Source organism: Rousettus aegyptiacus, unplaced genomic scaffold (genome assembly GCF_014176215.1).
Source record: "Rousettus aegyptiacus isolate mRouAeg1 unplaced genomic scaffold, mRouAeg1.p scaffold_m13_p_3, whole genome shotgun sequence".
Classification (NCBI taxonomy): Eukaryota; Metazoa; Chordata; class Mammalia; order Chiroptera; family Pteropodidae; genus Rousettus; species Rousettus aegyptiacus.
This window is the reverse complement of record NW_023416306.1, coordinates 50,127,251-50,271,429: the sequence shown is the minus strand read 5'-3', so window position 1 is coordinate 50,271,429 and position 144,179 is coordinate 50,127,251. Positions and strand designations below refer to the sequence as shown.

The following is a 144,179-nucleotide window of genomic DNA, read 5'->3' as shown; positions in this document are numbered from 1 at the left end:
TTTGACCCCTTTTACCCCAGCTACCTCCCTGCTTCCCACCATCCTCTGGTAACCACTAGTCTACTATTCATGTCCATAAGTCTCTGCTTGTTTGTCATGTTTGTTTATTTATTGCTTCTAGATTTACATACCACATATAAGTGATATCACATGGTTTTCAACTTTTCCTGTCTGGCTTATTTCACTTAGCATGATTATTTCAAGATTTATCCATTTGTGGCAAATGGCAGTATTTCATCTCTTCTTACAGCTGAGTAACATTCTATAATATGTATGTACCATAGCATCTTTAGTCAATCATCTATTGTAGGACATTTTGGTTGCTTCCATGTCCTGGCTACCATGAATAATGTTCCTATGAACATCGGTGTGCATATATCTTTTCAGATAATTGTTTTCAAGTCTTTGGGGTAAATACCCAGTAGAAGGATTGCTGGATCACATGGTAGATCAATTCTTAGTTTTTTTGAGAAACCGCCATACTATTTTCCATAGCAGTTGTATCAATTTGCAGTCTCACCAGCAGCATATGAGGGTTCCTTTTAATCCACATCCTCTCCAACACTTGTTATTACTTGTCCTGTTGATAACAACTATTCTAACAGGTGTGAGATGGCATCTTGTGGTTTTGATTTGCGTTTTCCTACTAGCTAGTGAAGTGGAGTATCCTTTCATATACATTTTGGCCATTTGTATGTCTTCTTGGGAGAAGTGTCTGTTCAGGTCCTATTCCTATTTTTTAATTGGATTTTTTTTTCTATTGCCGAGTTGTGTGAGTTCTTTGTATATTTTGGATATTAGGCTCTTCTCAGAAGCATTGCTTGCAAATATATTTTCCCACTCAGATGGTTGTCTCTTTACCTTGTCGACAGTTTCTTTTGCTGTGCAGAAGCTTTTTGGTTGGATATAGTTCCATTTATTTATTTTTTCTTTTACTTCCCTTCCCTTTGAGATCCTAAAATTCTCTTTAAGTTGAAGGTCCATAAATTTAGCTCCTATGTTTTCTTCTCTGCAATTTATTGTTTCAGGTCTTATATTCAGGTCTTTAATCCATTTTGAGTTACTTTTGGTGTGTGATAATAGACAATAGTCTAGTTTCATTCTTTTGCAAGTGGCTTTCCAGTTTTCCCAGCACCATTTTTAAATATACCAATTTAAAGTCAGAGATTATCAGAGTGGAAAAAAAAGACCTAACTGTGTATTGTCTACAAGAAACCCACTTTAGAAAATTCTGGAAAGCATCATTCTAATGCTGGACTTGCTTACTGTGAAGGCAGTTGAGCCCAAAGGCTATCCTCCTGAAGACATTTTTAGTGTAGTGGGCAAGAAGTTCTGTCATTGTTGAAAAAGATAATACTGCCATGGAAGAATCAATAGAAAATCATGGCCAAAAAAATCAGGTCTCAAAATAAAGTGCCATTCTCTGAAGAAAAAAAAAAAAAAGAAACCCACTTTAAAGATGAAGACAATTAAGCTCAAAGTTAAAGGATAGAGCAAGATACACCATGCTAACACTAATCAAAAGAAATGTGAAGTATTTATATTAATTTCAGATAAAAGACTTTAAAACAAGGAAGATTGCTAGGGTTAAAAAGGAGCATTACATTCTGACAAAGGCATTACTTAATGGTAAATTCTTCTAGAAAACATAACAACCCTAAATATGTATGCGCCTAACAAAAGTGTCAAAATGTATGAGACAAAAACTGAGAGATAAATCCATTTCACTGGAACAGTAATGGATAGACCAAGTAAGCAGAAAAACAGTAAGTCTATAGATGACCTGAGTAGCTCTATTAATCAATTTAATCTAACTTACATTTTTAGAACACTCCTCCCAATGACAGAAGACTACACATTCTTCTCAAGCTCACATGGAACATTCACCATGATAGAACACATTCTGGGCTATAAAACACACCTTAACAAATGTAAAAGAATATAAATCATACAAAGAATGTCCTCAGACCATGATAAAATAGAACAAGAAATAAGTAACAGAAAAATAATTGGAAAATTCACAAATATTTGGAAATTAAACAACACATTTCTTAATAACTTATGTGTCAAAGAATAAAGAGGAAATGAAAGTGCAACTTATCAAAATTTGTGAGATGCAGCAAAAGCAGAAATTAGAGGAGAATTTAAAGCTTTTAGATCCATATATTTAAAAAAGATCTGAAATCAATGACTTAGCTAACATCTTAGGAAACTAGGCAAAGAGCACTTTAAGCCTAAAGCAAACAGATGAAAATAAATCATAAAAAATTAGAGCAGAAATAAATGAAATTGAAAAAAAGAAAAACAATGAAGAAGATGCATGAAATTGAAAGCTGGTTCTTTGAAAACATTGATGAAACTGAGAAAGCGCTAGTCAATCTAGCCAAGAAAAAATGAGAGAAGATACAAATTACCAATGTCAGAAAAGAAGGAGGGGTCATCACTACTGATTCCAACACATTGTAAGATTAATAAATGAATGCAATGAAAAACTTAATGCCCACAAATTTCACAACTTTTCTGAAATGGATCAATTCTTTAAAAGGTACAGACAACTAAAACACAAGGAGAAGCAGACAACCTGAAAAGCTCTATATCTAGTAAATCAATTGAATCAATAATTAATAAACCTTTTGGAAAAGGAAACACCAGGCTCAGATGGTTCACTGGTGAATTCTATCAAATATTTAAAAACAAAACAAAACGAAACAAAAAACAATTTTTCACGATCTCTTCAAGAAAGTATAATGAGAGGGAACACATCTTAACTTATTCTATAAGACCAGTATTACCTTAAAACCAAAATCAGATGTAAACATTACAAAAACCAAACACTATAAATCAATATCTCTCATGAAAATAAATGCAAAAAATTTCAACAAAACATTAGCACATCAATCCTAAAGTTCACAGAAAGAATTATACACCGAAACCAAGCGGAATTTATCCCAGATTTGAAAGCTGGTTCAATATTAAAAAATTAGTCAATGTAATCTACCATGTTGACAGAAAAAGAGAAATAAAAGTATTTGACAAAATTCAATATCCATTTATGATAAAAACTCTTAGCAAGATAGGAATTTCAGAGGACTTCCTCAACTTTGTAAAGAACATCTACACAAAAAAAAACAAAAACAAAAACAAAAGCTACAACTAATATCATACTTAATGATGAGAGAATGGATGCTTTCACCTTAAGATTGAGCAAGGATGTCCTCAATTACCATTCTTATTCAACATTATACTGGTAGTCCTAGGTAGTGCAATAAGAAAAAAAAAAAGATATTTAAATTACACAAATTGTAGAGGAAGATGTAAAACTGGCTTGGTACATAGATGACAGGATTATTTATGTAGAAAACCTGAAAGAATGTAAAAATCCCCCCACCTCAAACTTATGAAACTAAAAAGCAAGGTCACAGGATACAAAGCCAATTATCTAAAAGTAAACTGATTTTCTATATACCAGCAGTAAACAATTAGAATTTAAAATGTAAGAAACAATACCATTTACAAAAGCACCAAAAAAGAAATAGTTTAGTATAAACTAGCAAAATTTGTAAATATCTATATGTAGAAAATTATATAACATTGAAGAAATAAATTAAAGACTATATAAATAAATTAAGAAATATTCCATGCTCATGAATAGGAAGACTCGATATTGCTAAGATGTCAATACTTTCCAGCTTAATCTATGGATTCAACAGAATCTCATCAAAATCCTAGAAAGCAGTTTTGTGTATACTGGCAAACAGATTCTTAAGTTTATATAGAAAGGCAGAAATCCTAGAATGGCCAATACAATATTGAAGTAGAAATGGGTTGGAGGACTCACACTACCTAATATCAAAAATTACTATAAAGCTAAAGTAAAGAAATAGCATGGTATTTATGAAAGAATAGAAACAAATCAACGGGACAAATAATCCAGAAATAACCCACACAAATATAGTCAAATGATTTTTTTAGAAAAGTGAAAAAGCATTCAGTGGAGGAAGGACAATTCTATTGAGGAAAAAGAAATAGATTTGGATGTAGATATTGATATAGATAAACATTTTTCTGACAATTTTTAAGGAAGGAAAAAGAGCGGTGTCAGTGTTGGAAACTTTGTAAATGAGTATGAAGTAGACATGAGATCATAAAAGCTAAATGACTAAGCCTTTGTCAGTTGCCAACCTCCACAGCTGCTAAAATAAAAAAACTGGTCTTGCACGAAGGAGAAAGGGGATTACAGAAGAAATGCAATTTCTTAATCTATGACTTGTTCCACATCTTTGGTTTGTCTACATCAATTTTTGTAAAACTTATGACGAATTTCACACTAATGAAAATTGGATAGAGTTGAGAAAGAGGGAGGTCAATATCATGATACAAGTAATAATTTATCACGGTTCCCAAGAAAGATTATTGCCAACTTAATTTCTCTTCAGCACCATCTCTGCCTCATGGGGCCAGCTTGAGTCAAGACTTGTGAAGTAAGAAAAGTTTATCCTCAACATTCTTTCCTGACATTTTTCTGCTCCTTCCGCCCTGTCAGGTAGCCATTGTTCTCAGTCTGCCTCCTGGCTGTGAGGTCAACACACTGAAACATTGCTTTCTGTCCCACACTGTCTTCCCACCTCAACTGCCCGTGCATTTGACACATACTTATTGAGGGCATAATGTGCACAAGTCACCAAGAAGGTCCTGAGGATACATGAGGACATGGAGGACAAGGGCTTATAGGCCAATTATGGAGACTATAGTGCTCTGTGTTCCCATATGGTCCACTATTTTATGTTATAATATAAATGACACCATACTCTATGCTCTGATGAGTATCTGCATGTTAAGAGGATCTCCAGATATGCAAAACTCCTAAAATGATGATTCCTCTGATGGTGGAATTTTAGTATGCAACAGGCTCATAAGGGAGGTATGCTAGGGAGAGAAGGCATATTTCAGAACACACAATGAAGAAAACTGTTTACACCAAGTTGGAGTGTCAAATGGTCTTTACAAAACATGTAAAATTCTTGATAAAAATGTATCAACTAGCTAAGTAGAAAGATAAACAGATAGAGATGGATAATAAATAAATGCACAAATGGTCTGGGAAGTTTACTGATGATGACTTAAATGACATCTAGTCACATATTTTATACACAGAATTGCTCATAGATATTTGAGAACTTCTCAGGAGAGGGTGCTGCTCTGCAGTTAGTGGGCCTCTTGCTGTTTGGAGGAGAGACCACAAAACTAAACCGAGACCTCTGAAGGAGGGACATGAGCTTGCTGGAGCTGGTGTCTCTGGAGAGGTGCAATGAAGCTATTTCAAGGAGTGTTAGGAAAATTGCTAACTAGAATCAACTGTGACTAATGGAAGGCCCTGCACTCAGGTGAAGATCCTTTGCTGGGGTGATGGGAGAGGAATGGGAAATAGACAAGAAGGACCCTTCTGCTTCCTCCAGCTTTCTAGTCTCCCTCCAGCACCCCACTATTGACAGGGCCAAGCAGGGGTCCAGGTGTCAAAGGAGTAATGGGGTTTGCAGAATCCTAGTCCCAGAGTCATAAAGGATGGATTTGAAGCTGTGGGCAGTAGCTTAATAATCAACACACATCCTATCTTAGACTTTAGTGTTTTCCACTTCTGTTTTTGAGAAATCTTTGCTTTCAAAACAGTGATTTAAAATTTTTAATTATATTTTTAATTATATTTTTTAGAAGTTACCTCTGACTAATATAAAATTCAGTTCATCAGTCATCATCTTTCAACATAGAATTTAAACCTTCACTTATGGAAAAAATATCCATTTATTGAGAGATGATATTCTTTCAAGGAAAGTAAAATCTGTCTAGGGAGTTACCACTTCATTATAAGGTTTGGGAGACCTTTTTTCTTATAGAGACATGATCAGGATTTGAATTACATAATAAAAATATGGAGACTTCTCAAAAATCAATAAATCAAAGCACTCAGAACATATCAATGTGAAATTTCAAAAGGAAATGGCTCTGCCAGAGAGTTTTGAGGGCTTCTATGTACATATTCAGGTCTTTGGGGATAAATATATGTATTGTAAAAGCTGGTAAAATATTCCTTCAGCAACATGAATAACAACATCAACAAAAAGTTACTAAAAGGTTACCATATGCCAGGCACTATTTTCATTATTTAGCACAATTTAACACATTTAATCTTCATAGTGAATCTAGAAAGCATATCTGTTTTACAGACTAATTAACTTGCCCAGAGTCACATGGCTAGTTAGTGGCACGGCCAGGATTTGAACCCTGCAGTCTGGTTCCAGGACCCATACACTTAACTTCTACTCCATCGATCCTCAATGTGGTATTCTCGTAGAAATTTTATATGTTTCTAGAAAACGTGGCCCTAAATATAAAACTATGAAATGTATTTTCTTAAAAGAGGGTTATAAGAAGTAAGAGTTATAAGATATGGTTTTAACATGTCAAGGAACAACACTGCCACAATTACATTATTGAATAAAAATATTCAGCATCTCTCTCAACCACACACCACCTTACTAGAGAATCCCTAGATGCAGACTCAGAACTCTGCAGTGATTTCTATGCAGAGGGCTGGTGCCGCCATCTGGTTCCTACAGTAACACTGAGCAGAGAGGAACATCCAGTGCAGGCCTAAAATTTAGGTAGAAATACTCACAAGCCACATCATGACATGGATACAACAAAACTTACAAAATTCAAGAAACTGCAAGTCACTATCTCTAAAATATTATGCCGAGCATAATAAGTGAAACTCAAAAGAATACATATAGTGTGATCCTATGTATATGAAATTCTAGAAAAGGCAAATCTAGTCTTTACCGATAGCACATTGGCACTTCCCTGGGCCTGGGTTTATTGACTGACACAGGGTCCAAAGAAACCTTTCAAAGTGATGGAATTGTTCTATATCTTGATTATCATAGTGGTTACAAGGACATAATCATTTATCAAAACTCATGAAATTACACACTTAGAATGGATACATTTTGCTGTATATAAATAATATTTCAATAAAGGTGATAAGAAACATTACTACACATTGTTTCTAGAGAAGGAAGTTTATTCTCTCAACAAATACTTATTGAGTACCTAATATATCCCAGCTCTCTTCTGTAAGTCTTATATCATCAGTGAACAAAACAGATGAAGATCTCTTCTCTCATAGAACTTACATTCTAGCAGGGGGAAGAGAAAATAAACAACAAATAGGGGAAAAAATAAAATTATAAAACTGAATGGTTCGAAACTGAGCATTGGCAACACTAACTTTAACGGAAAATTGTTGAGTTGCGGCCTTAACTAAAATATCTTTTTCACTCAATAAACATTTAATAATTACCTATCATGTACCAGGCATTTCTAATAGCAACTACAGTTACAAAATATATAAGACGTAATCCTCATTCAAAAAGGATTTCCAGGGAACTATGTGTGCATAGGCAATTGAACCTCAGTGTGATAAAGGCTGTGACAGCTGTAAACATAGATGTTTTAGAACTTGTAACCGGATCTTACTGAGGTCAGGGAAGGCTTCTTAGAGGAAATGACTCCTAAGCTAGAGCTAAATGATAAGTTGCAAGTAAAAGAGAAGGAAGAAGACACCAGGGAGGGAAACAGCATATGCAAAGACTCATTAGTGAGAAAGATTATAGCTTGCTTTGGAAACCAAAAAGGAACTGGTGTGTTGCCATGGGAGGGCTGGAAAAGATAATTGTTGGAAAAAAGAGAGGCTGAGAGAAATCAAAACCTTCCAAGAATCTTGGAGATCCCATGGAAGAGGCTGGATGTTTTCCTGGAGGCTGAGAGAAACAATTAAAATGCTTTAAGCAGAAATAGTACATTAAAAGATTTATACTTAAAAAAACCACACATGCACAACAAAACAGTAAGTTTTCTTTAACATCAGCAGGTACTGGTACACAGTCCCACTACCCAGACAAGCCCTGATGATATACTAATGGTTAAATGTGATACCCTAGTTTAGAAAGGTTTAAAATTCTAACTATATAGATCGAAATAAAGTGAAAAGTTAATACATAATCACCAAATTGTTAGATTGAGAAAATTTAAGAGATATATCAACCCAACTATAAAGTATTTGCAGTTAGATTTAAACAAATTCACTGTAAAAAGATACTTGTGATATATTGGGAAATTTGAATCCTGGTATTAATAATTTGATGATATTGAGACAATTATTTTTTAAATATAATGTATAGCAGTTACTTTTTAAAAAATGAGTCCTTACGTCCAAGAGCTGTGGCCAATAGAATAGCCACTAGCCACATGTAGCTATTTAAATTTAGGTTTAAGTCAATAAAAATTTAAAAGTTTAGTTCCTCAGTTACATCAGCCACATATCAAGTGCTTAATAGCACATATGGCTAGTGACTACTGTATAGGACAGTGCATATATAAAATATTTCCATCACTGCAGCCAGTTCTATTGTAGAGCACTGTTTTAGAGATACATATTGAAATAATATGGTATCTGGAATTTGCTTTAAAATAATCCAGTGGGGATAAAAGTAGAGCAGGTAGGGATATAGACAAAACAAGATTGGCTGCAAGTTGATCATTATTGAAGCTGGGTGTTGGAGATCTATTCTCCCTACTATGTGTATGTTTGAAAATTTCCATAATAGAAAGTTAAAAGTTTCCACAAACACTGCCTTTACCACTCCAGGCCTTAGTACTTCTCTCTGTAGGTAACTATTTTTTTTGAATCCTTAGAAAAAAAATTAAAATAATCTACATATGTATGTGACAACATTTCATATACTTTATAAATTTGACTGAAAGGATAATACCATAAATATTGTTTAGTACTTTGCATTGTTTATTAAATAAAATATTCTAGAAAGTTTTCTATTCAGCACATACAAATTTCCTTTATTCTTTCTAAAAGCTATTCAGTACATTGTATAGGTATATCATAATTTCTTATAATTTATTTAAATAGTCACCCATGGATGAATACAAAGTAGAGAATGGATTTGGGAGGATATCATAGTATGTGGGGAAGACCTGTCAGTTTCTTACCTGAGAGAGCTGGATCAGATAAGGGTAATTCAGTGGGATAGACAGAAGAGCTCGGATTTTAAAAATAATAAAGAGGTAGAATTAAGAGAACTCAGTGATTTCTTGAATATGAAGAATGAGGGGGCCTGGGAGAGGTCAAGGAGGATACCAAGCTTTTTGACTTGGACAAATGGTGACATCAGTCTTTACAAAGAGAGATAATATCACTCTTACAGGAAGGAAAGGTTGATGACCTTTAGTTCAGACATATTATGATTCAGCTACCTGTAAGTCCTCACAGTGGAGATACAGGGTGAACACCTGGCTATATTCGTCTAAGGTCAGGAGGAGAAAGTGGAGACCCTGTTGCATATATTTGGTGATAGAAGCCAAAAGACTGAATGAAATCACCTTCAGCCTTTCTGGGCCATAGTTTTCTCCTTAAAGAGTATGAGAAGGCTCCTCTAACTCTTTACCTCTAGGACACGTACACAGAGCAAAGCCATTCCAGAGCCAACCCCATGATGCACTGTCATATGGCGTGCCAATGCTCGCATGCATTATTTATGAACACAGAGACAGTGACATAAGATCCATGTTTTAGAAAGTTTATGTGAGAGAAGAGTGAAAGCTGGGAAGCTATAAATGATTATAATACTAGTCATCTATATGAATAAGAATGAAAGCTTAATCTGAAGACAGCAGTGGGCATAGAAATGAGGAAACAAATTGGGGGAATAATTATGGTAGTTACTCTTTCAAGTTGCAGGGCAAGTAGACCCACTCAGATAATCTCAAGGGATAGATTGTAAAGATAGATGAGGTGAATAAGAAATACGAAACTAAGTATTCTCAGAAGCTTTTGTAGAGAAATGGATCATTAACAGGATATGACACAACTCACCTAACAAGATACTATTTCAATTTACTCATAATTTCTGCTTATTCATAATTTAACTACTTCATGATTGTTACTTTTACAACTTTCTCTACATTACCATCTGTTTCTGTGTTTCTCTACCATCTGTGTCCCTCTCTATATGTCTCATATTCACATTCTCCTGTTCAAATAAATCATTAGTTTATATAGATTACTCTTATGAAGAAGTTTTTATGCCTCTTGATGAGTTGCATCTGAGTCAGATTCTATTCCTTGTTCAGCAGAAGATTTATATATTATCAGTTCGAATATTGAGGATACAGAAGCTGTAGAAGTTTAAAGGAAAATATATGTTGAACAGTGCCTGGCAGAAAGAGAAATCATGCAGTACAGCAGTCCCCAACCTTTTTGGCACCAAGGACCAGTACAAATACAGATGAAGCTTTGCTCGCTCGCCTGCCACTCACCTCCTGCTGCGGCCAGTATTGGTCCGCAGCCTGGAGGTTGGGGACCCCTAATTCAGTAAATATTAGCTATCATTATTTTATTGTATACTATCTTAACACCTTTTGTGAAGTAGAGGCAGTATAAATCATAAACTTAAACAATGAATAGACCATTAAATAATATTTTCACTGATTTTTCCATTATATACAGTCCTGATTTAAAAAAAAAAAAGTCTTTAGGTTCTGTAAAGAAAATGTTCGTGTTTACTTATAGTTGCATAAATAAGGATTAAAAAGTATTCATATTACACTGCGATGTGTAGAAAACATGTAATTTATTTTTTGGTGTATAATTAACCTGATTCCTTTCATATGCCCCACTTGTCAGGTAGTAGAGCAAGGGCAGCAGAAATGAGATAAATTTTTCAAATCCTTGTGGGGAATTCTGTATCATTGCTTGTCTCTGTTCTGAGTGCTCCCTGGTGAGTCTGGAAGGGTTAACTGGTCCCATTCCTGTGCATTCTCCTGCTGCTGCACTTGGTGATCTCTCTCACCTCAGTTGGAACTTTGCAGACTGCCCTAGATGGCTCAGTCTTGCCTTACTCTCGATTGATGTTGAAGATTCCTCTAAAAGCCTGCCTTTCTCCTGTTCAATTCTGACCTGTGATGCCCACCTAAGCTCTGCCATTTGCCACAACAGACCTCATGGCAGGCTCACCTTCTGTGTGCCCTTTCAGGGGTATGCGGGAACTTTCCATGTTTGCCACCTGGAAACTAAAGACAGTTTAGAAAAGCTAAACTCAGACCCAACCTCTGTACAGTCAGGCTGTGCCAAAGAGATTTTGCTGTGGCTGCCCCAAGGTTGGTGCAAGAACTCCTCTGGAACCCCAAATGTGGAATAAAACAAAGCCCTCTGCCAGGGATGGTCTCATTCTGGCCAAAACTCAGAAAGTAGAGGCTAGGCCATTTGATCCTCATCCCTTATCTTTCCTCAATCTGTCTCCCTCTCCCCACAATTCCCTAGGGCCATATATGGTGGTTATTTTATGAGTCAACCCTACTGGGCTAGAGAATGCACATAGCTGATAAAACATTGTTTCTGGGTGTGTCAGTAAAAGTGTTTCTGGGAGACTGGCATTTGGATTGTTAAACTGAATAAAGAGAATTACCTTCATCCAATGAAATAGGGCATCATCCCATCCATTACTAGCCTGAATAAAACAAAAAGGCAGAGAGAAGAAGGGCAGTATTGCTCTCTTTCCTTGACCTATGGCATTCATCTTCTGCCTTGGACATCGAACATCAGTGTTCCTATTTCTTGGGACTTGGAGGCTGGAGCTTATACCATCAGCTTAGACTTGAACTGAATTAAACCAATGGTTTTCCTGGTCTCTAACTTGCAGATAGCAGATTGTGTGACCTCTTGGCCTCCATAATTGTGTGAGCCAATTCTTATAATCTATCCATCTATTATCTGTCTATCTATCTATCTATCTATCTATCTATCTATCTATCTATCATCTATCTATCTATTTACATACAACCTATTGGTTCTGTTTCTCTGGAGAATCCAGAACCTTAACTAAGACAGGCCAGAAGAGATAACTCAGATTTCCCGCTTCGTCTAAGTCACATCCTACTTCCCAATTCCAACCTTATGGCTGAAGCTTAATGGTGGACAGAGCATGGAAGGGAAAAACACTTAGTTTACCAATGAGAAAAGTTATTTTGGAGGGAACCCAAAATATTACCCCCCCACACACACACACATGCACATATGAACTGATTGCATAAGCAACTGGGTTATAGATTATTTTTGGCTTAAATAAAAATGTAGTACATTACTATTACTAGTTTCTTTTATTCAGTAGGATGGAGTGCTACTCTTGTATTGACAGAAAATAAGTTCTGACTCCTATTTGTCCTTGTAAAACTAAAAATAGAAATGTCTTCTTTATATTATCCTGAAAAAAAGTAAAAAAATAAAGGGTATCTGAGTGCTAAGAGAAATTAAGTTAAGGGTATTTTTTCCCCTGTGGTTAGAGCAGAAATGGAGGTATTCATAGACAAAAACCATTTTCATTTAACCTTTCAAAAATATTCAATTCCATAGATATACATTTGTAATAACCTAGGAAGGTTCTCTTTAGTCAATGGAGATAAAACATATTTCTCAAAACAAATATCTTCAAGTGGATCATAGATAATAAAAATTAAATTTTCTCTTTTTAAAGCCATGAAAAATTTTAAAAATTAATCAGAAGACCAGCTTCTTCTGGCCCTTTTTGCCTTAAAAATGCTGAAAAGATAGAGTCTCTTGTGTTTCCTAACTCTTAGTTCTTTGCTAACCCCCTCATCAATCCCTTTACCTGCAAATAAAAGGTTAGGAGAGTTAAATGTTATAAAAACTGAATTTTAATCTGATAGAAAAATATTGCAAAACCTTTTACTCACTAAAAGAGTTTAATCTAATTTAGGATTGAGTAATACAAACTCAGTTTCACATTTTCCTCTAATTGATTCATTTCCTGTGCCATACAACATTTTCTACATCAGTATTCATCCTTCTCTTCCATTAATTCTGTGTCTTTATGTGTATTCTCACAAATCTGACTCTGATCTCTAAAACTTCACTTATGTAGCTCTTCAGAATTTTGTTATTTTACATATGCGTCAATTTTCTTTTTTATAAAAAATTTCACATATATAGAAAAATAAAGAGATTATATAGGAACCCCCACTTACCTATTACCTTGCTTTAACAATTATCACATGGTCATCTTATTTCATCTGTTCTACTACTTTCTACCACTTTCCCCTTCAGATTCTTTTGAAGTAAATTGTTTCAAGTACAGGTTATCCCCACTATCTTAAAGTATAGTGTTCCCATGAAAACTTTCAAAATGGTGTAAAGCAAAGGAGCAATTACAATTAATTTCTATGGAAAATTTTTTGAGAGGTCCAAGACCTCCAAAATCAACCTACCAAGGCACACCAAATAACATAAAACCTAAAATAACACCAACATATAGTAAAAGCAAGAATGCACAAAATAAATTGCGATCAAAGCACAGATGCTCACAGACACAGCTCAAAGCTATGGCGGCTTGATGCTGAGACGACGAGTGTAGCTCTCAGGGAAGGGCTTGGCCGTTCCACTCTTGCTGTTCAGGGCGTGAGCTGCCTCTATAACAGCTCACTGCAAAACAAATGCTGAATGCTATTTTCGCTTTTCACCCTTATACATAAAATCGAAAATCCTCTTTAGATTTCTTGCAGTTAGCGAAAACAGGTACTAATGTAGGTCTTTCACAAAAGCGGAGTGGTATAACTCGAATTTTCAAAAAGTGGGGCATATCTGTATATGTTGCTTTTGCTAACATAACCATCTCTGTTTTATGTGTCTTTCTTGGATTCTTCATGTAATTTCCATCATATGACTTTCAGTTCCTATTCAGGAGTTATATCTTCTGCTTTTGAGTTTGCCATGTGCATCTAATAAATGATTGAATCTAGCTGGAATTCAGAATAGAGCTAACAGGAAAAATAAAACCCTGTTAACATGGGCAAGAAAAATGATACCTAGTGAGATATCTGTATTAAAGAATATAAACAATACTGTGTAGAATAAATGCTTAGAGAACTGATTGGCTAACAGGTCTTCAAACCTTGCATTTTTATATTACATACTACTTTAAAATAGTAAAACCCATTATCAATCACATTTTATGTACTAGATAATAATGGATTTGCATTTTATCAGCTAGAATTTGAAGCCTAATCTAACTCTGTAGGCGCATCATCCCTTTATTCCTCGAGTTTCTCTGAGGTAATTTTTCTGTTCCAGTTTGAGTTACTCCTCCTTACTCTTAGAGCAATAGCACCATCTTGTGGTAAGATAAAAATGTCTCCCACACTAGAACAACACGCCAAGTAACTCTTCAGCAGTCGGGTGAAGTTTTGAACACCTTCTCAAATTAATGTTTTAAAATGCATAAAATACATAGAATTACAAAGGAAACCAATTATATGAAAATAGTGTTGTAGCCAGATCCATAGACTCCATTTAAGAAGCTGCAAAAGGAGACTAGGAACATAAAATTATGGTTCTTTTAGAAGCAACTTCTCTCTATTATTCTTGTAATTAAGGATATTTATGCTAATTGAGTTTCCATATAGGCCTTCAAAAATTATGTAATGACTTTTGCTTAATGTCTTTGAATAGCGATATGCATGATATATATTAAAAGGAGGAGAGGGCATTAGAGATAGAGGAGAGTTTCTAGACAATAAAAACAGTCTGAACAGTGGAAAATGTTGGATTTTGTATCCAAGTCTTTTAAATACATCTACCAAGAAGAAAGAATGAATTTTATAGTACTCTTGAAAGGGTGACCTTGAGCATAAGGGCTTATTACTCTGCACACTCTTATGGGGCCTATAAAGTGGGGCAAAGTGGACAATTAATGCTGTTTTACGGCTCTGTTGGGTAGATTCCATTCCGGAGAGCTCAGAATTAAGTTCCTTTAGGAGGCTAAAAATGTACTCCAGGTACCACTACAGGGTACTGTGAGGACTCTGTTGCCAGTCAGGTGAGAGATGGCTGGCTATTGGAGTGAAGACCCCAAAATGGGGGCTCAAGGAAGAGGCTAGGGGTACAGGAAGCAAGACAACACTGCAGATCTTAAGTTGCAAATAAATAGCAATAATAAGGACTTACCAAATAGTTCATGCTCTCCTATTCCCTGGACATTCCAACCTCTTCATAATGGATAGGCCATGTGATTGATGCTGGCCATTGAACTGTCAGCCAGAATGACATGTATATCTCTTTTGGGCCAAACATTTACTTGTCAGTAGGAGACCAACCAGAATTCTCTTTCTCTTTGATATAGGGAAGAATAATATTCTAGATGGTAGCTACTCTGTCAGCCTCGGTCCCTAAGTAACTACAATGGGAAGAATTCCCCTGCTGACTCAGTGGACATGCAGCATGATTGAAAAATAAATCTCATTTTAAACCACAGATATTTGAGGATTATTCATTACTGGAGTATAACATAACCTTTCTTGACTATCACGGCCAGGTACTCAACTAAGTAAGTATTTTCATGTTCAATCCTCTCTATACATGTATTTCCTTTTCCCCCCATTTTTCGGAACAGGAAACTGAGGCTTAGAGAGTTTAAGGACTTACCCGAGGTCATGCAGCAAAATAAGTCCTTTGATTTTGTCTCCTTAATTACTATGTCATCCTGCCTCCCAAGACCTATTAGAAGCTGCATTACATGGTCCCAAAAGAAGAAGGAGAAATACATGGAACTAAGAAGCCAAGAGGGAGGATTGTTTCTATCCTGTGGATCTTGAGTCATCCTCACAATTTAGAGGATAAGAGTCCTGTCAACCTCTTTACGCTAATTTGAACTGGATTCCTTGTCTTCTTATCCACAAGCCCTCCCCAGGTTTTGCAAGTCTTCTACCTAGATTTCCTGCCTCCAGGCTCCGCTTCCTCTTTGTCATCTCACTTCTCAACTGTCTCTAAATCATCTTTTCGATTAGTGGTTAACTCTAATTCACTATTAGAACCACTGGCAGAATCTTGCAAATACACATGCTTAGTCCACTTGGGGTCTGGGTGAGTGTATTTTTTATATTTGACTGCAACTAAGGACCTTAATATGAAAGACCAATTTTATGTTTTCATACTACCAGGCCCTAGTTAATCTTTTCTAGCTTATTGCTCACACAATCCTACTCTGATATTTCAGTTGTTTTATTCAATATCCCTTGAATAGAACATTAAAAAACCTTTTCCTGTCTCGAGACCTCTGCTCAAGTTGTTTCCTTTACCTGGAATTTCTTCTTCTTCTATATAGGTAAAAATTCTACATTCCTTCAAGGGCTACATCCTCCATTTAGTCTCCCTGTGCTGCCCCAGGTCAAAAGAGATACTTGACTCCTTGGGCTCCTCTTGTACTTGGCCACGTCTCTACCATGCTTTTGATTATTTTGCCTTTATTACATTTACTTATATATGTGTGTATCGCCCACTAGCCTGTGAACTCCTGAAGGGAAGACCCAGTATTTTTTTCCTTCTTCAATGGTGTTCTATTTGTCACTGGTATCTCCCCATCTGTTTTGCTTCATGGAATTAATCTTCACAGGAAGCCTGTATTGGTTAGAATATTTCAAGAAATTAACTGGTGTTGCTTTAGATTTATCATGACATATAAATAGAGGGAGGAAAGTGCTTAGATTCTGGGTCAGCCAGGGAATTTCTGTGCTTGCCACTTATCACAGGTGCCAAAACAGCTATTTAACTTCTCTAAGCCTAGAAAAGGTTATATACCCATTGTCAGTAAATAACTTATAATGATTTTAACCTATAAGAGTTTTTATTGTTCTTTAAGAGTACTCATGGGTCTAGCCATTATTCTATCATTTTCTATAAGATTTTCATTAATTTTGTTGATACATTATTTTCTTCATTTAAAAAATGCATAGGTAAAGACCAAGTAAATGCCATAAACGTAGAATATTGTGCTAAATTGACATGTAAATTATCAGCTTTAAAATAAGTGAGAAATCTAAGAAATTTTACAGGAAAACAAAATCCAATGAACATAGAACCATATTTTTATATAAAGTGTATGTAGTCGATACATATTGTATGTACTGTTTTTTCCACATAAACATTTCAACATGTCTTTAAATATCGTGGTATATTCAATAATTATCTCATCCATTGTTGGGCTATTTTCAATTTTTTCGATACCCTAACGTACATCTATTGTGAAAAAAATACACCTCATTTTTGTCTTCTTTTGTATCATCTACTTAGGATCTATTGCCCAAAGTGGAATTGCTGCATCAAAGACTTGTAACCACCATTCTCGATTCTCAGCTAAGTCATCAGGGGCCACCAGCAATACATTTATTTTCCAGCAGTCCACCAACACTATGTTGTTGGTGTGATTTATCTTGGATAGTTACATAGAGCTGTGCTTGTGCCTTTAATTTGCTTTGCTTTAATTACTACCAAAATTGAGAATTTTTTCATGTGGCAACTTATAGTCTGTATCTCTTTACTGGTAAATCATCTGCTCCGGCCATTTGTCAATTAGGATATAAATCTTTTTACTTTTGAGTCTTTGAATTTTCAAATAATTTCACTGTCACTGTGTAGTCATATTCTATAAATTATCCTAAAAGGATTTTATTGGCATTGATTTTATATATTTGTTTAAATGTGTTTGCATAAATTAGCATGTAAAAGATAATATTTACATATTTTAAAATATATTTTTTTTGTTAAACTAACTTTCTAATCCTTAGTTTTATTTCTGTTTTTTTCTCTTTTCAAAATTAATTGAATTTATGAGTTTGGTCAGAATTCTGGCAGGAAGCAGAAAACGTATTTAGAAAGTGTTATTGGAGAGTATGTACTGAATGGATTATTTAGAGAAATGCAGACAAGGTTAACAAAGCACAGGGACTAGAAACAATTATTCACGTTTACCATCTTTAGGCCTAAAAATGATATGAGGGAGAATGAGCCTAGAGAGAGTTTGCAGCACGGAAGAAGCTCCTTCCTTACCCCACCATAAGAACGGTAACGAGAATACAGCCAGCACCAAAACCACAAGGCCGGGACAGAACAGGGTGGAGAGGTGGGGACTAAATCTCCTAACCTCTCTTCCTAGTCTCTTGCTGATGCCTCTCATTGGCCAATCCAACCAGAAGCCAGAGAGCAAAGGAGCCTGAGCGACACAGTTTATAGATATCAGACTCCTGGGCTAAAGAAAAGGGCAGAGAAGGTAAGGAGAGAGGAATGCAATGGAGAACAACCAGCACATACTGATACTCATGGCCACTCATGTTTCTGCATATCTTATTGTTATTATTACTCTTTCTGGTGATGTAATTTCCTCAACTGACCTAGAGAGTCAGGGTTACTTCTTATACCAGCTGAAGATGCAAATAAAAATGTTTTAGTAACTTCCAAGATGATCTTACCAAATAAATTACTCAATGGGACAAATCTTTTTTATAATTTATATTTTGTCTATTACCCAAGAAACTATTCAAAACATAATCTCTAATTAATCAGATACATTTTTACTTTGTAACCCTAATATTATTATTTGTAGCAATATAAAAGAAACATTTTTTAAAGTGTTTTATCTTCATAAGATAGTTTAATATGTCTGCTTTGTCTTTTTTCTTACAACTAAAGCTAATATAATATATAATTGGTTGTTCGGAGAAGGGCCTAATCTGATTCAGACTTTATTCTTTCCTTATTCTCCACCACCTGTGTCCCTGAGCATTGCTTCTATGTGTTCTCTTTTATTTATTATGAGAATTAAATCGATTAATACTTGCAAGTACTATGTAAACATTCCCAACCATCTGGAAAGGAAGCCAGTTGAGTACCCACATAGTAAGTTTTCTGTTCCTTCCAATTCATTATATTTCATCTTTGGGTATTCTGAATTATTGCTATACATTCTTAAAGATGATAACAGTGTTTTACTATTGTATTTCTCATACACTTGCAGGTAATAGGTAATATGCTGGGAAATACACAAAACCACAGGTTAGAAATGGCTAGTCTTCTTGATATGAACTAAAGAGTTTCAGTCTAGATAAATTTCATGAAGGTAAATTTTATTCTTTCTATTTTATTCACTATTATTTTCCTAATGCCTTACCACGGTGCCTGACACATAGTAGTAGGTACTCAATAAATATTTGTTGAATAAATAAATGAAGTGAAAGGCTTAAAGAGAAAACAATTTTGTGTGAAAAAAACCTTGAAAATATTAACAATTAGAACATTGTATTCATATAAGCTGATTCAGGTTGCAGTCCCAGATGTCAGAAATAACTTTCTCCTCAGCTCTATGGTTTGGAAAGGTTGAGATATTCTAAATCAATAAGTATACAGTGAGAAAAAATTAAGAAACTTATTTTTAGTTTTATCTAACCCAGTATTTAAATTTTCAATGCACAGTGTGTATAGATTGTCAAAAGTTCATAATTATTCTCAACTTTCACATATGCATATAAACCTCAAGTAGGTTACTGCTGGTGTCTCTGCAGAGATGGAAGAGAATGAGTTTTTTGAGTGTTGCAAGAGAGAAGAAACTACTACCACTGAGAGGAATGGTCACAGCTAGGTGATCCAGACTAGAAAAGGAAAAACATGAAGGATTAATTCCTTCTTTGTCCCTTTTCTATCCTCCAATCTCTAGCGACTCCTATTGGAGGAACCTACCAGGGACCCAGCTATGAAAAGAGAAACTTTGTTTCCAGAGCCTAATCTCAGATCAGAGAACAAATTATAGGATGTATGGATGTGGAGCTGAAAGTCAACAGTAAGTGATACCTGTGGTTTATCCCACTTTTAATAAGATTAAGGTTAATCAGTAATTTCAGGTGGTTTACACCTAATCCCTCTATTAAATGTTTCATTTAATAGTTTTAGCATCCATCGTTTAGCGCTATCTAGATTCGTTACTTTATTTGGCATTAATGACACAGCAATTTTCTGATTTTAACATTCTTTGTGAATGTATTAAATGGAATTATAAAGAAGAATATACCCTTATCGAATATTTAGTTATCCTGAAATACAGATTGTACAGATAAGACAGAAAAAATCTTTATTATTTCTCTTTATCGGTTTTCAAAGTTGGTGACCTAGCAACCTCCGAAGATGATTAATGAATTAGCTTTTGTTAATATTAAAAACTCATCACTTTTATTTATATATTTGATGCTTTTTAATCCACTGCAGGCATTATTCTTTTTGATATTCAGATTGTTCCACTTTAGGCCAGTGGGAGGCTTCATGATATTTTTTGCTTTCTGTATTTTTATTTATTTTGGATTATTCTTGTAAAAATGTCAAGTATGTCTAATTTAATTCTACTCCCCTCATTTGACTCTAAATCTTTCAGATCTTGGAAGAAATTTGCAATTTATTTTGTACTTTCCCCACTTAGTACGTTGCTTATAAACACTCACATTGTCTGGTATTGAGCCAATTTATGGAAACTTTCTTAAATGATCTCTTAACAGTTCAGCTTTAAAAGCCAATTTTAATTACAAAATTTAATAAAGTTGTTTAACTCTAACCAATTCTGCAAGTCCAGTCTTGAAATCTTGGGCATTATGTATACTCCTTGGGGGGGGGGGGGGAAACAATGAAAAAAGTAAATATAACAGAATATGAAATCTAAAGAGGAAGCACCTTAAGATTTTAAATCCATGTACATTTTTCTCAAATAAAACATCATAAATAATTTTCCTAAAATGGATTCATTTTAGCTACTACTGTTGAAATGATGACTGTCCATATTGCATGTGGGAACAAATAGAGAACAAAATATGGATTCTAGGACTCATCTTCTTAGGGAAGCCTCTTTTTTCCTCCAGAAAGAGTTAGCAGTCTTTTGTTCTGCAGTGACACTGTTCTTTATTCATATATCAGCAATTCACAACACATTCAACCAGATGCCCAGGCTGAAACTTGGAGAGATTTTTCTAGGCTTTTCTTTCCATCCACGTGCTATTGAAATGACTCCTCAAAACTTCTTCAGTCTTTGCCCTCTTTTCTTTGCCTCTACCTCTGCTATAGTTTAGGCTTTCAGCTTAATTAAACTAGGTTACTGCCCATATGCCTCCAGTCTTCACTCTTCAGTTTTTACACTATTATCAAAGTAATCTTTCTAAAAATTTCACAACCCTTGATAAAATCCTTAAACAGCTCCTCATTACCAAATTTCTTAACATGAAATATTAATGATCTGGCCTCTATTTAACTTTCTGTCTTCCTCCTTTTGGCCTCCTGTGTCATTTCCAGGCCCCCTCAAGTCCCATACCCACTGCTCCAGCAGTTCTAAAATACTGGCAGAACTCTCACCACACTAGAGTCTAAGGCCTCTTTGCATTCGAACAAAATTCTTTCCTCTATTAGAACAATCTTCTTCTCTTTTTCAATTAGATAATGGAGATTCATTATCAAAAGTCAGCCCCGATTTTACCCCTTCTGCGAAGCCTTACTTGATCTCCCCGACACCCAAAGTAGATTAGTTGCCTCCACAACCCCATGTGGTTCCATAGCAGGCGTACCACCTCCACACTGATCACTACATTATGTGATATTTATTGTCTCTCATGAATATCCTCATGTATTTCACCCTTACCCCCAGCACTCAACACCATGCTTTAGTACATCCTCAATGAATGTTTGCTGAGAGGACAAATGAATTATTGGATAATAACCCAGCATTTCCAAACATTTTTTCAAAGTGGTTATACCAACTTATTTATACTACCATCAAAAATATAACTGAGTTCTGTTGTTCCACATCCTCATCAAATCTTGATATTGTCAGATTTTTAAACCTAAAACATTGTAGTGGGTCTGTCTGTGTTAGTATCTCACTGTAGTTTTTAATAAGTCTTTAATAGGCTAATAGTATAGTGTTAAGAGAAAACTTTCCCCTTACATATACTAACATTTCCTACAACAGCAAATGCAAAGGCTCTGCAGTTAGACCTTTTCAAGGAACAATAAGAAAAGCAGTGAGTCTGGAGGAAGATGAACTGTAAAAATTTTGGAATCAGAACCAGAATTGATCTCACCAACGGTTCTCAGATTTTGGAATTAATATGAAAACCTAGTGTGCTGGTTAAAATTGAACACTCTTAGGTTGCATTCCCCAGAAATTCTGATTTAGTAATTCAGAGCTTGGGACCTAACATCTGTATTTAAAAATATATCTCAAATGATTCTGATGCAGTTGATTTTCAGTACAAAGAATGATAAACGCTGGTTACAGAATAAGGTTTCTTCTTCAAGGAACATAGGATTGCATATTACAATGCAGTTTATGAGACTGAGTATTTTGTCTATCATCTGGTTTATGTAAAGCTGTGTTTTTTTTTTTTTTTTTATCTTTGTGGGCATATACGGCAGCATTTTACAAAATTAAAATTAAGCCCACTTGGAGAAGTTTAAGGCAGACTTTGTAATAGGTGAATGCCTCTGATCGTATTGCAAAACCAAGTCATCATGGAGATACGGTGTGGAGAAAGCATCACTGGTGCTGCTTTCAAAAGAGGTAAATTTGAGACTGCTGTGTCTTCTTATGAAAATCCCTTAAGGTCTCTGAGTTTCCATTTCTCATCTAAATTTATATGTATTCTACTAACCTTGAAAATCTATATAAGGGTCAGAGTGACAGAGTAGCAAAGCAACAATACAAAATTAAGATCCAGTCATTGTTAGAGGAATGATCGTTGTTTTTGATCAACACACCTGCCTGAATTAAAGAAATAATATTTAGCCTCACAGGCATTTGTTTTTGGAATAATCTCAGCATCTCCCTACTAAAAGAAAAACTATAAAAGCATCTTACCGTTTAGGTAACGTGTAAGAAAAACCTTGAGTAATCAATGCTACAAAATTAATTTAGAGGTAAGATCAGGAGTCAAGTCTTCTGATTACTAGCCTGGGTCACTTTCTACCATAATTTACTCAGTTGTCTTTCTCATTCTTTATTATAATCCACAGGCCAGATGATTCTAAGCACCAATGCTCTACTGCATTAGGTGTGGTAGTGGGGCGGTAATAATTATCCTTATCTTTTTATTGCATTTGTTTGATAAACAACTTTATTGAGGTCTTATTTATATAAAATTCGCCAATCTAAAGTGTACAATTCAGTAGTTTTTAGTATAATCACAGAAGTGTACAACCATCACCACAATCAATTTTCATCATCATCGCCCAAAAAGAAACCCTATAACAGTGGTGATTCTCCATTGTCCCCTGCCCCCAGCTTCTGACAACCACTAACATTTCTATATAGATTTTCCTAGTCAAGACTTTTCATATGAATGGAATCATACAATATGTGGCCTTCGGTGATCAGCTTCCTTCATTTAGCCAGTTTTTAAGAAGTACTTATTGTTTTAAGATTATCGGGGTAATAATAGGGATGGTTAAAAAATGAGGGAAAAAAAATCACCCATAATCCCATTCTAATACAATCAGTATCATAATTTTTTTCTCCTCCCTGCCGCCAGATGCATGTTTATCTGATTAGAAAACAGATGAAACTGGAAGCTGCCCCTCGCCCAATCCTGCTCCTATCTATCTCCGCCAGCCCGCTTGGCCACCTTCAGCCAGAGCGCCCAGGCAGCAGAGAGAGAAGCGGCCCCGCCCATCCCTACCCGGCGCCTGGCTCGCGTCACTGCTTTGAGTCGCAGACCCCTCCTTCCTTCTCGTCGCCGCTACTTTGACAGAGCGCGATGGCAGCGGCCGGGTCTGCAGGCGTACCGGCAACGGTGTCGGGAAAGCAAGAGTTTTACCAGCTTCTGAAGAACCTGATCAATCCAAGCTGTATGATGCGGAGGCAAGCAGAGGAAATCTATGAAAATATCCCAGGTCTGTGTAAGACTACATTCCTCTTAGATGCCGTCAGAAATAGAAGAGCAGGTTATGAGGTGAGACAAATGGCTGCCGCACTGCTACGACGGCTTTTGTCCTCTGGGTTTGAGGAAGTCTATCCAAATCTGCCTTCTGATGTTCAGAGGGACGTCAAGATTGAACTGATACTGGCTGTTAAGTTAGAAACCCATGCTAGTATGAGGAAAAAACTTTGTGATATTTTTGCCGTGCTGGCCAGGAATTTGATAGATGAGGATGGCACTAACCACTGGCCTGAAGGTCTGAAGTTCCTTATTGATTCAATCTACTCTAAAAATGTGGTTCTGTGGGAAGTTGCACTTCATGTTTTCTGGCACTTTCCTGGGATTTTTGGGAACCAAGAGCGGCACGATTTGGATATCATCAAACGGTTGTTGGACCAGTGTATTCAAGATCAAGAACATCCAGCAATCAGGACATTATCTGCTAGAGCTGCAGCTGCATTTGTACTTGCCAATGAGAATAATACTGCTCTTTTCAAAGACTTTGCAGACTTGCTTCCTGGAATCTTACAGGCTGTGAATGACTCATGCTACCAGGATGATGATTCAGTGCTAGAGTCCCTTGTTGAGATTGCAGATACTGTACCTAAATACTTGGGTCCTTATTTAGAAGATACTCTGCAGTTGAGTCTAAAGTTATGTGGAGACTCTAGACTTAGTAATCTGCAACGCCAGCTGGCCCTTGAAGTGATAGTGACCTTGTCTGAAACTGCAACCCCAATGTTGAAAAAACATACAAATATTATTGCACAGGCAGTTCCTCATATATTAGCAATGATGGTTGATCTACAAGATGATGAGGACTGGGTAAATGCTGATGAAATGGAGGAAGATGATTTTGACAGCAATGCAGTTGCTGCTGAGAGTGCATTAGACAGACTGGCTTGTGGGCTTGGTGGAAAACTTGTTTTACCAATCACTAAAGAGCATATCATGCAGATGCTTCAGAGCCCTGACTGGAAATATCGACATGCTGGATTAATGGCCTTATCTGCCATTGGAGAAGGATGCCATCAGCAAATGGAACCAATTCTAGATGAAACAGTTAACTCTGTTTTGCTTTTTCTTCAGGATCCTCATCCAAGGGTGAGGGGTGCAGCCTGCACTACACTTGGACAAATGGCTACAGATTTTGCACCTAACTTCCAAAAGAAATTCCATGAAACTGTGATTGCAGCTCTGTTGCGTACCATGGAAAATCAAGGTAATCAGCGTGTGCAATCACATGCAGCTTCTGCACTAGTTATTTTTATTGAAGACTGCCCCAAATCATTGCTAGTTCTATATTTGGATAGTATGGTGAGAAATCTACATTCCATCTTGGTGATTAAACTTCAAGAGTTGATTCGGAATGGAACTAAGTTGGCCTTGGAACAGCTTGTGACAACGATTGCCTCAGTTGCAGATACAATAGAAGAAAAATTTGTTCCATATTATGATATATTTATGCCCTCACTAAAGCACATTGTTGAACTTGCTGTTCAAAAGGAACTCAAGCTTCTGAAAGGAAAAACTATTGAGTGCATTAGCCATGTTGGTCTTGCTGTTGGGAAGGAAAAATTTATGCAAGATGCATCAAATGTGATGCAGCTATTGTTGAAAACACAATCAGACTTAAATAATATGGAAGATGATGACCCTCAGACCTCTTACATGGTTTCAGCTTGGGCTAGAATGTGTAAAATTCTTGGAAATGATTTTCAACAGTACCTTCCACTGGTTATCGAGCCTCTTATTAAGACTGCTTCTGCTAAACCTGATGTTGCTCTCTTAGACACACAAGATGTGGAAAATATGAGTGATGATGATGGCTGGCAATTTGTAAACCTTGGAGACCAACAAAGTTTTGGAATTAAAACTTCAGGACTTGAAGCAAAAGCAACTGCTTGCCAGATGTTGGTATACTATGCTAAGGAATTAAGAGAAGGGTTTGTGGAATATACAGAACAAGTTGTGAAGCTGATGGTTCCTTTACTGAAATTTTATTTCCATGACAATGTTCGAGTGGCAGCAGCTGAGTCCATGCCCTTTCTCCTGGAATGTGCAAGAATTCATGGCCCAGAGTATCTTACACAGATGTGGCAGTTCATATGTGATCCCTTAATCAAGGCTATTGGGACTGAACCTGATACAGATGTACTCTCAGAAATAATGAATTCTTTTGCAAAGTCCATTGAAGTAATGGGAGATGGGTGCCTTAATGATGAGCACTTGGAAGAACTGGGAGAAATATTAAAAGCAAAACTTGAAGGGCACTTCAAAAATCAAGAATTGAGACAAGTTAAAAGACAGGAAGAAAACTATGACCAACAGGTTGAAATGTCTCTGCAAGATGAGGATGAATGTGATGTTTACATTCTGACCAAAGTATCAGATATTTTGCACTCATTATTTAGTACTTACAAGGAAAAGATTTTACCATGGTTTGAGCAGCTGCTTCCATTAATTGTAAATCTAATTTGTTCTGGTAGGCCATGGCCAGACAGACAATGGGGATTATGCATATTTGATGATATCATAGAGCACTGTAGTCCAACCTCATTTAAGTATGTAGAATATTTTCGGTGGCCAATGCTACTAAATATGCGGGATAACAACCCTGAAGTCAGGCAAGCTGCTGCTTATGGCCTGGGTGTTATGGCACAATTTGGTGGAGATGATTATCGTTCTTTATGTTCAGAAGCTGTTCCACTGCTGGTAAAAGTTATCAAGTGTGCAAATTCCAAAACCAAAAAAAATGTCATTGCTACAGAGAACTGTATCTCAGCAGTAGGCAAGATTTTGAGGTTTAAGCCTAACTGTGTAAATGTAGATGAAGTTCTTCCACACTGGTTGTCATGGCTTCCACTACATGAGGATAAAGAGGAAGCTATTCAGACTTTGAGTTTTCTTTGTGATTTAATTGAAAGTAACCACCCAGTTGTACTTGGTCCAAATAATTCCAATCTTCCGAAAATAATCAGTATAATTGCAGAAGGAAAAATTAATGAGACTATTAACTATGAAGATCCTTGTGCCAAACGTCTAGCTAATGTTGTGCGTCAGGTACAGACTTCTGAAGAATTATGGTTGGAATGCCTATCCCAACTTGATGATGAGCATCAGGAAGCCTTACAGGAGTTGCTGAATTTTGCTTGAAGCACTTTAATGCCACTTGAATATCATTTACCATTCAGGATTATCATCTACCATACCAAAATAACTAAATAAGTGTCATGAATGGATTCCACTATAATTGAAAACTGTTCTCTCCCTGCTAAGCAGTTTGTATTCCTTCTCCATGTTTCTCCAGGGTTAGTCAGTGTTACAGCCATCTGTTCACCCTGCATGTTTTATCTCTTAAACACATGCCTGGATGATAACTTGTCCTTCTGTTGTCTTAGAATGTTTGTCACCATTCCCCTAGTTGACGTGAAGTATATAAATTGTTGCTATTTGTCTGAATTATTGGTGCTGGTCAAGCAGTATACTTGGTGTCAAGATGTCATGCTACTAATCAGAAGATGTTAAGAGCTCACAAAGTTAGGATAGGAGAACTTCAGGACAGACATCTTTGGAATTATGGTTGAAGAATATAGTGGCAGGCTTATTCCTTCTTGAAAATACTCCTGGTTTTCATGATAATTGGGAATTTTGAGAGATTGTGGTGGATGTGGGGAGTTTTCTCTACGATGTATATGAACTTTTTCGTAATGCCCTCCTGAGAACTGGGTGAGACATATCCATATTCTAGTTCCAAAGGTGTCCAACTGAGAGTTATGAGAACTTTATCATCTCCTTAGCCAGACTGGTCTTCATTTGTTAAGTTATCCAGTACTCTAGGCACCATGGTTGCTGAAAAGGGTGCCCTGGTACATCTAACATTGGTAGCATGTAATATATTGTATAACAGTATTTGACAAATAGTAATCAATATTTGTGGGAGTCAATCAATGTTATGTGTTTGAGCAAAATATTGTACATACATGCTATTTTTCTCCTGCAAAGCAGCTCGAGGAGCCCTGATTCAAAATGGGGCTTAAATAGATTTCTATTTTGAAGAAGTTCTTAATAGATTCTGTAGTAGCACTGAAGAGTATTGTGAAAATGAAAAGGAAGCAAAATTAATTTTATCTTTAAACATGAAAAAACAGCTTTGAGATCAGTCATTTAGCATTAGGTGTACATTATACGAAATAATTCTATAGGTCTAGGGTTAATTATGTTAACTGGGATGTGAGTCTTTAATGTTGAGCTTTTGTAGGGTAGGGAAAAAAAGCATTCTATTCAGCAGATCATTTATCCATAATTTAAGAACAACTGTCATGATTTCCTGGCGCTTTTGTGAGTACTGTGTATATAAAGTATTTAGCAAATATTTAAGATCTAGTAAGTGATTAATAAATGGTAGCCAGTATTGCCGTTGTTGTTCATACTTCTGTGTTCTTTATTTATGGTTTGGAATTCCTCTTACATTAGAATTTCCCTGATTCACCTACCAGTTCAGATAAGTAGGCCAACTAGGCCATTGTGGTCAGAGATATGGAGGTGAGATTTTAGACATGCAATTCCTGTCCATTCCCTACAATTATTTATTGAGGGTGGTATATAAATACAGTACAGTCACAATTTTAAGATAAATAAAAAAGTATAGATGAATAAATAGAAAAATCTCACCACAAAGTATTAATAGAGATTTTCTCTGAGTAGTGGGATTAAATGGCAATTTTTTTTGAAACTCACTACTCTTATTTTCTAATTTACTGACAACCAACATATTTCTTATATATTTTTTTAAGTTCAAGTACCTGATCACAATCACCTTAGCTTCTCCATGACCTAGAGCTAAATAAACTTCATTCAACTCACCTGTATCTCTTTATCTTTATATCCCTAATTAAGAAGGCCTTAATCAGCATTTCTAGCAAATTCTTATACTCTTGTGCATTCAGAATTGGAAATTCTATCAGCTGACTTGGAATTAGGCCCTTGGAGAATTTTGAAGTATACCAGATCTAGACTTGAAATTTGGCAAACTACTTTCTTAACCTAAGCATCAGTTTCTCCATCTGTCAAATGAGCATAATGCCTAGCTTATGTGAAAGTTAAAGGAGATAATGAATATACAGTGCATAGTGGTACAGGGTTCAACAAATGCAAGCTAATGTTATCTGGGAGTCCTGAAATAGGGTTGGTGGCTAAAGAGAAGAGCCATTTGCTGGTGTAGGGTGAGTCCAGATTCTTGGGCTTTATCAAAGGAAATGAATGGTGTAGTCAGACATTTTTGGTTGCCCATGGCTGAAGTAGGGCTGGTCCCTGCCTTTTTTTCCTGTGAGATGAGTTAATTCTATGGACTTAGAAGAGAGAATGCTGTATATGCCTAATAAATCACAAATGTCTTTAAAGGTCCATATTAATGAGAAACAGTCTCAAGTCAGATGATCCTGATCATTTAGTTGTATAGCTTTTACTTTTAAAAATACTTGATTTCTAGTATTTCGTTTTTGTGTTCCAAGTAAGTCCAGGTTTCGAGCAAGAGCATTCTAAGTAGTACTATGTGCATCTTTCAAATTTCAATGAACATGAGAAAATGCTTTAGGGAACAATTAGTTCCTTCCTCCTCACTTAGTTTAAGTAATACCTAAATTAATGTGAATGATGAGTCCACTTTTTAGACATTTACTAAACAGTAATTTTCAAATGTGTAGTGAGATTGTAAGGCTATATTAATTAATGCCGTATAGCTTAGACTTGAAATATTTGAAGACTTTTTAATGCCAAAGATAATTGTTTTAAACGAGGTTTCACTCCCTTCCTTTATTCTTAGATCTCAAGAATCAAGAATGTGGAAATGTTTTTTCATTTAAACGGAAAAGTTTCCAAAATGGGAATTGATGTTAAGAACTGGAGACACGAGTTTCAGAAATTCGAGTTCATCTTCCTTTGTATGGTGGTTGAGTTCTTGAACCTCCTCTTTACACTTTGCGAATTTCTAGCTTTAATTAAAAAACGAGCAGTGACAAGGTGGAGGTTGTGTGCAAAGAAAAATGTAAATTCTACAATAGAAAAGGATTTACATTTTGTGCCTTCTCACTTTTCATTTGCCATTAACACAGGTTATTCGACAAGCTCTTTCTGGATTAATTGAGTTTTTAAGGCTAGTGAGGGTTTTGCAAAAGATCCTCCGGTCGCACTTTTTTAAAAGGCCTCCCGGCCTCGCTAGAGGTGACGAATAAAGCCGCGCAGGCGCCTTGCTACCCTCTCCACTCCGCCTTTATAGTCTTCTACAAGCTGATGACATCATTGGTCCGCGCAACCTACCAGGCCTTGGGACCTGTAGCTGAGCCCAAGTCCTTGCTTTCGCGTAGTGCGGCGGGAGGTGAAAGGGGCGGGATTATCCTAATACGCATGCGCACCGTGGATGGCTACGGTGCCTCTTTCTTTGCCTATTTCCACAGCTCGCCCCAGTCGGGCGGGGCGGGGGGAGCCTGAGTGCCCTCCCCCTTCTCTCTGCCCCTCCCATCCTCCCCCCCGCCCCCCGCCGCCCAGCGAGGCCTCTAACTGACAGTTGTCGCCGGGCCGGGTCCGCGCGCCGCCTCCTTCTGCCTGGGTACCCCGCAGGTAGAGGGGCGGGAGGGGGGGGTTGTGAGGGAGAAGAGGAGGAGGAGCCCGAGCCGCCGCGGCCCGGCGCTGCGGCCCCCTCCAGGGAGGCGAGAGAAGACCCCCCCGCTTCCTCCTCGCCCCCTCCCAGCCACCTAGCCGGCCCGGGAGGGGGTGGGGCGCCGAAGCCGCGGCGACCCGGCCAGGTCTGGCCCGTGAGGAGCGGGGTGGCGGGGCGGGCAGGGCGCGGAGGAGAGAGGCAGGCGAGGGCCGCGCGCGCGCCGCGCCGGGGGCAGGGGAGGGGAGGGCACCTAGGCTCTCCTCTTCTCTCCCCCCTCCCCCGCGCGCCATGTAACCCCGCCCCACCGGCGGCGAGCTCGAGACCCCCGCGCACACCAAGCCAAGCCGGCGGCTAAGGAGAGCGAGGGCCCATGCGACTGAGACCGCGCGGCGCGGCCGAGCCCTGAGGAAGCGGCCCGCGCTCACGGGTCCCCCGGCGCCTCGAGCGGCCTCTCCGCACCGCCCAACCTGGGCCTGCTGGGGGCATGAGCGTGCCCGAGACGCCGGGGGAGATGGAGCCGGCCGGGGAGGAGGAGCGGCCGCCACCGGCGGCGGAGGAAGAGGACGAGGAGGAGGTGGCAGCAGCGGCCCGGGCCTCAGGGCCGGCCCGAGGGAGGAGTGCCTCCTCGCGGGAGTATGCGGAAGACCCAGAGGAGGAGGAGGAGGAGGAGGCGATGGTGGTCGGGGGCGGTGGCTGCAAGGAGCAGGAGCTGACCTACGAACTGCAACAGGGCTACCGCATCTTGGGAGAGTTCCTGCAGGAGAAGCACCGGGGTCTCACCGCCCCCTTCCTGCAGCCTTTGGGGGGCGTTGCCACCTGGGAGGAGGAGGCGGCCGAGGGGCTGCGCAGTGGGGCACGGGGGAGTCGCTCCCTCCCGCAGCAGCCGGGGCAAGGCATGTGTCTGCTGAAGATGGAGGAGAAGTTCACTAGCGGTCAGTACCGGGGCATCACTGAGTTCGTGGCGGACTTCAGGTCGATGCTGGAGACGTGCTACCGCCTGCATGGAGTGGACCATTGGATCTCCAGACAAGGCCAGAAGCTGGAGATGATGCTGGAGCAGAAGTTGGCCCTTCTCTCTCGGTAAGTGAGTCCCGTCCCAGGTGGGACCGAAGGACTGACACAAACACACCCTCTCACGTGTCCGAAGATGGGTTGGGCCAGGGGCCTGGGGGCCTCGCTGATAGGTGCTGAGTCGGTGCGGGGGAACCCGGGGAGGAGGAGCAGCGCTGGGCGGGGGCCTGCAGGGGTGTGGTGGGTGTGAGCCAAAGAACCCTGATGAAAAGCTGACGAAGGAAGCCAAGGCCCGAGCGCCGAGGAGCAAGCAGGTAAAGTTTGTAGATGTAAAGTGCAATGGTGCCCGTAGGAAGAATTACAGTGGTAGGCAGAGGAAAAGTTTTAGTGGGATGGAGGTTGGACCCACAACTTTTAGACGGTTTTAGTATGAAAGAACCCATGGTTTTATTTCAAACCATTAAAAATAATAGTATCATTATACTACCCACGTCGGCCATCAGAGATCGATGGAGTGTTATTAAGTAGTTAAAGATGACTATGGTGTACTTCTGATCTTTTCTCTCAGCTTCATCTGAGGAGACTGAATTTTTGCACAATTGGTAATACGTTTAGATATTCTTCTAAAATATTTATACATTTTTGTTTATATATTTTTATGTAAAATATTTTTTTTGTTTATTCTACCAGAAATCATAAGCGATTCAGGTGGCACTATGCTCTTGGTGTACCCCACCCATATATCTAGTCAATTATTTTTCTTTAGAGTAAATGGAAGCTGATAAAATAAACATTAATTTATAATTACATAATTGATACAAATCAAATTAATTTCTCAAAAGGCAGTTTTTTAGGAACAGAAAGATAATTGACTGTTGTTGGAAATGGTAGTTGAATAGTAGTTTGATGCTTTACTAGCCGACGTGAACTTGAACAAGTCATTTTACCTTTTTGGCTTCAGGTTCCTCATCTGTAAAATGGGGATAATAATAGTACCTACCTCATGAGGTTGCTGTAAGTTTAAATGAGTAAAATGTAAAGTCACCAGTGCTGGTCGCATAGCCCAATATAAATGTTAACCATTATATTATTGTAGTAGTTGAATAAATGAATATGTTCGTCATAGTTGAAACTGGGCATTGTACTAGTGTTTTTACAGAATATCTCCTGAGAAGTTGTGTTAATTTTTTGGTCCTTGATTTATAATTGTAGTTTTAAAATCTAATTTGTCACTGGCTTCTATTTGCTGTTATTAAGAAAATCGGTGACTTTCACTGAAAACGAGTTAACATACTGCTTGACTCATGAGGGAAACTTTAAGGAACTTCTTGAATTCTTTCATAAAGTAGACTTATTTGGTAATAGGATATTCGTAAATTTGCTTTGAAAATTACTTTTAATACTTTAGTGACATACTTGTGTAGTGTATATGTTACCTTGTTTCTACAGTGCTTTGTAGTTATGACTGACATAAAAATCTATACATATCATTATTTTTAAGTAAACTATACTCACAATTGACCTCACAAGATTTTAGACCTGGAAGGAACCATAGAGTTCATCTAATTCACCCATCCAGTTTTACAGATGTGGAAACAGGGATTTGAAATGAGGCAAGAGAATGACTATATGCAGGTGCTAAGAAGTAGCATATATATTTGAATGAATTATGGGTATTTTCAAAAGCATTGTGTGTATAATAAATAATTTCTTGAGTCCTACAAAAGAGCAAGGAGACCATTTCTCTTTTACATAACGGTAAATTTCTAAATGCTTAGAATCATTCCCAGTGGCTAATGGTCAGAATACCATATTTCCATATGGTTTAATAGCATCTGTACTTAGAAATTAAACATAATGTTCTGTTGTTTATAAACAATGTATTTCTTACGTTCTTAGTCCAAGAGATAAAATTCTTGCGTTTTTAGTAGCAAAAAGTAATATGATATCAAACAGATAAAGTTTTGGATCCCTCACTTTTTTGTATTTGATGTATGTAAACATTTTGTAAATAATAGGTTTGCCAGACCACACTTGGTGATAGTAGGAACTCATTTTATGTACGAGCCTAAAGTCTGAATCATTACTAAGTAAATATTTTGAGTGGACATAACTTTGAGAAGAAGCATAGATTACAACTGTTTGGTATGCAGTTAGAATATATAGGTTTTCCAGAACAATATTCTACTAGACTGTCCACATGAATATGATTTTGAGCAAATAGATGACTCAGATACCTTATTTGTAAAAGTGGTAAGTGGTATTTTAGTAATAAAAAACAATCACTGAGATACTATCATTAAAGTTTTCTTTTGTCTTCTGGTATATATTTGTAAAATATTGAATTAATTCTTACAAATTTACTGTAAGGAGAATTTTATAACTACATATACTAGTGAGCCTTTTAGTGGGAAAGAAACAGTACGTTTGACAAAGAGGATGCCACATTATCAGTATAGAGCAGCCCAATGGCATTAGTATTTTGAACTCATTGTATAACTTGAATCTCGGTTTTGTCATCTGTATTATGAGAGTGTTAGGCTAGATTAATTTGTTGATTATACAAATATGTGAGTATTTGCCAGTGCTAGACATTCACATCTATAAAATCAAAAAAATAAGCTCTCTGCCTTTAAGTGGTTTATAGTTGAGTAGGGAAACTGACACTTAAAAGAGGTAATGATTCTATAATAGACATATAAACAAGGTATAAGGGGAATTTACCTAAAACTAAAGGGAAAGGGATGGCAATTGAGAGAGGAGGAGGGAGAGAGGGAAAGAGACTACAGTATTTGAAAGGTATCATAGAGAAGTTTACACAAGAACTGATTCTTGAAGGAGTTGAATATTGCTACTGGCTTTTTTTGGAGGATTTGAGATGGGCATTCCCGAATGCTGAACTGTAGTGAATGCAAGGCATGAAGCAGCATAGTGTTTCTGGGAACTACAGGTACTTCTGTATGGCTACAGTATGGTCTCCAGAGTAGTATCTGTACCCCAGGTGGTATGCAGGATGATCGATTGGGGTGAGGAAAGAAAATATTACAACTTAAATATATTCTATCTTTATTTTATCCTTTTTAAATTTCTATTTTTGGTTTTCAGTGGTGTTCTTAATAGCACTACATTTATATAATCTATAGCTTATGTGTATACTTTCTTATATATAAATAAATATATATTATTAACACATGTTTTATATATAATATAATAGAACCAGGATTGAGACTTAGATAACATATTTGTTCTTAAGGAAGTTCTATTTTAGACGGGATCTCATTCATTTATTTGTGGTAACTGAGAGAAATACCAATTAACATATGGAGAAAAATCTAAGTGGAAAGGAATAGAAAATACTTAATAGTTAGGAAGTTATGCACAGAGCTGTAGAAACTGTCAAATTTTTAACTTGTAAATTTTAAATTTTAAAATATTTTTGAAAGCTTTAAGAATATTACTTTGTAGCCAGAAGGTGGCTTTTCCTGGTTTTAATCCCCTCATGAGTTTGATTTTAATTTTGTCAGTTTGTTTAGTCTCAATTAATATCAAAATCCAGAAGTTAATTGAGAATTTTAACAAAATGTTTCTCTCTACCTAGTAGTCTAAATCCCTTCATCCCCACTGGCTTCTGTAATTCTATCTTATTTATGTAAATCTTTAAAAATTGATGACCTTTGGTAGTAGTTGTCAGTAGAATCTAGATTTGCCTCTTGTTTAGAACTATAGAATGTTATAGCTTGATATTCCCTGTAGTTCTATTTATTATAGTTGCCGTTCTTAAAAAAAAAAAAAAAAAAAAGATCGTATTATTTAGGGAAGGTTCAGAAAATGTTTAAAATGTTTTAAGTACAGTGATGAAAGGATGTGATTCCTTCTCAAATTTGTTCCATTATCAGAACACCTGGAAACTCATGCTACTATTTGTAGAACACCCTGAAATATTGATATATTTAGTCATATAACATGATTTTTTTTTAGGGGGTCCAAAAGGCTTTGTAAAATTATGGAAGGAAACTCTTAATTGAAGAGATTCTATTTTGTACCCTAGTTTTTTTTTCCTACAAATTGGGAGAACATAATCACTTTTCGATGGTATGACTTGGTTCAGCTCATGAAATAACTGTGTTCCAAGGGCACATACTTTGAGGACTGCTGTGGTGAGCTTTATTATAGACTTGTTAGGGGAGTGCAGAGGAGTTACAATGACTTGGAGGGGAATTGGGAGCTGGGATTGCAAAACACTTTTTTAGATTTTATTCTAGAGGTTATTAATTGGGAATTTTAACAAGTGACTTGGTTTTGCTAGTATTTTGAGGTTTGAAAGCTGAAATGGAAGGAGAGAGTGAAGAAAGAAAATCAGAAGGCTACTGAGTTAATTCTATCAAAAGTTAATGAACAGTGGGAATAAAGGGGTAGATGAAGATACAAAAGAGGTATATTCAGCAGGTAAGTAAAATGGCAAGCTGTTGGTTGGGATGTGGAGAAGATGATGTCCAAAATGAATTTGGGCTTAGGTGATGGTGATATTGAGGGCACAGGAGAGAAGGCATTCATTTGAAGATAGGCAGCGGAGAATTATTAGAAGTCTGTGTGTGGAGCTTAGCAGAGTGCTTAGGGCTAGATTAGAGATGTTTAATTAGGAATTAACCTGCAGAGAAGGATGGTGGTTAAAGAAATGGCAGTAAATGAGGTTGCCCAGGACAAGAGTGTAGTAAAATACAAGGGGATGAAAGGTAGAACTTTGTGTAAGGATTAAATATCTTCAAACTGGAAAGGCAAAAGTTTAGAATATGATTAAAATGTGTATAATGTATATTAAAAGCTGAAATTCTTAATTGAGAGGCATTTGATGAAACTGAAAATAATTCTGGTATATATAAAAGATATTATTTGGAATATAATAAAGTTATAGGTTTCATATTAGGTTTTGTTCCATTTGAGAATATTAATTTGAGAATGATTTAGATTTAATACAGTAAAAATGTCCTAATAGATTTTAACGTGTTTTGCCTTTTGGCTGTTTCTTGTTGTATTTTTCTTTCTTTCTTTCCTTTTTTTTTCTTTCAAATATTTATAAGAGTTTATTTGAGCCAAACTGACAACATATGCTGGGGAGCAAGATCTCAAATGCTTTTTTTTTTTTTTTTAAGAGAGTTTTTATAAGAGTTTATTTGAACCAAACTGGCATATGTTGAGAAGCAAGATCTCAATTGCTCTATTTTTATTTCTAAAAAAAAAAAAAAAAAAAAAAAAACTAGAGCAGGGGGCGGATATCATGTTTTGGAGAGAAAATTAGGTCTCTTTTATAGTTTTAGCTTTCAGATCATCTATAGGCTATCTTCATAAAATAAGAGTTGCCCAGAACAAAATAATAGCCATTTTAATTTCTAAGGCACTTGCATGTGATATGAATCTTTAAAATACATACTAAGTTACTTGAGGCTTTTTTTGTTTTTGTTTTTGTTTTTTAATTGGAAAGACTAATAAACCCCAGTGGTGGTATTAACTATCACCTGGCCCTTTGTATATCATCTTCCACCTGGGACCTGTGAATGTTCCAGAATTGATTATACTTAGAGGTAAGGTTATTAAGTATATACATTTTGAAAAAAGACTTAGGAAAACCAACTAAATGTTAATAGTGTTTGTTACTAATTTCATTTTCTTTAACTTTATGTACTAGATTTTCTACAATAAGCATGTTACTTTTATGGTTAAAAAAAAGATTTTATTTAAAGGAAATTAATATTTACAACTTTGAATAAACTATAGGTAAAAATTCGGGTTAAATATACGCATCACCAAAGTTGTAAGATTAGTATACTCGTTAACTAAGTGGTGAAAATGGGTAATTTTAGTTTTCCCTTTCATTCTTATTTTTTTCTACAATGACCATGTGCTACCGTTGTTGTTTTAATACTGTTCAGAATATAAAATCTCAGATTTTGTAGGTACTGTTTTAAGGACTTGAAATAGCTAGTGCTAAGAACTCACACCATATTTTCATATTTAAAGCATTGGAGTACAGCTATCCAAAAAGAACCTCTTCCAATAGCTTTTGTATCTCTTAAAATGTACGTCTAGGAACTCTGCTTGTTCATTTCTGTGTAGATATCCTTCAAGATAAAAAAAAAAAGATGAGAAAACAGATCCAGATAAACCAGTTTAGGGTAAAACTGGTTGACTGTAAATAAACCATGTGCTGTATTTTTAAGTACTTTACTAATATTGCTCTTCCATGAGAATTTAAGTCTTCTAAATTAGGATTAGTGAAAAAATACTGCCAAGTTGTAATGCAGAAAGTGTTTGAATTGTTATTTAGCAGTAGAAGTGTTTTGGGGATCTTCTCTTTCCAAGGGATATTCCCCACCCTCTCAGATTCATCTCATTTACTAGACATAAGCTTTCTTTCAGATGGTAACATCTCAGTTTCTAATAACTATGTTGGGTTTGCAACAGCTTTAAAGGTGAACAGTTTTATTTAAATTTTACAATGTATCCTACCCTAGTACATTGATTTTATGGTAATGGTATACTTTCTCATTTTTTTGAGGTCGATATCAGAAAGAAAATCCTGTAAAATATGTATACCTATAGAATATTAGGATTATTCTCCCTATGACTCTCATGTTTTATGTTTTTAAACTGCTTTTCAGTTTTGGTAGTAGATTGTCTAACAAATAGTGTAAGAGACACTGGAATTCTACTAAATACATACTTCCTGGTGAAATGTAGGAGCTTTTCTCATGTTCGAAGAAATAAGAACAGAGTCTACTTCATTTGCACTGAAGAAGAGAAACAGACTATCTGTAAAACTTATATAGAAATGTTTTCCCATAGAAATAGTAATAAATATCAATTGTTTCCATGTTGATCCATAAGCCTAGTTTTTTAACATCTGAAATACTAAAATTGGAAGATAAATATATTAGAATATAAACAGAAAATAAAATTGAAGACCTATTTTATATTTTTCTTGAGTACTTGTGCTGGAGGGAAAGCAGGTTTAAATTTGACTCCCTTCCTACAGGTAGACTCATTTCCTGGCTCTCTCACTTTCTTATCTGATGCTACCTTATTTGCTAGCCTAATATTCCCTTTCCCAGGTCATTATCTATTTCTCTTAAGTTCCTTATTTTCCTTCATAGCATTGATTGCAACCTAACATGTAATATGATTTAATTACATACACCTTTTTCTTCTCAGTAGAAGATAAAAGCTGTGAAGGCAGGGATTTTTTTCTGCTTGGTTTGTTGTGGTTCAACTTCTATAAATGTTCACTTGAAATGAAGCAGTAAGTGATTATAAGTTCTGAAGGTCATTTTCAAAGGTTTCCAAGGTGGACAGCATTGGAATCATGTTTAGAAGCAGATCCCTTGGCCCCAGAATAGCATGTTTAAATCTGTTAACTCTGAATATCTGAGTGGAGATCTGGAATCTACATTTCTAATAAATTCCCTAATTTTTATGCACAATAAAGTTTGAAGACTATGCTTCAGCATATAGTAACATTGTTTCATGTTTGATTTCACCTTGCAGTTTAGAATTTTCCTTTCATTGAGGTATTTTTAGCACTGCTTTTACATTTGTAAACCGTTAGCATTATATATTGTGTTGGAAGGAAGAGAAAGCAGGAGAGAAGTGAGCAGCAGACTCATACTCCTGTCTTTATGTGGAATATAGCTTGAAGAAGTAACTGGTAAAGAGTGAGACAGTCAGAAAGTGGAGTAGGTAAGGAGACATATGAAGTAAGTGTTCAAATTATTCTTCTAAAAAAGAATGCAGAGACGTTGAAAGTCATGAGTTTCTCGTAGAATGTTACACAAAGCAATCTATTTTTAGATTGGTGTTTACATTTTTAAAACTTTTTATCAGAGAATTTCTAGTATAAAAATACAAAACAATATTTGAACCCTTATGTGCCCATTACCTAGTCTCGAACAATTTTTATTCATGGCTGGTTCTGCCGCATCTATACCTCTTACATACCTCTCTGCTGTATTATTTTAAATTATTGACTGCAGATTATTTTATAAATGCCTCAGTGTGTAACTCTCATAGATGAGGATGCTCTTATTTAAAATGTAACTACAATACCATATCACCCCCCTTCCAAATTTAATAGCAAAACCCAAGTCAGTGTTTGTATTTCTAAATGTTAAAAAAATTATATTTAAAAAAGTTTTATATTGTTTGAATCATGATCCAAATACGTTCACATGTTGTTTCATATGTCTTAATTTATAAATTTCCCTTTTCCCTCTCCTTCAGCGCCTACCCTCCTCCCCTTCCTTTCTTGTCATGATTTTGTTGATTTTCCTATAGTCTCCTATAATCTTAATTTTGCTGATAACATCCCATTTTTTGTCTTCTGTATTTGCTATAAATTGGTGGTTGGTTGTAGAAGCTCCATCAAATTCAAGATCACTTTTTTTTTTGGAGGCAGAGGGTAAGACTATCTACTCTTTAGATAATATTGTGTTCATCTGTCTGTTTCTAGTTTTGTTTTAAGTCAATTATAAATTATTAGTTTTAGCACATTGGCACAATGTAATTTTGCTGAATTTGTTAAAATGAAAGTTAATGAGTGATGATTTTATAATAAGGTTTTTATTTTCTTTACATGTAAAACTCATCTATTGAACTTTATATGACAAGTAATGTATTCTCAGTTTCTTCCTCTAGTCGTGTTTAGAACATGAAATTAATTTCCAAAGCATACTACTTTATTTATAATCTGAGAAAATTAATTTTAATTTAGAATCATTTTAAAGCATTATTTCTATGAGTAATCTCTAGTACATAGAGCTAATATGTTAAATAGCATCAATATTTTCTAAAAGCCTGAAGTTAAAGACCGCGGGTCTTATTCCCATCCACTTGTATCTATTTAAACCTGTTTTTATGACCTTACATTGTATATCAGCTGTGGACAGTACTATTTCTTGTGTTTCTAGTTTGATTTTAGGAATCAGTGGAAAGAGATTCAGGGTTAGCTCTCATAGCATTATTCTACTCTATATCAGGTAAAGTATTATATTAATTGCCATCATAGCTTTTTGATTGATTTTTCAATTTTGTGTTTCTCTTTTATAGTTCAGTACGAATTCCAAGCCTTTATAAAGTTTTTAACCAGAGTTCCAACTCTTCCCCCAGCTGTTCAATACAGCATGCAAAAGTGTTTGTGTGTGCGCGCCCACATGTGTGCACATTTAGTTTTTCTAGAGAGAGGGTGCAAGACTTTATTAGGTCTGCAGAGTGGCACAGACCCAAAAAAGGTTAAGAATCATAGATTTAAACCAGAGAATTAACAAGTATTCAATAAGTTATGATAATATTTAGTTAAAGTGGAGAAAATTCCTGTTAACTAAAGGAAAAAATTAGGCCTCTGACAAAAAACAATAGAGAGTCTGAATAGTACTTGAAGATGACTATTCTTATATTATGCCCACGTTTACATTGTTAGATATTTAATGAGACTTGTTTAATCTTTAAATAATGATTTTGCTCTGCATTAAATTAGAGGAAAAATGTCTTGGAAATAGGTCTCGGTATTTTAGAACTCTGAAAGACTTAATATGTGACTTACTATAGTCATATGTCATACCTTTGTGAGTACAATGAGTTTAATTCTGGTTTTGCCAGTGGCTCTTGTATTGAATTAGATATTAGCTTTCTCTGTAATTCCATTTACAGTCATTGGTCATTAACCTAATCAAATTCAGAACAATTTCAAAACATGTGGAGTGTCTTCTCTATCTAGAAGTCTCTTTTCTATATCTAGTGAAATTCCAATTATTATTTAAAGCTCAGCTCAGGTGACATCTCTTCTGTGAAGCCTAATACAGAGTTAATTGTTTTTCCCCCTATAGTCCATGATTGTTTTGCATCTGGTTATAGCACTTAAAAAAAAAATTATGTTAGGTGTGTATCTGTCTCCCTATCTGTATTGTAATCTCTGTGAGGACAGATAATGACACTTGATCATAGCCAAAAGGCCGAGAAGCAATCTGTGAGGACAGATGATATGTCTTATCCACTGTTGTATCTCTAGGGTCTTGGCCATACATAATAATTATTTGGTAATTCTTGAATGAATGAAATAAATGAACATATAAAAAGATCAAATGAAATATTCAGGAATATCAAGTCAAAAGTCCACTTGTTTAAAAAAATCGGTTTTGTCATTGCCTTAGGAAAATTTCTTTGCACATCTCTTTCTACCTCTTCTTTTCAGCATGAGGTAGGTACATTCCTCTGTTCTTATAGAATCCACCTTTTGGAGTCATGATTTGTGCTGAAGTTTTTGAAAACCGTGATGTTAAAGTTATCTGTTTCCATGTCTGTTTGCCTGACTAAAGTTTAAGATTGTCATATGCATTTTTATATCTCTTCAGAAGTGCAGAGACGCTCAGTGATACTTGTTGAGTTGAATGCAGATACTATTTCCTCCCTTAAGGAGTGGATACAGTATTTAAAAGCGTAGTAGAAGGTCATGTATGGTTAATATAGTAAGACTGGTATAGTTTATTTTATTCAACATATATTTTGCATTACTTATTATTTGATAGGCACTGTAGAGAGGTTCAAGCATAAATATGGAAAGATAGGAGTTGATAAACTAAGTTGCTATAGAAGTTATTCCAGGCAACAAGAACAGCATCTTCAAAAGTTCAAAGGCACAAAAGCCACTGTATACAGCTAGGGAATGGCAAGTAGTTTAATTTGGCTAGAGTGTATTTATATATAGAAAAGTAGTGACAGGTGTGACTGGGAGGGCCAGATTATAGAGCCAGATCATAGATGGCCAAATATATTATGCTGATAAAGAGTTTGATATTTCATTTTAGTGAGCTACTATATTAAAAGCCTTTAAACTAGAGAATGACAAGGAATACACATGAATTAGAGGAGAAAATTAATATCAATTTGATCTTTTCCCTCCCCTTAATTTTCAGCTTCTCTTAATTTAAATTTTGCATTTGACTTTGTAGCAGATTTGGTGCCAGGTTATATAGAAATATATCTGGAAAAATTTATATTAAGCGGAAATCTAAAGTAATGCTGGAAAGAAGAGAAAGACAGTACTTTCTATTGCCAGATAATTTAGATAATATGCTAGATTTAAATATCTAAATAATTTAGGTTGGACTGAGTGAGTCAGTAAAATTTATTTATTTAGTTAGTTATTTTTAAGTAAGGTAACCCTTGGTTGACCTCACAGATTGCAAGGACCTTGTCAGCTTACAATCTCTTATTTTTTTATTTTATTTTTTATGCCTATAGCACTTGGTCTTTCTAGGTGGTCTCCCATCCTAGTACTAACCAGGCCTGACCCTGCTTTGCTTCCGAGGTCAGACAGGATCAGGCTTGTTTAGGGTAGCATGGCCATAGACAAGTTTGTAAAATTTATAGTAAGAATATGCCTTAAAATATATTTTAATGTTTCTAATTATACAGATTGACTAGCTTTCCAATATTTTCATTACTATATTTTATAACTATCCTTTTCAACAGAACTCAAGATTAATTTGCCGGTGTAGAGCAAGGAGTAGAAATAGTCTCTCTTGGCTGCCTTTAATATGCAAAAGCCCAGCAGTAAATTTGGAATTAAATTTTATGTATCATAATTTTAGTAGTAGTTAACATTTATTAAGTATCATTCTGTGTAATTCTAGGGCTTCCCTTGTATGTGCTATGCTGCTTATGAACAAGAGCTATAGGGATTGAGAGAGAGGCGCTTTTCTACCCCAAGCTGGGTAGAAGAGGATTATAAAAGATTTTAAAGACCTTTTGGATATCTGTGGTGTGGTAAGATTGAACAGTATTTGCAATATGAATTATTAAACATTATACAAGTCTATGGCCATGCCACTCTGAACATGCCCGATCTCATCTGATCTCAGAAGCTAAGTAAGGTTGCGCCTGGTTAGTACTTGGATGAGAGACCACCTAGGAATACCAGGTGCTACAGGCAATAAAAAAAAAAAATCATTAAACAACTTAAAAAAAATCATTATACATATAAAATAGAATTGCTATGAAAATCTAAAGGAAATAGTTGAAGTGTAATTACTGTACATGGATTTTGTTACCAATCTAGTGATTAGTGTTTGTTTTATTAATTTAAAAAATATGTATATCTGGTGGCAAAAATTAAACAGTACAAAAAGTAATACAATAAAAAAAAATCTCCTTCTCTCACCGGTCCCTTGGATCCCCTACTGTTAAGAGGCTACTGCTGTTTTTAGTTTCTTGTATTCGATTGGTTATCTAAAGCCATCTCAAATTTTAACATGTTCAAAACTGAACTTCTAGTTTGTTGTTTTGTTTTACTTTCCTAAGCCTATTCTTAGCTTCTGAATAAATGACTCCATACTCTACCAAGTTGCTCTGGACAAAAAACTAGTTTTTTTCATTGATTCTCCCTTTCTACTTATTTCCCATATTAAACATATGAACCAGTTCTGAACTTTCTTCCTCTAAATTGTATTTTAAATCTTGTCCCTTTCTTTCCTTTGTCACCATTTAAGTATAAAATCATTATCATCTCTTTACTGGAATACTGATGTAGTTTCCTGATGTTTTTTTCCTGCTTCTGCTTTTTCCTCCTAGAGTCCATTTTCTAACCAGCAGCCAGTTCCTTTTTGGTGAACTTTAAAAAATGTACATTTAGAGAAGTCAGTACACTGCTTAAAGCACTTTGGCTATAGTAAGGAGTTTGACCTACTGTTCTTTACATACCTGCCAAGCCATTTCTCACTTGAGGGCCTTTATTCTTATTTTATTTAGAACGTTTTGTCTCCAAAGTCTTTTTTTATGTTTTTGGCATGGCTGGCTCCTTCTCTTGTCACTTTTTTAAATAAATTATTCTTGACTACCTTTCACAGAACTCATAATATCTAACATAGTTAAGACTTATGTATGTATGCATGTATGTGTGTATGTATGTATGTTTGCTTTTTGTATATTTTCTTACTAACATGTAAGCTTAGTGAGGACAGGAGTCTTGCCTATAAGTGTTGATGCCAACACCTAGCCTACTACCTATAAGTACTTAAGTAATATTGAATGAAGGAATAAATGGAATGAACGAACAAATGAATGGAAATGTCTGGTATTTATTTGGTCAAGAGGGGTTGAAATCCAGCTTTATTTTTTTTTTTCTCATGTTTAGCCGGTTGTCACAGCATCTCTTTTCTTTATTACATTCATTTACCATTTTTATGTTACATTAAATTCTTGGTGTATTTGGATCTGTTTTTGAATTCTCTCCACTGTGCCGTTGGTATGTCTAATTAGTCATCTTTTGGTATTAAAATTCTTTATTACTGTAACTTTAAAATTTATTTTAATACCTAGTAGGATGACTCCTCAGTCAAATGATTTTTCTTTTTCTGAATTTTTCAGAAATGAAATTTTTATGTATGTATTTTTCTATAATTGTTTGATAGTATTATACTTTTTAATATTATACTTTTAAGTAGTACAGTGGAATCAACATTTGCATCACCCAAGTTTTGGTCACTTGGCATAAGAAATATGTGAGAGAACAATAGAAATTATTGGTTTGTGAGGAATAAAAATGATATTCTCATTCCATGGACACCATTATAGCCACTTGCCACATCCTCCTAAGTTCAATTATTTCTTTAGTTCTTGCTGAGTCCCTACATTTCTTTGTTATGACCTGTTATTTTAGGTAGGTTGAGGCAAGACTCACTCTAGCTTTCCTGTCTTTCTTCTTTGTGCCATTATCTGCATCTGAAAGTGTCCTGAATTTACAGTCTTCTACTTTAAATCCTCATCAATACTTGACAGATATTTAGAGAAATTGGTCAAGAACAGGAAGCCAAGGTATCTGCCTGCCTACTTTGTAGACTTGTCACAACTTTAGCATCTTCTATGGAACATGAACATAACTGGACTGAATGAGAGTTAATGACCTAGGGACTCTTCTGTTCTACTTGTACTGAGAACTCCTGATTCTTTATAGTGATGAATGGCTGTCGGAGTAGTAAGATGTTCAGCAGAGCAGTCCTAACTTATTAAAAATGCTTATCAAAGTTGTTAAGGTACTTTGAAATATCACTTCTATGTAACTAAACTTTACATTGACCTTTGTGCTTTTCTTAAATTGAAAGACAAAATCAAGAAAGGGAAATTTAAGCAAAATGTTTGGTTTTTTAAAAATTAATTATGCTGTTCTTCAGTTCTTTTGGGAATTAAGTCATTCATTTGGTGCCACTTTCAGGCCTTGAAAGTTTTTTAACTTATAAGGATCTTTGCAATTAATTCCTTTTTGGAATTGCCCTCTTGAATTTTACTAATGAATGTTTTGTTTGGCTTTTACTTAGTCCTTTCCCCATCTATTTGGAGAACTAAATTATTTAGATCACTTAGTACTTAAAACTTTGCTCCTTTGGCCTATGTTGTGCTGTTCCTTAAAACTATTCCTTATCTTTTGACTCTTCCTTTTCTTTGGCTAACTTTTCCCTTATAACTGTGGATAATCCCTAACATAAACCTTTATATCTTATCTCCCTATATTTATTTCTCTTTGGAGAGATCATTTTTAAGACTTTTTCACCGAAACTCTCAAATCAGTATCTCAAGCCTTCCCTTTTGTTTTAGTTTCATATTTCAGTTCATAGAGTTTTTTCAGTTGTGCAGCTGTTATTTTTAAATGTGAAAAACTAAGTACATATTTCTAACCCAGATCTCTTTTCCAGTTTTCCTGTTTTTCTTTCAACTTTCACATTTTTCCCCCCAGTGGTATCACCATTGTTTCAACTTCAATGTATCAAAGTCATCTTTGATTTTTGTACTTTTCATTCAGTATATACAAACTGTCAGCATATTTACTGCTGAATCCCTGTTTCTCAGTAAATTAATGAATGAATTTGAATAATATGAATATTTTTCTTAATTGGTAATTCTTTTACTTTTTTTCCTACCGATCCAAAACTTCTTTCTGCAAAGTCTAGTTCAGGTTCTTGACAAAAGAATAATCGGTATATAGAGATTAAGAACTGAAAAACAACATTTGAATTTTGTAACTAGATCATTTGTAAAGACTGATTTTAGTAGAGGAAATGCATGCCAAATGCCACATTGAGGTGTGAATGAAAGATGGAATGGACCAAGCACTTGAGATGTGACTCTTTTCAAGTGGAATGGTTTGTTAATATAAACTTGAGTATGTTTATGTGCTAAAGGCAACTACCAGGTCCAGGTTGAAAATGCAGAAGATAATTAATAAAATACAAATTCTGAAAACTTATAGTGGAATTAGTTTTTGATAAGAGGATGGGGAGCACATTTTTCAAAGCAACTTAAAGTTGCATTCAGATAATTTTGTTTGGATTCAGATAATTTAGTTTTTTGAGAAACAGTAAGTTAATGGAGTGCTTACTTAAAACTACTGTTTTTTCTGTGAAATAAGTGGTGGGCAAAGTCAGCTGCTAAATGACAATGAGTAGTGTGGCGAAGCTTTTAAATAATAATGGCATTTGAAATTGCTATTATGGAGAACCAATGAGGGAGTTGACTTTCTTCAAAGAAGTCATCTTAGGGAGGGTTGAGCCCAGTATAAGTTACAGTTAGACAACAGACTACAAAGTGGTGACTTTTTCCTACAATGCTTAGTAGTGGAGGTATAGGAGTGAAAGAGTTTGTGGCTGAGATGCAAGAGAGAGGTCGAGTACTTGAGCCAGAAAGATAATTGGTTAAGCAAGATAACTTCTTACAGTTTTAAGAAGTTAGTCATGTATGATGAGTCCCAGCTAGTTATCTATATGAGTAGCTGAAAGAGGCCGAATTATGTTAGGGCAAATGAAGGAATCAAACAAGAAACTGGAGGTAGGATGAAGAAGAGTTAAAAATGCAAAAGGAATAAGAGTAACAGCTGGGAGACTAACAAGTAAAGAGGCTCGAGTAGAAAATAAGTTTAATAGTCTGATAAATGCTTTCGTTTTTTTTGTAGGTATGAAGATTTTTTTTTCCCAAAAACATTTTTAGGTACGCAATACATAGATGCAGATGAGAGCAGTGTTCTCCAAACTTTTATGATCTGGCTTTTAAGCAGAAAAACTTTTAATATGTACCCCCCCATGTATGTATATTTCTAAATCATATATAAATACTTCTGTTATTATGTTTTATATGTTGTAAAATATTAAACTATATACTTAAAATGCAAGATTAAGCATATTTTTAAGTTAATTTGTAGATATGAATATTTTTGGTGAGGGCATTGTGATATTTCATTAGTTTTGAAAATCTTTAGTACTTGGCTGTAGAGCTTATTAGAAAGGCTTGTTTTAAGTTAGATTTATTTTGGTATTTGGTTTTAATGACTTAAAGTTCATAACTCATAAAGAAACATAAATCCAGATGAAAGAAGGGCATCACAGGTTGGACTGACTATATCATGATGCTTGTTTATCAAACATGCAAAAGTTATTTTTTTTTTGAAATCTACCTGTAAACGTTCTGTCTTTTTTATTAGTTGCTCTTGAAATTAATACTAAGATTCTGTTGTGCTGCTTAGTCTTCATTTGCCCCTTCAAATCTATTCTGCACCCTTGTGGACTGTGCTCTTTGCCCCAGCAGGCTGATTTCTAATGACCATGTCAGCTGGTTTGCCTTGTCCTGTGCCTTCTGAATGGGATCAGTCAGTGGGGTGGCACTGACAGGAGGACAGAGAAGTAGACATATTTATTCTAACAGTTTCTCTTTGCTAGGCTGCAGGTTGTAACTGCTCCATCATTGGGTGGCCTTCTATGGTGACAGCTGTCTTAGTTCCAGTAACTATTGCTTCTCCTTTTTCTTGGGTATAGAGTGATGATTGCTCCCTGGCTAGCACAGGAGTGCTTCACCATCCCTTTATAGTTTCCTTTAACCCTGCCTGTACATTTGTAAACAGTCTCTTTATTAAACATCACCCCCTTTTTAGTATTCTCTCTTTCTTACATCACCCTGAGGACTATAGTTACATTTTAATATTTTTTTAAAAGGATTAAAAAACTGACTAAAACTCTTTAAAATATTTTAAAGCAGATTAGATAATTCTGCTTCCAAGTTTGAATTGTACAGATAAAGTTTTTATAAGTGACACATTTACATTGTTTTGATAATAGCAGCAGCAACAAAAGTTACATAATAGTGGAAATCTTTCCAAACATCTGTTTTTAGCAGGGGGCCAGTGTTAGTTCATATATTAACTATGAGTAAGTAAAGCTTAATATCAATTCAGTTCCTTCGTAATACTTAGATCAATAATTTAAACACAGATGAACCTCTGAATTCTGATACTTGGGATGTATTAACAACACAGAAAAGACTCTCTCTGCTTTGTGGAAAAAAAAAAGAAAGGATAATATAAGACTCAGTGAGTGAACCAAAATTATTGCTTAGCTTTTGCTTATAGGTAGCAATCCATTATTTTCAAACTATTATCAGACTGATTCCATGAAATAATTTTTCTAAGAGGCAGGAAAAAAACTTGAATTTTAGAAAAGGAGAGTTAGTATATTTGATCATTGGTTAATTATCTGACAATTTTTATTTGAACATGAGCCCTTTTATTTTTCTGCATTTTATTCCCTGATAAATGAAACTGGAGTAGTTAGTAACATGTTTAACCAGGATTTTATCCTATGGACAAAATAGATGATCAAAATTTTCAACTTTAATTATGGATGTAAATTTAAGATGAAAAATAAACAACTTGGCTTGTATGTCTCTTTCCACCCCCAACGCCCCACTCTCACATACACACATGAGGCTCTGAAGATACAGCCACTAACAAAACAAAGTCATTTCCTCCTGGAGCTTTGATTCTGGTGGGTATATTTAATTACTAAATAAATAGATTATGTAATAATATATTAATTATGTAATGCAATGTAGTCATAAATAACATGAAGAAAAACCAGGACAAGGGAATAGAGGAATAGAAAGTGACAGAGTATCCCTAGTATAGAGAAGTTCTCTCAGATATGCTAGCATTTGAACAGAGATTTAAATGAAGTGATAGTTTCTAGCCATACAAAAATCTGGGGGAAGAAGGCCTTCCGGGAGGAAGATCAGGTACAAAAAAGATTTTGGTGTGACTGACAATAACAGAGAGACTTTTGTGGCCAGGACACCAAGAGCTAAGGGGAGAGTGGTAGAAACCGAGGTCTGGAAAGGTAGATGAGGGCCATAGCACACCAGGTCTTGTAGGCCATCAGAATTTTGGATTATATTTTAAGTATAACTGGAAGGAAGGTTTTGGAGGAGACAGAGAAGGGGAATGACATAATTTGATTACCTTTTTAAAAGAGTTACCTCAGTTGCTGTATAAAGAATAGACCGTAGGGAAATCAGCTAGGAGAACTGTCATGAAGAGATTGCAGTAGTCTAGGTGAGACTTTGAACTTTTGCGTGTACACAAACATATACACTACTTGGTGCCCTATGCAGGTTACATATATACTTGTATATAATTCCTTTTAGGTGAAAAATATATTTTGTTCAGAAACTTCTTTTTTACGTTCAGCAGTACAATATGGATATCTTTTATAGTAATTACGTATTGATTGACCTAATTTCTTTTTTTCCCCTTATTTCTTTTAAAGGGTTGATGCTATTTTATATTCTAGTACATTACCTTATTTAATCTGTCTCATATCAAAGGACATTTGTGTTTATAGGAGTTATTTTTTAAATGAAAAACAGTACAATAATACTGTAATAACTATAGTGCCAGGTGTGTACTAAACTAATCAAGTTTTACTTAGTAAATTATATAAATGTCTAACCACTACATCGTGCTGTACACTTGACACTAATATAAAATAATATTGAATGTCAACTCTAATTGAAAAATAAAAATTTAAAATAAGCAATACTGCGTGTATGTGTTTTATTGTTTACAGTGTGGAGAGGTGTTTGTTTGTAGGGTGAATTCCTGGAACTATGATGGGTAAAAGGGTATATGCAAGTTAAATCTTAATGATTATTACCAAACTGACTTCCGAAAAGGCTGTACCAATTTTATGCACCCAGTAATGTCGTATGAGAATTTTGCTTTCCTTCAACCCACTCCAACACTGAGTAATATCAGTCTTTTAATCTTTATTTGTTGACATAAGAGAAACATCATTTTTTTTTGTTTTTTAATTATGAATTATAAGTATTAAAGCTTATAAATGTTTTTGATGAATAATAAAGGTTGTTAATTTCTCTTTGTTCTGAGAAAATGCTTTTAAAAAAAGTTTATCATTTATCTTCTCTGCTTAATGACTTTAAGGGTAAAATTGAGTTTCTGACTTGTTTAAATAATAATTTAGTCATGTGACATATTTCCCTCGACTCTCTTTATCTCCAGTGCTCTTACATACACTGTGACCTGAGATATCATCATTTTAATGCAATATTATTTACTAATACTCTTTTATTAGTATTGATGGAGAAGTGAAATTACAGACCTAGTTAGTTCACCAACGAAAACTCTATACTGAAATGAACCTAAGTATATCCATTCATTATGTTATTGCCAGTCATCTTATTTTCTTTGAGCCCACATTCCTTACTTCCAGCCAAATTAGCTTTCCTACAGAGGTAATGCTATTTTACATAAAAGAATCATAGCTTAAAAAGTGTAAATAGATTAGCCCAAATTCTTCAAAATTACTGGAAAACCAGTTTAACAGTTCATGCCCTACCTAAAGCTGAGTTAGTTAAAATATTACTGGGTAACAGAGGAAACACATAATAGTGCCACAATTCAGTTGAGACTTGCAATATCATTTGTAGGACCTAGATAGTCTGAAAGTATATTCTTTAAAGTTATTCTGACTCAGAGTAATAAATCACTCTGAACATTGTCTAAGATGGACAGGAGTTTAATTGTATTTCATGCCATAAAGGTTTATATCATAGAGAACATTTAGCCTATTCTATATTAAAGCCTATAGGAGAGCAAGAAAATAATGACTACATGGGTCAACTTATAATTTGTATACTTATGAGCATATCAATTGCTTACTTTGAGTAATGACTTGATTTTGCCATTGTAGAAACAACATGTACAAAACCTTTAAAAGCACAGGCATATTTTACAAAGGTAGAAGAGCAGATATTTTTACAATTAACACATATAGATATAAATTAAGAAGTTGTTTTTAGTCTAGGCTTAAAAACTTTATAAGTTTAATGCAATGCTTCTTTTGCCAATGTAAATGATTTTAATGTTATTTCAAATCCACTAAGGGGGTTTATGGATAATTAAGCAAATTGAGAAACTTTTTTATCAATATCATTAAACATTAGTTTAGTATCTTGGTGTATTAATAAAATATAGAGTAAGGAGACATTTGTGGTGAAGTTGAAGAGGAAATCTAGAATTTTAGATTCTTTTTGTAGTTTAGTCATAAGGTTTCCAAATTTACAATTATATATTGTGGTACAACTTAAAATTTTATAAATACTTTGTTTATACTTTTGTTTTTTAATGTTATTTTAAATTTTATTCAATTTATTGGGGTGACTGATTAATAAAATAAGTTTCACGTGTACAATTCTGTAATACATCATCTGTATATTGCATTGTGTGTTTACCATCCAAAGTCGTCTCCATCCATCACCATGTATTTGACCTTCTTTACCCTCTTCTGCCTCTCCTCTATCCCCCTTTTACTCTGGTAACCACTATAATATTAGACATCTGTGTCTGAGTTTTTGTTTGATTATTGATTTCAGTTTTATAACCCATGTATGAATGAAATCATACGGTTCTTGACTTTTTTTATCTGACTTTTTCACTTAATGTGATATTTTCAAGATCACCTGTGTTGTCACAAATGGCAGAATTTTTTCTATGGCTGAGAAGTATTCCATTGTATATACGTATCACATGTTTATTATTTCTTCAAAGTGTTTGTATATCATAAATTTTCTTTCCCCATATCTTTTTGTGTTATTGTATGTTTTCCCATTACAATGATAGGTAGTATGAAATACATGAAGAGATGTAAAGATATAAGCTACATTTAATTTTGCAAACAGTAAACTTTTTTCCATTAAAGAGATAGTGCTTTAAACCTTAATTTTAATGATTGAGTTTTATATTTTTTTTAAGTGTAGGGAAGGGACTGTCACCTTTTAGGGAGGATAACAATCGAGCATAGTTAAGAAGGTTGAACTAAATAGTTTTTTTTATAATTAGCAAAAGAGATTCTTCTTGACATGCTGGTTAAGGGGGTTGATTGCTTACCCAGAAGATTTGACCTTGTGAATTGACTTATTCTTCTCTAAGGCACTTGAGAGAAAAGACAACGATAGCAGTTACATCTAGAGGCTATTATGGATTGGAGGATGAGAAGGGAACTGCATGTACTTCAACAAGGCGTCGGTCAACAACTCGAAGTTTGGCAGGCTTGACAAGTGGAGTTTTTGAATCTATAATGGTTCAAGTTTTGAGACAGGAAGAACAGCTGAGAGCAAAAGAAGAAAAAAGGTAAATGTTAAAAAAAAAAATTAAGTTCATATTGTTCAGATTTCCAGGAACTACTTTTCAAAAAGTAGCTGTGCAACTTTTGTGTGCCCATAGCAAATTTCTGGGCCCATTTTAGTAGTGTTCCAAAATGCATTATCACCAAACTATGAATTTGTAATGAAATATCACAATGAAATTTGTTAAAAAGTACAATTTTAAATTTTAAATCAAATTATTTAAAGCAATCCAAAAAAACTTTTATAAAAGATTTCAGAATGCTTTCTAGATTTCTAGATTTTCTTTCAGATGAATTATTTTAAGTTAGAGGAATTTTATATAGATTTTGTAGCTTTAGAATAGACTCATAGACCCTTAAAATTAGGAAAAACTCCAGAGATTATGTAATTCAAAATGACACATAGGTTCACCTCTGCCATTTCCTCCATTGGTATTAATTTTCTGGATAACTTCTTACTCCGGACTCGTCAGGAAAGGTGTTGTGCTCAATTAGTGTTACCTTCTAGGACCTGGGAGGATAGATTGGTGGTAGTTATATAATGTTTTACTTAAAATGAGACTAGGATCCAAAAAGGTGAGTACTCAAAAAAGACTGGAAATTTTATATACTAAATCAAATCTCAAACTATGTTAGGAATGATTGCTGATGTAATAGGGAACTGTTAATGCTACTTAAAGGCAATTTATAATATATTATTACTCCTCTCATAGTAATAAATGTAGCTTGCTCTGATATTTGTAGGATTAGTACTCAACCTTGAGACTTTCTACTACCATACTTTTTATAATTAGGAACCCACTGCAAAATACTCTTTTCCTTATACAGAGCCTCATAGAACTACTTGTGTTATAGCAAAGGGGATTTTATGGAGAGGAATAAAAATTAATCTGATAATAGTGCGTAATAAATTGGAATGGCAAGAAATTAAAGAAAAGAAGGCTTGCAGGAAGAAGGCTGTAGTAGTCTAGACCTCCACTACTGGTACCTAGAAATAGGGAGAGGTCAGATTGTTCTAGAAACAATCAGGACTTAGTACCTTCTTTGATATAACGGGAACAAGGAAGAAATAAAGATGAGTTGGGATGTATTTGTAATAATAGTGGTAGTAGCAAAAAGAAGATAAAAAAAAAGAGTGGTTAACATTTATAGAGCATGACTATTTGCCAGGTTTAGCTCTAAGCACCTTATATGTGTTCGGCATTTATTCTGAGGCTCAGAGAGATTAATTTGCCCAAGATGAGGCAGTTTTTGAGCAGTAATCAACATCTGAACACAGGCAGTTTGGCTCTAGAGCTTGTGCTCTTAAGCAGTGCACTGTTCTTATAACTTGTAAAATGATAGAACCAGCAAAGAACATGGAGGAGCTTGAGTCCATGGTGTGGGAAGAGATCAGTGAACTTCAATTTTTAGTAAGTTGTTAAAAGTGATGAAGGAAACATTTAAACATCCAAGTGGGAATGGCTATTAGGAAACTAGAAATATGACTGAATCTTTTTCTTTTCTCCAATTTTACATATATTTATGTGTGTCCATAGATGACTAAGATATGAGGGAAAATTCTTTATTACATGTCTTAATGACTATGATAACTTAATGGAATAATATGAATTAAGCTCTCTCGTTGGATACAGTGTTTACTTCTTTCTTAATTATAAGTATTTTAAGCATGGAGCAAAGAATAAATAAAATTATAATAAAGGCTCATGTACCCACTACTCCACAGTTTTTAAAGAAATTAAACATAGATATATTCAAGATTTCCTGGTTGTTTTTTTCTCTGTCCCTGGAAGAAACCACTATCCTGACTTTATCATTTCAATACATTTTATTATTGAATTTTAACAATTCTGTTATATACTCGAGATATAATAAGTTCTTTGTCAGATATATATGCATTGCAAATATTTTTTTCCTAGGCTGTGGCCTGTCTTTTCATTTTTAGTGTTTTTTGAGAAAAAAAAATATTAACTTTAATTTCAATTTAAAAAAATGTTCTGTGCTTTTTGTGACTGAAAAAATCTTAGCTCACCCAAGATTATAAAGATTTTTCTCCTTTTTCCCCACTCAGAAATTTCTAAGTTTTATTTTCTATGGTTAAGTCTATAATCCATTTTAAATTCATTTTTGTGTGTGGTTTGAGGTAAGGGTAAAGTTTTTTTCTTCTGTATGGATAGCCAGTTGTTCCAGTATTATTTGTTGAAAAAAACTATTTTTTCATCAATGTATTACTTTTGCATATTTGTTGAAAATCAGTTGAACATATATTTGTGAGTCTTTCTGGACTTTGTATTCTGTTCCATTTATCTATTGGTTAGTCCTTAGGCTAATACTATATTGACTTGATTACTATAACTTTATAGTAAGCCTTGAAATTTAGAAATGTGAATCTTCCAACTTTGCGTTTGTTTTTTTTTTTTCAGAATTGTTAGGCTTTACTATGATCTTTGTATTTCTGTGTGACTTCAGAATCATACCTATAAAAAAAGAGTAAGAGAATTTTGAGAATGCATGGAAATTATCAGTAAATTTTAAGATAATTGTTTAATTTCTCTCAGCAGTGTTTTGTAGTTTTTAGTGTACACATTTTCCACATATTGATTAACTTTATTCTACATATTTCATGTTTTTGATGTAATTGTAAATTACTTTTAAAATTCAATTTATAGTTTTTTGTTGCTAATATATAGAAATAAAATTGACTTTAGTATAGTGAAAATCAAAATATTGTCTATTTCTACTCTGAGTTTGAAAGATATTGATTACTTCATGTAGTTTGAAACTCTGGAATTGGATGCATATATATTTATGATGCTTAGGTTTTTTTTTATGGGTTGACTTATTATGAATGTTCCTTTTTATCCCTGATAGTATTTTTGATATTGCATGTTATCTTCATTGTTGGCTTATTAGGTATACATCACTTGATCTTAGCCAAAAGGCTGAGAAGCAATAGCTATACATCGTTGTTTGAAATTTTTTTAGTGGCTAAATTAACATCATAACTAACTTCAAATGGTATACCACTTTACAATATACCTCCGTTTACCACTTCCCATTTGTTGTGCTGTTATTGTCATACATTTTACTTCTACATGTGTTACAAACCCCAATACACTGTTACTGTATGTATATTAGTTATCTTTTGAACAAATTTCAGAATGAGGGGAAAAGTATATTTAACTATACATTTACCCTTCCCAACATTTTCTGCCTTCTTTTGTATTCATGATTCTGTCTGGTGTCATTTTTCTTCTGCCTGAAGAACTTCTTTTAGCATTTTCCTAATGTAGATCTGCCAGTGATGAATTCTGAAGTTTGATTTTTTTGGTTTGAAAAAAATTTCACCTTATGTTTTGAAGGAGAATAATTCTAAGTTGACAGGTTTTTGTTCATTTGTTTTGTGTGTTTTTCTTTTTTTTCCTAACAACACTTTAAGCATGAAATATTTTACCATACATAGATTTGAAGGGAAATCTGCTGTTCTTCTGTACAGAATGTATCTTATTTCTCTGACTGCTTTTAAAGTTTTATCTTTATTACTGGTTTTCAGAAATTTAATTGTAATGTGGCTTTGGTATGATTGAGTTTATATATGTGTGTGTTGATTATCCTGTTTTGTATTCATTTTGCTTCTCTGATCTATACTGTAGGCTTTCAATCTTCCTCTCTGTGGTAAATTTTCAAGTTTGCTAATCTTTTCTTCTGTAGTGTCTAATCCAGGGAACTTTTTATTTCAGATATTGTATTTTTTTGACTCTGGAAGTTACATTTAGTTCTTTTTTAAATATCATTTTTCATCATTATGTTCACATTTTAATGTCTTTTATCTGCTAGCTCCTAGTATTTTCTAGGTCTTTCTGTTGACTGATTTTTCTCCTGGTTATAAGTTCAGCTTTTTTGGCATGTTCAGCACTTCTTCTTTTTTTTTTTTATTGGAAATTGGACATTGTGAATGTTACTTTGTGAAATAAAAGGGATTCGGCTTTGTTCTTGCAGGGAGCTAAGTTCCCTGTGGATCAGTTTGGTGATCCTTTCAAGTCCAGGATTTAAGCTGTTCTAGGGTGGGCCTAGACAAGCCCTATTCCACTTCAACACTACTACTAAGCTATCACCTCTCTAAGGTCCCCATTGGATGCCTCAAGTGATGACTGAGGACTATCCACTCCAACTAGTCTCCCCATTGTGTGTAAGCTCTCTGAGTTTACAATTTCCTACTCATTCTTGCCAAACTTTGTCAAGTTTTTCTCTGCAGTCATAGGCTCGTAGTATTCAGCAAAGTCTCAAGGGGACCCTTGTGTAGATTTCTGATGCTCTTCTCTGCATAGCTTCCTTTTTTTTGGAATTATAACTTCTAGGTACCTCATCTTGCCCCAGGACTGATTTTCATATCCTGAACTCCACTGGACTGTTTGGGTTCTCCTTCCCTACACTTGTAGTGTAGACATTGCTTGTAGTCAAAAAGCCAGGTGATTGTAGGGATCACCTCATTTGTTTCACTCTTGGGGATCATAGTTCTTACTGTTTTATATTAAGTGTCTAAAAAATTTGTTTCATATATTTTGCTCAGTTTTGTAATTGTTTACAGTGAGAAGGTAAGTTTGGCCCAGTTATGCCATTATAATCACAAAAAGAGGTCATTTTGATGCATTTTCTATATTTTGACCACATACATATATATGTAGATAATATATAGCATTGTTTTACATGTTATAACCTTTATATAAATGGCAACTTTCTGTTTCACTCAACATTATGTATGTGAAATTTATCTGCTGTTTCATTCTAGCTTATTTCAAGTGCTATTATCTGACTGTGTTACAGTTTATCCATTTAACTGGTGAGGTGGACATTTTGGATTATTTCTAGTGTTTTCTTCTAGAATGCTACAGTAAACATTCTTTTATATGTCTTTCTTGAGGATGGAGATGGAAATAAATAATTGTGTGTATGTGTGCATGCATGTGTGCATGCAATTTGCTCTTAATCATGGTCATAGCAAATTCTTTAATGTTTTAAAGAATGTTACCACAATAATGTGATCTTCTTAAAATTGTTGTGAGGAGGTTATATTGATAAAGTAGTTGACATCATATTGGTTCTGTATAAAGTATTTAATAAATTATACCAATAAAATGGCTTATTATGTATCCTTAACTTAAGGAGTAAACTTAATATGCCTACTCTCCTTCTTAAATACACATGAATTTTCAAACATTTTATTTATTTTTCCCCCTCTTTAATCCCCACCCCCCCCACACACACACACCACTTCTACCCCTGACCTACAGTTATTGCTGTCTCCCCTTAAGAACTGGATCTCTGAAGGTGGGACGTCTCCTGCCACATGCTCGTGGCACGCACCCAGGGCCTGGCACACACCCGGGGCCTGGCACACCTAGGACGTGGTCCATGGTTCCACCTGGGGCCTGAACTCAGGACCTTCTGCGTGTAAAGCAGATGTTCTAACCACTAAACTGTGGAGCCACCTCCAATTTTCAAACATTTTTAACTTCAGTCACTCTTTCTCAGTCTTAAATGTCATCATTGTCCAATACTTTAGTTCTGTCTGATTCTTAGTTGCCACATCTCAAATTTTGTCCAAGAGTTTCTCCTTTTCTCACATTACAATTTCTTCATAGATAATTTCATGCATGCCCATACCACTTATATGCAAAAGACTCATACACAGATGCATGTCTCTTGTCTACTTTACATTTTCTTTTGTATGTGTTATCAGTGTGGCACAGTCAAATCAGGATAATTCAAAGAGGATTTATTTCAAAGGGGTTGAGATACAGCAGAATATTAAGAGAGAAGGCTGTTAACTGGGGTTAGCAAGGAGAGAGTTATAAGGGAGAGGTACAAAGAAGAGATTGTATTGAATGATGTCTTCTTTTGATGGACACAGCCCAAGGCAGCCTTACAGAGAGGGAGCCAGTGTAATAAATACTTCACCCTACTCTGATCATCTTCTAGGGCTCCCTTGACTGAACACAAGAGAAGCTAGTGGGTAAGGCTCCTGATTGATACATTTTATACAGTGAAGGATAGAGTAAGTCTGGAGGTAAAAGATATTCAATATAGAGATCTTCAAATTGATTACATCTAAAATTAACTATGAAATCATAATCTTTCCTTTTAAAATTTGGTCTTACTCTTGGTAAGTAGCACCATTGTGTATTGGATTATGCAAGTTAGGAACCTGGGATTCATCCATGACACCTTCCTTTCCTTTACATGTAAATCAAATCCATCTCCAAATCATGACAGTTTTATTTCCTAAATCTCTCCTGAGTCTGCCCAATTCAATCTTATCTTCTCTGCCTCCACCCAGTTCCTTCATCTCTTACTTAGACTAATCTTAATTGGTTTAAGTGTCCATGCTTGCCTCATTCCAGTCTCTTTTCTGCATTAAAACTAGAATGAACTTTTCCAAATGCACATTTGATCATGCCACTTACCTATCCCATTACTTACCATCTCCCCAAATAAAGCAAGTACAGTTGACCCTTGAACAACAGGGTTTGGGACATCAGCCCCCCACACAGTTAAAAATCCATAAATAACTTTGACTCCCCAAAACTTAACTACTAATAGCCTGCTGTTGACCAGTAACATAAACAGTTAACTATCACATATTTTATATGTTGCATGCATTTTATACTATATTTTTACAATAAAGTAAGCTAGAGAAAAAATCATAAGGAAGAGAAAACACATCTACAGGACTGTACTATATTAATACTGTTATATTGTCTGTTTACAAGATGAATCATCTGTCGGTACCTACATCAATATTGTCTTATAGGATACAAAACACTGTAAATATTACTAACACTAGACACCAAAAATGAAAAGGTAATGTGAAAAAAATTCACATTAATTTACAGATATAATGCATGGATATGAAGAAACAGCAAATACGATTGCTTTATGGTAGCCTAGTGTAATAGATACAATTGCTTCCCAGTAATAAAAAAATCTCCAAAAGTTTTAAAAATATATATTGAAAAAAGTTTTGCATATAAGTGGATCCATGAATTTGAAACCTATATTGTTCATGGGTCAACTGCAAACATAAAAACTTTAGTGGCTGAGTATTAGACCCTGCTTTCATTCTTTGGCCTCACCTAATCTCTCAAACCTCATTATCTACCTTTCCCTCATTTTTGTTATCCTAGTTATAGTAGCCTTCTTTTCCTCTCTTCAGTGCTAAAAGATGTTAACTTTATATGGATCCAAATTTAGAGTTCACATAAAAACATAAAATGTATCAAGAACGGTAGTACTTTATTTTTACCTGTGTTTTCAAAATTTTCTGAAATAAGGATGCTTTTCTTCTATAATTAGAAATATAAGAAGTATTAAAATTTGTAATGTGTCACATAGCTAGTGCAACAGGCAGAGTTTTTTAAATGTCTTTTGAGCCTGTTCTAAGATTTCTTATGAGTCCTCAGAAGGAAAATGTGACATTTACGCAGCAACATGTGGTTTGATACATGGGACTGCTAAACAAAGCCTCTCTCCCTCTGTACAATTACCCTACCATCTATTGTGATACCTGAAATTCTAGCAACCTATCAATTCTAGAACTCTAATACCCTCTCAAGAGTTAGTGGCCTCAGCCATTGAAAAAAAAAAAAGAAGAAATCTTACCATTTGCAACAACATGAATGGACCTAAAGGGTGTTATGCCGAGTGAAATAAGTTGGATAGGGAAAGATAAATACCATATGATTTTACTTATATGCAGAATCTAAGGAACCAAAGAAGTGAACAAATGAAAACAGACTCACAGATACGAAGAACAAACTGGCGATAGATAGCCAGAGGGGATGGGAATGGAAGGCTGAGTGAAAAAGGTGAAGGAATGAAGAAGTACAAGTTAATAGTTACAAAACAGTCATAGAGATGTAGATACAGCATAGGGAATATAGTCAACATTATTATAATGGCTGTGTGTAGTGCCAGGTAGGTGCTAGAGTAATCGAGGGAATCACTTCATAAATTATATAAATGTCTAACCATTGTACTGTATGTGTGAAACTAATATACGAAAAGAAAGACTAGCAGAGATTATCGGTAGTATAAAAACTAGGTTTAGAAAGGAACTTCAAAATCATATGGAAAGGTCATATTGGAAGATGGAAGGATGCAAAGATCATAGGATTACTATAGTTGTGCTTTAGCTTTGGGCATATCTTTTTTTTTTTTTTTTAATTAAAACCTTTGGCATAAGAGATGAGAAGAAAAGTCGCTGTCCCAAGTAGGTTAAAACAACTTTTATATCAGAAATTCTAATGTATATGTTCATATGGTAATAACTTTAATTATGTGATGGACATTTGATCATTTTTAGCTGATTACTTGGACAGATTTAAATTATTTTTTTTAAATGCCTTTAAGTCCAGCAGTTAGGTCTCTAATTCGTGATATGTTCCAGTTAAAGGAAGGCAGTCTCCACTGTATTTTATTTTTTTATACAGTAGTTTCCCTTTGTTTTATAGTAGTAGATTTAGGAGACAGCAACATTACAAGTCAAAAGTTCTATGAAAACAGAATGAAAGGGCTGGTTAATTTATAGTTGCTGAAATAGTTCTTACTACTCATGACTACTGCATTCAGTTTATAATGGTGACCTTGAGCGATTAAGGAAAGATAAAATTACACTTTACTTACCTGTTTTAATAAGCAGGGAAATATATAATACGTTTTAGGTAGTTTTTTTTTTAAATAATAAAATTGGTTAAAATTGAAAGTTGACTTTCTCAAGTAAATTTCTGTTAGTCTGGAACATGACATTATTAGGTAGCAGTTCTGATCATTGAAGTCTACTTTAGCTGTATTACAAGTATTGGATATGTTCACTGTTCTTTTTGAGTTCTGTTTGTATTACCAGAAATAGTTTCTTTTTTAATATTGTTTCATATAATTGTATAAACTTATCAGTATTTTATTGATTTGGAAGTCCCTGGAGTTAAAAACGTTTTTTACATTTTTGTGAAATAAAACTTTGACTTACGATGAAGTGATTTATTTTCAAATTCTCTATTACATTAAATAACAGTGACTTAAAGTAGACAGTCATCACTTGCGACCACCCCGCATTTTTGAACACTTTCCTACATTTTGGTAATTACCCATATTACAAGTCTGACTTCCCAAAGTAGATGCCAAAAATTTTATTTTCTTATACCCACTCACAACTAAAGTGGAGGCATTTGGCCAGTCATATACCGCACACTTGAAATTGCATGGGAGCAACATGAGGTGGCAGTCTTGGGCAGGGGAGTTTTATGTTTTGCACAAGTGGTAGTGGGAGTTTCTGGTCTCTCTAGGTTCCTAGTATCAGAGGTGCCAAGTAGTGGTAAGTAGCAATCTAATTTTTCCTGGAGAGGTTCCCAAAGTGTGTTTGGAATTCACATCTTCATATCTGCTAAATTTGGCTCTCTCATTCTTAATGGAGTTTATGTAAACTCTCTACTAATGTTTAAATAAACTCCTTTTTTGCTTTAACTAACCAGACAAGATTTTTATTGGCAGCTAAGTTATCTCATTGTGATTTTGATTGTATTTCTCTAACAGCTAGCGATGTTGAGCATCTTTTTATAAGTTTGTTGGGAGAAGTGTCTTTTCAAGTCCTCTGCTCTTATTTTAATTGGATTGTTTGTTTTTTTACTGTTGTATGAGTTTTGTATTTTTTGGATGTTAGGGCCTTATCGGAAACATTGTTTGCAAATATATTCTCCCATTAGGTTGGTTTCCTCTTTGTCTTGTTGATAGTTTCTTTTGTTTGCTGAAGCTTTTTAGTTTGATACCATTTCATTCATTTATTTTTGCTTCTATTTCCTTTGCCTTTGAAGTCAAATTCATGAAATCCTCTCTAAATCCAAGATCCATGAGTTTAGTAACTATTTTTTCTTCTATGCAATTTATTGTTTCAGGTCTTATGTTCAGGTTTTTGATACATTTTGAGTTAATTTTGATGTATGGTGATAGGTAGCAGTCTAGTTTTATTCTTTTGCATGTGGCTTTCCAGTTTTCCCAGCACTATTTATTGAACAGGCTTTCCTTTCTCCCATGTATGTTTTTGGCTCCTTTGTCAAAAATTATTTCACCATATATACGGGGGTTTATTTTTGAACTCTTCAGTTCTGTGACATTGGTCTGGTGTGCCTGTTTTTCTGTCAATGCCATGTTGTTATGATTATTGCTTTGTAGTATATTTTGAAGTCAGGCAGAGTGATACCTCTGGCCTTGTTCTTTTTTCTCAGGATTTCTTTGACTGTATGGAGTCTTTTGTGCTTCCATACAAATCTAATGATTTTTTTGTCCTATTTCTTTAATGAATGCCATTGGGATTTTGATGGGGATTGCATTAAATCTGCATAATGCTTTTATTAACAAAGGTCATTTTAACTATGTTGATTCTTCCAATCCATGAAAACGGAATACCTTTCTATTTTTTGTGTCTTCAATTTCTTTCAATAACGTCTTATAGCTTTTAGTGTATAGTTCCTCCACGTTTCATTAGGTTTATTCTTAAGTATTTTACTTTTTGTTGTTGCAATTGAAAAAGGAATTGTTGTTTTCCTTTTTTTTTCTGAAAATTCATAATTAGAGTATAGGAACACTATGGATTTTTGTACATTGATTTTGTATCCTGAAACTTTAATGTATTTGTTTATTATTCTAATAGTTTAGAGTATTCTATGTAGAGAATCATGTCACTTGCAAAAAGTGACAGCTTGACTTCTTTATTCTCAATTGGGATATCTTTTTTTTTTTTTTTTTTTTTTATTGCCTGATTGCTCTAGCTAGGACTTCCAATACTGTAGTGAATAGGAGTGGTGATAGTGGACAGCCTTGTCTCATTCCTGATCTTAGAGGGAAGGTTTTTAGCTTTTCACCATTACGTGTAATGTTAGCTCCGGGTTCGTCGTATATGGCCTTAATTATGTTGAGATACTTTCCTTCTATACCCATTTTATTAAATATTTGAATCAAAAATGGATGCTGTATCTTGTCAGATGCCTTTTCCGCATCTATTGGTATGATCATATGGTTTTTATTCTTTATTTTGTATATGTGGTGTATCACATTAGTCAGTTTGCATATGTTAAACCATCCATTGCCCCTGAAGCCCACTTGATCGTGGTGTATAATCTTTTTTAATCTATTGTTCTATTCAATTTGCTAGTATCTCATTTAGGATTTTTGCATCTGTGTTCATGAGAGAAATTGCTCTGTAGTTTTCTTTTTGTGTGTTATCTTTACCAGGTTTTGATATCAGGGTAATGTTGGCCTCATAAAATTAGTTAAGAAGTATTGCTGCCTCTTCAGTTTTTTGGAAGGGTTTGAGGAGAATAGGTATTCAATCTTCTTTGAATGTTTGGTAGAATTCACTAGTGAAGCCATCTAATCCTGGACTTTTACTTTTTGTGAGGATTTTGATGATTGTTTCAATTTCCATACTGTTGATCATTCTATTTAGATTTTCCAGTTCTTGATTCAGTCTGGGAATGTTGTATCTTTCTAAGACCTTGTCCATTTCTTCTAGGTTATCGAATTTGGTGACATATAGTCTTTCATAGTATTCTTGTATGATCCTTTGTACTTCTGTGGTATCTGTCATAACTTCTCTTTTCATTTCTGATTTTGTGTCCTTTCTTTTTTTCTTTAGTGAGTCTAGCCAGAGATTTGTCGATTTTATTAAACTTCTCAAAAAACCAGCTCTTTGTTGCATTAATTTTTTCTATTGTCTTTTTGTTCTGTTTCATTTAATGCTCTAATTGTAATATTTCTTTCTTTCTCCTGACTTAAGGCTTCATTTGTTCTTTTTCTAGTTCTTAAGATAATAATATTAGGTTGTTTATTTGGGATTTTTCTTGTTTGTTGAGATAGGCCTATAATGATATGAACTTTCCTCTTATTACCACTTTTGCTGTATCACACAATTTTGATATGTTGTACTTTCATTCTCCTTTGTTTCTATGTATCTCTTGATACCTTTTATTTCTTCTGTGACCCAGTTCTTTAGTAGCATATTATTTAATCTCCACTTCTTTGTGATTCTTCCTCCTTTCTTTCTGTACTTGATCTCCAGTTTCAAAGCATTGTGGTTGGAGAATATGCTTGATATAATTTCAGTCTTCTTAAATTTGTTGAGGCCTAGTTTTGTGTTCCAATATATGGTCTGTCCTAGAGAATGTTCTATATGCACTAGAGAAGAATGTATAATCTGATGTTTGGAATGAAAGGCTCTGTAAATGTCAATTAAGTCCAGTTGTCTAATGTGTCATGTAAGGTTCATATATCCTTATTAATTTTCTGTTTGGATCATCTATCCATAGCTGACAGTAGGGTATTTAGATTCCTTACTATTATAGTGTTTTAGCCAGCTTCTCTCTTCTGTTAGTAGTTGCTTTATATATTTCAGTGCTCCACAATTGGGAGCATATATATTGATGTGTTATGTCTTCCTGATGTATGATTTCCTTTATTATTATGAAGTGTCCATCATTGTCTCTCGTTACTTTTTTTTATCTTGAAGTCTATTTTGTTAGATAGAAGTATGGCTCTACGCACTCTTCTCTGAATGCCATTTGTTTGGAATATCATTTTTCACCCTTTCACTTTCAGTCTATATTTGCACTTGAGATGTGTCTTCTTGAAGAAAACATGGTTTTGTTTGTTTTTAATTTTTTAATTTTTTTATTGTGATATTGGTTAATGAAATCTGCTAAGTATCAGGTATATAATTTAGCAGTAAGCATATGCATATATTGCATTGTGTGTTCCCTTCCCATAGTTAAGATTTCTTTCTGTCACCACATATTTGACTCCTTTTACCCCATATACTTCTCCCTTTCCCCCTACCCCCTAGTAAACACTAATCTGTTGTCCATGTCCATGAGTCTCTGTTTGTCCTGTTTGTTGCTTTTAGGTTTATATCCCACATATAAGTGATATCATGTGGTTTTCATCTTTCTCTGTCTGGCTTATTTCACTTAGCATGATTATTTCAAGATTTATCCACGTCGTTGCAAATGGCAGTATTTCATCTCTTCTTATGGCTGAGTAACATTCCATTGTATATATGTACCACAGCTTCTTTATCCAATTGTCTGTTGTAGGACACTTCGGTTGCTTCCGTGTCCTGGCCACTGAATAATGCTGCTATGAACTTCGGTGTTCAAATATCTTTTTGGATATGGATTTTCAAGTCTTTGGTGTAAATACACAGTAGAGAGATTGCTGGATCATATTGGTAGATCGCTTCTTAGTTTTTTGAGGAACCTCCATACTGTTTTCCATAGCGGCTGTACCAATTTGCAGTCCCACCAGCAAGCTAGAGTGTTCCTTTTTCTCCGCATCCTCTCCAACACTTCTTATTACTTGTCCTGCTGATAACAGCTGTTCTAACAGGTGTTAGATGGTGTCTCATTGTGGTTTTGATTTGCATTTCTCTAACAGCTAGCAATGTTGAGCACCTTCTCATATGTTTGTTGGCCAGTCGTATGTCTTCTTTGGAGAAGTGTCTGTTCAGGTCCTCTTCCCATTTTTTTTATTGGACTATTCGTATTTTTGTTGTTATTGATTATATGAGTTCTTTGTCTATTTTGGATATTAGGCCCTTATCAGAGGCATTGCTTGCAAATATATTTTCCAATTCTAATGATTGTCTCTTTACCGTGATGACTGTTTGTTTTGTTGTGCAGAAGCTTTTTAGTTGGATGTAGTCCCCTTCATTTATTTTTACTTTTACTTTCCTTGCCTTTGAGGTCAATTTCATAAAATCCTCTTTCAGTTCAGGGTCTTGAATTTAGTTCCCATCTTTTCTTCTATATATATTATTGTCTCAGATCTTATATTCAGGTCCTTAATCTATTTTGAGTTAATTTTGGTGTGTGGTGATAGACAACAGTCTAGTTTCATTCTTTTCCAAGTGGCTTTCCAGTTTTCCCAGCACCATTTATTGAAGAGGCTTTCCTTTCTCCACTGTATGTTTTTGGCTCTTTTGTTGAAAATTATTTGCCCATATAAATATGGGTTTACTTCTGGACTCTTGATTTTGTTCCACTGGTCTGTGTGTCTGTTTTTCTGCCAATACTATGCCATTTTGATTACTGTCGCTTTGTAGTATAATTTGAAGTCAGACAGAGTGATGCCTCCAGCCTCATTCTTTTTTGTCATGATGTCTTTGGCGATTCAGGGTCTTTTGTGTTTCCATACAAATCTGATGATTTTTTGTTCTGTTTCTTTAAAAAATGCCCATGGGATTTTGATGGGGATTGTGTTAAATCTATATAATACTTTAGGTAATATGGTCATTTTAACTATGTTGATTCCTCCAATCCAAGAACACGGAATATCTTTTCATTTCTTTGTATCTTTTCAATTTCTTTTAATAGGGTCTTATAGTTTTCATTATATAGGTCCTTCACATGTTTCATTAGATTTATTCCTAGGTATGTTATTCTTTTTGTTGCAATTGCAAAAGGAATTATTTTTACCACTTGTTTACCTGACAGTTATTTATCAGAGTATAGGATAGCTATGGATTTTTGAACATTGATTTTGTCTCCAGAGACTTTACTCTATTTGCTTTTGTTTCTAGTAGTGTTCTTATGGAGTCTTTAGGGTTTTCTATTAAAGAGTCATGTCATCTGCAAATAGTGACAGTTTGACTTCTTCGTTTCCTATTGGGATGCCTTTTATATCTTTCTCTTGTCCGATTGCACTTGCTAGGACCTCCAATGTTATATTGAATAACAGTGGTGATGGTAGACAGCCTTGTCTTGTTCCTGACCTTAAAGGGAAGGTTTTTGGTTTTTCACAATTAAATATAATGTTGGCTGAGGGTTTCTCATAGATGACCTTTATTATGTTAAGGTACTTTCCTTTTATACCAATTTTGTGAAGTGTTTTGATCATAAATGGATACTGTATCTTGTCGAAGGCTTTTTCCGCATCTATTAATGTGATTGTATGATTCTTATTTTTAAATTGTTTTTGTGTGGTGTATCATTAATCGATCTGCGTATGTTGAACTATCCCTGAGCCCCTGGGATGAAGCCCACTTGATTGTAGTGTATAATCTTTTTAATATATTGCTATATTCAGTTCTCTGGTATTTTATTTAGGATTTTTGCATCTCTGTTCTTGATAGAGATTGGTGTGTAGTTTTTGTTTTGTGTGTTATCTTTACCAGGTTTTGGTATAAGGGTAATATTGGCCTCATAAAATAAGTTGGGAAATACTGCCGCCTCTTCAATATTTGGGAAGAGTTTGAGGGGAATAGGTGTTAAATCTTCTTTGAATGTTTCATAAAATTCACTGGTGAAGCCATCTGGTTCTGGACTTTTACTTTTTGGGAGGTTTTTGATGATTGTTTCAATTTCCATACTGTTAATCATTCTATTTAGATTTTCCAGTTCTTGATTCAGTCTAAGAAGGTTGTGTTTTTCTAAGTACTGGTCCATTTCTTCTTAGTTATTAAATTTGGTGTTATATACTTTTTCATAGTATTCTTGCATGATCCTTTGTATTTCTGCGATGTCAGTCATAATTTCCCTTCTTTCATCCCTGATTTTGTTGATTCGTGCCCTTTCTCTTTTTTCTTTAATGAGTGTAGCCAGGGGATTGTCAATTTTATTAACCTTCTCAAAGAACCAGCTCTTTGTTGCATTTATTTTATCTATAGATTTTTTTGTTTTCAATTTTATTTCTTTCTGCTCTAATTTTGATTATTTTTTTCCTTCTACTGACTTTAGGTTTCATTTGTTCTTCCTTTTTGAATTTTTTAAAATGAAGTGTTAGGTTGTTTATTTGGGCCCGTTCTTGTTTTTGGAGATTGGCTTGTAATAATATGAACTTTCTTGTTATGACCACTTTTGCCATTTCCTAAAAGTTTTGATATGTTGTACTACCGTTATCATTAATTTCTATGTATCTCTTGATCTCTCTTTTTATTTTTTCTCTGACCTAGGTACTTTTCAGTAGCATGTTTAATCTCCATGTATTTGTGTTTCTTCTTGATTTCTTTCTGCATTTGATCTCAAGCTTCAAAGCATTATGATCAGAGAATATGGTTGGTATGATTTCAACCCTCTTACAATTGTCGAGGCTGTCTCTGTGTCCCAGTATGTGGTCAGTCCTTGAGAATGTTCCGTGTGCACTAGAGAAGAATGTATAAACAGCTGTTTGGGGATGAAAGGTTCTGTAAATGTCAATTATGTCCAGTTAGTCTAATGTGTCATTTCAGGATGTTAATTCCTTATTGATTTTCTGTTCGGATGATCTGTCCATATTTGACAGTGGAGTATTTAGGCCCCCTACAATGATAGTGTTTTGCTCTGTTTCTTTAATTGCATTATATACTTCAGGGCTCCCTGATAGAGAGCATAGATATTAATAAGTATTATTGTATCTTCCTTTTCTCTGAATGCCATTTGCTTGAAATATTATTTTCCACCCTTTCACTTTGAGTCTATATTTTTCTTTAGAACTAAGATGTATCTTTTAGAGGCAGCAATATGGTTCATTTTGTTGTTTGATCCAATCTGCAACTCTGTTCCTTTTTATTGCTGAGTTCAATCCATTTACATTGAGTGATTATTGAAATATGAAGTTTCCTAAAGCCATCTTATCTTTTGCTTTCTGGTAGCTTGGTGTTGCCATTGCTTCCTTGTCCTTGCGTGTCTGTTTTGGGTTTTTGTTTGTTGTTTGTTTTTTATTGGGTTTTGTGGGGTTTCCCTCTGGCCCTTCTTGTTTTACATTATATATTTCAGTTCTGAATTTTTGGCATGTGGTTACCATTATGCATATGTAGAGGCTATTGTGTGTGTGTGTGTGCGTGTGTGTGTGTGTATGTGTGTGTTCCATTTTCTTCTGTGTGTGCCTTATCGCCATTCCCCTTTGCAAGTTTGGATCTATGAATCCTCTCCTTTTCTGTTATTGTTGTCTCAATTTGTCCCTATGTGTACTGAACAATCATTACTATCTTGCAATAGAAAATCTCTTCTTTAAGCTTATAATGCCCTTTTCTTAATAAGAGTTGCACTCCTCTGCCTTACTCATAGTTATGTTTGTTTGTTTGTTTGTTTGGTCATTTTGTTTTAGGTGAGCTTACCCCTTTCAGTATTTCCTTTAATGCAGGCCTCAGGCCTCATAGTGAAGAATTCCCTCATTTTTTTTTTTTTTTTATGCCTGGAAAGGTCTTTATTTCTCTTTCATATCTAAGGAGACCTTTGCTGGCTACATTATTCTTGGCTGATAGCTCTTTCCATTTAATAGTTTGAATATTTGAGTCCAGTCCTTTCTGGCTTGTAATGTTTGTGCTGAGAAGTACGACAATAATCTAATGGGTTTTCCTTTATTTCCTTCTTTTCCCTGGTTGCCCTGAGAATTCTTTCTTTGTCATTTATTTTTGATAATTTTAATACATTGTGTTTTGGAGAAGGCCTTCTTGAGTTGTGATAATTGAGTTTTCTGTTTACTTCTTGCAATTTTGTTTTTCTTCTCTTTCAATGTGTTCTTAATGTCCAGAAAGTTCTTTCTGGTTCTTTCTGAGAGTTTCAGTCGCCTTGCTAAAAAACTGATTCTGCTGATCTTGTTTTTTTAATTCTTGGAATTGTGAGTAATGAGTACCATCCTGAATTCTCTGTCATTTAAGTTGCATATTTCCATGTCTTTAAGCTTATTTTCTGAAGATTTTTCTCTTTCTTTCTGAGCTGTTTTTGTCACTATTGTTATTCATGGTGTTTAATGGACTATTTCTCCACCTGGGCATTAAAGGAAGTGTATTCTGTGTTTCTTTTCCCAGAAAGAAGATTTAAAGGTCTCTCTTTAGTCTGTTGCAAAGGCATTTTTCTTTCATTTTCCAGTAGATGGTGTCTAAGCCTCTTGGATTCTCGCTTTATATAAAATCTTAATAATGCCTTTTTTTTCTGTAAATATTCAATCTCACTACCCTAGGTCTCAGTCCCTGTCAGTGGTGGCAACAGTTTCAGTAGTGTTTGTTCAGATTCCGCTAGGGCTCTGTTGTGTTTGATCTTGGAGAATATGGGGAGAGGGGACCTCTGGTTTGGAGGATGGGGGCCGCAGCTCAGCCTTGCATTTTGCAAACAGGTAATAATCGACTGTTGTTTCTCTGTCTTCCCCATGTCTCTGCTTTTTGCCATGATCCCTGGACAGTGCCACTGTGTGGAGCTCAAAGCTCACAGGCAGGGCTATTCAGGGAACTCGATGCACCTTCTCTCCTCCCCCTCCTCTTGCAGGAAGCTCTGGCTGCAAGAGGAGCTTCTTTGTCACCCAGCCTACCGCCCAACTCCCAGGGTTCTGACATGTGGTAGCTCTTATATGCAGATCCCACACTCAGACATGCTGATGAGCAGGTCGGGTGTTTTTTGTTGAGTTTTATATGTTCAGCTTATTGTTTCAAGGGGAGAGATCTGAGAACATCCCCCATTCCACCATGTTTCTGTCATCACATGGCCATTTTTTTTTTTTTTTTTGGATCCAATCTGCTACTCTGTCACTTTTAATTGGTGAGTTGATCCATTTACATTTATGGTGATTATTGAAGTATGAGATTTTCCTATAGCCATTTTATCTTTTGTTTTCAGGTAGCTCAGTGTCTCCACTGTGTCTTTGTCCTTGCGTTTATGTCTGTTATTTTGATTTGGTTATGTTGTATGGTTTTTCCCTCTGTTCTGTCTTGTTTTATATTATGCGGCTCAGTTCTTGAATTTTTGCGTGTGTTTTCCATTAGTTTATGTAAAGGAAAGTTATATATATAGTAATCCTTTTTTTTCTGTGTACATGTTATCTCCATTCCCCTTTGCAGATTCAGATCTTTACTCTTTCCTCATTTCTGTTTTCGTTGTGTCAGATTTTCCCTATATATGCTATACATTCATTTCTAGGTTGCAGTAGCTGTTGTCTTCTCTTCTTAAAGTGCTTTTTTTTTTCTTTTAACCTTTAACCATTATGTAATATTTAAGCTTATAATACCCTTTTCCTACTAAGAGTTCAATTTTTCCTGTTTCCTTCTGCCTGTTAGTCATTTTACTCATAGTTACTTGTTTTTTTGTCCTTTCATTTCAGATGGAATGACCCCCTTCAGTATTTCCCGTAATGCAGGCCTTTTGGTAGAAAATCCCCTCAGCTTTTGTATGTCTGGAAAGGTCTTTATTTCTTCTTCACATCTAAAGGAGAACTTTGCTGGATGTATTATTCTTGGCTGGTATTTTCTCTCTTTCAGTAGTTTGAATATTTGGTTCCACTCCCTCCTACCTTGTAAAATTTGTGCTGAAAAGTTCAATGACAATCTAATGGATATTCTTTTATAAGTTATTGTCTTCTTTTTCCTGGCTGCATTGAGAATTCTTCCTTTGTCATTAATTTTTAACATTTTTATTTATAATATATCTTGGAAAAGGCCTGTTTGGGTTGAGATAATTAGGTGTTCTGTTTGCTTCCTGGATTCAGGAATCTAGTTCTTTCCATAGGTTTGGGAAATTCTTGTCATTTGTTTGAACAGGCTCTCTGTTCCTTTCATCCTCTTTTCTCCTTCTGATATGCCCATTATTCTTATATTGCTTTTTCTAATGGTGTCAGTTCTTATAGAGCAGGGGTCCCCAACCCCTGGGCTGCAGACTGATACCGGTCCACACAGCAAGAGGTGAGTGGTGGGTGAGTGAAGCATTTACAGCCACTCCCTAGTGCTAGCATTGCTGCCTCAGCTCTACCTCAGATCATCAGGCATTAGATTCTCATGGGAGCACCAGTCCCTGGTGCCAAAAAGATTGGGGACCGCTATTGTAGAGTTCTTTCAAATTTTTTTTTTCTTAGTCTCAAGTCCCTCTCTTCTATCTGCTCATTTCCAGGTTCCTGTCTGCAGGATCATTAATTCTTTCCTCCATCTGTCAGCTCTGCTTCCTAGGCTTGCTAATTCCTTCTTCATCTCTTTTAGTGAGTTCTTCATCTCCAGAAGTTTTATTTTGTTCTTTTTAGAGTTTCAATCTTCTTGTATTCTTGTTGTTCATTGATTTTGTTTTTAAGTTCTTTGAACCGTCAATCAGAATTTTTTCAGGAGTGCAATCTTGAATTCTCTGACATTTAAATCACATATTTCTATATCTTTAAGCTTATTTTCTAGAAATTTTTCATTTTCTTAGCTGCTCTGTCACCTTGGTTGTTCATGATGGCCGATAGACTATTTCTACACCTGGGCATTAATGGTAATTTATTCTGCCCTTTTTTTTTTTTTTAGAAGAAAATTTATTATATAGAAATATCTCTTTAGCAAGTTGATAAGAAGAGGTTTTCCTTCTGATTTCCAGTAGCTGGGGCCCAAGCTTCCTGCACTGCCCAGTCCTCCTGGATCTCTGCTTTGAGGTTTAAAACACACATTATTCTCCAGGGAGGTGTGTGATTCCCCTGTGACCAGGTCACCACAGTTTCAGGGCTCCACTTTGGTGGTAGAATGTCAAGGATGATGGGATCTGAGCCTCTGAAAAGGCCCTGAAGCCCCAGTATTATGCCATCAGTCAGATACAATGCTCTGCTGCTTCCTTCCAAATCAGCCTGACTGGATGGGGGTGGGGAACATTGGAAGAGGCTAGAGGTGTGTGTTTCTGTTTTCTGGTATTGCTGCCCCTCAAGCTTCAGCTGCCTTGCTTCTATATCTCTCTCTGCCCCATCCCTGGGGTGGGCTGCAGTGTGTGTTTATGTTCTGGTTGCTGCAGATTCCTCTTGGGCTTGGTGCTAACTCCGGGAGCATATAGTGGAGAATGAGTAGGATGCACTCTGGGATGGTGGGGAGAGATGGCCAGGCCCTGTGACTCAACTTTCTGTTTGGCAGTTTCTAAGACACAGGTGTTGTACTTCCTCACTCAGTCTCTGTCTTGCTCTCCGCCCTCATCACTGGGCTCCACTGTGTGAAAATGCTGATCACTCAGGCAGGACTGTCCAGGGCTTCAAGGAGCCAAAAAGCTGCCACGTATTTCCCATTCTGCTATGTTTGGCAGGGAGTTTCAGGTTGTGTTCTTCAACGCCTGTCTTTGATCTTCTCTCTGCTTCCACATTCCTGTCTCATAGGATTGGCCCACCTTTAGATACTTTGATGTGCAGATCTCTCAGATGTGCTTGTCTGCAGGTTGGGTGTCATTTGTTGAATTATAGGTATTCAGCTTGTAACTTCAAGGGGAGAGATTAGGGAGATTCTCCATGATGCCATACTTCTGATGTCATTCGCATGTATGTTTCTTGATTGATATTGCCAAGGTTCTATCAGTTTTATTTATATTCTTAACCAACTTTTGAATTGATTTTTCTTTTGTATTTTTGTTTTCTATTCTTTTGACTTTTGCTCTTTATTTTCTTCTTTCAGCTTTGGGGGTTGATCTGCTGTTTTCTATTTTTTTTTTCTTTTAATAAGCACTTATATATTTGATTTTCATCTTTTCTAAATATATATTCTTAATCTATAAATTTCCCTCAAAATACTGCTTTGGCTGTATCCCAGCACTAATTTATTATTATATTATTTTTCCTTTTATGTTTCCATCTCTACTGATTTGAATGTTATTAAGTCTTATTTTTTTAGCTCCCCTAGAAATTATCACCTTCATAGTTGTTAACTCATCAAAGCCTAGAATTAATCATGATTAGTATAAGGACCTTGGAACACTTTTAACTTTAATCATTTTTCACCCAGCTTATTTGCTATTGTAATATACTTTAATTATAGTTTGTTTTCTTTTTAAACTCCACAAAACATTTCGATTGTTCTATTATGCCATGTATATATAGATTAACCTATTGCTACTTTTTTGCTTTTTTCCCATCTCTGATCTTCAAGCAGGGATCACTGTCCTTCCATCTAAAGTACATTCTTTAAAATTTCCTTTAGGTTGGGTTCTGTTTATCACAAGTACTAAGTTTTTGTTTGTCTGAAAATATCTTTATTTTTGTCTTCATTTTGAAAGATATTTTTGCTCTTAATGGAAATTTACATTGATAGTTATTTTTCAGTTCATTAAAGATATTCCATTGTCTTCTGGCTTTCATTATTGCTGTAGAGGCGTTAACTGTAAATTTTTTTTTCTTTTAGTTTACATATTTTTTATATCTAGAAGTTCTCTTTAGTTCTTTCTCAGACCTGCTCTGTCATTTTTTATAATCTTCTTCACTTTACTCATGTTTTTAGTTTCTTTTCACTGAATATTATATTGTGCATGTTCTGTAATTTCTATATCCATAGTTTTTTGAAAAGTCACATTTTTTTCCTTGCCTCTTATAGTACCTTATTTCCCTTTATATTTTGTGGTCTTTGACTATGAAATCATTTATTGTCACCATATCAGTGAGAGTTTCTGAAGATCTAGGTATAACGTTTATTCCTTTAGAGATTTGATTTGTGTTTTTCTGTTCAAGTACTTGACAGCAGTTTTGACATGAGACCACATTAAATGCATTTTTTAGTGTTGTAGGAGAGATTTTGTTTTATTTTTTTCCATTCACCACTCCTATTATAAAGACAATTTTCCTTGTAGTTTCCTATTTGGAGACAGGGGAGGGAATGTTGTTTCTAGTAAGCCCTTCTATTGAGTGTGTGGGCTTTTAGTGTCTCAGTTTTGTATTGGGAAAACCAGATTCTGCCAGCTCACCACCACCCTCATTCAGAATATTAAAACTTATCAAAACTGTAAGCACATTTATAAAAAAAAAAAGAATATTGTTAAGAATATTTAGCATTTGGATGTTCAAATGGGATTAATATATATAAACGCCAATCACAAATGATAATTTATTAATTTTTTTTAGTGAACTGGAGTTACTTGATCAAATAATTTGTTGTATCTGTAATAGCAAGGTGGTTATAGTGTGATCTCGCAGCCAAAAATGTAAAAGTAAGCTTATTCTGTAAAAGAGAATGTCCCGATATTGTTAAAATAGTATTTTATTATTATGAATAATGCTGCTATTAATGAACATTCATGTACAGGTTTTAGTGTGGACATAAATTTTTATTTTGGGGGTGTATATACCTACGAGTGGAATTGTTGGATCACATGGTAACGTTTTTTAACCTTCTGAGGAACTGCTAGACTGCTTTCCAAAGTAGCTGTACCCTTTATATTGTATGAAGTTTCTAATTTCTACACCTTTTTAACAAATCTTGTTACCATCTCCTATATTATAGTCATCTTAGTGGTATGAATTGGTATCTTATTGTGGTTTTGATTTACACTTTTCTAATGGATAACCATGTTGAGAACCTCTTCATGTGCTTATTGTTCATTTGTATATCTTTGAAGAAATGTCTTTGCTTATTTTTTAATTGGGTTTTTTGTCCCTTTATTATTGAGTTATGTGTTCCCTATATTTTCTAGATACAATACTTATTAGATATATGATTTGCAAAAATTTTGTCCCATGGGTTGTCTTTTCACTGAACAAAAGCTTTTAATTTTGATGGTCTACTTTTTCTTTTATTGCCTGTGCTTTTGGTGTCATATCTAAGAACACATTGCCTAATATAAGATCACAAAGATTAATGTTTATCTTTTCATCTAATTTAAAATTTTTTAATTAAGATGATTTTGTAGTAGTGTCAGTAAAGAAATTGCTAAGGGGAAAAAACACCCATAATCTCATCATCCTAGGAGTAATTTATTTTTGAAATACTATTATGTCCTTGTTCAGTGTATGCATATTTCATTATTGCTGCTCTTTGTTAAGTACTATGTTCTGATATTTTTGTATTTATACATAATACTTGTGATTTTAATTTGTGTCCTGATATTTTTGTGTTTTACATGATATTCACAATTTATTTTTTAAGGCTACATAATATAGCCAGCTTATTTTCCATTTGTATAATACAACTTATTTACAGTTTTGTTTTCATTATATGACAAAACTTCAGTTCATACTGACAAACACCTAACTTTTTGCTTCTATTGAATTATTTTCTTAGTTTTACTTTCTAGGAATAGAATTATGGGACGAAAGAATGTAAACATCTTTATAGTTCCTTTTTGATGTCACATTATTTCTAGAAAGCACCAAACTGTATTTGTTTATTAAACATGCTTTAAAATATTTTTCATTTATTTTGAAGTTAATGCACAGTATAAGTTGAAGAATTTTACTTTAAGTGGCAATATTGTCATTTATTGATTATCCTCTATCAGTAAAACTCATGTCAAGTTAAATGTGTATTTCTTCATCTGAAAAAAAAAAATGCCGATACATATAATAGGACACTTTGTATTGATGCTTAAAACTAGAACAGCCATTTGCCTTGTTGACTGAAGTTAAATGTGAACTACTTAAAATTTAGTATTTTATAGTATTCTCTACTTTAAGTAATAATAGTATATTTCGTTAAATTTTCTTTAGGCTTCGGGAACAGGAAAGAAAAGAAGCAGAAGAAGCTAGTCAAAAGGAAATAGAAGAATGGGAGAGAAAACTTCTAGCTCAAGCAGCTCCAACTTGTATGGAGACCATGTGGGAAATTCCAGCTATCGGGCATTTCCTTTGTTTAGCCCAACAAATTCTAAATTTGCCAGAAATAGTCTTTTACGAATTGGAACGTTGTCTTCTGATGCCTCAGTGTAATGCTTTTCTATCTAAAATAATGACTTCTCTATTAAGTCCTCCTCATCGCAGACCTACCTTACATCGAAGACCTACTTTGCCTTATAGGACATGGGAAGCAGCACTGAGACAGAAAGTACAGCAGTGGTACACTGCTGTAGGGCAGACTGAAAATCCCGATAACTGTGCTGAAAAACTTGGGTTGTGTCCTCAGTTTTTTAAAGTTCTTGGAGAAGTTAATCCATTGGAAGACAAACCTTTTCACGAACTACCTTTCCACCAGAAAGTGTGGTTACTTAAGGGTCTTTGTGACTTTGTGTATGAAACACAAAAAGAAGTTCAAGATGCTGTACTTGGGCAGCCTATACATGAATGCAGGGAAGTTATCCTTGGTTACGATTATTTGGAAAATGCTTATGTACATTTTCCACAGTTCTGTGGTGCAGATGTACGGATTTATAAGCAGAGACCTTTTCAGGCCCCAGAATTTCCAGTTCCACCCATTAAAATACAAAGAGTACCTCGGATTAAACTGGAGAAATTGAAGTCTGACTATATTAGTACAAGTAATGGAGAACATAGGTGTAATAGAGAAGGCCTGCCCTCTGCCTTCAAGAAAGAGCAAGAAATTAATTTTGATCTAACTTGCTGCCCTGCTAAAATGAACTTGGATAATCATGACATCTCTGTTGAAATGGAAGTGAAATCCAACTGTGAAAATAGAATTCACAGGCCCTGCGAAATTAAAAAAACGAATTGTTGTAAAGAAAATTTAGAGAAACCAGGGAGTCCAGGGGAAGTTATTGGCTTTGGAGAGCCTCTCAGTCCAGGGGAAATAAGGTTTATAGAAAATCAGGAAAGATACGGTGAAGCTTCCAGAGTAAAGCCTGAACCCAATGCATTAAAAGAAAATGCTCTAAAATCTTGCCAAATACATGTAAATGGAAGTCACAGTGATCATCCAGAAATTAACTGCCACAAAGTTGTAAGGGATATTCTACTAGAGCAGTCACTGCAGAGCCACAAGAAACTCAAACTAACTAAAATGAGGGCAAAGAAGAAGAAAAAGAAAAAAAAGAAATTAAAAGATGTTTTGATTGACAACTTACAAAGAAAGCGTGAAGGTCTTCATTCTCTTACATTCAAGTCTTACAAACCTGAGATCCAGAATAAGATATTGATCATCAAAAAGAAAGCAAAACACAAGAAGCACAAATCTGGTAAGCCAGCACAAATGGGTGAGAATTACATTTAAGCATATTTCAAGTTCTTTCAGTGAGGCATCATGGAAGGCTCTGATTAACAGAAGTAAATGCATATGTATACGCACTTTGTGTGTGTGTGTGTGTGTGTGTGTGTGTGTGTGTGTCTGCTTAACAGAATGACATGCACCTCATATGCATGCATGTGTTTGTGGGGGTGGAGAGGGATGTTTAAGGGTCAAGTTTAATACCATTCCAATGATTAAAACTCAGAGTAGATGAGGTTTTATTACTAACAAAAAAATTCTGGTGCAATACATTTGAATTTCTTAGTTGAAAGTCTTTGGACATTATATATTTTTACATTTCTTTGGACCAATTTCTCCATAGGTGATGCTTTCCATCACTGATGAGAAGTAGTTTTTTGCCCTGGTAAAGGCAGTACAGTGCAATGGAAAAAACATTGATATCAGGAGATAGCGGTCCCAGGAGTAAAGTTCATAGCAACTAGCTTTGTAAACCAAAGCAAGTCAGATTATCTTTCTGGGTCTTAGGTTTTTTTTTCTTACATCATGTATTTTTCAGCACTCTGTTTTCAGTATATATTTTCATTTCCAGAAAAACTTTGTGAAATACAAGAATTATATCAACTAATAAGACAACCATATTTTTTAAATTGACTTACGCCAATTTAAATACTCATGTGTTGCAACCCTATTTAAATAATAGAAACAAAAAAATCCTATAAATAGTATTCAGTGGTTGGTTACTCTGTTTTTTAATTACTCAGGTGCTTTTACTTTTCTTTTTCTTTGCCTTCTAATCAGTTTAAATGTCTCATTTATTGAAAAAGAAGGATAGGTGAGATAAAAGTAGATGATTAACTTTATTAACCCTAGTAAAAATTGTTGCCTGATTGGGAAAACTTAGAATTGTTTACTTTAATGAATTGTGGATTTCAGTTTTCCTTCCCTCAGTAACAAAGATAATTAAGATTTGATAGTAATTTGATATTGAGTTGGCAAATGAGGGAATGAATTTTGTTTAGCTGATGTAGTTGCTATTATACCTTAGTTATTTAAATCATTAAATACAATTAAATGTATTTTTAATATATTTATAATGTATCATTAATAAAGTAGTAGTATAATCTTTAGTATCAAGAACAGTATTATGCTAAGTGAAATAAGTCAGACAGAGAAAGACAAATACTATGTGATTTCATTTATATGTGCGATCTGAAGAACAAAATAAATGAACAAACAAAATGAAAACAAACTCATAGATACAGAGAACAAACTAGTGATTGCCAGATGGGAAATGAGTTGGGAGACTGGGTGAAAAAGGTGAAGGGATTAAGAAGTACAAATTGGGAGTTAGAAAATAGCCATAGGGCTGTGAAGTACAGCATAGGGAATATAGTCAATAATGTTGTAATAACTATGTATTGTGCCAGGTGAGTACTAGACTAATTGGGGAGGATCACTTTGTAAATTATATAAATGTCTCACCTTTATGTTATACACCTGAAACTAATATAAAATAATATTGAATGTCAACTCTAATTGAGAAAGAAAAATTTAAACAAAACAAAACCAGGCTTAATTTGTTGAACCGAAAATTGCAAAATGGTCCATGTTGATCCAAGCAATGAAAAGCTACAATTTTTCAAAGTAACTTTCAGAAATGAGCTGTTTAAATTTTACAAGCAATGCATTAGGTTGTATAAATTTAGTTTGATTTGGCAAGTTTCTTTTTAAGTTCTCTTTAAAATGTTAGCTTTTAAAATATTAAGTAATATTTTTAAATTCGAAAATTTTTCCAATTCTAAAGTATGTAGTAGTATTAATACCACTGTTCCTAAAACCTTTTAAGTGTTCATTTGTGACCTACTGTTCATGTGTTCAAAGGTAATTATGATTTAAGTAGCTTGTAAATTATTGATATAGCTCCTATACAGCCTGTACCAGTAACAATAAAAATATTAACTACTAAGGATTGAATTAAAAGGAATTTATATTGTAAAGAAATAAAGTGTTGTTACATTTTTGAAATAGAAATTCAAAATGTAGATTAGGGAAAATTTAGGGTGTTTCATGTCCAGTAATAGACAAGTGAATGAAAAAATTCAGAAGCAAATTGAGCAAGTTCTTATGTACTCTCTGTGTGCCTGTTTAGTTGAGGAAAAAGGCTTCCAGGCACAAAATAGAAGAAAATAGTTCACTTGCTTTTACACTTTCTAATTTTTATCTTTAGAGCAAATTTTAGAAAAGTCTTCAGCGACAGAAGTACTTGGATCTGGCAAATAGTTTCTCTCTTTCTTGTTAGTGCTAGGTAAGCATAGGCCAATCCTCTTTCTTCATCAGATAATAAACTCCTTACTGTTATTGCAGTGTTACATAAAATGTTATAACAACAACAAAACATTTGTTTTACATCATTTTCAGTACACTTTCTGGGGCTTTGCCCTGGGCTCCTTTATTAGATATGAGATGTCGTGGCCTTTTATAGTCAGTTTGGGGCATACCCTAATTCAGCATTTCCTTTCTCTTTTTAAAAGTGAGCTCCATGATCACAGATTTGGAAAGTGTTTCTCTTGTAGACTCACATTGTGCATCAGTACTGGTTCACAGTGCATTTTATGAAACTCTTGTACCAGATATGTTTTAGAATGTTCAGAAATCTTCAGATTTTAGAAGGGTGTCTGTATATAGTGTTTATTAAGTAACATTCCCAGGGAACTTGAGGCAGCCCCTGTAATCAAACACGTAATTTCTACAAAAAAAAAGAAAAAAAAAAAAGAAAGAAAGTTTGGTCAGATTAAATGAGGTGAAGACTATGAAGAACCTCATGACAGTTCAGGTCAGTTTTTGCTACCACATAAGTTATTTTTTTAAACTAGTTTTCAGAATATTTTGGACTTTAGAATTATGGATAACTGATTCTGGGCCTGTATATTACAGACTCTGGCAAGTTGTGAAGAAAACTTTTGTTTTAACCTAGTATTTTTCAAGTTCATTTTAAGACAACTTTTTTTCAAGTAATAGTATTCTATAAAATATGCTTTGGGATAAGCAGTGTCATCCATGGCTGATTTATGAACCTTAACTTAGGGCAGATAAAATTCTACATGTGGTTAATATGGTCCTTTTATGTCGATTACTACAGGCTTTAATTTTTTATGGAATTCTCCAGTTTTGTAAGCCTTCATATTATGATGGGTGCTGGTTTTTAGTAGAAGGCACAAAGACAAATTGGTTTTAAATAATTTGATAATTTTAGTGCATTATAAAGCAGTTTCACAACTTTTAAGCATTTTTATCTATTTTTCAGAATTGAATTTTGAATTCTTTTTTAGTTAGTTAAGCCTTTTCTTACTCTTAGAAACATTATAGTATAGAAAAACGTCAGAACTTTTCCTGTTGTGATACTTATAGTACCAGATAATTCTCCTTCATAATATTCATAAGATTTATTCATAACAGTTGCATGTGTTTCTAGCTCACTTTGGTGGTTGTCTCCCCTCTATTCTATAGCCTTTTTTTTTTTTTAGCCTTGATTAAAATTAAGTTTAATAATTTCCATAATAAATTTGAAAGGATAGTAAGTTGTCAAAGAAAGCTTTTGAGAAGGTAAGCATTGGTTTACATAGATGAGGAAGATATGAAATATTAATACGATATAGTTGTCCAAAAAAATGGAATTAAATTTGTCTTTAACATGTATCTTGTCATCGTAGAGTTGATTTTAGGGCTAAGTTGCTTTCCAACAAAGGCAGAATTTTCTATAATAGTCAAAAGTATACCTAGTATAATCCTCGGAAAGACCATTAACTAGTAACTTTGAGGCCATTAGTTTGTGTTATAAGGTACTACATTTATTAGAGTTTTTTTTATAGAGAGCAGTGTTTGTTACTTAAAGTTGTAAACTATATTTGTCATTGGGGGCTAAATTTATGGCCAGCCTTGGGATCATTGATCTCCTGATTATATGACTTCTTGATCTTGTTGTAATTCGTTGTTGTATGAAAATGGAGCTTTTTTTTTTTTTTTGGAGGAAGTACTGTTACTCCTCCTGTACAAATTCTATTCAAGTAAACGTTTAAATATGTGACTTTAGCAGGAAAAGACACAAAGCAGATTCTCTTTTTCCCCAATGAGTTTGGACCTGTTTCCCTGCAGTTGTGTGATAAAACATTCTGGGTACAGTTTTGAAAATGGCGATACCATACAAATGACCAAAAAACCCAGGCTTTGACAGCACAAAGGTTAGCTTTTTTGTTTGTTTATTTGTTTATGTTTTATTTCTCAGTATTCTATAATAGTCTTGTGGAAAGAAGGAGTATATATGGTTCTGCATCTCTAACACTTAGCATAGTGACTGACATATTATATAGGAATCTATTGAATAAATAAGTGCACACACATAGTATGGTTCACCCAGATATAACTAAGGTTAACCCCTCAAGATGTACCTTTCATATCCTTTTCAAGGCATTTATATTTTTGAATGGTATCTGTTATACATACCATTTTATAATCTTTTTTCTTTGTGCAATAAGTAGATATATGCAGCATCATTTAAAGTAGATTTATGCAGCATCATTTAAAATGACTATAAGGATTCCATTATATGTATTTTATAATTATTTAGCAAACCTCTATTGGACATTTTGGTAGTTTTCAATAATATACTATTATAGATGATGTAGAGCAGGTAGAGTTGGCTGAAATTAGAAATTTTAAATATTAGAAGACTTTTTATAAGACCTAGAGAAACACAAACATTATTAGATACATTTATTGTTACAGAAAGCTTATGGCATTTTTAAGTTATTCATTTCAGCTAATTTGATTTGGAGGATTTTTTCCCATCAGTTGGTCATTATTTTTAACCAAATCATTTTGTAGTAGCTTCTCTCAACAAATTAAAATAAATAAGTGGTGTTACTCTCTTCTAGGTGAAGAAACTAAGATTCAAAATGGTAAATAACCTCATTTTAATAACTTAAAGTTTATAATAAAGGCCACACAATAAAATGTCAAGTAGAGGATAAATCAATGTGTGCAATAGTTGTTTGGGAAGGTTTCACTGAGGATGAAGGAGTTTGAAGAATAATGGAGATTAGATAGATTAAAAAATGGTTAATAACGTAAAAATAAAGCAAAAGCATGGATGTATAATTAAGCCAGATGTCACTGAAAAAATTAGCACAGAGAAAAGCTTAAGGAAAAGTTGAGAAGTTGAGGTTTTATAGAAGCTGTTTGAATGACAAGAATGTGCCATTTCCGGGTGATATCTTTCTGAGTAAGTGGTGCTTTTTGAAATAATTGAATCAGGAGCCCAAAGCAAGGAAATGGGCATGAAATAAGATCTATCAAATGTGTAAAAAGCAATGAGCTAGTTAATAGGCAATGACTGAGAAAGTAATATAATCTACAATATTTGATTACATCTAGGCCCATATTTGTGAGAATGTACAGTTCTGTGTTGATAGCACTATAGCACTATATGTGTCTTTATGGGGAAAACTTTTAGAGGACCAACTCAAGATCCCAAGATATAAATGAGTAAAAGGATTAACTATACTCCATGTTCTTTTATTTTAATGCTTGCTTCTCCTCCACCCCACCCCACCCACCCCACCTCTGCAAAAGTGAATACTGAAAAAAATGTTTACTGTGTGTCAGGTACTATTATAAGCCTTTATATATATTATATCATTTAGCCTTCATAAAAACTCTATAAAGTAGATGCTGTTATTTCATTATTTAGATTTTATAGATTAAAAAAGAGAGAGACAAGCTTATTAATGTGTCCAAGGTCACACAGCTAGTTAAGTGGCAGGATTAGGAGAAAGGATCTTGCAAGGTAATTAGGACATCATTAAAAGCTAAAAAGCTTCTTTTTAAGAAACTGGCAGGGTTTAGATGAAGGGGTAGAAGCTAACTTCAGAAAGAGGAAATTCTAAATCCAGATAAGGAATGATTATGTGACTTTTCTTTCACATTGACAGAAAAAAATAGTTTGAGAGAGTAATTGCAGTAAGTAGCAGAATTTGACAACTGATTCAACAGTTTAAATTAAAGAGGAAAAAATATAGGTAGTCAGCAGTTATCGAATTATATGATATAATTAAAAAATTGCCAGTGTGAATAGAAATTTGCTCTTAGGCAAGAGAATAGAAGAAAAATCAACTGTTTTGTCAAGGCCAAATTGCTTACTTAGAGATAGAACATTCTAAAAATTCCTGGAGAATATAACTATTAATTCAAGAAATGCATATTTAGTAAATAAAAATCAGAGTTAGACTCCAATAGTGGATTTGCATTCCAGGTACTTCCCAGATTTACTATTTAATAATATAAATGCCCTTGGGTTTTTACTTTTAACAACAATTAATGTCTTATTCTCCATTCACTTATGATTCTTAAAATGAAAACACAGAGAGTAATGAATGTGTTGGGATAATTCTTAAGCATGAGAAGGCTAAATCTAGGAAGACATTAAAGTGGAAGTCTCTGAATACTCCAAAGGGCCAAGGAGTGAAGTCAGGGAGGGCAGCCAAGTGAAGGTGAGAGGTAAAAATAAAGAATGAAAGATCAAGGAAAGAAGAGTTGGATTGGGGGTGATAAACACCTTCATTTTTCTAGTAAGAAGTGTCTCTCTGCATCCTAGACGACTAGAGTTTTGTACCTAAATTATAGTGTAAAATATGTTTTTAGTTACATATATTTTTTTAATTTTTAATTTTAATTTTTTATTTTTTAGGCAAGGCAACCCTTGGTTGACCTCACAGATTTCAAGAACCGTGTAGCTTACAATCCCTTATTTTTAATTTTTTACACCTACAGCATGTGATCTTCCTCAGTGGTCTCCCATCGAAGTACTAACCAGGCCCGACCCTGCTTAGTTTCCGAGATCAGACAGGATCGGGCTTGTTTGGAGTAGCATGGCCGTAGACTATATTTTTCCCTGTCAAGTTGGGCTCTCTTTTCTAGAGCTATTCTAAGCACAGTTTGAAAAAGCGTCATGAGGTTGCACTTGTAACATTAATTATTAGGCCATATTAAGGTTTCCTTATCCATTTTCCAGGTACAAGTAGACAATCAACTTTTTGCCCATGTCTGTGTTTTAAGCTCAAGAATTAAGTTGAAATTCTGGTGTGTTTTAAATTGACCTCTGACTTCAGCACAATTCTAGACCTGAGAATTAACATTTTCTTTTATGGGACCAGGTGACAGGACAGTAGAAGCCCACCGGGAGGCAATGTATAACTTATGTGTATATCTTGCCCTGGAACAAAAACTGATTACCAAATAAAGGCCATGTGATTTTTTAGTACTCATGCTCCATTTTAAAAGTTAATAAAAAGGAAGAGCTGATGTTTATTGAAAAATACAGGATATTTTATATTTAAATTGTTTTTATGTTTATATAGACTGAAAGTATTAATAGTGACTGCAAATCTTCTAACCCTGATTAAAAGGAATGCCCTGAAATCAGTCAGAAGCAGATAAAATCCCTGGAGAAAGTTTGATAGAATGCAGTATAAAAAGAGCACAGCTTTGAAGGGAGACAGATCTAGTACAAATACATGCTCCAGTGCATGTTAGCTACAAGTCCTCAATCGATTTATTTACTTGTTTATAGCCAGTTTCTTTATTCGTGAAAAAAATGAGGTAATACCTACCTTGTATCATTACAGAGATTAATTGGAATAGCAAAGCATAACATGGTGCTTGGCAGGTGGTAGGAATCAATAAATGGTAACTATGATTTTTGAGAGGTTAGAATTGCATAATGGGAAGAGCTTGGACTTTGGTGTTAGAATCCTTGTCTGTTGCTTACTTACAGCGTAACACTTAAGTTTTTAAGTCGTCTTTCTGGTCTTAAACAATCCCACATTAAAATGGGAATTGCCTACCTTTGAGGGTAGTTTTGAAAATTAATGAGATAATTTATAAAAATCACCTTATTAAGTGTCTGAGACCGAATAAGCTCTCAATAAATGTTTTCTTACTGCCATGCCTAGGTCATGTTGTGAAACTCTGGTGAATTGTGTAAATTAAAGTCATTGTCATTGTTTTCCTTTATAAAACATTGATCTCAGATGGATAGTCAATGTTCTCAGACTAGTAAACCTAACTTCCTTTTCCTACCCCCAGACTGGTGAAATTTCTGATGAACCGTATGCTAAATGCTGTAAATAAAATGAGTAATGTGATTTCTGTCATCAGTAATTCACAATCTAGTAAGGAAGAGAAATATAAATGGATCATTACAATACTATATGGTGTTATATTAATTGATATGTACAAAGTAGAATGGAAACAGAGGACATATGAGCAAAAAGAACTAGGATGAAGGTGTAATTGAATAAAAGAATTTGAAGAAAGTTAAAAGATAAATATTTTGTTGAGATTTTTATCATAGCCTAGTTAACTAACATTTATTGATCACGTAACCCATCAGTAATCTAAGCTTTTTACATATTTTAACTCATATAATTCTCACAAAATAAGTAATATCATTATCCCTGTTTTACAGATGAAGAAAGTGCACAGGGAAATAAAGCAGTTTATTCAAAGTGTTACATCTAGTAGGTGGTTATAGCTGATATTCAAACCTAAGTAGTTTAGTTCCAAAAATCAGGCTTAAAACCACTAATACAATGGTACCTCCAGTTACTTAATAATATTTGAATATCCTAATGACTTGGTGAAAGAAAATACCCAGTAACTACCTCAGCTTCTTAATCCATTCAAATCCTGAGTTTAGCGCCTACATGGCAACAGTATGAAATTTATTGGGAATATCAGGGGTGACCTCTGTTATGCGTATAAATAAATATAAAATCAGATTTTTTTTTTAAAGCTAATTAGAGCAGTGTTCATGTGGGGTGGAGGTTGGAGAGGAGGAGTTAAGGTAGGATTTTATTTCTTTCAAATTGCTGCTGTTATAGCCTTTCCAGCTTTAAAAAATAGTAAAGGTAGTGTATAGAGGAAAGGCATCCTGATGCTCAGGTTCACGAGCTTCCCTTGAGAGTTGCCTGTTGCACCCAGTTTAGAAATCAATTACTAGATAGATGTATTATAGGGATATCAAGGATTTAATCACTTTTCCTTGAATATTGCTTGGTTAAGCAGCCTAGCACTTACCTATTTTTGTGGGAGTTCTGGTATATGTACCATATAAGTACAGAAGCAAATAATAGTACAGTACCAAATAAGTACAGAAGCAAATAATAGATATATATACATATATATTTTTCAAATTAAAAACGAATGTCAAATGACAGCAGGTTGATACTTAGTAGAAAAGACAGTAAAACCCCTGTGAACCTCAGCAGCTCAAAATTTTTAGTTCAAGCATAGTATAATACATTTTATTGAGTCAAAAGTTATTCAAATTACAGTTGTGTGATATGATTAAAAATGAATATAGAATAAAATACAGTTATTTTGTAAACTGGAATTGTGGCTACGACTTGAATAAAATGTTGCAATTAAATGGACTTTATGTGCAAGAATCTTATCTGTATAGGAAAATGTTTAGAAAGGAGCAATTCAGGTATATGTAGGGCAAAGTTACTTTATGTACTTACTCATTTTCCTTTTTGAAAAAATAGTAACTTTTAATTTGACTTTAACCTCATTTTCCCTTTTGAAAAAATAGTAACTTTTAAATTGATTTTAGCCTACAAATGATTGTGAAGTAAAACTAACTTACAAGTATTTCCAAATAAGTTTTTTCATTCCCTTGCATGGATTATAAACTCCTGGAGGACAGGGTTTTCATTTTATAATTTTTCATTGTCCCCATAAATTGTGCAGCACCCTATATCTTGTGTTTATTAATTTATTTCGCTAATTGCAGATGGGGAAAAACATTTACTTTAACATAATCCTTACCAGAAATAGAGGTTATATACTTATATATGTCTCTCTTGTCAGGTTAATTACAGAGTAGATATACTTCAGTCTATGCTATAAACTGGATTTAAGAATGTGAATTTATTTTTCCCAGTGATTTCTGATTGCACAAATGATGAGGTACACTTTAAAGGGAGATGTTTGCCTTGTTTTAAAATTGGTTATTGTGTGCTGCCAGAGGCAGCCCTTGAGGAACGATTAGGTGAGTGCAGAGCTAAAGGGATAGAAAAACCGTGTTTCCTGAGCTACTTGAGAGGATTTTCACTTTGGGTTGGCTAAAGGCCATAGTCCTCAGAGTATAGTTCTATGAAAGTTCCTGACTACTAAAGTTGTTATTAAAGGTAAGGTTTTTTTTCTTATGTAACCTCTTTTTAAGTTGTGAATTAAGTTTTAACTGAGTAGTAGCAATGTGACTTTTTTTTGCGAAATCTTATTGCAGTAAAATCTGGTACTGTGCAAAACATTGGAGATTGTAATAGTTTGGTTCTTATATAAGGAAAACAGAATTTGTTAATATGTCTGTTACAGGTAGTTATAGTTTAATGTTTGCTTTTCCTGGGGCTTGGTTTGATTCATCATTTTTATTTGACTCACTAGAATCCATCTGTTAGTTATAATTTAACTTTCAAGGTTCTATGTAATTTGGTTTTTGTTAATGAAGTGCAAGCAACAGCATTATGAAGCTTTTCTCTTTTAATTTTGAAAGGAAAAAAATCCATATCTAAAAAAGCAATCACAAAGAAGAGGAAAACTGTCATAAAGTCACCTACTGTACCAGAATTTCAGGTAAGTGTTTGATTTTTGTCTCATCATTTTATAGTTTAATTTCTGTTTCAGTGTTTATATCATTCAAGAGATTGGCTAAATTCCACTATAGCACACAAAATTTCATTGAAATGTTTCCAGCTATGACTTTTTCCCTGAAAGTGCAGATATAGCTAGTATTTCTGAGTTAATCTGCTAGTATTTCAAAATTTTTTACCTCTATTTTTATCGCTTGATAATCAAAAATCTGTGGTTTTTTAATATACTGTTTTTATAGAAGTAGTTTAATAGAAATATATGTAAAAGAACAAGTCACAATCTATACATGGTAATATTGCATGGTAATCCATTTTCATTTATTTTGGTACTGCCCAAATGGTAGACTTGTTAATTTGAAAAACAAATCTTTTAACTCTTAGCTATATCTGAACTTTAGAGAGAATATTAAATGAAGTTAATTGCATGGTCTTTATACATTTCTGCAAAAAGAAAAAAGTAATAATAGCCTGCCATATGATTATGTGAAGTTTTCTGTTTGGAGCTGATACTAGAATAAGCAGAGAATATCACCCTAATTAAACGATATTTTTATTTTCTATTTTATGAAAGATGTTTTCTTCAACAAATGCCTCTTTATTTAAAAATTTGTTTGTATTAGTGTGTCCAGTTCATTATCAAATGTTTTATAATCTATTATTTAATTGCCAAAATGTAAAAGTGGTATTGAAATGAATTTCTGTGAGTCTCAGTTCACATAAAGAAGAAAATAAAGGAGTAGTAACCATGAAAATATTGATCACATGTAATGTGAATTTAACAGTTACATATATCCAAAACTGTAGACACATTTACTTTTTAGTCAGAATCCTATTTTTGGAAGTGTTTTTATGGAAATTATTAATTGATAAATTTAATATTTTTAAATGAACAGTGAAAGAAAATACTTGTTTTTCTTGTATTTTAAAATGTTTTTAATGACATTCTTAGGATGAATTACAAACATTTCTACAACTTTTTTAAATATAAAGAAACCTTAGTTTCAGAATATTCAGTAAAAAATGTGTATTTATTATTTACTTTCTGCCATTGCATGTACATGTTATTCAATGCTATAACAGTATATCGTCATTCTTCCACTGATGTCATGCTAGCCTTTGCTATTTCTCTCACGTTTTTTTTTCCCCCTCAGTCCTTCAACGTATTCATCCTGGGACTTTATGTCTCAGAACAGATATGGCCCAATTTTGATATTTGTCTCCATTCCTGCCTTAGAGGATGAACTTTTATATGTAATAAGAGGCATATACAGTGTAAAATAAGCAGGTGGTATTCATTAGTGAGACATGAAATCAATTTAGTGGATTGCATGACCAGCATTTCCTTTTTAAGCTAATACAGTTAAAATGGAATAGAAATTATAATGGTGTCAAATATAGTAATATTGTTACATGAAACTTTGGTTTTGATTGTGTGTGTGTGTGTGTGTGTGTGTGTGTGTGTGTGTGTGTGTGTGTGTGTTGTACTGGTATGCAATGTAAAATGTGTTTTTGACTATGGGTCATGAGCAGAAAAATTTGAAAAACACTGTCTTAAGTGATGCTTTTAGTCCGTTACTAACCATTTGCTTACCACTCTCAAAAACTTAGCTCAGGAGTACATGTTTTTCCTGGTTCTTACGCATCATAGAATACATGGGGGTTGAGGCTAGGGTTGGGACATAGACTTATAAGAACAGTGGTTTTTATTTACACTTTGAACACCATGGTATTATTCATAAAGAAAATTGACAACTATCTCCCAGGAAATAATAGGTCATTTACTTCTAATAAGCAAAGAATAAGAGATAATATTAGTCACTAATAAATTTTGTTGTTACATGCAAAACTTATAGTTTTGATTCAAAATAATTTTATAGAGTTTGTTTCTTTAATTATTTGGGAGTTCCCAAATAAGAAGATATTATTTTAAAGGAAGTGAGTTTATTTCCTTTGCAAATGCTCTAGCATTATGACATTTAGCACCCGCATATTCTACAAATTTTTTTAGCCAAGTTGTTTTAAGTATCACATTTCTAATATTAAACATAAAAATACTTTATAGAAATGTTTAGTGAGAATATTTTCTTCATAGTATTCATTCTAAAATACCTTATTGCTTAAAATAATGGAACTGTTAGTAGAGAGATATTAGATCCCTTTTGCAAAACCTGACCTATTTGCCAAAGGACTAGAAAAGTGAAATACCAAGTAATATTATTTGCATCGTTATATTTAATCAGAGGGAAAAACTTATGCTTAGCCCTTCTCTAGTGTTGAGTTATACATATGGCCTTATTATAAGGGAACTTGTCAAATTTTTTTTTAGTTAGCAATAGTTGCAAAAACTTAGGAAATATTTTTAATAAAGTTAATTTTTACCAATGCTTTTATTTTAATATTTGAGAGAGAAATCTAATATATGAATTTTTTGTATACAATTATAACAGCCATAGAAAGTATTTGTAAAACTTAGTGTCCAGTCCCAATAAGATCAGTTTTTTAAATAATTCAAGAGCCTTATTCACCATGACTCTGCTTTTCATTGGTGACCAAAATTTTTCATGTAGTAAGTACATACTTGCTCCTGTTCCATACACGTGATTTATTCTAAAGGCTGTTTTGCAGAGGAAATCCAGAATCCAACTGCTAAGACTAGCATAGTAGTAGTATTTTCAAATATAAGCTTAATCCTTAGTATAACTAAAAAAAAGCCACTGTATTTCTCCATTTAACTAGTGGAAAAATTAAGTGATTTGAAATACGATACTACCCTTAGTGTAACAAATTGGGACCAAAATGAAAATTAGAGTTTAACTACTTCACTATATTAAGGACCTTTTGATTACTTTATTATTTTGAATTGCTACCACTTAATCGAAGTATTTTTAACTTCAGCTTTTTGTTCGCTTTTAACAGCATAGGTTTTTCTTCCTCTTTAAATTCTTTTAATTTTTAAATATAATGCATTGAGAGAAACATCTGTTTTTAATCATATAGTAGTAAAAATATTTTAACTTGTTTATCAGATTTATTTTTTCACCTCATGCATGTTGTCCTTATTTGCAGGTTTTGAAGTACTCATTATTGCTGAAATAGAGAAGGAATTTTTCTATCCTCATAGTTTTAACAGATGTTAATAAAATTTTAGTTTAAATACAATATAAATTTTGAATTTACATGATGTATTTTGTGTTTTGCTTATAATTTTTATAATAAATTGTAGGTCTGTTTTCATTAGAATGATAGCGAATATGATCCATTTCATTTGTACTTATTTATATTGGCTTCTGCGTTGTTATCCCTTTGCTTTTTAACATAATTTATTGTTTTATCTTTTTATGCTACCTTATGCCCTTTTTGGAACAGATAAAGTTAATATCTCTCAAACTTATTGAGTTTATATCCAAAGAGCATGATTTCTAGCTTAAAGTAGTAATAAAGTAAGGAATGATTTATTTTGTAATTTTTCTGAGATGTGGTCATGGAGTTCTTTTGATTTCGACAGGACTTTCTCTTCCCCACTACCTACACACACATCTGCTTCTTGAGTTGAAGAGGCCTTTTAACATTTATCATTTAATAGAAGTGAAAGGTTAAGTATAAATTAAATCCTAAAACGATATTACATATTCAGTTAGATGTTTTGTTTTATTTAGAAAGACACAGGAGGAGGGGCACGCACCCTAGGTTCTATAATTTTCTCTACCAGTATGTCATCTTAGGTTACTCTACCTTCGTTCGTTTTAATTAGCATACATGTGATTGAAGATACAGCTTTTTAGCCTAGGCCAAGGTTTGGACCAAATTACATATTTTTGGTCCCTTTTAGCCATAAGATTTATGATTTCGTGGCTCTGTCATGGATTGGATCAAATGAAAGTTCACTTGAAGGGGAGTGTGACTGCCTTAAGGAGGTTCTTCCTGGGGGATAAAACTCTTCCTGTAACCTTTGCAGTATGACTGAAAACCTCCTCTCATGAGTGTTGGCAGTGTGACCCAACTGTAATCTGAGCTGCTGTGGAGCTTTCCCTTTCACCCCTGGAGGCCCTGAGTCTCAGATATGTTTTTCAAATTCAAGGTAACGAGAAGGAGGTTTTAATAAGGTATTTTGCTTGATTCAAAAAATGCATCTGTTCTTATTAAGGTGAACTTTATTTACTGGATTTGTTCTATTTTTAAAAGCACCATTTAAAGTTGAGTTTAAAGGCGACATATATGCCTTATTTTGTAATAAAGAAGGAATAGGGAGTGTATACGACAGAGTTGGTGTAAATCAAATTATTTTTTCTTTCAATATTAGTAACAAAATTAGAATTGTGTTCCTATGCAAGAATTTTCTAATAGCTTGACTTTGTTTGGGTATATTAGGTTATATATTACAAATATATGTAGAGAGGGATATATATTAGTAAAGAGTACACTATTATGTAGATATTAAATCATTTTAAGATAATGTAAAAGTAAAGATTGCTACAAATATCTTAACCCTTAAATTCAATAAAATTTATTTTTAAAAGTTATGCCATTTATTTAAGTAACATTTGTCTTATCATTGTGTATTTAATTCAGTATTCCAGCTCCTATTTGGAAGTTAATCTTTTTGAATTTTTATACTCATTAGCTCCAGAGTACTAGAAAGTTTCAATAGTCATGCAGATTTGTAGTTCATCACCTTTCACTACCTTATTGCTCACATGTGATCTGCAGACCATATATAGAAACTGGTTAGGAATGTAGAATCCAAAATCCCGCCTCAGATGTACTAAATCTAAAACCACATTTTAACAAAATTCCTAGGTGATTCTTATGCACATTAAACTAAAATTTGAGAAGCACTGATATAGCATAACTTAATAACTATGTAAGCCACTCGAAAGTTATTTTTTATAGCTCTTAGGCTGTGGAAATCATTCATAGTTTGACTTCAGAACTATGTTATCTGTTCCTTTAAATGGAATATAAATACTTGTTGACCTCATGACTAATTGCTCATTAAAAGATCTGAACTTTTTTAGGGTGTGTTTAGTTGTAGGGGTATATGTTTTTATTGTTAATAGAAGTTTCTAAAAACTACATGCAAAATATACCCTTATTCCTTGTATAATGAGACCACTGAGATGCAAGTGAAAATTCCTCTGAGCTTTGTCATGTGTGCAAATGAGAAAACTTTACTGTGATATTAACTAATACACCAAGTTCAGTGAAGAGGGGTATAACCATCTGCAAGCTCTGGGGCAAATTTGACAACCCTCCATACTACCATAACAGCAGATTTTACAATGGAAAGTTGAGCTCCCACTGAGTACTTACTAAACACCTGGGGGTAGGGCCAACATTGTTCTGAGGCTTTAAAAATAGAAGTTGAAACATTTAGATCTAGATGCATTTACGTAGTTGGCCACTCAACTGCTTGACTGTCCGCATTTCTTTCATAACTTTAGATTTGGCAAATGGGAATGTGTAGTTTGTAATAAGTATCAGCGGCACTGTCCTACATCATTGTTTACTGTTTTCTGCTCTGAAAGTGTTTAATTTGGGTTATTTAAATATATATCTTCCCCACTTTGTCAGCTCTTTGTTTGAAATTATGTAGGTATTTTGAGTAACAATGGTTAACATTATAATTTCTTATATCTGTGATAAACTTTCCTTAGTCTGTTAGGTTGAACCATATTGCCATGTTTGTAGATCAGAGGCATATCAGCATTTCCATGTATTCAACATGATAATAAAGGAAGGTTAAGGGGCTCTTAGTCTCCCATTTTTGTCATTCAGTAGTCATTATGATCTTGTTGTAACTTACTTTACCTTTTGTTGTTTTTATTTGTTTGTTTTCTTTCAAAAGAAAGTATGTCTTTTAGGAAAACAATGCCTTATACGGAAACTAATGAATATAGCAAACATGGGCTGATAAAAAGTAATAGTGAATTAATAGCTTTATAAGTATAGTATATTTTTTAAAGTATCACACAGTATAAACATTACAGCAAGACTTTCATTAATCTAAAACTTTTGTTCTGTATGTGGTTGCAGTTTTGTTTTAAAATAAGAGCTTAAATTATTTTAAGAAAAAAGTTAAATATTTTGTACTAATTTGAAAAATTCAGTAAAATTTTACAAGAACTAAAATGTAGTTACTATTTTTGTTGCTGACACTTCACTATTGATAACGTTAGTAATTAAGCCTAACTAGTTTATTAATAACTAAAATCCAATTATTTTGGCCATTTGCCAACATTACCAAGGTGAAATAAAATTAGCCACACAATTATGAAAGGAAATAGATGCTCCCTGTGGAAATGGTTTTACAGTAGACTAATATTAAGAATGTATACTTGATTTCATTTACTTCTTTGACTATATCACATGTAGTTGAGCTTCTTTATTAGCAATTCCAATAGCAGTAATACAGTTTGTTTAATTGTATAGTTAGCAAACCAAAGCAAAGGTATAATGACAGTTCTCCAAGGGTGCATTTATTCACCTACTGCGAGACTGCCTAATGAAGCATTTCTTAAAAGGTGATTCAGTAACCTGTGAAATCTAGGGTGAGTTTCCAGATCTTTGTCATTCTGGGCTGAAAGTTAAGAATATTAAGAAAATACCTGGATTATAAAGCAAACTGAGTGGTGGGGATGTGGGATGAAACCACCAATATTGAAATTTCAGCTATTTTTATACTAAGCCTGAAGGCCATACATCATAACAAGTAAATATTTTTTAAAATATAAACTGCGGAGCTTTCTTTGCTTTTAGCTATTACAAAGAAATAATTGTGAATTCAGTGTGTGTTAAAACAACTTCTGTTACCACATTTTGGGTGTTTTATATTATGTGTTATCAAGCTGTGTTTTTGTGTTTTATTTTAGCTTATTTGCACTAATCTTGATGAACTCAGGGAATTAATCACAAAAATCGAGAATGAACTCAAAGATCTGGAAAACAGTAGAAAAAAATCGGTAGGTGTTGATCCAAAAGTTCTATCTATTATTGTCAGCATTAAAATTTATTCCTGCTTTTTCCTAAAGCCTTTTTTATCTTGTTCTCCTGGATAACATAAAATTTTGCAATGAACAATTAGAAACATTATTTCTTTTATCTCTCCTGTGTGGTCTAATTTTTATTTTTAATAGACAAAAATGGTGCCGGAGCAAGTAAATTAATGCCTGGTTTATATCAGGTATATTTCCCAACATTACTGGTTGGTTGTATTCTGACTGGTAGTTTTTTGGGTAATGCTTACCTCGCAAATATTCTTAAATAATAATTATGTGCTTTTAATGGAAGTTTATTGCTTAGTAACAAAATTTTAATTATAGTTTGACAAATAATAAATATAAATTGTATAATCTTGCCCCAAATGTTTTTGATACATGCCTAACAATGTCTTTTTTTCAAGAACCTTTATCAGCTGAAGGTTTTTAACTTTCATTATATATTCTAAATTTATATTAATCTTTACCTTCATTTTTTATTGTTCTTGAGAGAATAAAGGCCTTCTATTTATTCACTCAACATTTGGTAAAACCGTTGTGTTAGTTCTTAAATCAATAATGCCCATTTGGTATTTATAGATCAGTTATATCACAGATTTTAAACACAATTATACATCAATAAATGGGGAAGCCTTTCAGAATTGAAGAAAATCAGTAATCATTAAAAAAAAAATCCCTTTGTTTTATGCCTTAGGAACATATATATACACTTACACACACATTTATATATGGGTTTTTTTGGAATATGGGCAGTCTCTTTATGTGAAACAACAGTGTTTTAAAATTTACCTCTGTGATAAATTTCACATTTATATTAAATTATTATATCCTCAGTCAAAAGTTTTTCTTTAATATATTTGATGTTATATGCTCATAAAAGACTAATGTTCTTTAATAGGAAGGACTAGTCTTTTAATCAGGATGTTATTGTAGTGTTTTGCAGAAGCTGTTTTTTTTTAGTGCATTGTCCATACTTCATGACCCTAAACAGAATTCTGTTAAATTAATTTGCTAATTGATTTTTATGCTGCAGTTAAATATAATGTATGTATCTTAATTTGTTCGCATATTATAAATTAGGGTTTTGTTTTTAATGGATAGTTTTAACTATGATTGATTTATGTGCTTATGTCATGTATTAAGAGAAAAAGACCTGCACGCATCCTAGAATTTTTCTTTAAAACCGTATACCTCACTTCCATGTACTATGAGGTATAAGCATATTGCCTTCCTTCACGGGAACAAATATAAGAGTAAAAGAAAACATAAATGACAAAAACCCAACACTCTAGTCCTTGGGGGCATAATTTATCAAAAAAAAAATTTATGTGTAGGATTTAATTGATTACATTTTGTGTCTAAATTTTTAACTTGTCCCTGACTCCTGGTATTTGCATATTAGTTTAAAAATATTATTTCTACTCTTCAAAAAAATAGAAATTCTTGGAATTTTACTTGGTGGGGATAATCTTATTGAGATTACCAACGAATGGACCATTTCCTTTTAATTTAAACTGCCTAAAAGGTTGTTTTCATGAACAGTTTATCCCAACCAATGAAATGGCCACACAGCATAAAGGAAATAGACAGTAAAAGTTTGCATCTCAGTATCATTTCTTATATTTTATAAAAGCCAGTATTGAGTGTGATAGATGTTAGTAATAGGAATTAACTTTATTGAATACATTGAAATTGAATACCATTTTATTTGTCTGGCATCATTTGGAAATAAAGTGTTTCGCTTAACTAAATTTTTAACATAACTGAAATTAGTACTGAAACTCTTTATTTTAATCATCTAATCAAAAACTTCCTTGTATCCTTACACTATATTGAATATAATTTAACCCTTTCTTGGTGATTCAAGGATCATTGTGAATATCCATAATTGTACTGATTATGAAAAAAAATCTGTTGATACCAGTAACTCGATTAAAATTTCACCAAAATGTGCTATATAATTTGAAGGTTTTTGTTTGTTTGTATTTTTGCTTTTGTTCTGCCTCTTTCTTCATTGTCAGCCTGTCATTCCTTATGTATGTTTATGTATTTGCCCTAGCTGATGTATACTGTGGATTACAAAGCTAGTTAACTATATTTATTAGAATTAGGTTCATGGTAAGAATGTGAGGGACTTTCTTAGTTTTGAAATGAATGAACTTGGTGATAGTGATAGCCGTTGTGACTGATTCCTTGCCTGTGGGTTTCTTTCACTATTGCTGGACAAATGAAATATTAGTGTTGATCTTCATAGGAGGATATCAATGTCAAAACTTAAATAGTATTTAGAGTCAAAGCAATTCTATTATTATCAGCTTTCATATTTACAATATTGGCTCCAATAACAGGGTATATTTTATATAAACACTTGGTTGCCATAAATGCCATTACTAAAGATGGAAATTATATACATGAGAAAGAATTTAATATGGATTCAAATAGACACTTGGCTGTTTGAGAGGGCTTCTTTTCTGCAGGGCCTTTCCAGGTAGTTTTTCCTACCACAGCAACAAGGAGAATTATTCCTTTCCCCACCTAGGTCAACATAACATTAAAAAAGGAAAATTGAATGTTGGTATATGCCTCTAGAAAAAAATCTTAACCACTTAGTGGTTTTGCTATTGAACCACTCATTATATTGCAAGATTTACAGTCTTTTAAAATCTAAACTGTTTACTCATTCTTGCAAGGCAACTAATTCTATTTGGTTAATAATATGAGGAGAGAAAAATGCTTTAATTTTCTTGAGTTTGCTGTAGTTCACTTGATCCCAGTACTTCATTTAGAGGCTTTTTCCAAAAAGGCTCAACATCCTTTAGATCTTACAGTGCTATACCTAAATATCCACCTGAGATTTGTTTAAAGCGAGACTTCTGGTTGAGATAAATAGAAGTATGTAGTTTGACAAAGTCTCTTAATTTTCTCTTTCTTATTATTATTTAGATCATAGCATTCTTTAGTGAGCTAAAGGAGAAATAACTTTTTTTGTGGTTTTAGTCAAGAGAGAATTTGCATTTCGCTTAGTTATTTGGAAAATATCCTTTTTAATCTAGGAAATTTATCAGTTTTTCAGAAAGACAGAGCTAAGATATTAATAAATTTGATTCTATTATATTTGAAATTTATTACACATTGTTGCTTTCTAAATAATGAAAATTGGAAGATTTTTCTAGGTTTATACAGATGTGGTTATATTTCTGAGTTTTTCTTGTGACCTCTTTTTTCTCATATCTGCTCTATTTCTGTATATTTTATATCATAGTTTATTTTTTCAAAGAGGTTTACATCTTTTTTTCTTTAATAAGGAAAGGTCTGTATAGAAATCGAGTATAAGGAAAAGTGAACAATTGGTTAAAAAAAAAAGATGTTATTTATAAGAAAAGAAATCTTGTCTGGATGATATAATGATAATTGATAGTCTTACCAATATAGAGAAACTAAAACTGAAATATAAGACCATATCTTTTCTAATACACATTTTAGAAATTAAGCACTTGAACACTGAGCAAGATTTAAGATAGACTTCAGATATTTCTAAATATTATAATTAGTGTGTAAAAAAAGCTATCAAATTGCTTGTACTTTCAAATCTTATAATCCTATTTGAGATTTAACTTTTATTAACCCCATTTTACCCCTTCCTCCCCCCAAAAAAGTACTTTACCCAACGGTTTGTTCAGCAGACTACCTCTAATAGAAATTTGGAAAGAATGTGTATGTCCAACAGTAGTCTAACCAAACAGTAATGTTAGCAGAACAGTATATCATAGAGCTAGTAAAATAAAATATTTGTAGATCATTGTTACTACATGGAAATATTTATGAAATGTTAACTTTTAAAAACATACCAAATAATATGTACAAAATGGTTACAATATATACAAATATATGTTAAAAAGAATTAGAAAGGAGTTTCAAGTAATGAATAAAATACATCTTAATGTTCTTACAGTATATTAGCTAGACCAAACATTAGAGAAATCAGAAGCTTAGATCAGAGATGATGGCACCCCATTTTTTTGGACACAGAGTTCTTTATAAGCCATTGATTACCAATCAAATGATTGTGCACCCTCACTTCTCACCCCCATGACTTTTGGCATTATCATACTTGAAGAGGTAATACTGGTACTGAATGGATAGAGGCCAGCGATACTGCTAAAAGTATCCCACATTATAATGATTCAACAATGCACAAGACAGCCCGCACAACAAAGAATTATCTGGCCTCAAATGTCAGTTTAAGGGCGACTGCAGAATCTTGATGTAAGCCCATATTTGCTAAGGGCCCCATTCTCTAATTTTGTTGTTAAGAATATTTTATTACATCATATGCACCTAATTTAGATTTGCATTTGATGGAACTTGTGATGTCAGGTTTACTCTTTATATTCTTGACCTTAGCTTCAGATTTATCTCAGCTGTCTTTAATCCATTTTGTTATGGCCTCTTAAATATGTTCACCATTTACCTTTTACTGTCCTTAGTATAGGAAATGAAGAAGTTACAAATAACATGATTGAATACATGTTTTCTTTATTAATTTTTAGAAAGATGATGTAATATATTTTTTTAAAGTGAAGATATAGTAAAGAGTGATACACAGGTAAATGGAAAAATGCAGTCAAGTTATACATAAAATTCACTTATATGAATTTATAAGGACCCCTAAAACAGAAATTAACCTATATAAAAGGTTGATTACTGCAAAGAAATTACTGTACATTAATCTTATTTTCTAACACCTGTAACAGAAAAATCTTTTATTATAGTGAAGGATTATGGGGTTTTTCCCTGTTCTTTCCATTCCATATCCCATTGGCTCACAATAAGGCATCAAATCAAAATTATTTTATAGCCAGCTGTTTAGAGTACAAAATCTGTTTTACTACAGTGTAAACTGTAGGTACACTCAGAGTCCTGAATATGCCCTAAGTAACTTTATTTAATGGCTTTAGTTGTAGATATGGTTGCAATATTCTCTAAATTGTCCTAAAATTAGTATTATTTAACTTTTTTACAATTGCATCATTAGGTATATTGTTTTCTTAAGCTAACTCTCGTGTTAAACTAATGGTTAACAAAACAGAAAACTACCTCAGAGATCACTGTCTTTAGTCATGTTTAGAGCTTTTAAAAATGAAAATGACCTTTTGGAAACTGCACAACAAAAAAAAATATAAGTTTCTTTACCTGTCTTAGTTACAGATTTTAGTCTTTTTCATTAGGCAAATATATCCTCAGTGTCTTCTGTGTGCTATGCATAGTATCAGGAACTTGGTAGGGATCCAGAGATATAAAGTCCTTATCTTCAAGGAATTCACTTACAGAGCTTGAGATTTTATCCCCGACCTTGGGGATAAGTTTTTAACTTTATTCAGGGCTTGGTTAGGCTACCTTCTGTTTTATAAAAGATTTAATCTTTTATTTTCAAGCTGTGTTTGCATGTTTATATGTTGTTTGGGAGTAGGGTGGAAGGGCAGATAACATAACATGGTCTTTTTGAAGGGTCAAATGTTAACTGACATGTTCAAAATAACAGTGAAAAAAAGATGACAGGAAATATGAACCAGAACAATATATGATTGGTAAGACAAAGCTTCAATTGACTGTAGTCACTAAATTGTCTGAAATTGCATTATTCTCATTTATTTGTGGTAAGTCTTGCTTTCAGGGTATTTTTTGTTTGTGTTTGGTTTTTTTGACATGTAATAACTACTCTCCTGAACTAAGACTGGATTTTAACCCCTGTTAATAGTGTTCACTATTTCTACTTACTGTGATTTGGCATAGTTTGCATTCCATCAGGTAAGCTTTCATAAAGACTATATTCGAAAACCTCTTTTCTTCCAAAGAAAGGTCTAATTAAAAGGGAAAGGGGTCGTTTGGTATTTTTACATTAGGCAGAGAATTAATGCTCTGATGTGAGCTTTAAGGAAGAGTTGAACTAGATGACAGATCCTTCTATAGTTAAAGCTTCATAGTGTGGCTTTTATATAATTTGCTTTAAACCCTTTGAATTACATATTGTACACAGTTAAATACAAGTAACATTTGGAAAATGTCAAATATTTTCCAAAGCTCCAAGTAAATTTGTATTATCTTCTTTTTAATAGTTGCTTTACCATGTTCCACTGACATGAGTTCTGAAAAATTGAATAAATCTTGGAGGTGCTTAAGGCCAAAAAAATAAGCTTCAAATCATTCTGTTTTTGTATATTACAGAAGATATTGAAATCTTTGGAAATGATAGAATAGCTCAGTGTCTTTTGTGAATTGGGGGAAAATATTATCGGAACATGGAGAAGATTGAACACTAATAACTTTCCTACCATTTTACCAGACTATAGAAAAAGAAAGAAAAAAAAAGATACATTATACTCTTGTAGGAAAATTAACCCAGAATCCAGCAGTGAGTCAAAAGGAGCCTACACAGAGGGCAGAGAGTCCACATATGGACACTCTGATACTTTAAAATAGAGAAAGGCTTTACATGGAACCAATTTCTTTTAGTGAAGATATGATTCTAACAATTAGTAGGTACTTTCATTAGAACTAGAGCAGTTTGAAGTAGGCTTATTGACAGCATAAAACACTGATAGGCAATTGAAAAACCTACATCAAGCAGATCGTAGGAGTCCAAACATATTACTAGTCAATAAACATTTAATATAGGAATATAGGTTACAGCCCTAGAAACCTGAACAGTACCTGAGAGTCACTGTATTAGATATAACACAGTAACTTGTTCATAATGAATACCCAAGTCATCAAGAGTTAAGTTATATCCATTATGTGTTCAGAAAATCTGGACAGCATATCTCTTACGAACATTTCTGTCAGTTTTTAAAATCTCTGGCATCTAAGGAGGAACCTTCAGTTAGCTAAGAAATTTACTTACATAGTTTGAATACTTACTGTGGGCCTACTCTGTGCTAGGCATTGTGATAGAGCCTGAGAAAGTAAAAATAACTAGGATACTGTCCGTGTATTTAAAATACTCCCACTTCTAATTTCACTTACTTAGAACTTTTTATGCTCTGATGATACCAGGTGTAGCATTACTTAGTGATTCAGGTTGTACAGTGAATTGCAGAATCCACCTTTGTAATACCAAGTATAGATCTGATAAAATTTTATCAATTTCTTCATCCACCAATTTACTGAAAATGATCAAATTTAGATAATCAGCCAGTGGTTAATTTCTAGTCCAGGATTCTTTCTTTTTTGTATATGAAAATGGTTAGTTAGTCACAGTTAGATTTTTTCCCCCAATAATAGTAACTACCTCACTAGGAATGTGATATGTTATCCAATTTTTTCTCTCTACAAAGCCAAATGACACCAAAACTTGCAATAATATTGATGTAGTTGTTTGTCTTCATGCTTTCTAGTTAAATGCTAATTTAGTAATATAAGGAAATGTACATGCTGTTCAACATGGCATGCCTGTATAATAATATGCAAGCGCTTTCCTTTTCTGTTAAATTAGTATTAAGTGAGAATGTGTGCAGGTACCTCAGTGAAAAGTACTAGCATATGATAGTTCATATTAGAACATCTGACAAAGTTAAAATACTTTTTAACTTTTCCATATTAATATGCAGACATTTTACTATATGTCAAATTAGCACTTTTTCAAGAAGCTGTTTACCAGCAAGATGAATGCATTGTTTTACCCCCAAAACAGTGAATTTACAGGAACATATGAATATGGTAGTTATTTCTTTAGGTAAGCAATAAGCAAAAAAGGTAAATACTTATTACCATTTCATTTAATATTACTTAGACTATAAGAATGTCAAATAATTTATTAAAATATACCTTAATTGCAAGTAATTTTATTTGTACATATGTACGAGTTTAAATTATTTGAAACATTTCTTTGTATATTGCTAGTGATTGTAAATGAGAAATCTTTGTGTCCAGATCCATTTGGCTTTTCTAAAAGTTGTTTATGCTTTATTTGAAAAGCATAATATATTGTTTAGTCCCTTTTCCACCATGATATTTATGTCTGCAACAAAGAAATATTTTGCCATACAATCCATGTTTCTGTGCTCTAACAACATATTTGTAAGTAAAAGCACATTAAAAAAAATAGCATCGATATTTTTCTTATACACATCATGTTTTTGTACTGTTCTTTTTTATAAAAACATTTTTCATTTTTATAAGGCCTTCTCAATTTAAAATTCTTTGTATATTTATATGTGATTTTAATTTTTCCTTCATACGACTGTTAATACCTATTTTGTTTAGATATAATATAAGAAAATCTATATAAATAACAGGATGGTTTGTGTAAACAAGTTACTTTCACATAAGTTTAATATTCAGACCATCTAAATTTATTAAAATGTGCAAAATATCTTCATGGTGGTGAGATCTTTGATAAATGTGGAATTTGTTTTCCTCTTTTTCATCCTTTTAGGTGTTCAATGTCCCCAGCATCAATAGATTGCCAGCTCCCTCTCCTTGAAACACACAGCCAGCATTATGCTGGTGCTGTTATACCCATCCCAGATTACTGCAGCAAAATGGAGTTGTTCTTTAGTTGTAAGGTAAGTTTCCCTCCCCACTCATTTCACATACATTGACTCAGCTTTTCATTTTATAATATTGTGTAGTTTTGTAAGTTTTTAAAGTTTCTTTTCCCATATGGTTCCTTAGGTTATTAATGTATCATATTCAAAAAACTTATAAAACTGCATAATATAATAAAGGAGTTACTTTCTAACCATAGACCAGCTCCTTTTTGTAATAATTCCTATGAGGTTATAAAACCTTCACTGTTTGACAGTTGGGGCATCTCCTGGAAAGGGAGCTGGCAATCTGCAGCTGCTGTGTACATTGGATGAGAAAGTATTGAAAGGTAAGCTTCAAACTGCAACCATATTATTTATATGCCTTTGGTTCCATGGTATATGCTTGAAATTCATACTCTAGTTTATGTTAAACTTGATAGTAAATTCATGAAAGAAAAATATTACTCTCCTTTTTTTTCAAAGTGACTTTCAGTAAATGTTTGAATTATTAAGTTCACATAACACATTGGGATCCTCAGAAAATATTTTTTATCCCTGAAAATAGTGAGAATTCTAATACTGAAAATAGTTCATTTATCCTCATATTCATATACCCATTTATAAAGAAAAGTCAGCACTAAATTTATATATATAAGCTTGTTAAATAATATATTTTTATTAGAGAAACAGTTATAGCACTGTTCCACAAACAACCTGTTACTAAGTTTTCTACTTACCATCGTTATCTTTGATTCTATATTGATTAGTGCAGATAAAGATTTTAAGAGCCTTTCTGATTTTTATTACATCCATATTCTCTCTTATGTATTTGAAAATAGGGAAACTTGCTGATTTTCTTATTTGTTTATTCACTTTTAATCTTTAGATCACTATAATTTTAAATACTATTGTAATTAAACAATAAAAATAAATTTGAGATTTAAATTTTTGCATTACACAGATACCTACATGTAAATACAGGTATTTATACAATGTAGTCTCTTTCTCCTTAAGGAATTGTCTGTGTATAGGCCAAGAGAGATAGCATTTGTGTAGTGAAAAGGGAGTGGATTTTAGCATTCGTGAGCCTAGAATTCTAAAATTTACTTCTATCTACAAGTACTTCCCTGTATGTTACTTTAGCAAGTTTCCTTCTATAAAATTAAGTCCTAAGTTCTCGTCTAGCTTTAATCATTTTAATCTAGAAGGAACATGATAATTGTTCTTAATTTTTTCATTATATATATATGTAAATAAATTCAATCAGTCAGAAAAACTATTGCTAGCTTTTAGTTACTGATCTGATTTAAAGTTCAGAAACTATTTGATCTTAAATAGATTTTTATGTTAGACTGAAGTTGTTAGATTTACCATCTCTGACTTTTAAAAATTCATAACTTTTCTTCTCTTTACATTAGTGTCAGTGTATGCTGTGCACTCTGAGACCACCACTAGGTAGAGAAGGACATATTATTTTAATTCCATTTGGGTTATATTGACCAAAGATGATGATAAATGCAACAATCAGTATGAATTTCTCTTTTACTGTCAAGTAGTTAAATCATATTACTTCAAATACCAGTCCCAGAGCAGTGATTCTGAACTTTTTTAAACCTGTGCCTCCTTAAGGTCAATCTAAAAACAGTAGACACACATACCTCAGGGCAGGGTAGAAGGATGCCCTTTATCAAGGTCATTGTATTCTTTATATGTATCATCTAGTCAAAATATTTTATCAGTCTTTACTGTCTATAATTTGTGTATGTAATTAATAGACTTTTTGTTTATTTTCTAAATACAGAATAATTAAGTATTCATTTTCAAATGTAAATGAAGTACATACCATCACTACCCCAGGTTGGGAATATGCAATATAAAAAAAAAAGGAATAAGGCCAAAAATATATATAAAGTTAGCAGGCCATAGATATTTCCAAACAGTTCAGTGGATAAGACAGAATTATATGAAAATTAGAAATCTATTCTCTGATTAATATTTATGAGCCCTACACTGAATACAATCAGCTACTTCCATAGTGTATTTTCTGGGCACTGGATTAACTAAAATTTAATAACTAAAAGGTAAAAATTTTCCTAATTTTTTAAAACTTTTTACAAAAATTAATGTAATTTAGTAGAGACAAAAACAAAGCTGATAAATGTCTTGAAATAATGACATCCACCTACACAATCTTCTCTTCTTGCGCCTCATCTGCCTAGTCCTCAGATCCCATGATACTGCTAGTTCTTCCTGCATTTCCTATCCCATCGTGACTCCACCGATCTAAAAAGCAACCATACTGCCCAGGGTAACTGCATCTTCCATTCTTTCCCATATAACCCCCATTTAAAAAGAATTTAGCATGCCTGGTGCTCCCTAGTCTTTTAACATCTTTCCAGTTAATTATACCACAAAGAGGATGCTCTTCACACCTTCATTCCACATTCTTTTTCTTTTTCTGCTCTTTTTAGCTTTGGAAGTTTACTTCTACTCTCACCATTTCATTTTGGATCCAAATAGTAATTAAGAAGTAGAAAACTAATGTGGACATGCCTTGTTAAAGGGAAAAATTTCCATCATCCCGTTTGTTTTCTGTTTTTTTTTTTTAATTGAAATAAAACCCTACCTGATTCCATAAAGAATTTAAAGTGGCCTTTCACTTTCAATTAGCTTCTCAGTTTTATTGTTTAATAATTTTGTTTTCATGGGTTAGAATAAGTGCTTTATACTATTGCATAACATTTCTTTGAGAAAAAATTAACTTTTGAGACATAGCTCGTTAAGTTAGGTTCTTTTAGAAAGCAGTTGACAAGAGGAAGATATGTCTGTGTAGGTTAGTATATAATATGAAATAAACTTTCCTTGAAATTATTTTCACAATACTATGATTTGTCATGCCACTAAGAAGACACAAGAATTAGTGAGCCTAGGTTCCATATTTGTTGTATGCACATGCACATAAAATTCCACATCTTCCTACTTTTCTAATAAACAATTCTCCGAGATTAAAAAAAAAAAAACCTCGGAGATAGAAATATAGTTGTTTATTTTTATGTGCATAAACATTCTATTGGTTCAAGGTTCAAAATTTGAGGGAAATAGAAACAGTTGAAGTCCAATTTTATGCATGTTAAATGTGATCCATAACATATTTAGTTGTGTGTCTTTTGTTATAAAAGAAATAAAACGAATGAACTGTATGGTATGTGAATTATATCTCAAAGCTGTTACGAAAAAAAGAAAAATACAACATGGTTATGTAACAGTAAAATGATGATGGTGGTGGTGATGGTGGTGATGTTGAAAAGGGTACACTAACATTGTAGAGAATAGGGAAATTGGCTACCTAGAGATATAACTTCTGTAAACTTATTGTTCCTATGGTATTTGAATAATTGTGTGCATACTGGTGAAATGTATTTTCGCTACAGGTTTTTATAACCTGTGTTAGATTGGATTTGTGTAATGTTTTTAAGAGATAGTGGTGTAGTTCTAAGAACTTGGACTTCAGCATCAGGCAGATCTGGGTTAAAGCCATAGGACCTTAAGTTATTTAATTTCTGTGAGCCTTAGTTTCATCATTTTTTAAGTTAGACTAAAATGTATATACCTCATACTTCAAAAGAGTTTTTATAGCAACTAGAGTACATGTGCGCTCTCATGCTCACTCAACCCCTACTTCCCTCTCCCTCTCCCCAATTTTATGCATGTTAAATGTGATCCAGCACCTCCAAATACATATGAATGAACTATTTCAGATAATACGTAGCAAACGGAAGGGGTGTCAGTAATTATTTATAGCATTGAAAATGATGACCACTTGTTTGCTTTTCTGAACTGGAAACATTTATAAAATAAAATAATCGTAAAATTTCCCAAGAAGTTCATTAAGAAGACTGGGTTTGGATATGATAACAATCCTGGCTTTTCTCTCTTTTTCCCTTACTCTGTGGGAAAATTACAAAAACTTTACAGAAGTGAGCTGTATCATTTGCATATTTAATGACTTTATATAAATGTTATATATTTAGTAAATGATTAAAACATTTACAATTGACACAATTAAAAACTTAAAAAAATTGTTGTCTCCCATTTTGATTAAATGGGTTTTAGATTTCTCCTGTAGAATTGACAGTCTTTAAAATATACCAAATAAAATTTATTACTGGATACTTTTTTCCCTTTTCTGCAGCTATCTAGAGAACAGATACTTATTTGATGGGAATTGGCATTTTGTTTTTTACTCAGAAAAGAAGTCTTGACATTCACTTTTAAATCTAAGAGCTTTACTTTTAAAATTATGTTTCAGGGCAAATGGTATCATCGGAGGCAAGCTGTAAAAGAATTGCATAGTACATTGATACGTCTTTTAAATGAATTGCTGCCATGGGAACCAAAGTTAATGAAAGCTTTTCAAAGAAACAGGTAATTCAAGCTTTATAATCTGTTTTTACTTATTTTAGGGCTCTTTAGGATTACGGGAAGATATCCTGGAATCAATTAATAGTTTTCTATTGATTTGTAATTCAGATATTTTTGAGTGTCCTCAGTGTGTAGGGAACTTCTTAAGCCCTGAAAAAGTAGTGTTGATTAAACAAAACTCCAGCTCTAAGGCTTACCTTCTTTTTTGTATATCTGTGGTAAAATGCACAAAATTTACCAACTTAACCAGTTCAGTGGTATTAGATATATTGATAATGTTGTGCTACGATTACCCCACTCATCTCCAGAACTCTTATCCTGTAAAACTAAAACACTCTACCTATTAAATGATAACTGTGCATTCCCCCTTTCCCCTAGCCCCTGGAAGCCACCATTCTATATTTTGTCTTTAATTTTAACTACTCTTAGGTACCTCATATAATATACAGTATTTGTTTTCTTACGACTGGCTTATTTTACTTAGTATGATGTTCCCAGGGTTCATCTATGTTGCAGCACATGTCAGAATTTCCTTCCTTTTTAAGGCTGAATAATATCCCATTGGATGCATGTACCACATTTTGCTTATGCATTCATCTGTCACTAGACACTTGGGTGGTTTTCATGTTTTAGTTTTTATGAATAATGTTGCTGTGAACATGCATGTACATGTATTTCAAGAACTTGCTTTCAATTCTTTGGCTATGTACCCAGAAATGGAATTGCCAGATCATATGGTAATTCTATTTTTAATTTTTTGAGGAACCACCATGCAGTTTTCATTAGTAACTATGCAATTATACATTCCCACCAACAGTGTACAGGGTTCCAGTTTTTCCATGTTTTCATCAACATTTTTTTTTTTTGATAGTAGCTATCTTAACAAGTATGAAGTGGGTGGTATATTGTTATAGTTTTTATATGCATGTCCCTAATCATTAGTGATATTGAATATCCTTTCATGTGTTTATTGGCCATTTATATATCTTTGGAGAAACATTTATTAAAAATTTTTGCCAATTTTTGAATCAGCTTGTTCATTTTTTTGTTGTTGAGTTTTAGGAGTTCTGTGTATGTTCTGGCTGGCTATAAGGCCTTATGGTAGCGGTCCCCAACCTTTTTTGGCACTAGGGAACAGTGCTCCAAGGAGAATCTAATGCCTGATGATCTGAGGCGGAGCTGAGGAGGTGATGCTAGTGCTCGGGAGTGGCTGCAAATATATACGAAGCTTCTCTCACTCTGCCACATACCTCCTGCTGTGTGGTCCGGTTCCTAACAGGCCATGGACTGGTACCCGTCCGTAGCCCAGGGGTTGGGGACCCCCACCTTACTGGATATATGATTGGTAAATATTTCCCCCCATCCCTGAGTTACCCTTTTACTTTGTCAATAGTACCTTTAATGCACAATTTTTTAAATTTTTTATGAAGTTCAGTTTTTCTTTTTTGTTGTTGCCTGTGCTTTTAGTGTTACATCCAAGAAGTCACTGCCAAACATAGTGTTATGAAGAAGCTTTTGCCCTATGTATTCTTCTAAGAGATTTATAGTTTTAGCTCTTACATTTAGGTCTTTGATTCATTTTGAGTTAACTTTTATACATTCTTTTGCATGTGGATATCCAGTTTTCCCAGCACCATTTGTTGAAAAGACTGTCCTTTCATCACTGAAGGGTCTTGGCACTCTTGTGAAAAAACTGTATGACCATGTACGAAAGGATTTGTTTCTGGACTCGATATTTTTTTTCCATTGGTCTATATGTCTGTCTGTCTGCCAGTACCACACTGTTTTGATTACCGATTCTTTGTAGCAAGTTTTGAAATCAAGAAGTGTGAGTACCCCAGCTTTTTTTTTTCTTTTCCAAAATCATTTTGGCTATTTGGGTCTCTTGAGGTGCCATATGAATTTTAGGATGATGTTTTTTCTGCAACAAACATCATTGGAATTTTAATAGAGATTGCACTGAAACTGTAAATTACTTTGGGTAGTATTGACAGCTTTAAATTATTGAATCTTCCAGGACATGTACATGAAATGTGTTTCCATTTATTAATGTCTTTAATTTCTTTCTCCAATGTTTTATAGTTTCCATTGTACAAGTCTTAATTAATACTTAATTCCTAAGTATTTTATTCTTTTTGATGATGTTATAAATGGGGTGTTGTTTCCTTTTCACAGTGATTATTGTCAGTGTATAAAAATGCAACTGATTCTTGTGTGTTGATTTAGTATCTTGCTACTCTGCTGAATTTGTTTGTTGGTTCTAACGTATTTTTTGAAGACTCTTTAGGGGTTTTTTTTACATAAAAAATATCATCTGTGAACAGAGAATTTTACTTCTTTCTTTCCAACCTGAATGCTTTTTGTTCTTTTTCTTGTTGAATTGCTTTGGCTAGAACTTCTACTACTATGTTGAATAGAAAGCAGGCATCCTTGCCTTGTTCCTGTGCTTAGAGGAAAAGCTTTCAGTCTTTCACCATTGAGTAAGAGGAGAGAAAACAACAGAGTGGTTTCTTAGAAACCAGGTAAAGAATGTTAACGAGAACTGCTTGTGACAGATAGGGAATATGAGGCCTGAGAATTCATTATTGAATTTGGCATCATGGAGATTATTGATGACCTGTTGAGCTGTGTTGGTAGAGAAGTGGGTAAAAGTCTTAGGAGTCTGTTCAAGAGAATCAAGGAAGAGGAACTGGAGTTTTGCTATAAAGTGGAGCAGAGAAACAGGGCAGTACCTAGAAGGACAAGTTGTTTTTCATTGCTGTTTCTTTAATGGAAGAAATAACATGTTTGTATACTGGTGGAAATTATCTAATAGGCAGAAATGGACTCAGGCAAAGTAAGGGACATCTGGTAGAGTGATATCTTGAAGAGCTAAGCTAGGATGCCCTAGTGGAGGGATCAGCTTAGAAAGGAAGACAGAATACAAGTACAGAGAAAGTCTAAAGTTGCAGATGAGCTGTGAGCATGTGAAGGTTTTTGTCTGATTGCTTCCATTTTTCCTGAAATAAGCAAAGTTACCAGCTGAGACTGAGAAGACTGAGAAGAAAGGAAATTATACAACTCCCATGTAGGTATTTCTAAAAGAAAATTAATTTTACAATTATCCTTTGATAACCCGTTCTTATAACCCTCATCTGCTCCCTAAAACTCTTATGCAATAATTTAAAACAAATAAATTGAGAGTAATTAACTTACATTTGTTGAATATTTATGTGTCACAGATGCTATGAGGTAAGTACTGTTATTATCCCCATTGTATAAATAAATAAAGTGATGCTTAGAAACTTTAAGGTACTTGCCCAAAGTCTTATATCTGTTAAGTGACAGAGGTAAGACTTAAACTTTATATGCATAAGTAAGAATTTGTAGCAAAAATAAATTGGAGAATGTACATTCAGATTTTGTTTTAATAAATAAATACAATAAAGATTGAGGATAGAATAGAGAAACTCAGTTGAAAACAAAAGGAATGATAAAGGATCTTTAAAATATCGTATAAACATTTGGAAATGTTTCTGTTTTTCCATAGTTTCATAGAAACGTAGCTATTATGTTTTTAAGTGAAAAAGATCTCTGGAAATCACTTTTCAGCTTTGCTGAATTCTTAATAAAGCATTCAGCTTTTCCCTGTGCTTAATAAATATTTCTAGTGAGACCCAAAAGTTTAGCTATAAATATTCTCAGGATTGAATGATGGATTTTTTGTTTGTTTGTTACTCACTGTATAATAGTCAAAAATAATAGATACTATTTCCTAGATTTTCTTGATTATTTTAAATGATCTTTTTAACTATATTAAAATCAGTAATTTTAAGACTATCTAAAATCTATTTTTATCAATGCACCTAGAAAAAAAAATACTTTTCTCTCATTTAATAGGTCTCACAGCAGCCTTTAGAAAAACATAGGCGATATGTGCAAACACTTCTTTCTGAAATTGCTGATATAATCTTCAGTTTCTTATGCCTACACCCAGGGTTTTACCTTCTTGAACAGTAATGATTGGCAAGACTGAACTAAGCATCTTAGACACACTTGAAATTAAAACATAGTTTTTAGTTGAAATATTTTTATAATTTAAAATGTTAAAAGTTAGTTTATCTTCTGAGAGTTTAATACATATGTATTGTTTGTTATGTTGGACATTTTATTTCAGGAGCCGCCTAAAGAAAGACTATGATGATTTCAGAAGACAGCCTGATCCAGATAAATTTACTAGAGAAGTATGGACTACTGAAGAAGGTGAAGGAGATCCTGGAAAAGAATCTCCTAAAACAGAAATCAGTAAGTCTGTAGACTCAACAGAACCTCTAGATATCCTGGAGAAAGATCACTTTGATTCAGGTAGGCATTAAAACTTTCTTTAAATCAACATTAAAGCACAAAGAAAAGTTTTAGTAACATTTGCAGAGATAAGGATAACCTGATTAATGAAGTATATTAATTAGGAAAATCTGATATGTTATACAAGTGTACTATGTCCTTATAAAAGGTACTTTGAAGTCATTTTTACATTTCTAGGAGTTTCTAGAGCCAGTGGCTGATTCTGAACTTTAGGCATGTCATTACAGACCACATCCTGGATCTGCAGTTCCTTTGAAATAGGTTCATCCTCTTCTTTTTATCATCACTATTTCTGATGTTTGCTTTAAATGGAATTTAGAAAGTCCTTAATACTATGAAGATTTTTTTTTTTATGAGGGATGACCAAGGTCGATGTCCCAATGAGACTCGATTGGACACATCATTCTAATAAGGAGGCTGCATTAGATTTTTTGTAATTCATTTCAACTCATCAAGCTTATATTACTCTATAAATCTAGTTAAATAGTTTTAGTTATATAAGAGTTTAATATGAAATTTTTTGGTTAGAAATGAATAATGAATTAACCTGTTGTTTTTTATGTCTTTGGTAAATTGGAAAAGAATAACTTCTCATCATCCCAGTTTGACCAGATGAACATGTATTTTTTTTTTACTGTAAGGATTATTAAACACTAGAAAAAGGTAGACATTTTTCATCCTTTAGAGTCTCTAGAAATAAATTAGACTGAAGGAACACCTCTCTTTGATATCAAAATTTCCCTTTGTAGAACCAGACTAGATTCTTTTCCAAATCTAAATTCTGAGCTCTGATTGCTGGCTTGATCTCTTTAAAAGATGTAAAATTTCCTTTTGTACTTGTAGGGTCAGCAAAATTAGCAGAAGTTGGCCAAAAATAACTTTCTTATTAATAATAGGTTGTTCTTGGAAATGTTTATGATATCAAGATTACTATGTCACAAGTCACCTCAACTTAATTTCCATCAGTAGTGCTGAGGCTTTTAAATCACCCTATAGATTTCTTAATAAATTTCAGTTCAAAGATTGACTTTTTTTATAATTGGTCTTATGCTAATCATTAGCTGTTTTATATTAACAAAACGCTTGTTTGATAATTTTCAGATGATATGAAATTGTCAGAAACAGACTTTTCTATGGCCAGAAGCAAGTTGTTAAAAAAGGAATTACCTTCTAAAGAGGTACTGAAGACACTGTCTAGAACACTTAAGCGGCAGTCCAAACAAACTAGTTATCTGGATGACAGCACAAAAGAGCTTTCTCCAAGGAAGAAAGCAAAGTTAAGCACAAATGAGACAGCAGTTGAGAATGTGGAAAGTGATATGCAGATTGACTGTTCGAATGAATCAAAGCATACAGAGCCACTATTTCCAGAGTCATTTGCCTCAGTGGATTCAACACCAGTGTCTACTCTCCAGAAAGGGACCAAACCTATTCAGGCCTTGCTTGCAAAGAATATTGGGAACAAAGTGACCTTAACAAATCAACTGCCCCCTTCTACTGGTAGAAGTCCTTCTGCTGTAGAAAAGCCAGTTATATCTTCTCCAGATGCAAGCCCCATAAAGCCAGCATTGACCTGCCATACCAATACAAAAGGTCCTTTACAGATGGTATACAAAATGCCCTGTGGCCAGTGGTTGCCCATAGATCTTCATAACAGCTCTGTAAAGATTCAGATGCAACCTGTGTTGGATCCTAAAACAGGAGAAAAAATCATGCAGCAGGTTCTCATTCTGCCTAAGAATTTTGTGATTCAGCACAAGGAAGGGAGAGCAGTTGCAAAAGAAATATTACCACTTCAACAGAAAGGTACAGAACAACATTGTTTATCTTTCCCTCAGACAGCAAATGTAAACTCTTCTTTAGCATCAGTTCTTGCCAACTCAGCAGGAGCTGTTTCTTCCCATCTACCTAATGCAGTTTTCAACAAGACGATTGCACCTTTGTCAAATGTGAGTAATGTTAGACCACAGCCTTTGTCACCTGTAACCTCCGTGAGTAATTTATTAATACCACCAGTTAAGAATAGCCAAAGTGAAACAGGAAAAGTCAAGAATACGGTTTCAGCAGTCACATTCCCCCAATCCATTGCTTCACCCACTATTTCCTCAACAGTTCAGCCTCTGTTATCAGCAACAACACTAAGTGGATCTACAAATCCTGGTAGTTCCCTCAACTGTTTTGCACAACAAACTGCTGATTCTTCTGAAGCAAAGCAAGAACTGAAAACTGTGTGTATAAGAGATTCACAGTCAATTCTGGTTAGGACACGAGGTGGGAACACTGGAGTTGTAAAAGTACAGACCAATCCAGATCAAAATTCCCCCAATAGTATATCTTCAAGTTCAGTTTTCACTTTTGCTCCTCAACTTCAGGCATTTCTGGTGCCAAAATCAACAACGTCATCCTCTGCTTTTTCACCAGTAGCTGGAACCACTGCTACATCTAGTCTCCCACCTTTTGGCCAAACACCAACTTCTGTTTCCATTCCAACTGTCTTTAATCCGTCCTTAGGGAAAAATCTCAAACTTCCATTAAACCAACCTTCCTGTAGTGGTAATTTGGCCCATGTGATAGATAAAACTTCACACATGTCTTCTTCTCCCTTAAAGGCCTCTGTTTCTTCCAGCACTGTGCTACCATCAACAGCAGATAGTTCAATGAGCGTAATTAGTCTATCAACAGGAAATTTCGGACAAACCAATGCAAATGTTATTCGTACGCCAACTAAGCAGCAACAAGGAGATTATATCACAAAAAGTCCTCCTGTTACAAGATCAGAAGCAACAGCAGCAACAAATGGGGATGCGATCAGTGGTACTGCAGTTCAGAAACTTATGCTAGTGTCTGCTCCATCTGTTCTTTCTTCTGGAAGTAGAACTGCAATTAATGTCACACCTGCACCAACACCTACAGGTGTTTCTGCCCAGAAATTAGTTTTTATTAATGCTCCAATTCCCAGTGGCACTTCAACCCCAACTATTGTGGCAGAACCATTAAAACAAACTCTTCCTTCCCCCTTGAATAAAACATACGTTAAGACTCCAGAGCAGCCCCAGATAGTACTGATTCCATCTACAGTGGGAGCACCAATAAAAATAAATTCATCACCAACTGTGTCTCAGATAAAAGATGTGAAAATTGGACTAAACATAGGTCAAGCAATTGTAAATACTTCGGGCAGTGTGCCGACTATACCATCGATTAACATACTGCACAATGTAACCCCAAAAGGAGAAGAAAAAAGTACCAAGGGCTATGTTTTGCCGTTGTCAACAAGTGGTAATTCAATTCCAGTAAGCTCAAATTTTGTGAGTCAAAATATTACTCCTGTTAATGAATCAGTGGTTTCTGCAGCAAGAGCAGTAAACATGTTTTCAGGAGCAAATGTATCTTTGGGTTCTCTTTCAGTGACCTCAACCTCTGCTTCAATTGGGACACGACCTCCTGTTTTAGTCAGTGGAAATGATACCTCTTCAAGAATTATGCCTATTTTGTCAAATAGACTTTGCACGTCAAATCTCGGAAACACTGTGGCTATATCAACTGTGAAAACGGGACATCTTGCATCATCTGTTCTGATTTCAACTACACAACCAACAGTGTCTCCTAAGTGTCTAACATCAGCTTTGCAAATCCCTGTTACTGTTACCTTGCCTACACCTGTGACTATATCTCCTAAAATAATCAACACAGTTCCACAAGTGGCAACAGTACCAGGAACCACACGTTCTGTATCTCTTTCTAAAAGACAATCTCGGACTTCTGTCCAGTTTCAGTCACCAGGGATATCAGCTACAGTGCCAACAAATATAAACACAAATAAACCTCAAGCTGAATTGCCATCCCTTTCACCAAGTCCCGGTAAAATAATAAATATTTCCAATTTCACTTCTCTGCCAAACCAGCAAATGTCTCCTGCTTTGGGAAAATCAACCTCTAATTACAGTTCTACTCCAGATGGCTCTGCCATTCACACTGCTACAGCATCATCAAATGTAACTAGTGTGGTTGGGGGTCAGTTCAGTGAACCTTGTATTCAGCAAAAAATAGTCATCAACACCAGTACACCTTTGGCACCTGGTACTCAGATCATGATTAATGGAACCCGGTTTATTGTTCCACCACAAGGTCTTGGAGCTGGCAGCCATGTTCTTCTTATATCTACTAATCCCAAATATGGACCTCCCTTAGTTCTTAACAGTGGCCAAGGCATTCAGCCTGCACCAGTAGATAATCCTGCCCAGAAGATCACACTAGCATCAAATAATTCTTTAAGTGGACAACCTGTAAAACAGTCTCTAAGAACCTCTACAAAAATTGGAAACTCTCTTGGGAATCCAAGTTCTCTACCCACAATACATTCAACACCACAAATCATAAACACAACTGCTAAACTTTCTGTTCCACCTCCTGTACCAACGGTGTCATTGACTTCAGTAATTAAGTCTCCTCCAACTACTCTTTTAGCTAAAACATCTTTGGTTTCTGCCATTTGCTCTAGTAATCCTCCATTGCCAAGTAGCACTTCCGTATTTCATTTGGATACATCAGTCAAAAAATTGTTGGTTAGCCCCGAAGGAGCCATTTTGAATACCATAAATACTCCAGCATCTAAGGTTTCTTCACTCTCTTCATCTCTCTCCCACATTGTTGTATCTGCCAGTCGAAATCCTGCCTCTATCTTCCCTGCTTTTCAGTCATCTGGCATAGAGAAGCCTGACACAGCTGCATCTTGAATTTAGACTAAACGAGCCAGTTTTTAAATAATGGGGCATTGTTTTGACTCCCATGAAAATTTTAACTGTTTATTATACTGTTGAAAATATATTATACATAGTTTGTGTGTGTGTGTGTGTGTGTGTGTGTGTGTGTCAATGTATCTTTTCATTAGCTTGCAGCAAGACTTTATTTTCTTGGGGAGGGAAATATCTGTTTAATTTTACTCATTGGTATGTGTTCAGAGGTAGTTTAAAGTAGACAGGCTTTACCTGTCTGTATATCAAATTGAACAAAGTCAAGTTTGACTAGTTTGGAATAAGCTAGCCTTTTGCACACTTGCATTGATATGTTTCTTCTTGAATTTCAACTATTGCAGCGCGTATCTACAATATGGTATTGTGTCAGTGAAATCTTATTTTTGTTTCTGTAAAAATATATATATATTTATGCATTGTGAAAATGCAGTCCGTGGTGTAAAATTGTACATAGTCCTAAAACCCTAACAACCTGTACTAAACTATATGTACAAAGAACTATGCTGTTTTATTTATGTTTTGTTTACATAATGTATAGTTTTTTAAGTATTTTAGTATTTCGGACCAGTGAACTGTTAGCAACAATGCAGAAGAATCTGCATGAAATAAACTGAGTTGCTGTATTTGTTTGTTTGAACACCATTTTTAAAGTGCATTCTTGTTCATTGACAGAATATAGAATGTAAAATGAAGACAGTCCTTTACAAAAAGGAATTAAGGCTGGGAAATGCGAGTTAATAGCTTGCATTTGTACAAGGTAATCTCACTAGTGGGTGGTAGAGCCAGTGTTTGACCATGATGCATTAAACCATTTTTTCAAGATTTTACATTACATGTTATAAAATTTTAGATTTCATTGTTTTAAACTTTTTTTCTCTTAGTCCACCACCAAATGTTATATTAAATGAAATAAGTAATTTTATTTCAGGTCAAGTATTTGGTCTCTTGTTTACACAACCCAGGTACATTTTTTTTAACTTTTTATTTTTAAATAATTCTAGATGCACAGGAAGTAGCAATGATCGTACAGAGAAATTCGTCCCATGTACCCTTTCCCTAGTTTCTCCCAGATATTTTTAAAAATATATGTATCGAGGTGTTGGCTTGTACTGACTAATTTTGCAAGATTTGAAGAACATGAATTATTTTTAGTTTAGAATAACGAATGTGGACACCTTCCATTTTAAGTACTCTGCTTCCCCCCCACCGCCCCCCGCCCCCGATTACAGGGTAGTTACTTAAATTCTAGTAAAGCAATTTTTATAGATCAGCTTATTCTCAGGGTTTGACTTTGTGGTATTTTAGAATATGCCTCATTTTAAATGAAAGGTAGATTTCATACATAGTGGATTTTTATATTATCTATGGATACTCTATACTTATCCACATTTCACTTATATCGTTGTGAAGCTCATCGCATGGAGTTATAGTCCAAGGTTGAAAATGGTAGGGAAGATAAGGGCTAAAGACTTCCTTTGAAACTATGTTGAGATGTATTTTCAAAGTGGAGAGGACAGTGAGGGTATTCCTGGAAAGTTGCTAAAGGCTCTCAAAAACCTGAATTTATGCTCTAAGACAGTATCTTTACCAAGCATGTCTTATGTTCTACTTTATAGTCACCCTTCCCTCTTTCTCTGTAGTTTTGAAAGACCTTGGATTTCAGTACATAGGTGGTGCTCAATAAGTGAATGTATATACTCAACTTTTAAAACAACCTAAAACTTTATCTTTCGTGTGGAAAGAAATCTCTACTACTAGAAACTCTACTTCTAGAATCTCTACTTCTAGAATCTCTACTTCTAGAAACTAATTTACTGAATTACCCTATCCAACTTTAATCTCAGCAAAGGTCCTAAACTAATTATTAACTACTAATTCTTTTCTCACTTCCAAAGCCAAAATTATATGATCTTCGAAGCTCTGTGTGATTTGTTGAACCTTTTAGAGTAAAGCACTCCCCTCCTCCTCCTCAGGGCTTAAAAGTCTCTTCAGTCTGTTCTTGCTTACCTCTCCAGCTTCATTTCAACTTATTCTCCTTGCTCACTGTACTCTATAGTTTTAGTTCCTAGCAAATTGAGACATGTCAGGGTCTTCATAGGTGTTCTCTTTGACTTAATGTTACATTATAGGTTCTCATTATATATTACATAACTCCCTCTCTTTACCATACCCAAGCCAGCATCATGATATTGCAGTCACTCACAGACCAAGGACATAGATTGAGGGACATTTCCTTCACAAGTGTAATAAAATTATTTGTATGCAATTATGTAATGCCAGTCATCCTTAAAAAGAGATCTTGTCAGTGGTCATCATTGTCATCCTAGCAACTGGCACACAGTAGTCACCCAATACATATTTGTTCAGTGAGTGAGAAATCTAGGTAGCTACTTAATATTATTTAAGATCTAGTTTAGTTTTTAAAAATAATACTGGATTTTTACTATAAATTTGACTAAATTGGTAGATTTATATAATCGAAAAGCCAAATTATTTTTCCTTTGCCTCCAGTGTGGTAGGTCATGTGGATTCCTGGGATCTTGGCCAAAGAGTACAAAGTCAAAATTTTCCATTCTTTGTGTTCAGTGTTATCGAGTATTTTTTAAAGGTCATCCATAAACACAATCACGTAAAAGTAAAAGAAGAAAAGTCACCACAATGGTACCTGAAAGGCTTCATGGTACTAAAAGGGTATATTTCCACACTTAGTGTAGAAGTAGGCCAGTGGATGTTTGTATTCAGCATCATTTTAAATGCTAAGTTAAAAAATGTTGAAATATCTCCTAATATGTTAGCTCTTTTCTATCATTTCCTATGGATTTTCCTGCACACACCCCAAAATCAATATTGTGATTAAATATATATACAACTTAAATTTTTTGTAGCTAAATAAATGCTAAGTAGCTATTTAGATCCGTGCTTTCATTCAGTCTTCAGTTTAATTGATGTATTTAGTAATTGACAAATATTTTTATGATTAAAACATGATGGCTATAATAAGTACACTAAGATAAATTAAAATGTTTACTTGATCCAGTGTATCATTGACTCAGAATACAATGGGAATTTAGTTTTCAAAATTACATATCAGGATGATATATACATTTTACCATGTCATTCCAGAAGTTGTTTTGCCATCACCTGAGCCTGAAGCCTCATTGTTACTATAATGCTGTCATCTGCCCCAGATATTTTTACTCATTTATTCAACAAGCATTTATAATACACAAGATGTTGCTTTGTGCTTTCTTAATAAAACTGAAGGGCATAGCATAGTTCAGGTTCTTGATAGTTTGCTTGGAAACAAAATGTGAATATGAGAAACTTCTGTAGTTAAAAGCAATATAAGAAGTGTTAGAGAATCAAAAGTATGTGTGTTTATCAACAAATTTAAATTCGAAGAAGTGTAAATTCATTCTACACATTTATTGAGAGCCATATACTGCGGAAGATACAGGAACAACACATGAATGAAGTCCCATTCCTGTCCTCAACACACATACACACACACACACACACACACCCCAAAAGAATATAGCAAGTTAAATGTAAATGTCAAAGGAATAAAGAACTCTTAAGAATTTAGTAGGGAGGTGCCAAAGAATGTTTCATACAAGACGTGGCATTTGTGTTAGAACTGAAAATACGTTTAGAACCAGGCCTGCAAAAACCCAGAGGCAGTTAACAATACGTATTGTATGTTTGAAAGTTGAAAGTAGATCTTGAAAGTTCTTAACCACAAGAAACTTGTAACTGCTGATGGGTGTTAAGTTTGGTAATCATTTCACAATATATATGTACATTAAATCATGTACACCTAAAACTAATACAATGGTATATGTGATATCTCAATAAAAGCACAAGGAGCATATAGGGAACAGAGCAATTGAGTTTGGAGTATTATGGGTTAAGTGGACCAGTGATTTAAAAAATGGGTTGGGTGGTAGAGGACTGGAAAATATTCTGAAAGTAATTGGGGAGTACTGAAGGTTTTGCAGCAATGGTAGTACATTCAGATGTAAAATGAAGATAATTACAGTGCAGAATTACTGAGGGTTAGATGAGAATTTATGTAAAACACTTGGCCCAATGCTTGCCACATAATAGCTGCTCTCAGTCACCCGACTAGAGACAAGGAGGCCAATTACTACAAGTTACTAGGTGGGTCAAGCAGATAGTGTGAAGACCTGTTATCTGACAGTAATGGTAGCAATAGAGAGGTGGGAAAAAACGCAAACATAACCTCATTTTATCATGCTTCACAGATACCGTGTTTCGTTTTTTTACAAATTGAAAGCAAGACCCTCCACCAGCAAAGAGAGTACTACCCTATTGCAGTAGTCTGGAACTGAACCCGCAATATCTGAAGTAATGCCCATATTCAGATTGAGAAGGATAGAGAAAGGGATTTTTTTTTTTTAAGGGAAAGCTTTTATTTTGCATAAAACTTAGAAATTTTGAACAGCAAAGAACGTCATGGACAAAGTATTGATCTCCCCTAACTATGAATTTAGTACTAAACTAAAATTTATTATAAATGAATTTTTTGTTTTTATAGGTTTCTGTAATAGCTTATAGCATATATAAATGGTCTTTATTAATTTAAATGTCTTTCCCTGATCATGTAAAAATTTAATTATGGCTTAAGTAGTAGTGGACCATTTAGTTCTATCTAAATACAATACTTATATGGATCTAATTCTAGAAAGTAATGAAATGCTGTAATATCTATAAAAATTTTATTAAAATCATCTAGATCCTCAAAAACATCTTGGGAATTATGATCTTATCAAACTTCAATTTGAGCAAATGTAACATCAATGAGAACAGTTAAACTGGAAAAAGATTGATCTAGATTATTTTTAGAAAACATCCTGTGATAGATATTTAGGACTTGGCTTCTGTAAACCTGAATCAAACCTACAGGTGACCCAGATGCCTGAACCCACACAGTTTAACCCTCCTTCCTTAGGGACCTGATTCAGGGAGTGCCCTAATACTCCCCAGCCTCTGCCCAGAGACAGGAGGACACTTGGGAAAAGATGGAATTTAAACTTCAGCCAATTTTTGCTGTTGTGATTATTTTTTTTACTTAGCTCAGTGAGCTTTCTTTGCGCCAGGCTACCAACCACAGGAAACAACCCAGTTTATCAAAAAGAAAGTGCTTCCTTCTAACTTTTTCTCAAGGCCATCTTCCTGTAGGAGTCTTACTTCTGATGTATAAGGCTAATGTTTTTGTACATTTCAGAAGGTTTCTTCTAGATTTCTAAGCAGTAAATTCTCAGTTGATCTTCTGCAAATTTGTGTTACATGTTCTTGATGTAGTTCAGGCAGTATTTGAAGTTTTAGCTGAAGCTTTTGAATCTCACTTTCAAACTATTTTCAGACTACAAAGATTTGGAGACCATTTGGACCATGTAAGTAATTTGTTCATTTAATCTTCTTCACTTAACTTTTAAATAGTCCTTGTTTTCCTCCTTCAAGCTGTTTTAAGGAAACACTTAACAGGATCAAAGTATTTCTTCAGATTGTCTTCTGATTGACAGGGGTTCTCAATTTTATTTTCACTTTGTCTAGTTTCAAGTTGCCATCCAATTTGTAATCTTTTCTAAGGAAAGCAGGAAAACTTACCTTTAGTATAATTTCAGAGATTTTAATGGGCTCTCTTTGTCATGTAAAGCCACTTTCATTTGTAGTAGTCACACATTTTTTTCCTGTTCCTTCATTTTGCACACGTTTACTTTCATCTTACAGTCTTGGGATAGCAGTTTTAGGCTTTCCTAAAAACAAAATCTCACTCTCCTCGTTTCTCTCTGGCAGACTCAGCTCAACCATCCTTGCCCATCACCTGGGACACTGCCTTGAGGGACTCTGTGAAGAGAGCCTTTTTCCCTGGAGAAAGGAGAGAATTCTCAGCACATGATGATCTGGGAAATCTTTGAAGGGCCCAGGGCTCAAGCCACAGATTATTCTATAAATGTGGAGGATTAAAGCTGAGAGTAGGCCTGTGATAAACAGAGGAGCTAGCCAGTTGTCAGAGAGAGTTTGTTTAGAATTTGTTTGAAAATGGAATGAATGGGGCTTATTTTAAGCAGTAAGACTGGACAGGATCAGGAAGGGCAGGGAAGTATTTTAGTATTTTTTCGAATGACTTCTTTTTCAATGTGTGTAATAAGTCTCTTCAGCATTTTTCCTCTGCAGTGTAATCTTGTCTGTTGTAGAAAATGATGCCATTGTGCTACACTGGTGTTTCCAATGGCACAAGATGATTTTAGGTGGTTTACTGACAGCATTAGATAACACAGTCACATAGTGAGAAAGTCATTTCTTTCTCTAATAAGCTTTTTAATTGTTAGAAGCTTTTCTCCGATTCTTGCTAATCTCCCTCTATAGTAAAGAAAGCAGGTCTCAGGTTGAGAACCTTCCAGACTATCTGTATCTTCCTAAGGTTTTCATAAAAATAATTTGCTTTCATTATCTTCATTTTTATAGTTATCCTCTACTTATGGAAAATAATACTGATATTCCACTTAGGATAATGATAAATTTGAGCCAAAAAAAAAAAAATGAGCTGCTGGAAAGGAAAATAATAGATAAATAATACCACACTTTGGTGATGTGTAGATGTCAACAACAAAAAATTATTATGCTACTATGCAAATAATTACACTATTTCAGAATCTCAAATTCTTTATGATTTCTTCTATATGTTCTTTTGAGAGGGATTTGGGAGATAAAAAGAACTAAATTGCCACTGGGACATTTACAGCAAAACATCAGCTAAATAAGTAAAATAAGGTTTTACTTATTTACATTCTGACATCGCCTTAACAAAAAATCTTTGTCATTAATTATGTTAGTATCGAGCCCTGAAGTAACATGTAATTAGAACTGCATTATATGTATTACTTAAGATACAGGTTTCTGTGGTATGTTATTGTAGCATCATGGAATTTTGGAGCACAAAAAGACACTATTGACACTTTCCTCCTCACATGAATCTGACTATAATTTGGTAGGTTAATCAGTTCCTGGTCTTAAACTTGGTCTTAAACTCCCCTGTCACAATTATGTTAGAGTACAATTTGGTCAAGAGGTTGCTCTCCAAAAATCAGAATACTAGTGTGTTAGTTCTTAGCCAAATTTTACTTAAAAAATTGAATGGTCCCAACACACACTCTTGAAAACTGTCTCTCAGAAAATAATACAACACTGTAGGTTTAAAACGTTACTACTGGTACAGAATCATGCATTACACGTTTATTGACAAAGTTTTTCCATTTTAATATTTTTCATCATTTTCTCAATTAGTATTGCTGTTTGCCCTACTAAGAATTTAACACTGAGCTTATTATTAGAGGTGATGTACACTACAGCATTTTGAAGCAGATCATTAAATGCCCATATTAAATTTAGGGAAAAATGTGAGGGAAATCACTTCAGCATCTCTCAAGGGCCTTGCTGGCTCTTATGGAGAATAAGGTGGTGGTGACTGTTCTGCAGAGACTTTCTCATAGGCAGGTGGAGCATTGGGAACCTGTAAGAATGACAAAGGGAAAATATGGGCTTGGCAACAGTGCATGTTTCTGGGAGAGTGATTAAGTCAAAATAGCATCATATCTGTACTTTCGCTCTAGACTGAAACTTTTCAGTGCCCACTTCTAATTTCCACTCAATGAGGTAATCATTAAATTTCACAAGTGTGAATGTTGAAACATTGGGATCAAGAGTAAAGAATAATAGGGCTAAGGGGCTTCCCAAATCTCAAAAATTTATCTATACCTGGATTATCCTTGTCAGTAGAAGTCTCAAACCCTAACTAATGAATTCTTGAACCCTGTTTACAGACACTAACATACATTGCATCTTTACCGCATGGATAAATCCTTGCCGTTGTGTCTGAAAGCCATTGCTACAATCAACAGAACACAAATGTGTCAGGCCTTCATTTTAATTCTCACAACAATTTTCATTGTGTTCATATTACAGGTTGGGAAACTGAGGCACAGGGAAGTTAAGTCACTTGCCCAAGGACACACAGTAAATTGTGGAGCTAAGAAGAAACACAGTTATTTGGCTTGGGAGCCAGTGCTCTCAGCCTTTATGATATATGGCATCTGTACCAGCGCTGTCCAATAGAAACAGAGCGCACCTCGTATGTGACTAAAATTTCTAGTAGGCACATTAAAAAAGTAAGCAGGTAAAATTAATAATATATTTTATTAACCTCACATATCAAAGTATTTCAACAAGTAATACAAAAATCATTTGTGAATTATTTATGCTCTTTAACTCATACTAAGTCTTTGAAATCTAGTATGTAGTACAGCACATCTTAATTCAGACCACTGTGTTTCAAGTGCTGAGTAGCCACATGTAGCTGGTAGCTACTCTGTTGGACAGCACAACTCTGCACAAGTAATAACAGGTCCTTTTTTCTCAAATATATCTATGTTCAAGACAAAGACAAATATACTAAAAACATAAGACAAAAGGACATTGTATTCAGAACAAAGTTCTTCCTTTGGATCTTACATGTAGGACTCTCATTATTGACCCTGGAAAATCTGGGAGTGAGGGAACACAATTTAAGAAAATCTCTGTGCTGCTTCGGGTTTTTATCTTTACTATTTATTTTTTATTATGGTCAAATAAATATACGTAACATAAAATTTACTTTTTCAACCATTTTAGGTATACAGTTCAGTAGCATTAAATATATTCACATTGTCCTTGCTTTTTAAATGGAAGTAATTTGATTCATTTGAATTAAAAGTAGCCATACATGAAAACACCAAGATGTAGGATATCAACCTACCACAAATTCACAATTGTTCTCTTGAAAAGGCAGTTTGCTGTCCTGGCGACCAAGCCCGTCACATGAACATCTTCCTATTAAAGTACTTGGAGTACAAGCATGAAGACTTTTGTCCTGAAATGTGAATTCATGAAGGTCAATGAGCAAGAAGAAATAATTGAGTCAATTAAAGAAAAGAGAAAGAAGCTGATATTGTAAGAATGGATTTTAACCTCGTTTCTGCCACTTACTTGCTATGTGTCCTCTCTGAATTCCAGTGTTTGCATTTGTAATAGGAGGGTAATACTACCTACCTCTCGGTGTTTGCGGGAATTAAAGGTGAAGCACCTAGTACAGTGTCTGACACCCAGTAGTCAGAATATTTTTAAAGGGAAGGAGAAAAAGAGTGAATCTAAAAAATGAACCTCGGAGAATGATTGTTAGTGGAGTAGATCAGAGCTAGTGAGACAGGAGCTGGCATCACAGTGAAGACAAGTGTATGACAATTTGACAGCAGGAATACTCTATTTCTGCCTTCTCCATAATGACAGCAAACTATCTTAAACACTATGAATGCATATGCTGTAATAGATGTGCTATGGTTATAGTCCTCAGCTTCCAAGTTAAGTTGCAACAATGATGACAAATCAGTCTAAGGCCAAGTTATGCAAAATAGCCCTGAGTTATTGGTGGTGGAAGTAAAAGCTTAGTGCTTTGCAGAGGTTTTAGGAGGTGATGCTCTCCAGCCCTAGACTGGAATGATAACAGTTTGTACAAGACAGAGACACAAACCGAAGTGTAGACTGCAGGAGCGGTTCACCCTGGTGAGGTGGAGTGTTTCGTCACTGACATTCTTTAAAATTGCTAGCATATGATGATTATAAAAAGCCGACTAGTTTTTAGTCCCTTTTATTACTGTTAAATTCTCTACAATGATTCTCAAACTTTAGCATGCATCGGCGTCACCTGGAAGGCCTGTTTTAACACATTGCTGGGCCCACACCTAGAATTTCTGACACAGTAGGTCTGTGGTAAGACCTACGAATTTGCATTTCTAAGAAGTATCCAGGTGATACTCTGGTCCAGGGTCACACAGAGAACCACTGCTCTACAGAAAACGCACCTTCTTATGCCTGCACCTGGGCAACTTAGCTTAACTCAGATACTTACAAGGACCAGGCAGGTGACGCAAGGGGATCAAGTATGGTCAGGTGTGGGCCATAGGAAAGGAGGGCCCAGAGAGCCCATTTAAAGGGATAACCACTGTATAGCTGCCAGTTTTTCTCAGATCCTTTGATTTGAAAAAAGAATCTAGAAATCGAGATTTTCATATAAAATATTACTTTAAATATTGGTACCTAACTCAGTTTTTAAAAATGCAAACCCAAACATATCCATAAGTCAATCCAGCCAGTGGAGCATTAGCAGCATACTCTCTGTGGTTCTAGCTGAGGGAGGCTAGAACAGAGAGGCTGTGCAGGTCATCAGCGGCTCTTTAGGCTCGTCTGCAGACTGTGACTGATCGTTGAGGCCTATCTACTAGGTTGGAGGAGAAGGGCATGAAGGCAGATTTCCCAGGGAGGAGAAGTGTTTGGAACATCAATTGGATGAGTCCAGACATGGATCGGGCTGATGCTTATACAGTCTGCAGACTGTAAAGAAGTAGTTTTCCTAAACTTGGGCCAGAAATTATTATTGAGCCTACCTCCTGGAAAGATATATGCACAATGACCCTATCTTGACCTGAGGATGCAAGGCAGTTCTGCTTCCCTACCCAACTCCTAGTGATATACCTCAGAAAAGGTGTTTAATGTGTTCCCTTCCTTTACTCAATTATTGCTTTTATTCTTTTTTTTTTTAATCTCTCTCCTGCCATAGGAAGGGAACATGATCCATTCCTTCATTTCACTGCCAGTTCTCTGCATTTGTATTCAAAGTTAAGCGTGAGTGTTAAAATACAGGCGCCTGGGTCTCGCCACCAGAGCTGGTCCCAGAGTTTGCATTTTAGCAGAACCCCAGATGATTGGAGTGCAGAGAGGCCCCTGACCATGCACTGAGAAAAAGAACACCATGAGACATGAGTATAAACTGAACGTTCAGGGAGGACTTGAAAATTTTCCCCAGGAATCAAAAGTATGATGTCTTAAACTTCCAAGTGAAAGGATAAAGTTGGTAAATACAAAAACCAACTTATAGTGATTACAAATAATTTTCCTGCAGAAACACATTGCTCCAAAAAGCCATCTCTCCTTTCAAAAGTTTTCCAGATCTAAGGAGACATGTTAGCCAAGGGAGAAATTTTAGGAGATCTCAATTTCAACCAACTGTGCTACCATTCTGTGGTCAGTGAAAGTGGGAAAGTAAACATTTTAAAGCCTAATAAAAGTTGTAAAAGGTGGAATAACTTAGATACCTGAGTTTGCATTTATTGTCATTATGTTCTGTTTTAAAATGATAATAGAAAAAAAATGAAAATAGAATCAGTGAAAAGAGACAGGTCATTAGATAATTAAATGTAATACGTAATACACTATTTTACATAATTTTGGGTACATTTCTTAGACTGCTGATCCCCAAACTGGGATTTCAGGAAATAGAAAAGTGTCAAAACAAGATTTTAATATTAATTTAAAAAATAAGTGACAGCATTTTTAGACAATAGGGGAACCAGTTTTATCTCATAAAAATTCCAGAAACTGCGAATAACTGATCTCAACCTAGAGGAATGGAGGCATGATAGGTTAAACTTCAAACTTAACAAGTAAGATATTCACCGTGTCTGAGCCCACGATGTGAAGACTCTCCATTATTCTTAAATTGAATGAGTTTAGGATGAGAATGTTGAAGCAGAAAGGGAAAAAAAAAACATTGTCTTTTTGTCCAGTAGCATCAAACTAGGAGTTGTGGACAGTTAGGAAATGGGTACCAACATATAGAGTTTGTAAACTTTTACTCCTTAAAAGGTCATTGTGTTTTTCATACATAAACATAGAATGAATTTAAAAAATATGTAGAAAAATATATTAAATAAAAATGTATATACATGTGTCTAGGTATAGAACAAAGCAAATAAGGCTCAGAGAGGTTAAAATATAAAGTCACCAAGTAGGTCAATAGTAGACAATGAGACCAAATCCTGATGCCATACAATTGGGTAGACTGCCATGTGCCAGGCATATAGATGGGTAAGAAATATTTTCTGTTCCAGTTCATAAATGGGGAAAAGAGAAGGGAGGGAAGAGACAAAAAAAAAAAAGTAACCAATTACAAGGCAATGTCATACCTTATGCTAGCGGTACAGATGGAGTTCTGTGGCAGACTGCAAAGTCCCTTTCAATCTAACCTGTTGTGGATAGCCACAGAGAGGTGTTATATGATTAAGAGTCCCATCCATAACCTCATACCCCAAGGCTTTCCATGGTACTTGGTTTGGATTCTTATTCAGACTTAGCAACTTCTCCTTCTTCCCACTAAATGTCAACACGCTGAAGGACTGCTGGATGGTGGGTATGGCAGCCCCCAAATCTGCCCTGTCTTTCACAGTTTGTATTTCGGACACTGGCAAGATGGGCATTAGGAAAAGGGATAGATGGGACTGCTCAAGCTTCCTGGCAAGGAGGAAAAGAATTTGAAGCTACAGCTCTCACCTTCCCTTTCTCTGCTTCAGTGTTCCAGGCTCCAGCTCCCCAGACAAACCAACTCTCCCCTCTGTCACAGAACCTTTTCCTCTGAATGAAGTGCTTGCTTACTAAGGAATAGGACTTTCCAACATCTTTTGTAAAGATGATTTTTTTCCCCATCATCTATCAACCTCAGAAGCTTTCAGATCTGTAATAATAGGAAAGGAGTGGGGAAGGAGGTATGGAGAAGAGAGAGAAAAAAAGGGAGGGAGAGAAGAAGGATGGAAGGAAAGGAAAGGAAAACATAGAAATGAAAAGAAAGAAGAGAAAGAAAAGAAAAAAGAAAAAGAAAAGAGAGTCTTTGGGTGCTTAAGTGCTAAAATGCTACCTGACTTTGAAGCAAGGTTTCTGAAATCTGTAGTTTTTATAGTTTAGAGACTCAGTTGATGTTTTCTATTTGTGGAAGATCCTGCTGCCCCAAGACTGGACTGTCATTTGTTAGCTTCCTGCTCATATGGGTAAAGAAGAAAAAATCCCATTAAAACCACATTGGCCATCGGAGGAGGATGGAGACTGTTAAAAACCTGGTGCTCCTCTATGCTACTGAGGAGTGAATGGTCTCTGCATTGCACTGATGGCTATGTGACTTTTAGGTTTGCTGGATTGCTTGGTATAACAGAGTTAGAAGAACCTTGAATTCTCAGGCAACCTGAGAGAAAAGGGTTGAAGAGGCAAGGTGAGACGAGCAGGCCACTAAGTGGAGTAACCGAGCCAGTGAGAATCCCCCAAGGGACTGGTAGGACCTTGAGTGTCCCATAAGCTGCTGTTCGCTGTGCAAGAGGACCATGAACATGAACTCTTCCCCTGGGCCCCACAAACTATCAGTTCTCAGTTACAAACACACTCAAGTTTGCTGTGAGTGCAACCAAGGAGGGACCAAGTTCCTGGGTGGAGTTCGATCCTTAGCAGAGGCCAAGAAAGAGTTGCAAGAAGTACAATGTAGAGAAAGACTCATCAGAACCAGAAATCAGAGCTAGAGGTGATCTTGAGAAAGTTGCCCCACTCCTCAGAAATGCAGAGAAATAAGAGGAAGCAAAATCCTGGATCTGGAAGGATACCAGCAGTGGGAACTTTACCAACCTTCAAGCTTCTGTATCCACTTCGTCTTCTACAATACCAGCAGCCGATGAACAGTAAAATTCCGAGGATCACTGTCAAGATGCCAATCCCCGCAGCCCTGGGCCCAACAGATAGACAAATCCATCTTGGTACAGAAGCCTGTTCCATATTGTGATGAAATATTCTCATCTTCACTGGGGCTTTGCCAGCCCAGAGTAGCACCCGCTAGTCCCCAAGTAGTTTCCCATCCCAAGCCACACCAGGTACCCACCAGACCTCCAGCACTTGTATCCAGGGACAGCACCTCCTCTGGGAGCTTCTCAGGTTTGTGCCAACAGGAGCTGTGCTAACTGGCATGCGCTCAAGCACCCAGGTTCCTGGTGCAAGAGGTGCAGTAGCAACTGACCCTTATATAGACAATATATTTACTGAGACTGAATTATCTTTTTATCAGGGCTGATTTAAATCATTTTCCCTATCAGTCAACAAAAAGGAAAAGGTAATTGGCATTGACTTAACATCTATTATAAGCTGGGTGTCATGCTAACCGTTCTATATACATTAACTTATTTAATTCTCATAACAACCTTGTAAGGTAGGTACCACTTATCACCCCCATTTTACAGATGAGGAAGTACATAGGTTAAGTCCCTTGCTGATGATCATACAGAGGCAGCTCAAGACAGAGCCAGGATTTGAACTTGAGTCTCTCTCAGTTGTGTTTGGGCCCTCCGCCCAACACCCCCTTCACTCCTCACCGTCTCCTCTCCATTTGTGCCCTGATTAATATATTCATGTTTCTAGACTCAGCATCATTCTTTCCACCAGTATGATGGCAACCCATCCTGCCTTCCCTCATAGGCAGCCTTGTTGTGGCAATCCTATTTCTTCTAGAAAGAAAAAAGTTCCCAGAGTTGTTTTTTAGTTTTGGGCTTGTTTATTTTTTGATTTGTGTCTTCAGTGTCTAGAAAAGGTCTGGCACATAGGTACTTCAAGAACTATTTTCTGAAGATGAAAAGACGGATGGATGGATGGATGGATGGATGGATGGATGGATGGATGGATGGACAGATGTGTAGATGGCCAAATAAATGAATAACAAATGAACAAATGAAGTATGGATGATTACAAATTCATATCTCTCCCTCATACTACCAGTCTTTCTCCAAAATGAAGGAGTCATTTGATGTCTTCTTTAAAATAACTATTTACAAATATGTGGGTTTGTGGCAAAAAGTTATTTTAACCTCTTACAGGTCATTGACATTAGTGAGAATAAGGGAATCTTTCCACAGTGCAGGTTTTGGTTGAGATGAAGAGAAGGTAATGAAGACAGAGCTTAAAAACTAGCCATTGAGGTCTTAAAGCTGGCACATTCTGCCTGTGACTGGAAGTATGTCTTGTGGGGTTTAGAAGTTTAGAAGTTTAGAAGTTTCTGACACTGTAACTATCACATAGAGAGGCAAAGTCCAGCCCAGCTAGTAGGATACGTGTCCCATACTTATGCTTAGCTAGGCAAGCATCTGTCTGGTCTCTACTTGCTCCCGGAATCCAGTGCAGGTCACCCAGAACTGGACTGGACATGAGTGACCTAGAAGAGGCATCTCAGAATGAAGCTAGGGGTAGATCCTGGGGAGGCTGAGGCTAGAGATCTGACCTCTCCAGCCAGCCTGACTGCCAAGTCAGAGAGTCCAGCTGACATTTGGAATCAGGCAAGCTGTAGATATTGTGTAAGTACCTCCCGGATGGTCGGGAATGGATTACTAAAAGAAATAGCATGGGGGTTATCCCTGGGGAGAAGTGTCTGAGCTCAACCTGGAACAAAGCTGTAGCATCACTGAGAAGGGGAGGATCCTCAGCAGCAGGATGCAGTCTGGGAGTCTAAGCCAACCTTTTGGATCCCGTGTACAGTGGCCCATGTTTCCAGGGCCTGGGGCTCTGCTTTCACTGCGTAATGTTGTCAATTAGCTAACATCTGCCTGATTTTCCACTTCATAGTATAAACAACATCAACAAAGAGGAGAGTACTAAGTCTTTTATCTGTGACTTACTAAAGAAAGGCTCTGCAGAGTTGGGTGATTTATAAGAGATTGAGCAGCTGAAGGCAGAGCAAGGTCTAACTGAAGCGTCTCCTGGAGAGACCTTTGCCAGTACCACCTCCTGGACCACCTCCATCTCAAGGCCACTGAGGCACCAAGCCTATCCTGTTCATCTCCAAAAAGGAAAGAGTAAAATGGGATGCCAGTACTGAATAAAACGCTGACCTAATTATGCAGTCCAGTCCACCCACTTTTTGATCATGAAGCTGAAACCTACCACGGTTCATCAGTATCACCAACACCTTAGCAGCTGCTCTAGCACTCATTTAGCGCCAGTTTGTGCCAAAGCCCCCCATATATAGGCTTTTATTCCATCCTCATGACAATCCTCTGAGGGAGGCATGATGTTCATTTCACAGCTGACATCACAAGACTTTAGGCTGTTAAAATGCCTAAGGTTGCACAATAGGCAAGCGGCAGAACCAGCTTTCACAGCGACTGGCCTGAGATACCCAGCAAGCGAGTGCTAGAATTTGGGTTAGACCCAGGTCTTGCATCTCCTGGGCTAGTGCTTTCCCTGTTGTATCACCCTTTCTTGTAATGAGGCTGTCACAAGGAGCATTCAGTGGCTTCTCATGACTGAAGGCAGCTGATTGAATTCCCAGCATGCCCGCGCTCTGATTTTACCCACCAGATCTGCGGTTATCCTCTTGGATATCTTGACACAGATAGAGCTCTGTTCCACCTCTTTACGCACAGTCACGTTGCACTCACACACACTGACTGACTGACTGAGAGTGGAAAACACCAGGATATGCTAGACGCACCAAAAGAACCCACTACCAACCTGGGCTGGGGGCCTCAAAGTGTCACCCGAATGCCTCCTGCAGTGGAGTCACCTGAGATGCATATTAAAGTGCAGATACAGGGCCTCCGCTCCTAGTCCTACTGCATCAGCTTCTTGGGTGGCAGTGCCTAGGAAACTGTGTCTCTTCAAGCTCCATGGGTGACTTGTGCCCCTTCAACTGAGAACTCCTCTCTAGTGAGGTTTCACAGCAATGGTCTGTTGAGTCTTCATGCAGAAGCTGAAATAATATCCTCCCCAGTACCATGTGCAATGTACCCCTGACAGAGTATACCTTTGCTGTTAGAACACGTTTTCAGAAGATCTGCCCACCTCCACCCCCGAATGACCATGCAGGGATTTAGAGAATCCCACAGGACCTTCTGAGGAAATACTCCCAGTCTGAATGCTTCCTCGGTGCCTCTGATGGGTTCTACCACTTGCTTCACCCTGCTAGTCCAGTCTGGTAAAGATTTTCAACCATTCTTTCCTAAGAGAGAGTAGGTTTGCAGGAAGATTTCAACAGACCACTCAAGATATGGTCCAAATAAAAACCTGGTTCCTTGTTTGTTTGTTAGATCCCCACTCAGGGGGTGGCGCCCCCCGCCTTGATGCCCGTGCCCACTCTAGTACCTGCAGATCATGTCCCTGCGGCCCATGTTCCCATTACAGCACTTACTCTTGCCAAAATTATTCTCATGCCTAACTCTTCCACTAGATAGAGATTTTTTTTTTCAGAGACAAGAATAGCATCTTGGGCAGGTCATACAATGCTTACTTAGCATTTAGAAATTCTTAATCATATAAATACTTATTTTTAATTGATTCATAACACAAAAAATGCCTTTCCTTAGGATAGGGTTATGATGCAAAGGTTCTGACCACCATCTTCACCCTGGAGTCAGTCTGCAGGTGGAGCCTCACACACCTGGCCTTCATGCCCACTCGCTCTTTGGCAACTGACCTTTGTTCTGTCTGCAGACCACCTCCAGGAGCCTGAGGTGAGACAGAACATGGCTTAAAGAAAGAGATAATTTGCTCCCAGACATGTTTTTCAGCCTGGGAACTTACAGCAAAGCACGAACAGCCAAGAATGCAGGTAAAAATGGCCAGATTCAACTTTTGATCATTCCTATCTCCTTGCCTATTCAGCCTCAGAGAAGCTTTTGTGAGCTCCTTCTGGAACCACAAAGTCTTCTTGCTTCATTGTCATGGTTTTTACCCTTTGGAGAAATGAACACTAGAGAGATTTACGAACAGCCTTGTGCTGGTGGGAGTCAGAGGCTATGTCAACAAGCAGCAACCACACCGGGTCCATTTGGAACTTACTCTTCAGCTGTGAGGTATGCATGGCTGTGTCCTCTCTTGTGGTACCCATAGACAAAGTTGGCCTCTTCACTTGGCATCTCGTGGGATCAGGTGACAGAACACCTAACAGCAGAGGTACACAGGTATCATTTAATACATCCAGAGAGTCCTTGCTCATCAGCTCATAAAGACTCACAGAGACATTCCCTCTAGGTGACCATTAACAATGGTTGGGACCTCTGGGTTTTCTTTGTGCTCCTTTCATTGCTATTGGGTGGAAATTGCTCAGGTTTCTAACTCCTTTCACCAACTGAAAAATTAAGTTCAAAGAAGAAACTACAAACAAAAGCAAAACTTTCAAACTGAGTTATTATTTGAGTGAAAAATGTTCTTTGTTTCCCTTTGATTTGACTCTATAACATAAACTGTAGAAAAACAACTAAAAAGCATTTTTAATAGTCTTTATTTTCCCTGATCCAAGACTGTGGTTAATAAAAGAAAAGGAGTATGTCTCTCCAGAGGTTTTAGATAGCAATCCTTGGACGCCATGTGTGTGTGGCTGAGCACAGCATCCCCAAGCCCACTTTCCAACAAAGGAAACTGTCTCATACAGGTGCCTGGTCTGGTCCACACTCACCCCACCTGAAACAAGCTGAAGACGCCCACACCCTGACTTTCTTAACAATTTTTTGGCCCTTCAACTGAAACCCATTTCTGCAATTTCCCTTGTCCAAGTCTCATGACTGGGGTTTTAAAAATTACTTATATTTATATTTATTTATATTATTAAACTATATTAAACTATAATACAAATAGATGAACAAAAACTCATGGACTGCAGTGGTCGTAATAAAGTGTGCTTATTAAAAACCAACAGTGGTTTTCCCTTCTCTCCTTGCTATTATGTACTTTTCTTCCCTTTCTCATGAATTTCAAAGGCCTGATCCCCATAGAGTTATATAAATGAGCCTGTTTAAAACAGCAGGAGAAAAGTGGGGGAGCAGAGTGGGGAATTTACATGAACCCTTTCTATTGGGGCAATTTCATGTGTAATTTGCCCTTGCCAGTAGCAAAAAAGAAATTAAATTTAAACTCACTGATCAGCTCAGGTGAATAACATAGGGGTGAACCCCGTGTTCAATATTACAGACACAAAACTCAATTAATTCTGTGTTAAATTGTTTTTATAAGTCTATACCTCCAGCTCAGAGCTTTGGCAAACAGCGTAGGGACAGCAAATGCCCCTGACCCCACCCAAACCAAGAGAAGCGGTCCTTCAAGTGACAGGAGAATGGTGCTGTTCTCAAGTGGCTCACAGCCTGAGCCATCGCTTTTCCTGGTTTTCTGCTCTGCTTCTCGGCAGCGTAGAGAGAGGATCTAGAAGGAGACTTTGTGAGCCTTCAGAAGCTAGAGAATTACAGACATTGAGGAGAAATTCCGCGGACAGCCAAGTATCAGGGAGGCAATGAGGGAGGCCGAAGGAGTCACCCAAACCTCCCAAAACCTGTTCCAAAAGAACAGGACCACAACCAAGCGTGAGAAGGCAGTGCTCTTACCTTCCTGGGTGAGATCGTCCTCCGTCTGCAGCTGGCCCTGTGTGTGAAGATTGCTTCCCTGGCTCTCAATCTCCCCCTCACCCCCCGCCATTGGTCTTGAGTCCCATGTTAGTCACGAGTTTGGATTTCTGGTGGGATCATCTGTGATTGCTTAATTGGCATGAAAGAAACCAACTTCATTCTTCCCCTCAAAAAGTCCCCTGAAAAAGTATGGGCTGGTTTCCCCAATCCAGTATTTCATCCTAGGAAAGCCATTTATTTTAACTGTTGGTCCCTCCTCCATTGGGTTACCAGATAAAATAAAGAAAATTCAGTTATGTTCGAATTTCAGAAAAACAATGAATAATGTTTTAGTATAACTGTGTGCCGTGCAATATTTTTTAGTATAAGTATGTCCCATTTATTGCATGGGACATATTTTTACTAAAAAGAAATTATTTGTTGCTTATCTGAAATTCAGAAATAACTGGGCACCTTACACCTTTCCTCATCCCTCCCTCAGGGTTGAAGGGTCAGATTTGGAGATCATCTAGGCTCACCCACTCCTGATCAAGAAGAGGAAATAGAAGATTCCTGATTTCTTTGTGATGTCCTGAGAGATAACTATCTGCTGGGGAGAGTGGGTTTTGTGCTTTGCAAGGGGCAGACAAAATTTTCTCTTTGATGGTTCTAACTGAACCAGGACTGATTTGATCTGACACTGTAATCCACCCTGATTGTCAAATGTGTATAGCCCAGAAGCATTTCAGTGGCACAGGACAGTTGCCTTTGCTCGCCAGCTCTCTGCATCCATTGTGGATGGGGAGGGGGGCAGGGGGCAGACAAAAAACAGAATTAAGGGATGTGAGCGTTCTTATCCACTGAGGACTTAGGTTAAATGGCCACTAAGTTCCCCTTCCCCATAACTTCTCGGGGGCCCTCTCCTTCCTAATCCTGTGGCTTTCTAGTTTCCATTTAGTACTGTCCTGTATGAGGACATTACCAACCTACTGGATACTGGATAATCGTCACTGGAAATGGCAAAGGAGAGACAAACAAGGGGTGGGGAGGGGTTAAGCCTTATTAGTCAAGACACAGAAATCCTTTCTGAAAAGCAGGGGAAATGTAAACAGATCTAAATGAGGAAAAGGAGTCAGCCATATGAAGATAGAGGAAGAGCATTTCAGACAGAGAGAAGAACCAGTGCAAAGGCCCTGAGACAGAACTGAGGCTGATTCAGGAGATTTTGTTAAAAAGTTATTAAGATACAAGCCCTTGATGTCCATGGATTTGAGGAGAGCAACTTCAACCTGAACCTTGGGGTTATGCTTAGTAACTCCCTGAAAGGCCTCATGGCGGATATCCGTCTAAAAGGAGGACAAAGTTCTGAGCCAAGAAGCTAAAGATTTGTGCTAAGCTGGACTCTACAACTAACCTGGGCCCCTGGATGATTGGCAGCAAGACCAGATGGAAGGGAGGTACTGACCTGGAAGTTCCCAGGTGTGGCTAAAGTCTCCTTGTGATGGCTGCTAATTTAGGGGCCTTGAGGATGCCTGGGCATTGTTCCAGGATGGAGACTGCAAGGGAGCTGGCATCATCCCCTCCCTCAGATGGGATTTCAGGACAAGATCCAGCACCCTGGGGACCCTAAGACTTGTCCAGGGAGGTATCCTCAAGCTCCTCTGCTTTTTTGGAGCGCAGCAAGGGAATCCTGATCAGATCTTACAAAGTCATCTCTTTGGGTTTTTGAGTGGTTTGCAGCTTCTGAGGTGCTCAGTCATGTCAGGGTGCAGTGCCCAGGATGAACTGCGATGGCTTCTTCAAATAAGAGATCCCAGGTAACCTCAGCTGAAAATCCAACCACATCCTGTTTCCTGGAAGTGCCCCCCAGAAATTCCCTCTAACTAGGCTTCTAGTCACTGTTCTTGGACTGGGTTAGGCCTCAGTCTCTACCCCAGAGCCAGCCCAGGCCCGACCTGTGCCCACCCTCTCTCTATACTTCCTAGTGACTGCTGACAGTGTGACCCCCACCCCACCACCCACCCCTGGGCTAACGGCAGGAGCTCTAGAGTCCAAACTTCCTGCACTCCATCTGTGTGACTTTGGACAAATCATAAACCTCTTGGGGCCTCATTGCCTGTATCTAAAAAAGTAGGACTGATAAAAGTATCTAGTTCCCAGGTTACTTGTGAAAATTAAGAGAGATAATACTTACCACATGCTTGCCACAGTATCTGGCACAGAATAAGTTTAGCAACATAGTGCGAGCTGTTACTACGAGGCCACCTGACTCATTACCACTTTGGACCAGCTCCAACCTGCCTTGAGTTTGGATGAGGCGCTGCCACTTTCCCCTGTCCCAGCCCTAGGGTTAGAGCTTGAGTCAACTTACTCCTTGCTGACCCCTGCATGGTTCTCTGCTGCCACCTGGTGGGCCTGGCCTTGAACCACAGGCCCACCCGATGAAGCGTTTTAAGGGATGGATTGCAGAGATGTCTCTTTGATCTTTTAAAATTCCTCCCACTCACAGTGCTCAGGGGCCAGGATCCTCTTCACTCATCCTCCTTGGGGCTTAGAACCTTCTTCAGTGCTAGTCACTGTTCTTGCACTGACGTAGCCTCTGACTCCACCCCAGAGCCGCCCGGGCCAGGCCCTATCTGCCCTCACTGTCCACACTTCCTAGTGACTTCCTTTCTTCTCTGGCAGTGTAGTGGCCCCTCATTCCCCTCACATCCCTACTTCCCTCCTCCCCCAGGCTAACAGTAGGAGCTCTAGAGTCCAAACTACCTTCGCCTTGCCTTTCAATCTGCATGACTTTGGCCCAACGGAAAACGCTAGAATGGTATAAAACACATTGCCGTAAATGGAGTTGATGCTGCTACCTTACTGTTGGAGAAGCTGAACAAACAGCACTGGCTTTTCAGAGGTCAGGGAGGACAAGTAGGCATATCTGTAGCCGGTGAGGCAGACCGTAGACAGCACTCCCTACAGCCAGTGGGGTCCTGGACCCAGATGGAATGGCCTTAAAGCACAGCTTCTATTACACCTGTGTGACCTTGGGCAAGATACTTAACCTCTCTGAGCCCCAAGCCTAGCCTAAAAAATGAGAATACATGTTGATTACAACATTTCTGTGAGAATTAAATAAGAAATAATATGTAAAATCATCAAGCGTGGTGCCTGGCAAGTTACCGAAGCTTGAGAAAAGCTGATGCCTCTGGGAATCTCCTGTGAACGTGCCAACAGCCCTGAGAGGCAGGATGGCTGGGCAAGCCTATGATCTCAGGTCAGCTGTGGCCCGATAGCTGCTAAGTGCTAATCAGCTAACAAACTACTGCCTGTGGAGTAAAGGGAGGAGAGACCCGGAAGTTCCGAAGGTGCAGGGGCAGTGGTGAGGTAGAGACAGAACATACTGTCTCCACCAGGACCTAACAGGGAAGAGCAGCAGCCTGGGGACAACAGGAGACCCTCACCTCCCTCAGACACCGAACAGCAAGAGTCAGCTTCTGCTGGCCTCAGGCTGGACTCCCAAAAAGGAGTCGGGAGGACTCTGCCAGTTCCCACTCCAGTGGGAAAGTTGTTCCAGGAGAACTGGTGTCAACCTCCACAAGGGCACAGAAGTTATTCAAGTGTGAGAACAACAGCCCAGGTCCCAAGGCTGTTCCAGCAGGCAGAGAAGAGCACCAATAAAGCAGAAATGGTCACTTCTGACCGGTCGCTCTTAAGAAGGATAGGATTGCAGAACTGGATTAGAATGACTTTTGGGGTGGAAAATATTGAGGGGTCAACTGCAATGTCCACTACAATGTCAGATAATGCTAGAGCCACCCCCAATTCCTGCCCAGGGCACAGAGGGAGTGTTGGCTCTTACTGGAGGCAGGAGGTAGAGGAGAGGTTTCTCAGAGGAAGAAGAGTTCCATCTGAGTCCAGAAAGGTAAGCAGGGGTTCACCAGGCCTGAGATGGGAGGAGGGCATTCCACACAGAGGATACGTAGGTGTTCACTAGTCACAACTTGGGGTGAGAGTGGGAAGGGGACATCCAGTTGGAGGGAGAGCTCAGGGGCATGGAGCGGCCTGGCAAGTTTGGAACACAGCAAGTAATTCCATCAGCTTGAGCTCAAAGTAGCAGAAAGAAAGGCAGGGGGCCTGAATCTCAAAGCACGTGGAACACCATGCTGAGGCTTTTAGACTTTGTAGGCTGTGTCGAATCACGGAAAGGTTTTAAGCAGGGAAAAAAATTGCAGCTGACCAGACTTGAGATCAATTTGCTTTCCAGGGTCATGAATACATCTTCCTCCCAGGTGGCTGTGAGGGTTACATGCGTTATTGTGTGTGAAAAGATTTTGTAAACTGTAAGTCACATTGCCGTGAGATCTAAAAGTAGGAGCAGCCTGTCCTTAAGTGGCAGAGTGTTGGACTGGTGACATGCAGGGACGAATGGGAGAAAGCCTGGGCTCTAGATTCTGATTCAGATGCTGGCTCCAGCAGAGACTGGTTGTGTGTCCTAAGGTACACAAGACTTTCAGCCTTAGTCTCTTCATCACGGAAAGGGAGCACGGCATCTGTCTTTCAGGGTGGCTGTTAGGTGAGGGTTCATGTGCCTGGCAAGGAGCAAATTCTTGTACTAGGGTTCTTTGGTTGCTAGGAACAGAAACTCAACTCTGGCTACTTAAGGATATAAAGAAATTAATGGTAGATTATGAAGGTGTCCCACAGAACTTAAAAAAAAAAAAATCCTGAGCAAACCATGCCATAAGACAGAATAGAGTTAAGCAGTTCTGCGGATACAGGTAGAAGGAATTAATGAATGATCCTTCAGCTTGTTGCCATCAGAAAGAAATCAGTTCTAACCATGTTCATCCTTGTTTGTGTACAAAGAATTAGATTCCGTGGAGAAACTTGTTTGGGTGGTTTGTGTCTTTTGCCAACTTTTTGCCCAGGTACAGAGTGGTTTGACAGGGTAGGGAGGGTAGATGTTTGATGCCCCATTAAGGCTGATAAAACAGAGAAGGAGAAATTTTCAGAAACAATCTGGATTGTTGTTACAAAATAAGGAAGGGAGGCAAGAGAGACAAAGACAGAGCTACCCTCTGCAACATTCAGCAAATGGTGGCCAGTGCAGTTATATAGGGATCATTAAGCTAGGATTTATTCCTAAGAAGTCTCCTTAGTCTTTGCTGTTTTCTAATAGGCACCGTGAGAGGAAATCCTACAGGTGACTATGGCCGCCAGGTACTCCCAGTTTTTACTCTTATCCTACCACTTACTTCATGGAGTTGACGTATCTGTTCATCTCAAATGTATCCACGGGTTCTTGAGCTCCTGGGGGTAGGGTTTATGTATCTGTGTCCATTGTCTGGCACAGAGCCTGGCACATGGTAGAACCTCAGCGAACTGAACCTTTGCTCAGACCTAATTTCTAATGAGGTTTTTCAGAAATAGCACCATCAAACAAAACAAGATGATATTTCAACACTAAGGATACTTGTTGCTTCAGCATAGTTTTCTCTTTTCAATTTTGAAAGAAATCTTCTTTTCCCTAGTCAACTACCATCACTCGAAGCCTGACATCTTTCTTGACAAGTTTTGCTTGGAAGACTGGGTAGGGGTTTAATGATGGGAAAGGGCTTGAGTCACTATTCACAGCTGCCAAGCAAAGTGTTCAAAGGGGAGAAGGGCTATGGAGTGCAGCCCTAAGGGTTCCCTGGGTCCCAGCACCCCCGGGAGAGAAAGCCATGATCTCCAAGCCTCTCTCTGCTCCTTTAGCATCAAAGAGCTAAAGGGGTTAGAAATGGTTTTGTAAGTAATAACCACTTTATGTATTAGGCTGCCATCTTCCCCTATGTCTCTGGAGGCACTTTTTTTCAGTCTTCACTCCATGGACACACAATTTTCAATCTTATGAAAAATTCTGGCTTCTAAGGGCTGACATTTTGAAGTTCCCATAGATTTTCGTATTATGAGTGCATAACCTTTTATAACTGAGGCTTTTGACTCTACTGCAGAAAGAGGCATTTGGCTCTCCCATAAGCCCTGCCCAGTTCCGCTTCCTGCTTGTTCCCCAAATGCTCGGAAATAGCCCCCAGACCTTAAACAGATGAAAACACCTGTTTTTATGCAAAATGAATGTTTTCTGTGCATGCAGGCAGAAAGAACAAACTCAATGGGGAGTTAAGCGATTTCATCCATCTGGGGCGAGACCTTGTGATTTCAAGAGTAATGTTTGGGAAAAGGCAAAGAGGTGAAATTGCCCCAAGTCAGAGTTATGCTTTATAATTTCTTCCTGGTGGTGTCTGT

The 144,179-nt window shown here is 35.3% G+C and overlaps 3 protein-coding genes and 2 pseudogenes across 9 annotated transcripts; 3 read left to right on the top strand and 2 right to left on the bottom strand.

Moving 5' to 3' along the window:
* Window positions 1–23,654: 23,654 nt before the first annotated feature.
* On the top strand, window positions 23,655–28,285 carry RANBP6 (RAN binding protein 6). Of its 3 annotated transcripts, none has more exons than XM_016138376.2 (2): window positions 23,655–23,827; window positions 24,943–28,285. In XM_016138376.2, exons 1-2 carry the CDS (start codon window positions 23,692–23,694, stop codon window positions 25,011–25,013), a joined length of 207 nt encoding a protein of 68 aa, XP_015993862.2. In that variant the 5' UTR covers window positions 23,655–23,691; the 3' UTR covers window positions 25,014–28,285. The 3 variants fall into 3 exon arrangements, with proteins under 3 accessions (XP_015993862.2, XP_036074184.1, XP_015993861.1); XM_036218291.1 differs by having other exon boundaries at window positions 23,658–23,886; XM_016138375.2 differs by having other exon boundaries at window positions 23,658–28,285.
* A 1,974-nt stretch (window positions 28,286–30,259) lies between these two features.
* On the top strand, window positions 30,260–119,262 carry KIAA2026 (KIAA2026 ortholog). 4 transcript variants are annotated; one of them, XM_016138371.2, is made up of 8 exons: window positions 30,260–31,591; window positions 52,827–53,027; window positions 77,440–78,857; window positions 89,481–89,560; window positions 96,447–96,536; window positions 109,410–109,525; window positions 113,679–113,866; window positions 114,968–119,262. In XM_016138371.2, the coding sequence occupies exons 1-8, from the start codon at window positions 30,996–30,998 to the stop codon at window positions 118,600–118,602; spliced, it is 6,324 nt and encodes a 2,107-aa protein (XP_015993857.2). In that variant the 5' UTR covers window positions 30,260–30,995; the 3' UTR covers window positions 118,603–119,262. The 4 variants fall into 4 exon arrangements, with proteins under 4 accessions (XP_015993857.2, XP_036074181.1, XP_036074183.1 ...); XM_036218288.1 differs by having other exon boundaries at window positions 30,971–31,591; window positions 113,679–113,806; XM_036218290.1 differs by lacking the exon at window positions 52,827–53,027 and having other exon boundaries at window positions 30,971–31,591.
* Window positions 42,800–42,918, bottom strand: LOC118601532 (annotated as a pseudogene).
* On the top strand, window positions 43,381–43,499 carry LOC118600558 (annotated as a pseudogene).
* A 6,559-nt stretch (window positions 119,263–125,821) lies between the features above and the next one.
* MLANA (melan-A) lies at window positions 125,822–137,978 on the bottom strand. 2 transcript variants are annotated; one of them, XM_016138373.2, is made up of 5 exons: window positions 137,904–137,978; window positions 136,369–136,470; window positions 132,178–132,274; window positions 127,439–127,552; window positions 125,822–126,157 (listed from the first exon to the last, which is right to left on the bottom strand). In XM_016138373.2, the coding sequence occupies exons 2-5, from the start codon at window positions 136,443–136,445 to the stop codon at window positions 126,089–126,091; spliced, it is 357 nt and encodes a 118-aa protein (XP_015993859.2). In that variant the 5' UTR covers window positions 136,446–136,470; window positions 137,904–137,978; the 3' UTR covers window positions 125,822–126,088. The 2 variants fall into 2 exon arrangements, with proteins under 2 accessions (XP_015993859.2, XP_015993858.2); XM_016138372.2 differs by lacking the exons at window positions 136,369–136,470; window positions 137,904–137,978 and adding an exon at window positions 132,428–132,783.
* Window positions 137,979–144,179: the final 6,201 nt, after the last annotated feature.

Bases quoted from the DNA above. Each gene is read 5' to 3' on its own strand.
- KIAA2026 (XM_016138371.2), top strand. From the start codon at position 30,996: ATGAGCGTGCCCGAGACGCCGGGGGAGATGGAGCCGGCCGGGGAGGAG. The intron at 89,561-96,446 runs GTAAGTGTTTGA...GTTTTATTTTAG, and splicing joins CTACTGTACCAGAATTTCAG to CTTATTTGCACTAATCTTGA. The intron at 96,537-109,409 runs GTAGGTGTTGAT...ATTATGTTTCAG, and splicing joins AAAACAGTAGAAAAAAATCG to GGCAAATGGTATCATCGGAG.
- MLANA (XM_016138372.2), bottom strand. From the start codon at position 132,513: ATGCCAGTTAGCACAGCTCCTGTTGGCACAAACCTGAGAAGCTCCCAG. The intron at 132,275-132,427 runs GTGGGTACCTGG...TGTTGGGCCCAG, and splicing joins ATACAAGTGCTGGAGGTCTG to GGCTGCGGGGATTGGCATCT. The intron at 127,553-132,177 runs GTTGGTAAAGTT...TTCACATTTCAG, and splicing joins GTGGATACAGAAGCTTGAAG to GACAAAAGTCTTCATGCTTG.
- RANBP6 (XM_016138375.2), top strand. From the start codon at position 23,692: ATGGCAGCGGCCGGGTCTGCAGGCGTACCGGCAACGGTGTCGGGAAAG.